Source organism: Pleurodeles waltl, chromosome 3_1 (assembly GCF_031143425.1).
Source record: "Pleurodeles waltl isolate 20211129_DDA chromosome 3_1, aPleWal1.hap1.20221129, whole genome shotgun sequence".
NCBI classification, from domain to species: domain Eukaryota; kingdom Metazoa; phylum Chordata; class Amphibia; order Caudata; family Salamandridae; genus Pleurodeles; species Pleurodeles waltl.
This window is the reverse complement of record NC_090440.1, coordinates 612,699,025-612,843,203: the sequence shown is the minus strand read 5'-3', so window position 1 is coordinate 612,843,203 and position 144,179 is coordinate 612,699,025. Positions and strand designations below refer to the sequence as shown.

Sequence of the window (144,179 nt, the reverse complement as noted above, 5' to 3'; positions counted from 1 at the left end):
GCACAATATCATAAGAAAACACAATACACAGATATACTAAAAATAAAGGTACTTCATTTTTATGACAATATGCCAAAGTATCTCAGAGTGTACCCTCAGTAAGAGGATAGCAAATATACACAAGATATATGTACACAATACCAAAAATATGCAGTATAGTCTCAGAAAACAGTGCAAACAATGTATAGTTACAATAGGATGCAATGGGGACACATAGGGATAGGGGCAACACAAACCATATACTCCAAAAGTGGAATGCGAACCACGAATGGACCCCAAACCTATGTGACCTTGTAGAGGGTCGCTGGGACTATTAGAAAATAGTAAGGGTTAGAAAAATAGCCCACCCCAACACCCTGAAAAGTGAGTGCAAAGTGCACTAAAGTTCCCCAAAGGACATAGAAGTCGTGATAGGGGAATTCTGCAGGAAAGACACAAACCAGCAATGCAACAACAATGGATTCCCAGTCGAGGGTACCTGTGGAACAAGGGGACCAAGTCCAAAAGTCACAAGCAAGTCGGAGATGGGCAGATGCCCATGAAATGCCAGCTGTGGGTGCAAGGAAGCTGCTACTGGACAGTAGAAGCTTAGGTTTCTGCAGGAACGACAAGGGCTAGAGACTTCCCCTTTGGAGGACGGATCCCTCACGCCGTGGAGAGTCATGCAGAAGTGTTTTCCCGCCGAAAAACCGCCAACAAGCCTTGCTAGCTGCAAATCGTGTGGTTAGTGTTTTTGGATGCTGCTGTGGCCCAGGAGGGACCAGGATGTCGCCAATTGCGTCAGGGGACAGAGGGGGCGTCGAGCAAGACAAGGAGCCCCCTCAGCAGCAGGCAGCACCCGGGTAAGTGCCAGAAACAGGCACTACGAGGATGCGTGAAATGGTGCTCACCCGAAGTCGCACAAAGGAGTCCCACGTCGCCGGAGACCAACTTAGAAAGTCGTGCAATGTAGGTTAGGGTGCCGTGGACCCAGGCTTGGCTGTGCACAAAGGATTTCCGCCGGAAGTGCACAGAGGCCGGAGTAGCTGCAAAAGTCGCGGTTCCCAGCAATGCAGTCTGGCGTGGGGAGGCAAGGACTTACCTCCACCAAACTTGGACTGAAGAGTCACTGGACTGTGGGAGTCACTTGGACAGAGTTGCTGGATTCAAGGGACCTCGCTCGTCGTGCTGAGAGGAGACCCAGGGGACCGGTGATGCAGTTCTTTGGTGCCTGCGGTTGCAGGGGGACGATTCCGTCGACCCACGGGACATTTCTTCGGAGCTTCTAGTGTAGGGAGGAGGCAGACTACCCCCACAGCATGCACCACCAGGAAAACAGTTGAGAAGGCGGCAGGATCAGCGTTACAGAGTTGCAGTAGTCGCCTTTTCTACTATGTTGCAGTTTTGTAGGCTTCCAGCGCGGTCAGCAGTCGATTCCTTGGCAGAAGGTGAAGAGAGAGATGCAGAGGAACTCGGATGAGCTCTTGCATTCGTTATCTAAAGAATCCTTAGAGACAGAGACCCTAAATAGCCAGAAAAGAGGGTTTGGCTACCTAGGAGAGAGGATAGGCTAGCAACACCTGAAGGAGCCTATCAGAAGGAGTCTCTGACGTCACCTGGTGGCACTGGCCACTCAGAGCACTCTGTTTCCAAGATGGCAGAGGTCTGGAGCACACTAGAGGAGCTCTGGACACCTCCCAGGGGAGGTGCAGGTCAGGGGAGTGGTCACTCCCCTTTCCTTTGTCCAGTTTCGCGCCAGAGCAGGGCTAAGGGGTCCCTGAACTGGTGTAGACTGGCTTATGCAGAAATGGGCACCAAATGTGCCCATGAAAGCATTTCCAGAGGCTGGGGGAGGCTACTCCTCCCCTGCCTTCACACCATTTTCCAAAGGGAGAGGGTGTAACACCCTCTCTCAGAGGAAGTCCTTTGTTCTGCCATCCTGGGCCAAGCCTGGCTGGACCCCAGGAGGGCAGAAACCTGTCTGAGGGGTTGGCAGCAGCAGCAGCTGCAGTGAAACCCCTGAAAAGGCAGTTTGGCAGTACCAGGGTTTGTGCTACAGACCACTGGGATCATGGGATTGTGCCAACTATGGCAGGATGGCATAGAGGGGGCAATTCCATGATCATAGACATGTTACATGGCCATATTCAGAGTTACCATTGTGAAGCTACATATAGGTAGTGACCTATATGTAGTGCACGCGTGTAATGGTGTCCCCGCACTCACAAAGTCCGGGGAATTGGCCCTGAACAATGTGGGGGCACCTTGGCTAGTGCCAGGGTGCCCTCACACTAAGTAACTTTGCACCTAACCTTTACCAGGTAAAGGTTAGACATATAGGTGACTTATAAGTTACTTAAGTGCAGTGTAAAATGGCTGTGAAATAACGTGGACGTTATTTCACTCAGGCTGCAGTGGCAGGCCTGTGTAAGAATTGTCAGAGCTCCCTATGGGTGGCAAAAGAAATGCTGCAGCCCATAGGGATCTCTTGGAACCCCAATACCCTGGGTACCTCAGTACCATATACTAGGGAATTATAAGGGTGTTCCAGTAAGCCAATGTAAATTGGTAAAATTGGTCACTAGCCTGTTAGTGACAATTTGAAAGAAATGAGAGAGCATAACCACTGAGGTTCTGATTAGCAGAGCCTCAGTGAGACAGTTAGTCACTACACAGGTAACACATTCAGGCACACTTATGAGCACTGGGGCCCTGGCTGGCAGGGTCCCAGTGACACATACAACTAAAACAACATATATACAGTGAAAAATGGGGGTAACATGCCAGGCAAGATGGTACTTTCCTACACAACCCCCCCCCCCCCAAACGAAGGACAATAAGACTAGCCATGACCTGATGAGTCTTCATTGTCTAAGTGGAAATATCTGGAGAGTCCATCTGCATTGGAGTGGCTACTCCCAGGTCTATGTTCCACTGTATAGTCCATTCCCTGTAGGGATATGGACCACCTCAACAATTTAGGATTTTCACCTTTCATTTGTTTTAGCCAAAGTAGAGGTTTGTGGTCTGTCTGAACAATGAAGTGAGTGCCAAACAGGTATGGCCTCAACTTCTTCAGTGCCCAGACCACAGCAAAGGCCTCCCTCTCAATGGCAGACCAACGCTTTTCTCTAGGGGTCAACCTTCTACTAATAAAAGCAACAGGTTGATCCTGGCCCTCAGAATTAAGTTGTGATAGGACTGCCCCTACTCCTAATTCAGATGCATCAGTTTGGACATAGAATTTTTTAGAGTAACAAGGGCTTTTCAGGACAGGTGCAGAGCACATGGCCTGCTTCAGCTCCTCAAAAGCTTTCTGACAGTTTGCTGTCCATAATACCTTTTTAGGCATTTTCTTGGATGTGAGGTCATTAAGAGGGGCTGCAATGGAGCCATATTTCTTAATGAACCTCCTGTAATACCCAGTTCGGCCTAGGAGGGCTCTCGCCTGAGTCTTGGTAGTGGGGGGAACCCAATCTATAATAGTTTGGATTTTCCCTTGTAGTGGTGCAATCTGTTCCCCACCAACAAGGTGTCCCAGATAAACCACCTTTCCCTGCCCTATCTGGCACTTTGAAGCCTTGATAGTGAGGCCTGCCTTTTGCAGGGCCTCCAAAACTTTCCATAGGTGGACCAGGTGATCATCCCAGCTCGAGCTAAAGACAGCTATATCGTCCAAATATGCTGCACTAAAAGCTTCCAGCCCTTGCAGGACTGTGTTCACCAACCTCTGAAAAGTGGCAGGTGCATTTTTCAATCCAAAAGGCATTACTGTAAATTGGTAATGGCCTCCAGTGGTTGAAAATGCAGTTTTAGGTTTAGCATCTTCTGATAATTTGATCTGCCAATACCCTGCAGTCAAATCAAAAGTGCTTAGATACTTGGCAGATGCCAGTGTATCTATGAGCTCATCTTCCCTGGGTATAGGGTGAGCATCAGTTTTGGTTACCTGGTTGAGACCTCTGTAGTCTACACAAAACCGCATTTCTTTCTTTCCATCCTTGGAATGAGGTTTTGGTACAAGTACCACAGGAGAAGCCCATGGACTTTCAGAGTGCTCAACCACTCCCAGTTCTAACATCTTCTGCACCTCTTGCTTTATGCAATCCCTGACATGGTCAGGTTGCCTATAGATTTTACTTTTGACAGGCAAGCTGTCTCCAGTATCTATAGTGTGCTCACACCAAGAAGTGGTACCTGGCACAGTAGAGAAGAGTTCAGAAAACTGACCCAGGTGATTTATGCAATGGTCTTTCTGCTCAGCAGTAAGACAATCAGCCAAAACTACACCTTCCACTAGAGCATCTTGTTCTGTGGAAGAGAAGAGATCAGGTAGAGGATCACTGTCTTCTTCCTGTCCCTCATCAGTTGCCATGAGCAGGGTGAGATCAGCCCTGTCATAGTAGGGTTTCAGGCGATTGACATGGAGCACCCTAAGGGGACTCCTGGCAGTGCCTAAGTCAACTAAATAGGTGATTTCACCCTTTTTCTCAACAATTGTGTGGGGTCCACTCCATTTATCTTGGAGTGCTCTTGGGGCCACAGGCTCCAAGACCCACACTTTCTGCCCTGGTTGGTACTGAACCAAAACAGCCTTCTGGTCATGCCATTGCTTCTGGAGCTCTTGGCTGGCCTGAAGGTTTTTACTGGCCTTTTTCACATACTCAGCCATCCTTGATCTGAGGCCAAGTACATAATCCACAATATCTTGCTTTGGAGCTTTTAAAGGTTGTTCCCAACCCTCCTTGACAAGTGTTAGTGGACCCCTAATAGGGTGTACAAAGAGGAGTTCAAAGGGGCTGAAGCCCACTCCTTTCTGGGGTACCTCCCTGTAGGCAAAAAGGAGGCATGGTAACAGGATATCCCATCTCCTGCGGAGTTTTTCAGGGAGACCCATAATCATGCCTTTGAGAGTTTTGTTAAATCTCTCCACCAGTCCATTTGTTTGAGGATGATAGGGTGTAGTGAACTTGTAAGTCACACCACACTCCTTCCACATGGCCTTTAAGTATGCAGACATGAAATTGCTTCCCCTGTCTGATACTACTTCCTTTGGGAAGCCCGCCCTGGAAAATATTCCCAGGAGGGCCTTTGCCACTGCAGGTGCTGTAGTGGTCCTTAAAGGAATTGCTTCAGGATATCTTGTGGCATGGTCCACTACCACCAAGATAAACCTATTGCCTGAAGCAGTAGGAGGGTCAAGGGGGCCAACTATGTCCACCCCTACCCTTTCAAAGGGAACCCCAACCACAGGCAGTGGGATAAGGGGTGCCTTTGGAGTGCCACCTGTCTTGCCACTGGCTTGACAGGTTTCACAGGACTTACAAAACTCTTTTGTGTCCTCAGACATTCTAGGCCAATGAAACAAGGGAACAAGCCTGTCCCAAGTTTTCATTTGTCCCAGATGTCCAGCTAGGGAAATGTCGTGGGCTAGAGTTAGGAGGAACTTTCTGTACTCCTGAGGAATCACTAACCTCCTGGCAGTTCCAGGTTTAGGATCCCTTGCTTCAGTGTACAAGAGGTTGTCCTCCCAGTAAACTCTGTGAGAGTCACTAACATCCCCATTAGCCTGTTTGACAGCTTGCTGTCTTAGACCCTCTAGTGTGGGACAGGTTTGCTGTGCCACACTCAGCTCCTCCCTGGCAGGCCCCCCTTCACCCAAAAGCTCAGCAGTGTCTGCTTCCAGCTCCTCTGGTGTAGGTTCTGCACAGGGTGGGAATTCTTCTTCCTCAGAAGTAGAATCCACTGTAGAGGGAGGGATAATAGGAAGTGGTTTACTTCTACTAGCCCTAGCTTTAGGGAGCACTTGGTCCATTGTTCCAGGATCCAAGTTTCCCTGTCCTTTTTGCTTTTTGGCCTGAGCCCTGGTTAAAGCAAAAATATGCCCTGGGATGCCCAGCATTGCTGCATGGGCCTCCAACTCCACATCTGACCAAGCTGATGTCTCCAAATCATTTCCTAGTAGACAGTCTACAGGTAAATCTGTGGCTACCACAACTTTCTTTGGACCAGTAACCCCCCCCCAGTTGAGATTTACAACAGCCATGGGGTGGCTAAGTGTGTTGTTGTGAGCATCGGTTACTTGGTACTGGTGACCAAGTAGGTGTTGTTCAGGGTGGACCAGTTTCTCTATGACCATAGTCACACTAGCACCAGTGTCCCTGTAGGCCTGAACCTCAACACCATTTATTAGGGGTAGCTGCTTCTACTTATCCATATTAAGGGGACAAGCAACTAAGGTGGCTAAATCAATAGCCCCCTCAGAGACTAACATAGCCTCTGTGGTCTCCCTAACCAGACCAACCCCAACTAAGTTACCAAAAGTGAGCCCAGCTACTCCCTTGGATTGGCTATTAGTAGGTTTGCTCCCACCACCACTGCTATTAGTAGGGACACTAGGTGTAGCAGTAGGGGTTGTAGTGGTAGGAGGCTTGGTGCTTTTCTTTGGACAACTGGGATCTGTTGTCCAATGGCCTTTTATTTTACATAAATAGCACCATGGTTTCTTTTCTTTGTTTTGATTAGAAGAGGATTTGGGCCCACCACCCCCACCAGAGTGTTTTTGTGGACCTGATGAAGACTCATTTTTAGATTTGTCCCCACCCTTGTCAGAAGACTTACCATCCTTCTTCTTGTTGCCATCTTTGTCACCCCCTGTATGAACTTTTCTGTTCACCCTTGTTATGACCCATTTGTCTGCCTTCTTTCCCAATTCTTGGGGAGAGGTCAGATCAGAGTCCACCAAGTATGGTGCAACAAATCAGACACACAATTATTAAGAATATGCTCTCTCAGAATCAAGTTATACAGGCTGTCATAATCAGTAACTTTACTGCCATGTAACCACCCCTCCAAGGCCTTCACTGAATGGTCAATGAAATCAACCCAGTCTTGTGAAGACTCCTTTTTGGTCTCTCTGAACTTTATCCTGTATTGTTCAGTGGTTAAGTCATAACCATCCAGGAGTGCATTCTTAAGAACTTTGTAATCATTGGCTTCACTTTCTTTCACAGTAAGGAGCCTATCCCTACCTTTTCCACTAAATGATAGCCATAGGATAGCAGCCCACTGCCTTTGAGGGACATCCTGTACAGCACAGGCCCTCTCAAGTGCAGCAAACCACTTGTTAATGTCATACCCCTCCTTATAAGGGGGAACTATCTTGTGCAGATTCCTGGAATCATGCTCTTTTGCAGGATGACTATGGGGAATACTGCTGCTGCCACCATGGGTTTCTAAACCCAGTTTCTGTCTCTCCTTCTCTACTTCTAAAGTCTGTCTCTCCAAATCCAGCTGTTGCTTTTTGAGCTTCAGTCTGGTTTGTTCCACTCTCAATCTATTGAGCTCCCTTTCTAACAATCTGTCATCAGGGTGGGTGGGAGGGACATGTCTTGAAACAGAAGTATGATGAGAATGGACAGAAGGAGACCTGTCCCTTACAGAAGGCACCCTAACAGCTTGGTTAACAGAAACATCACTTCTACTGTGGTGAGAATGAATGCTCTTGCTATGATGTGAGACAACACTATCTGTATGGTGTGACTCTACATCAGTACCAACTATGCTAGACTGTCTAGTAATGGGCAGGCTCTGAAGTTTCTTTCCTGAATCTTTTCCTAGGGGTGTCCCTGGATCAGATTAGGAACCATTAGCTACTTTTTCAACAGATGGGGCCCTTTTGGCCTTATCTTGTTCTCTAAGCATGTTAAGTAACAATTCCAAGGAAGGATTCTTCCCTACACTCAAACCTCTCTCTATGCAGAGACTCCTTGCTCCTTTCCAGCTAAGGTGATCATATGCAAGTTTGGACAGATCAACATTTTGGCCTGTGCCAGACATTTTTAGAGAGAGTTAAAGTGATAGAAAAAGTGAAAAAAGTTTTCAGAACTTTTAGAAAGACAGAAAAAAAACTTTTTAAACTTTTAAGAACTTTTTAGAAAGTTTAGAAGTACTTTTCAGCACTTAGAAAAGAGTGAAAAGAGGAAATGCAAAACTTTTTAGTTATGTGTACACACACTGAACTTGTTTTGTATATTTTTCTCTTATGAAAAGTACAATGACAAGAGTGGTAAGTAGTCTCAAAGCACTTATCCCACCGCTGCACAACCAACGTAGGAGGCTGGACTGGCTTGTAGTGAGTACCAAGGGGTACTTGCACCTTGCACCAGGCCCAGTTATCCCTTATTAGTGTATAGGGTGTCTAGCAGCATAGGCTGATAGATAATGGTAGTTTAGCAGAGCAGCTTAGGCTGAACTAGGAGACGAGTGAAGCTCCTACAGTACCACTAGTGTCACCTGCACAATATCATAAGAAAACACAATATACAGATATACTAAAAATAAAGGTACTTTATTTTTATGACAATATGCCAAAGTATCTTAGAGTGTACCCTCAGTAAGAGGATAGCAAATATACACAAGATATATGTACACAATACCAAAAATATGCAGTATAGTCTCAGAAAACAGTGCAAACAATGTATAGTTACAATAGGATGCAATGGGGACAAATAGGGATAGGGGCAACACAAACCATATACTCCAAAAGTGGAATGCGAACCACGAATGGACCCCAAACCTATGTGACCTTGTAGAGGGTCACTGGGACTATTAGAAAATTGTAAGGATTAGAAAAATAGCCCACCCCAAGACCCTGAAAAGTGAGTGCAAAGTGCACTAAAGTTCCCCAAAGGACATAGAAGTCGTGATAGGGGAATTCTGCAGGAAAGACACAAACCAGCAATGCAACAACGATGGATTTCCAGTCGAGGGTACCTGTGGAACAAGGGGACCAAGTCCAAAAGTCACAAGCAAGTCGGAGATGGGCAGATGCCCAGGAAATGCCAGCTGCGGGTGCAAGGAAGCTGCTACTGGACAGTAGAAGCTTAGGTTTCTGCAGGAACGACAAGGGCTAGAGACTTCCCTTTGGAGGACAGATCCCTCACGCCGTGGAGAGTCGTGCAGAAGTGTTTTCCCGCCGAAAGACCGCCAACAAGCCTTGCTAGCTGCAAATCGTGCAGTTAGTGTTTTTGGATGCTGCTGTGGCCCAAGAGGGACCAGGATGTCGCCAATTGCGTCAGGGGACAGAGGGGGCGTCGAGCAAGACAAGGGGGGTGATTCCGAGACCGGCGGGCGGCGGAGGCTGCCCGCCAGTCTACCCCCGACAAAATACTGCTCCGCGGTTGCAAGACCGCGGAGGGTATTTTGAGATTTGCCCTGGGCTGGCGGGCGGCCGCCAAAAGGCCGCCCGCCAGCCCAGGGCAAATCTACCTTCCCACGAGGACACCGGCTCCGAATGGAGCCGGCGTAGTGGGAAGGTGCGACGGGTGCTGTTGCACCCGTCGCGTATTTCAGTGTCTGCTTTGCAGACACTGAAATACTTTGTGGGGCCCTCTCACGGGGGGTGTCAGAATCCCCATGGCTGCGGAGCGCGCTCCGCAGCCATGGAGGATTCACCCGAGCAGCGGAAAGTCGGCGGGAGACCGCCGACTTTCCGTTTCTGACCGCGGCTGAACGCCGCGGTCAGAATGCTCGAGGGAGCACCGCCAGCCTCTTGGCGGTGCTCCCGTGGTCGGTGACCCTGGCGGTCACCGGCCGCCAGGGTCAGAATGACCCCCAAGGAGCCCTCTCAGCAGCAGGCAGCACCCGGGGAAGTGCCAGAAACAGGCACTACGAGGATGCGTGAAGCGGTACTCACCTCAAGTCGCACAAAGGAGTCCCACGTCAACGGAGACCAACTTAGAAAGTCGTGCAATGTAGGTTAGGGTGCCGTGGACCCAGGCTTGGCTGTGCACAAAGGATTTCCGCCGGAAGTGCACAGAGGCCGGAGTAGCGGCAAAAGTCGTGGTTCCCAGCAATGCAGTCTGGCGTGGGGAGGCAAGGACTTACCTCCACCAAACTTGGACTGAAGAGTCACTGGACTGTGGGAGTCACTTGGACAGAGTTGCTGGATTCAAGGGACCTCGCTCGTCGTGCTGAGAGGAGACCCAGGGGACAGGTGATGCAGATCTTTGGTGCCTGCGGTTGCAGGGGGACGATTCTGTCGACCCACGGGAGATTTCTTCGGAGCTTCTAGTGTAGAGAGGAGGCAGACTACCCCCACAGCATGCACCACCAGGAAAACAGTCGAGAAGGCGGCAGGATCAGCGTTACAGAGTTGCAGTAGTCGTCTTTGCTACTATGTTGCAGTTTTGCAGGCTTCCAGCGCGGTCAGCAGTCGATTCCTTGGCAGAAGGTGAAGAGAGAGATGCAGAGGAACTCGGATGAGCTCTTGCATTCGTTATCTAAAGAATCCTTAGAGACAGAGACCCTAAATAGTCAGAAAAGAGGGTTTGGCTACCTAGGAGAGAGGATAGGCTAGCAACACCTGAAGGAGCCTATCAGAAGGAGTCTCTGACGTCACCTGGTGGCACTGGCCACTCAGAGCAGTCCAGTGTGCCAGCAGCACCTCTGTTTCCAAGATGGCAGAGGTCTGGAGCACACTGGAGGAGCTCTGGACACCTCCCAGGGGAGGTGCAGGTCAGGGGAGTGGTCACTCCCCTTTCCTTTGTCCAGTTTCGCTCCAGAGCAGGGCTAAGGGGTCCCTGAACCGGTGTAGACTGGCTTATGCAGAAATGGGCACCAAATGTGCCCATGAAAGCATTTCCAGAGGCTGGGGGAGGCTACTCCTCCCCTGCCTTCACACCATTTTCCAAACGGAGAGGGTGTAACACCCTCTCTCAGAGGAAGTCCTTTGTTCTGCCATCCTGGGCCAAGCCTGGCTGGACCCCAGGAGGGCAGAAACCTGTCTGAGGGGTTGGCAGCAGCAGCAGCTGCAGTGAAAGCCCTGAAAAGGCAGTTTGGCAGTACCAGGGTCTGTGCTACAGACCACTGGGATCATGGGATTGTGCCAACTATGCCAGGATGGCATAGAGGGGGCAATTCCATGATCATAGACATGTTACATGCCATATTCGGAGTTACCATTGTGAAGCTACATATAGGTAGTGACCTATATGTAGTGCGCGCGTGTAATGGTGTCCCCGCACTCACAAGGTCCGGGAAATTGGCCCTGAACAATGTGGGGGCACCTTGGCTAGTGCCAGGGTGCCCTCACACTAAGTAACTTTGCACCTAACCTTTACCAGGTAAAGGTTAGACATATAGGTGACTTATAAGTTACTTAAGTGCAGTGTAAAATGGCTGTGAAATAACGTGGACGTTATTTCACTCAGGCTGCAGTGGCAGGCCTGTGTAAGAATTGTCAGAGCTCCCTATGGGTGGCAAAAGAAATGCTGCAGCCCATAGGGATCTCTTGGAACCCCAATACCCTGGGTACCTCAGTACCATATACTAGGGAATTATAAGGGTGTTCCAGTAAGCCAATGTAAATTGGTAAAATTGGTCACTAGTCTGTTAGTGACAATTTGAAAGAAATGAGGGAGCATAACCACTGAGGTTCTGATTAGCAGAGCCTCAGTGAGACAGTTAGTCACTACACAGGTAACACATTCAGGCACACTTATGAGCACTGGGGCCCTGGCTGGCAGGGTCCCAGTGACACATACAACTAAAACAACATATATACAGTGAAAAATGGGGGTAACATGCCAGGCAAGATGGTACTTTCCTACAAGCGATATTTCATGATACTGGTGTGCTCGGTACCGTAAAGGTATGTTTGCAATTTCATATGTGTGGAATGTATGTGTTCTTTGGTCTACCTCAGGAAAGGTGACCCAACAGTAAAATGTTTCTGTTTGGTATGCTTCATTAGCTTCTACTATAAGAGTAACATCCCCGCCCTCATCTGTAAGGCCACGCATTAATAAATGTTGTGTTAGTGCAATATCTAGCATTTTCAGGAATGTCTATGGCAGCAGCCATTTTTGTTTAGAGAAACGGAACACCAAAAATGGGGAGTTTAAGTCCTTTTATGAGTTTGAGCTCGAACAACCTACAGCTTAATCAGGTGTTACCTTTTCAGCTGAGGAGGATTTTCCAAAAGACCACGGACGTCTCCTTATAATGGTACTTAGGGTACCTGTTGTCTGTGAGACAGTGATAGTCGGGGTATCCGTACATTAGTGCCTAAACACCATCGTTGGTGGCGCCATGTCGTAGTTGGGACAATTGCTCTGGGCAAGACATCTGGTTAATGGATAACAGTACTTTTGTTTGTAGGCGACTATGCCTATCCTACAACGAGTCGCAACTTTTGTCCCAACCTTACCGGCTCACTAGCAGCACCTCACCAGAAACACAATAGTAAAAGGTGATTTGTGGCAGCCTTTACGCATGGACTCGAGAATAAGACATCTCAGAGAGTGTCGTGGTTAAACGGAGATTACCCCTTTCTCACAGATATATCATGTCTCATACAAACACAGGCAATAACACAGATGCAGTAAAGTTTCAATAGTTTTTATTTAACATGACTACAATTTGCGATAAGTGGCATGGGCTGCAATGATTAGAATAATGAATAATGCAAGAAACAGAATTGTGAAGACGAGATTCATTATTACAAAGACCCCCACCATCTTGCAATGCATAAGAAAGACATACGAGATGTAATATGCCCTAATACCCTAATGTGAGAGGCCTAACCTCCTACCTAAAGGAGAGCTGGGTTTGCTAAACCTAATCTGCCAATGCCATGTCCATGAGAGGGGCCCCCAACCCTCGTTACCCTGGAATGAGGTCTCTATCTCAGACTCCACAGGGACACGAAGACTGGGTCAGCGTCAAGATGACGTGCAGCATCGATATCAGTGATGGTGGCGATGCCCTCTGGTCGGAATCCCTCTGATTATCTGTCTAAAGTGTGATGTATTTATATAGATCTACAAGGACCCCTGACGTAGATGTGTTCCCAAACAATAGATAACAGACATGCTTGGGACGGCAATTAATATAAACAATCCCTCGAAAGTATAGAGAGGGAAAATCCCTAAGTGTGAACACCTACTGTTTGTTAGTCTTTTTCGATTGATCTTGACGCCTTAGCGCGGTGACACTGATAATGTAAATCATAACAAGTGGCCTTACTATAAACAAGGCAGGCATCTTAGAAGAATTAAATAATTAAATGGGCTAAGACAGAGCAAGCTAAGTAGGTTAAAAGTCACTAGGTGACGAGGGCACGAGTCTGCAAGCCAGAGGCTAAGCTAACTCCTGTTATCCCATTAAACCGAACTAGGATTCACTACAACAGTGCATCCATCCAGGGGTGCAGGGGATGTGCCAGAGCCCCCCACCACCAGCAACACAGTGCAGCCGTCCCCACCGGCGGATGACATGTAATCCTGTATCCATGGGCTGCTGTGCGGCCGGTCCACTCCAGAACCAGTGGGCAAGACACCCACTCCAGATACTGTGGCCTTGCACTCCCCAGGACCAAGCATAGGGCATGTGCCCCCTCCAAAATCAGTGTGGGAGACACCCACTTGAGAGATTGTGGCTTTGCACTTTCCAGGACCAAGCACAGGGCATGTTGCCCCCTCCAGAACCAGAGGGCAAGACACCCACTTGAAAGACTGAGGCCTTGCACTCCCCAGGCACAGGGCATGTTGCCCCCTCCAGAACCAGTGGGCAAGACACACACTTGCCACTTGACATTGTGGCCTTGCAATCCCCAGGACCAAGCACAGAGCATGTTGCCCCCTCCAGAACCAGTGGGCAAGACACCCACTCCAGAGACTGTGGCCTTGCACTCCCCAGGACCAAGCACGGGGCATGTTGCCCCCTCCAGAACCAGTGGGCTTGTTTCAGCTCCCGACTGAGGTGCCCCCCCCTCTCCTCCTGAGGTGACTGCCTGTTTACCAACTGATGCCCCTGCAGTGTTCTCTCCGTGTTGATGCAATTAGCAAGTGGGGCCTTGGGCTTTGGCCTGTGGCCATGTGGCCAACGCAAAATGAGGACTGGGCTGTGTTCCTTGTTCTGTACATTTGTATATACCTGTTACATTGCCTAAATTATTATTTGTATATGTTGATCTTATTACATTCACTTTGGTAAATTATTTTTGTCCTTGAATTATTCAGCCGATTTAGGGGGGTTAACTTGTTTTCTTGTGCAGCTGGTTGTGTGTATGGTGTGTGTGTGTGTGGGGTGTGTATAGCACGTGTGGGTGTCACTGTCTTTTCCTCCCCCCTCCCTTTTGTGCTAGGTGGCTGTACTCACCGTCGTCGTCTTCGCCGCCGTTGCTGTTCGTGGTGGAGCAGAACATAGAATATCATCAGAAAAACATGCAGTTCGGGCTCCGTGGCGGCGTGGTACTTCCCTGTGTCTCCAAAGGTGAGTCCTCTCACTTCTGGGCTCAGTTTCCGCCAGGCTTTTGATTTTGTTGGTACCGTCCTGGAAAAGGTGGCGGTGTCAACATCAGGGCAGTGCGCGCTCTACGGGCGACTGGGATGCAAAAACCTAGCACTTACAAGATAACGTAATTCATGCATTATGCTGATGTGCTGTTGTTTATCCTTTTGCATTGCAGAGTTTAATCCTGAATACTTATGTTCAAAGTGTTTATAAATACTGTTCATTTGCAATGTATTGCTGCAGGCTTTCAGAGTGTGTCAGGGTGTGGTCCCTTTCCAGGGCCTTCTAGAAGCTTTCCCTGCAGCATGACTGGGTGTGGTTTGTGGGCTGGGCCAAGACTCTATATAAGGGAGCCAGCCCAGCTCCACGTGCTCACTATTCAGATGTCCCGGTGCAGAGCAGCAGCAACTTCCTGAGCTCCTGTTCCGGAGGCCTACTTTGATCTTCCAGGCCTTGCCCTTTAACTTTGTTTGGTGATCCTTGATCAGGGCGGTAAGACGGAGGTCAGGCTGGGCCCCCGATCCTGTTCTCGAAGGCTTTCGAGTTCTTGGGCCTAATTTGCATGATAAACAATTTTACTTTTGTGCGTGAGAATGTGCACTTGGTTTTTCATGGCTTTTACATGCTGATATTCGAATCTGCAAGACGCGCGATTCATTGCCTGTGTGCAACTCTTGATATTCATTGTGCGCTTCCATTTTATGGCATTTACAAGGTAGCATTCGAATCAGCAAGACGCGTGATTTCATTTCTTGTGCTTAATTTATGTTATTCATTGTGCGCTACCATTTCATGGCATTTACAAGGTAGCATTCGAGTCGGCAAGACGTGCGATTCATTTCTTGTACTTAATTCATGATATTCATTGTTTGTTACCATTTTATGGCATTCACATGGTGGCATTCGAATCGGCAAGACGTGCGATTAATTTCTTGTGCTTAACTCATGTTATTCATTGTGCGCTACCATTTCATGGCATTCACATGGTGGCATTCGAATCAGCAAGACGCGCAATTCATTTCTTGTGCTTAACTCATGATGTTCATTGTGCGTAACCATTTCAAGGCATTTACATACTCTTGTGGAAATCCGCAATGTGCGCAATTCATGTTTCTGTTTTTTTTTTAACTAAGTGCTAGAATTCTAGATGTTACATTATATGTGCATAATAAGTCCCTTAATTCAACTCCTATGGTGTTCCAAAAAATATTCAGATTATTTCCTTGTCCTCATGCAAAAGACTATGCTTGATTTTGAAAACGTAATTCTAGAAGGTTCTTATGTTTCTAGTCAATGTGTAACATTTCATTGAGAGGTTCACTGAAAAGTTGTATTAATCCTTCTTGATTCCTCCACAGGTAACCAGACGTCTTGAGGCCTAGTTATTTAGTCCATGCTTAAGTTATCCATGGTTACAGTATGACAATGCTTAGAATCATAGTCTAGTAATGATTAATATGATATAATCTTAATATTGTGTGTTTTAACCTTTTGCTTTCTACAGGGCTCCTTCCCAGTTGTTCCCTACCTAATCCCCTTTCCCCACTTGGACTGTCTTAGACTCTGTGACATTCTAATCAGAGTATTGGAGCTGTCTTGTGGTGGACGTGTTGGGAACGTGCGCAGACCCAGAAGATTTGGTGACTCTGAAAGACGGATTGTGTTGTCATATTATGGTGGGTGGAACTTTGACTTCCGCCTGGCTGTAGGCGGCTACCGCCGTGGTGCCTGCTGTTTCCGCCCTGGCGGCGGTGTGGTACATTGGCTGTCTTTCTGAGAACTTTCCGCCATGGTCATAATTTGGCAGTAGTTACCGCCAGCTTGTTGGCGGTATTACCGCCACTTTATCACCGACCGCCAGGGTCGTAATGAGGGCCAATGTCTTTTATCTATGAGTTTTGGTTTGGAGTGTAGTGGATGTATGCCTGGTGCCACAGCAACCCTCCCAGCCCTTTCGCTGGGGTACACGGAACCACTATGTCCACCACCATTGTTTTCCCTACTATTAATTACCACCATCACCACCAGCATTAGAACCACCAACATTACCATTCCAGCGCTATTACTAATGCCAGCACCAACAACACTATTGCAATCTTTTTTATTAGTGGTAACACAAACATTACCACCACCTTCGCCACCTCCATGATCATTACCATCATTACCACCACCAGCATTACTATCACACAAATAACACCACCATTACAACCAACAACACTATTAACACCACAAGCATTACCACCACCACTGTCACCAGCACCACCATCATTACAACCACCATTGCCACCCTTAAGCTACCACCACCATTAACACAACAATTATCACCATTTTCACCACCATCATCAAACTGGCCTCCATCCGCATTATCACCACCACCAGAATCAATTTCATGATACATCACAATCGCTATAATATGTCTATATACCCACTTTCATAATCGCACAATTAACATCATATGCCAACAACAAAACCACAAAAATGACATTAAACAAATGAAAGTTAGAAAGGTATTAAGGTTGACATATTCTTTAACAGTGGCTTCGCCATAATAACTAAAATGTCACAAAATTCACAAATCAAGTTCTGTCTTCAACTCATGGGCCAACCCCACCAAACTAAATCAAAATTAGATCATTCATCCCCAGCAGACAGCCTTTGCAATGTCACACCTTTTCAAACCAAGTATAACACACATCATATTCCAAATTCCAAGACAACATACACACCATCAAAGGACCACACAACCAACATCATATGCCACCACACCTGCCATATTAAGGCAATTCACCCATTTTCATATGTGCATCTACCCACCATCATACAGCAAAACACCGGACACCGTACAAAAACCCACCCAATTTAATATATAGCCACACACCCACTACTATAAGTCTGCACAACCACCAGCATATATTCACAAACGTCTGATTAGACAGACTGCCATGTTCATAATCACACACACCCAACACACATTCATACACCCACCCCTCCAGCCTACATTACACACGCACAGCCTCCATAATAAGCCAGCACACATTTAACGTCATACATCCGAACACCCACCATCCAACACACACATCGAAAATGATACACCCACAACCTTATAGCAGCACAGCGATCTTCATTCACCCACAATGTCACCCTTTACTTATGTTCTATTGTTTCATTCCAAGAACATATTCAAGCTGCCATACAGCATTTTACACATTTATTAGCATAATCAATGAGGCCCTTAAAGACATCTTATTTCAAGCTTTGTCAAATTAATGGGATGTTGTCTCAGAAGGCGCTAAGCTTGTACTTAGTACTCAGCAGGACTCTTCTATCTATAACAACCTTCACCAGTTACCATATACACCAGAATATGAGGGCCAGAAGTAGAAATGGAGAAAGGGGACTGGGAGGAGAGAGAAAATAGATACACTGGACACCACCACTACAACTTGCACTTCTGATGGGCACTGATGTCTGCAGGATGTAGTGGACAAAGAAACCTCTATTGCATGATGTATCTTTTTTGGTCTTGTTATGTTAACATAAGTGTATCTATAAAGTGCACTATGACCCAAGATAGTATACTGAGGCTAAGCATGTGTGCGATGTTAGCCCTGAGATGGGGATAGGAATTATTTGAAGAGCCATATCTTCGGCTTCTGGTTGAATTCAACAAGAGAGGAGGAGGCTCTGATGTGATATGGGAAGTCATTTCATGGTTTGTGGGTGTTGTGAGAGAAATGAAGACCTCCAGTTCTGCTATTGTGAATGCATGGATAGTATGCTACTAGGAGTCTGGCTGAGAGGAGGTGCCTGGTGCAGCTGTTTAGCTAAGCTGGGCTTGTTTAGCTAAACTGGGCTTGTTTTGTGTACTGATCTGTATGTGTAGGAGATGAGATAAAACTGTGCGCACTTTCGTATCGGACCCAGTGAAGCTCCCTAAGATGTGGTGTGATGTGGGTTCTGCGTGGAAAGTTGAGGACAAGTCTGGCTGCTGCATCCTGGATGATTTGCAGTCTTCTCATGAGATGTTTGGTGATTCCTGCATAAAGGGAATTTTTTATAGTCCAGTCTGTTAGTGATGAGTGCTTGGGTAACGGTCTTTCTGGTGTGACTGGTAAATCTTTCTCAGCATCCTCAAAGTAAGGAAGCAGGGTACGGTGATAGTGTTGACCTGGGCAGACATGTCTAGCTTGTTATCGATGATGATCCCACAGCTTCTGGCATGAGAGCTTTGTGCTGATATGGGCCCTTGATCCCAGGGCCACCAGGTTGAGTCCCTTTGTGAGGCATCCTTTCCAAAGATCACCATTTCAGTCTTATCAGTGTTCAGCGTGAGAAAGTTTGACTTCATCTAAGTAGCCACTTCAGACTTGAATGTGGTGAATTTGTTCCATGTGTTCTAGAATTTGTCTGAGAGGGACAGTATGAGTTGTATCGTCGGCTTGAGAGAGAATGATGATCTTTTGCGGTGTGGCTGACTTCAACCACTGGGGTCATATTGATGTTGAAGAGGTAGAGCTGAGTGAAGAGCTTTGGTTTGAGGTACTCTGCAGATGAGTCTTCTGGCTGCTGAAGAGCCAGGCACTAGGTTGACTGTATGAAATCTGGTCAGAAATTAGCAGATCCAGTGGTGGGCAGGTCCCTTATTGCCAGCCTTACTCATGTAGTCTTCTGATAAGGATGGGGTAGAAGACTGTCAAATGCTGCTGAGAGTCTAGGATCCTACAGATGTCATCTGTTGCTCCAAAGAGAGCTGTTTCAGTGCTTTAGTTGGCTCTGAATCATGGTGTAGAGGAGTTGGTAGTTGACAAGGATGTCTGTGAGGTGTCTGTTTGGTGTGTGTTGATGACCTTTTCAAGGATGTTGGCTGGGAACAGTAGGCCGGAGATTGACTGGTAGTTTGTGAGCTTGGCTGGATCTGCTGAGGGCTTCTACAGTAGGACGTTGACAGCTGCGTGCTTCCACGTTTTTAAAAATAATTATCTGTGTTGATGGAGGTATTATGGATGGGTGTGAGGGTGTTATTTATGGGGGTGAGTCTTTTATTGAAGGGATGATGGGGGCATGTGTCCGATGGGATCTATGGGTGGATAGCCTTCATGGTTGTGTCGGTCTCGTCTGTGGTGATGGTGTCCCATGTGTTCAAGGTGTGTTCTATGTGTTCAAGGTGCATTCTTCTGGGGAGATTGGTAGACTGCCTGCACAGCTGATGGGGTCAGGTTGTGTGTTGAAGTTGTCATATATGGCTGTAATTTTATTGCTGAAGACGACTGAGAGAAATATACAAAAAATGTGATGGAATGCTCAGCCACTGGTAGTTTCTTGGTCCGCATCTCAGTCAAATGGTATTTTGCACACCATGCCACGTCAGGTCGGATGCCGCTGTATGCAAATCAATATTGACCCTGCTCCAAAACTAGCAGTCCAGCCCAAACTGCTAGGCCAGGTCCTCCCTGAACAGGAAAATACGCAACCCAAGACTGGCTTCACCTTTATTTGGACTCATTAGCCAGGCATAGCTTGGTTTCAGTGTCACAGTGTGCTGGGCATACCCTTCCCACTAAGGGTGTCACACTGAAATATACAAAAAACTTGATGGATGGAATGCCTCAAATAAGTTCAGCCACTGGTAATTACTAAGGCCACATCCCAGTCCATTGTTATTTTGCACATCATGCCACCTCAGTTTGGACCCAACCATGTGCAAATCAGTGTTGACCCTCCTGCAATAGGAAAAAACCAGAGTGAACTGCCAGCCTAAAAACCAAGACTGAAGTCCAAGAGGTCATTTTATAGTTTCTGGGAAGGGGTGATGTTGTGGCGGTGCCCGTGCACTTGGTGAAACCTTTCTTTTTGCTAATTTGTTGATGGTAGCACCTTTAATGCGGATTTGAAAACTTCCTTGTCAGAAATTTGGTGGATCACTCTACACTTGTATTTCAGTTGCTTGCAGTGCTGCTTGGTTAGCCTGAGTTCCTGAGTGTACAAGCGGGCCTGAGATTTTACTTTGTTTTCTGTGATTTACTTTGTTTGCCGGGTGAGGTTGTCAAAGCAGGTAGTGATCCAGTTTGCGATGCCTTCGACTAGACTGCCATTGTGCTCGGTGTGGTTCGTAGAAAGGGTGGAAGCCCAGTCCTTCTTGATATCTTCTTTCAGCAGCGCAGGGCCGGGCTTCTGGTGGGTGGTCTTCTGTGGTACAGGATGTTCATGTTGAAATTGATGAGCGTGTGGTCAGTCCAGGCAATAGGTGATGGTTTGTTGATCATGTGATGGCTGATGGTTCGTTGATCATAATGTCAGTGAAGGAGATGGACGCAGGATCTAATCAGTGTCCGGCGGCATGTGTTGATCCGGATGCATGCTGTGTTGCCAGGCTTTCACGGAGGGCAATTGAATTGAGGTCATTGTGGTCCTTTAAGTGGAACTTCAGGTTCCCTAGGAGGACAAAGGTGCTGGAGTTGGTGAGGAGTGGAGCAGCAAAGTCTGTGATGTTGCTGGCCAAGTTGGTGCGGGATCTTGGGGTCTGTAGACCAGGGTGTTACACACGGTGAAGATGCTGGCAATTCCACCTCCAGGCCTGTGTTGGCGGTCCTATATGATGATCTTATATCCTGCAGGGATGGCCATGGTGATGTCCATTGTCGATGCTGGGGTTAGCCATGTTTCCATAAGGAAGAGAAGGTCCATGGCACAGCCATCCACCAGGTCCCAGATCTCCATGGCGTGTTAGCTGAGTGAGCGGGTGTTGAGGAGCATACATGAGAGTGAGAAGTAGGGTATGGGTGGAGGCTGGTTTGCATTTGCCTGAGCAGGTAGGATGGTGGGTGGTGTTGGTGTGGTCGTGGAGGTTGTTGGCATGAGTCTGCAGGCATGAGGCCTTTGCTGCTTTCTCAGCACTTTAACCATGTGCCCACTGCACACTCCTGCTCTTCGCTTCTGCTCCATGTCCATGCTGCGGCTGCCGTCATGTAAGTCCTGGGAGGAGGAAGGAGTGCACAGGGTGGTGGGTAGGGCTGTTGGGGGCTCGAGAGGCAGTGGAGTCGAAAAACATGTGAGGAGCACAGGGGAAGGGATCAAGGGAAACGAGGCAAGAGGTAGGAAAAAACAAAACTGGCACAAAGTGCAGTTGGCAGAAAAATAAAACAACATTGGAACAACAAAGAGAGTAAAGAAAACAGAGAAAATGGTACAATAAAAATGGGTCAGAAACAGAGAAACAAACATGAATAACAGACTAGAACAGAAGGAAGAAGATGGTTCAGAATCGAAAGAAAGGTACAGACAACGGGTCAGGAACAGAGAGAAAGGTGCAAAGAATGAGCCAGAAATTAAGAGACAGGTACAGAGAATTGGTCAATAATTGAGAGAAAGGCACAAAGAAAATGTGTCAAAAATGGGGAGAAAAAGGCACAAGAAACAAGTCAAAACAACAGAAATGGCACAAACATCTGTGACAAACAGCAAAGAAAAACAATGCACAGAAAGGATAAACCTGAGCAGAGAAACAGAGAAAGAGAGAGAGACAGTGGCGGCTGGCAACACTGAGAGTGGTTTGGTGTGCAAATGGATAGGGGGTGGGAGTGGAGAAGTGTGGCTCAATGGTTAGAGTGGCAGACCCTGAAGCAGAGATCTGGCTCAAGACCAGGGTTCAAGTCCCGCTTCGGCAGGTCTTGGGCTCAATTCCCCTTGACCAGATAATTCTCGCCTCGGTGCCTAATCTAATTCATGGGTCCCACTCTGCAACTCTGGGCAATAGCTTGCTTAATCTCCACAACAGCCCCAACAGTGCTTGGATGCCTGGCTTCACCCTGGGGGTGCTCAGGAGTGGGCGCCTCACAGGGAAAAGCCAGGAGGGGTTCCATAGCGGTATGAGTACAGCGCCTTGAGACCCTAATGGGTGAGTAGTGCGCTATACAAGTGCTAATTTACATTTACAGCATTCATGAGCGTTAGATGCAAGGCGCCTAGGAAATAAAATAAAAAATAACTTAGCTTGTTTGCTTCAGTCTGCACGACAACACATCCTCCTGTCCTGATCCTCTTCTGCTCTCCTTGAGGCTCCAGTCAACTCCCTTAATCAATACTGGCGCTGGTATAATTCTGTTGACTAGCAAGAAAGCAGCGTCAGGATTGGTTAGAATGGGCTCTCTCAGTGCTCCTAAGAACACCACAAGCCTGTGCATTTTCTAAGTCAGCTTCTATGACAGCTGAGTTAGAAAGGTTTAAAATGAGCATGTCTTGCTGGCCATCGCAAGACGACTGGAAAAAGAGACATGAGTACTTTAAACTAAAAGTGCTCTGCCTGTCACTGCTCACAAGTAAGTCCTGGGATCGCCACCTGATTCTCTTGCTATTATATCTTTTGTTGTTTTCAGAGACTCTAGAAGATCAATGGATGCATGTAAAAGAGGTATTAAAAAGGTTACAAAAGCATTCACTTTGCAAAAGTGGAAAAATGCATCTTTGAAGTAGCAGAGGTATTTTTTCTTTGGAATCCAGATTTCTACAAAAAAGTCTAAATATGTATCAGGAGAAAGAGAAAGCTATTCAAGAGTGGCCCATGCCAAAGACTGCAAAGGAAATCCAATGATTCATTGGGGTTTATCATTTTTATCACCCTTTCGTTTAAGATTTCTCAGACATTGTACATCCCTTTTCTCGGTTAACTGAATATGAAAAGGGTGTTCTGTTCTATTGCAAGGTTGAACAAGAAGACATCTTCAAAAGATTAATGAATGCACTGACTACAGCAATTAGGGAAAATCTGAGACTTTGAACTTATTACTTAGAAGGGGCTCAACATTGTATCAACATTTGGATGGATTATGAGATCTCCGAAGATAAGCAAATGCATGAAGCCTGGACAAGTTTGACAGGCTCTTTTTATGCTAGGTTCTATTACCAGATTACTTATTATCAGATAGACAGGCATGGAAAGGCTGATGTCTTATCTTGTCAAAGAGAAGACCAGAACCCTGTCAGCAATGTACCATTAATGTTACATCTGGGACACTTGAACACTATTTTTTAAAGACTGAGTCAATTGACCAAGCCTCAAGAATGGATACCAGGAGGCTGAGGACAAAGAAAACAATGACAGAATCTCTTGTGGCACAAAGATAAGGTGGATATCCCTAATACAGGATTACAGCAATAAATAATGAAGTGAGGGCATGATTCCTGTACATTGGGCATCCGGGAATGTACTAGACCTGAGACTTGATGACTTGTTAGTTCTGGTGTCCAGGAATAATACAAGAAAATGACAAGTAAGCACAACAATGTTCAGTATGTGCACACTTCTAGGTACCTCAAACAAAGCCAGTGGGGTTACTACAACAGGAGCCTAAAGTGCAATAGCAGGGGTCACAAATATGCATGGAGTTTATCATAGACTGGCCTCAATCAGATGGAAAATCAGTTTTGCTACAGTGGAACAAAATAGTGCACATTTTATTACAATTGAGATTCATACTCATCTTGTGTGACTGTTTCCAGAAACATCCTGCTACAGATGGTTATTGCAGACTGGTTCTGGTAACTTGCTATACTTATAAATTGGCTTTCAATATTAGACACCATCCTTAGTCTAAGAACAGAGTATGCAAATAATGTCTCTAGAGCATTTGTCTTAATCCTGGTGGCTTGCTCGAAACCTAAATCCCTCTTCTTACAGATAACTATAGGAAAGCACCCTTTCGACGTGATTAGCCCCCACATTTTGCTTGGTCTCTGATGTGGCTTTGACTGTTAGTGAACTGGTTCCCTGCTAACATGGTCCCAGGTCCAGATCTCTTTCCCCAAAACTGCACAGTTGTTTTGCACAATTGGCAAAATCATTAGCCACCACTTTAAGTCCCTAGTAAATGGTACCCCTGGTACATAGGGCCTGGGATATTAAGGAAGGTCTCTGAGGACAGGAGCACCAATTGTGCCACCCTCACCAAACCCACACAGTGCTGCCATTGTAGACTGTGTGCCAGGTCCCCTATCACTGCATGTGCCAGATGTAAGTCATTCCTAAGGCAGGGTGCATCAAGACACATGAGGACATATTTGCATGAGCGGATATGTCCCTGCTATGTCTCTGTCGATTCTGAGAGATAGTGAGTTCACATGGAAGCCATTTTAAATGCATGTGCTGGGCACTGGTCATTACGAGTTCCCCAGGATCATGATGGCTTCTCTGAATCCTGGGATCTCAGAATAATAAACCCTCACTGACCGCAGTGATGGATTTATTAAAAAATGCACACACAGGGCACCTTAGAGGTGCCCCCTGAAAACCTACCAGCTACTAATGGTTCTGACCAGTTCAGCCAACACGGAATAATTTCTGGGCCCCCAAGGTGACAACGAGCGCTTTCGAGGGCCTGAGACAAAGGCCTGCTCTGGGCAGAAGTGTGACCTTCTCTCCCAGGCAGGATGGACATTCCTGGGCATTGAGATTCAAAGGCCTTGTTGCCTTTGTAATGCGACCCAGGTCTCTCCAGATGGTGGAGATGAACATTCCAACTATCCTGGCCCCACTTTTGGTTGCAGCACAGATGGAAAAAGTAGGCAGATTAGGAGGTGTGCCCACTTCCATGGGTTACTGAAAACACTAATAACACCACAAAGACAATGGGTACAGGAAAGGAATATGATGTTGTGTAAGCCAACATTTAGTGTATAAAAATGGGGCACAGACCCCTCAAGGAAGCTCAAAGATATGCAAAAATTTGAACAGGATAACATTCTACTCAATTACATAAGGCAAAGACACCTCATGGCATACTGGAGGTAAGTGGATGATGTTTTTCTCATTTGGAGTGGACCTAAGGAAGAATTAGTTAAACCTTTGAAGAATCTCAACATGACCAATGAGAGATTGGTATTTACATACACTGTCAGTGATAAAACAAATTGCATTTTTGGATGTTGAAATCATTATGAGGAATCCCTCTTTAGAAACTAACATCTACACCGAACCTATGGATCCTAACAATTTGATGCACTTTAATAGCTTTCATCAGTATTCACTAAATGTCATCTACCTTACTCTTAGTTGTTGAGAATAAAACACATTGTTTCAGATCCTGCAAAATGTAAAGAAGATGGCACCAACAGGGTAAAAAAATTTATGCAGTGAGGTTACCCACAGGCAGTTATTCAAAAAGCAACAGAGCGAGTCAACTTGCAGGATAAGTCACAGCTGTTGAAATTTAGTACATGTGGGGCCAACACAGAAAGATCTGTATATGTTTCAAAGTTTTTATCCAGAAGTAGCAAACTTACAAATATTGTGTTCAAATATTGTCCTAAGTTTATCCTTCAATCAGCCACCATTGTTTGCATATGAAAGATCAAAGAATTTGAAAGAGTTACTAGACCTACGGGATAAATTCACCAACAAGCTTTCAAAAAGGCACTCAGCCCTGTTTGAATTGTTGCAATTGCAATAACATTATCAAAGGAACTGCCATTATAAATCCAACCAGGGGCACAAAAATTAAGTCACACGTTACAGCCACATGTGACATTAAGAATGTCATCTACTTGTTTAAATGTCCTTGTGGATTAGCTTGTGTGGCTAAAACAGAATGGAAAACAAAAGTATGTATAAATTAACACAAGAGTAATATCCTCAGTAAGAATGCAAAATCTATGATCTTTATATGTTTCAAAGTTTTTATCCAGAAGTAGCAAACTTACAAATATTGTGTTCAAATATTGTCCTAAGTTTATCCTTCAATCAGCCACCATTGTTTGCATATGAAAGATCAAAGAATTTGAAAGAGTTACTAGACCTACGGGATAAATTCACCAACAAGCTTTCAAAAAGGCACTCAGCCCTGTTTGAATTGTTGCAATTGCAATAACATTATCAAAGGAACTGCCATTATAAATCCAACCAGGGGCACAAAAATTAAGTCACACGTTACAGCCACATGTGACATTAAGAATGTCATCTACTTGTTTAAATGTCCTTGTGGATTAGCTTGTGTGGCTAAAACAGAATGGAAAACAAAAGTATGTATAAATTAACACAAGAGTAATATCCTCAGTAAGAATGCAAAATCTATGATTGCTTGTCACTTCAATTCCCAAGGACACAACATTAGCAAATTAAGTTTAGTCGTATTAGAAACAGTGCCATTAAGACAGTTCTCAAACAACAGCAAGACTTTATTACAGGGAGAGATCTTTTGGATAAAGAGACTTGAAACATTAACACAAAAAGAACTGAATGATTGTTTGGAATATAGGCATTTCTTTTAACATGTGTTAGGTTCTGTTCATGATACTTGTTATATTATTTATATATTTAATGATTTTCATGATGCTAAGCTGTGCTAGTTACGTTTTTATCCATGAGTGTCACACATAACAAACGAACAAGCATTATTATCATTAGGTTTGCAGTCCGTATTCATCATGTTTGTCCTAATCAAGTTTTAACACATAGTTTTGATTTTGGTCCATTTCAGTGAGGATTACTTTGTGTGTTTCTGTTTATCACTGTAGTTATTCATACGATGATCATGCCATGTATTAGCTGTTTATTAAGAGAGTAGTTACTTGATTCAACATGGCGTCAAAATAGCTATAATGCTATCTGTAATAATTTACAACCAGCTCCATCTTGACCACTGAATCCATTTTGTGCTTAGCTTGGCTTCAAACACCGTCATATTGGTGGTGCAGGTATTTTTCCGTGCACAACTTATGCAACATGTTTTTAGCTCCTCTCGCTCTTTCTCATCAAAGCAGGGACATAACATGGAGGAGTGAGGGAGAGATAAGGATGTACCAGAGAAATGTTATGCTACAGCAGGGAACAGTTCGGTCTTGGGAGCACACCTTGAGATGTGGCCAATCTCTAAACGTGCTCAACACTGACCTGGTACAGCCAGCGTTGAAGAACTTACTGTATGGGAGGGGGAGTTTCTAGAATTCTCATCTCCAGCTTGTTTAAAGTATATAAGAGGGAAGCTTGACGCCCGGAGTTAGACAGAACTCATTTCCGGGAGGGGACGCCTTGCTCTGATCTCATTCTCTCTTTTTGCAGTTGTTTGGGTTCAAGGCTTGAAGCTGGCAAAGAGATGATATCTATGTCAAGCCCCATGGGGATGCATTTTTAATTCTCATTTTGAGTTTTGCGTTGTGCATGGATATATAATCACTATATAAAGATATATTATCCATGGTTGAAGTATGGTATTTTCTTTGTTTGTTTCTATGATCATTATTATTCTTCTGCTGTGATTATTTTCAGAAGTGTACTTGTGTATCTGCATTTGACCTAAACGCTCACATTATGCTTTCCCTGTACAAACCTTGAGAAGTGCCTTAATAAATTCATTACTCAGAGTGTTGCATACTTGGCATTCCTTTCATTTTGTCTCCTCTCAGTCTTAAGTACAGCAAAACACTTTGGCATAGTCTGAAAGGGGGGAAAGGTTGAAAAGTGTAAGATTTATAAGTGAAATATGTTTGGCAGGAAGTCAAAAGCACCTTCACAAACCATTTCTAAAAGTGCATGTGAGATTCCAGGGTGCATCAAAGAAACTTATAATGTCTTGGCGAACGAGTGGTCCTGTGGGTCGGGGCTTTCAGACTGTTGGGAGGAATGTCTTAATGATGTTGATCCTAACTGACTACAGAAAAATGCATGAGAAATTCAAGCAGTTAGAACTGGAGAACCAGCAATTAGAAAGGCAGTTTGTTGAAACTAAAAATACTGTAACTATGCTGTCTTGTCAGAATAAGTTACTGCAAGATAAGGCCGATACCTATCGGTCCTTGGATTTGCACAGAACAAATTTTGAAAACGCAGAAGTAAAATAAATCAAAAGAAAGTTAATTTGGCAATTTCCAAAGCAGGATTAGATTGGAATCTGGATTTATAGGACACAAATACATGGTTAAGTACTGATTTTTCAAATTTCAGTGATGAAGAGGATAAAAATGGTAGAGGCCAGTGTGATCTACAACAAATATTTAGACAAAAAATACATGGCACTCCACAGAACCCGGGAGGAACTGAAATGCATTCTTTAGAAGATTACATTCTGCAAGAAGGTAATGATATTATGGCCAGATTTAAACAGAAAAGTGTGGAAGCACTGTTTACCTGGATGGTAAGGTTATCTGGCACAGGTGCTTCAGGGGTGACATTAGTTTTGGGAGATTAAAGGAAGTTTTGTTTCTTAGGACTGAAACCCTAATACAAGAACAATTCAGGAGTTATGGGAATCAGGGAGCAGCCAACTTATTACAATTGGCAGTCATGGGATGTAAGCAAAAATATCATACTGAATCAGATTGGCCGCCAAACGATAAGTCGTGGTACGCACTAAGAGATGCTATGCAAAGGATTAAAGAAGAAAGCACGAAAACTGCTATTTTATTGCACGAAGCTCACAATTTGTTAGAAGCTCAACTGACCATTTCAGTACGAAATAAAATAATTTGTCTTGCTCCTCCAGCTTACAAGCAGGTAATAATGACTCTCCTAATTAATCAGACAGGGCAGAGAATAAAAAAGGTGATGAAGGTGGTTTGCGAGCTAGAACAGCTTGGCGATTGGAGTAATCCAGTGAGGTCCCCGAGGTCTGAGGGTCTCACAGATAATAACCGAGTATCTGGGAGAGACATGTTTATGGCATTAGTGAAGGATGGTGTCAGTAAGGAGCAGAAGAGGCCTGGAACAAAAAGAATGTAGCAGGGGGTTAACAAGCAAGATAATAAATGTGTAACTCTGAGTCAGCCACTGAAGGAGGAGGATGGAGAGGAAATAGAGAAAAATGTCTCTTCACCAGGGAAAGAGGAGGAAGATTTGGACAGCGAGTGGTTAACCACTTAGAGCAAGGAAGGAGAAGAATCTACTTGCAGATATGAAAGCATATATCCAGACCTGGAATGGGCAAAAGTTGGCAGGTTTAAATCAGATTAGGAAACAGGCCAAGTTACGGTACAGGGATGGGGTCATAAAGATAACAGACCCCATGTTGATTTAGAAATACACTGGAAACACAAAAATGTGCAAAGAGTCCGAGCATTAGTTGACACCATAGTGGAGGCCTCTTAAATTTATGTGAATCCCAAAAGGTTCACTGGTCAGCATTACACCATCACAGGGTTGGGTAGAAAATAAACCCCTGCTGTGCAGACTACTGTTCAACTGAAAATAGGGAGAATGCCAAAAAGAGAATATAGGCCCTCATTACAACCCTGGTGGTCGGTGTTAAAGTGGCGGTAAAACCACAAACAGGCCGGCGGAAAAAATTGGATTACGACCTTGGCGGAAACCGTCAATATAGACAGCCACTTTAACACTCCGACCGCCACGGCGGTACAAACAAACAGTGCGGCGGACACCACTAACAGACAGGCGGAACACAATGTACCGCCCACCCTATCACAACAGGCCTATCTGCCACCTTTTCCAGGGTGAAACCAACGCGAACAAAAACACGGCTGGAAACAGTACACAGAAGGGAAAACACTCACCTCTCCACGCCCCACGAGGAACCAGGATTCCATGGAGCCCGAATTGCAGATACTGCTGATGATGGTCTTCCTCCTCTTCTATCAGGAGTACCAACGACGGCGGCGACGACCACGGTGAGTACTGCACCTACAACACAGGGGAGGGGGGAGGGAAAAGAGAGTGACACACACACGCAACACGCAACACCCCCAACCCACAACACCATACACACAAATACATGCAGCAACAGTACACATAACCCCCCCCACCCCCTGGAAGAACGCAAGGACAAAAGGAATTGATTTGAACAAATGTAATCATGTGAAATATAATTATCAAAGTTCAAAATCCAGTAAACGCAATTATGTACACCAACTACACAAGTCTGGATAGTGCACCAATCATTGTCCGTGGACCACTGGGCCCAAAATGCATGAGTAGTCCCCTCTCACATATGACACCTGACTGGAAACGGAAAGAACACTGCAGGGGCATCAGATCTAAATGAAACAGGCACCTCAGGGAGAGGGGGAGGGGGCACCTCAGCCAGATGAACGCATGACGCTACTGCTGCACGAGGGGGCTCCATGCCCACTGCTTTATCCTGGGGAGTGCAAATCCACAGTCTCTCAAGTCTCTCCAGTGGGTGGTTTGCCCACTGCTTTATCCTGGGGAGTGCAAAGCCACAGTCTCTCAAGTCTCTCCAGTGGGTGGTTTGCCCACTGCTTTATCCTGGGGAGTGCAAAGCCACAGTTTCTCAAGTCTCTCCAGTGGGTGGTTTGCCCACTGCATTATCCTGGGGAGTGCAAAGCCACAGTCTCTCAAGTCTCTCCAGTGGGTGGTTTGCCCACTGCTTTATCCTGGGGAGTGCAAAACCACAGTCTCTCAAGTGGATAACAGTCTCCACTGGTTCTGGAAGGGGATTGGTGCCCAGAGTGCTTCATCCTGTCAAGGACTGAGGTAGTGGATGTATCTCTCCACTGGTTCTGGAGGGGGCTTGGTGCCCAGAGTGCTTCATCCTGCCAAGGACTGAGGTAGTGGATGCCTTTCTCCACTGGTTCTGGAGGGGGCTTGGTGCCCAGAGTGTGTCATCCTGTCAAGGACTGAGGTAGTGGATGTATCTCTCCACTGGTTCTGGAAGGGGCTTGGTGCCCAGAGTGCTTCATCCTGCCAAGGACTGAGGTAGTGGATGTGATACTCCACTGGTTCTGGAAGGGGCTTGGTGCCCATAGTGCTCCACGTGCAGTGTGGCCAGTACAATTCCCTCACCTGGGTGTCTGTGCCACGAGATTGCCGAGGTACGGGTAGCATGATACGCCATGGAGGCTGCGACATACCCCACACTGCTGTGGCTTCGCATTCCACCTGCAGGTGACAACTGTGATGACAGTAATGCTTCACGGAAGCTGCCCAGGGTCCTGGAACTCACCACCAGCCTCGGACGACTGACCAATGGGGATGGTAGGCATGTCTGTGGTGGTGCCACTGTCTGAGGACGTTGCGGGGCCGCTGGCAGTGCTTGCGGCATTGTCAGTCGTGGCGGTGCTGGCTGCGGGATCTGTGACAGGGGTGCTGGCTGCGGGGTCTGTGGCGGCGGTGCTGGCGGCGGGGTCTGTGGCGGCGGTGCTGGCAGCGGGGGTCTGTGGCGGCGGTGCTGGCAGCGGGGGTCTGTGGCGGCGGTGCTGGCGGCGGGGTCCGTGGCAGCTGGGCATGTGTCAGCACCTGCTGAGGGAGAAAGCTGGATGTCTCCTGCAGCCTTGGACGACTACCCACCGTGGAAAGGCTGGGGACTGTCGCAGCGGCTGTAGACGTGCCAAAGGTGGTGCAGGTGGCGGTGCAGGTGGCGGTGTTCGCCTCCGTATAGGTTGGCATGGACGTGGACAGAAGGCGTGACACTGGTCCTCTCCTGAACTGCCCTGTAGTTTTTGGCCCTTCCCCACCTTTGATGGTGACGCAGTTGTCTTGCCACTATACCCTTTCATTTTCGCTGACCCCTTGGTGACAAGTGTTTTCGGCTTTTCCCTTCGTGATGTGGGCAACTTTTTAACCTTGGCAGGTGGCGGAATGTCCTTGCCCTCGCTCCGTGGCACACTGGCAGCCCTGATGGTTGATGCACTCCATGACCCCGCAGTTGCTGGCACCACTGTGCCTGGGAATGTGGTGGCTGAGGTGCTGGGCTGGGACCTGGAAAGCCTGGTCCTAGGGGAAGGACGGAGGGAGGTGTAGGGAAGAGGTCAATGTTAGCCAGGAAAAGTTTTTTAGACACACTGGGACGCGGGTAGATGGTGGGGGTTTGGGAGTGGATGAAGAGGTAGTGGTTGTGGTTGCAGGAGGTGTACATCTGCTGAATTTGGGTGAAGGTGCATGGGCTGGAGGCTGTTGTGAGGTGGATGGCTGTTGGGTGGGTGTGTGCCTGCGTTTGTGTACTTTGGAAGGAGGGATCACTGACACACTGGGAGAGGACACTGGGGATGTGTGAATGGTAGTGGGAGTGCACGTGAGCGGTGTGTGGTGATGGGCGTGCTGGTGATGGAGGTAGTGGCTGAGGATGTAGTGCATGCAGGTGTGAGTAGAGACGAGACTGGGAGGGAGGATGGAGACATGGAGGAGGGGGACACAGTGGAGGAAGTGGATGTTGGTATGTGTGCATGGGTATGATGCTTGTGTGAGTGCCTGTGGGTTGTGTGGTGCTTATGTTTGCCTGAGCCACTCTTGTGTGTTGATGTGTGTGCATGCTGGTCTGATGGTGTGCTTGGGATAGGCTAAGGTACAGGGGATTGGGTCTGGGTGGAGGAGGTTGGAGGAGGAGGCTGGACACAGGGACAATGGCTGCCATCAGTGCTGAGGCCAGAGCCTGAAATGCTCTCTGTTGGGCTGCCTGGCCAGAATGAATGCCCTCCAGGTATGCATTTGTTTGTTGCAAATGTCTCTCAACACCCTGGATGGCATTCAGAATGGTAGACTGCCCAATAGTGAGGGATCTCAGGAGGTCAATAGCCTCCTCACTGAGGGCAGCAGGGCTGACTGCGGCAGGGCCTGAGGTGCCTGGGGCGAAGGAGATGCCCACCCTCCTGGGTGAGCGGGCATGGGACAGACGCTGAGGGTCTGCTGGGAGGGCGGTGCTAGTGGGGGGTGGCGGCTGTACCTGTTGATGCGGTGGGCACAGAGGGGCCCACCACCGCAAGGGAGCTCCCATCAGAGGAGTCGCTGTCTCTGGTCTCTGCTCCTGTCCCCGCCGTGGAGCTCCCCTCGCCCTCCGTCCCACTGGTGGCTTCAGACTCCGTTACTTCACCCTCAAGGGACAAGTGGGATGCAGCTCCCTCCTGCTCCGGTGCCAATGCTCCTCCGCCTGATGATGCTATTGCACACAAGAACAGGGAAACCACAAAAAGGGGGTGGGGGGAAGACAGAAGAAAGACATGTTCAGTGCATGCAACACCACTACCGTTGGCAGACACAACAGACTGTGAGCAGCCCTCTGCACTACGCCATGCCCTTATAGTTCCTAGATTAATCACATGCCCATGAGGTACGAGGCCTAAGCCCAATTGCTCCACACCTGGAAGTAACAGGAGCCTGACTAGGTGTAGATTGCTCTAACCCCTAGTGGGGTTAGGGTGCCACATAGCCTGATTCACAAGGGACCTTGCCTACCAAGATCGCCCAGGCCTAGGGGAACCCACTGCCGACCTCCCCCGCCCAGACACCTCGTAATGCGTGCAAAGTCAGCTGAATGAGAGTGTACTCACCCCCTTGTGGCTGCTGTGATGCCATCAAGTGCCCATCCAACTCCGGATACGCCATCACCAGGATCCGAAAATCAGGGGGGTCATGGTGCAATGGGCACCCCTCCAACGTTGGGAGGCCATCCCCAGCTGGGCCTCCGCCGTCTTCTTGCTCCAGGGGCGTAGGTCCTCCCATCTTTTCCGGCAGTGGGTGCTCGGTCTGTGGTGGACCCACAGGGTCCGGACGTCCTTGGCGATGGCATGCCAAATACCCTTCTTCTGGTGGGCACTGACCTGGAGGTATGGTACAGGGGGAAAGGACATTACTTACCCGTCCGGACCTTCATACTCATTGCCCCCCGTTCCCACTCTTGCCCTGACGCACATACACTCCCCATCTGCACATGCAGGCCTCAGTTCCCCCCATGTATCTTCCATCCACACCACTCAAAACAGGCATTGCCCATGCAGCATGCTCACAGTGTACTCACCTGTTTGTCTGGACAACCGTACAGTTGCGTGTACTGGGGAAGGACCCCATCCACTCGTCTCTCCAACTCCGCCGAAGTGAAGGCAGGGGCCCTTTCCCCAGACACATGAGCCAGCGTCGCTTCCAGAAACAGGTCACAGCCGCACTTAGAGTGTAGGTCCTCTCCTGTTGAAGGTCAGGTATCAAGTGAGTGAACAGACAGAAAATGGCAGTCACCTCCGCGGCGGTGCGTACCGTCACCGCCGGCGTACATCGTCATTGGCTCATCGGACCCATGTGGCCCAATGTTAACCAATACAGAATTGCGCCGCGTTCTTCAATCGCCCACCGCGACGGTGTAGAACGCCAGCGCAGTTACCTCATATCCCCTTGTCCCACTTACAGGTCAGGCAGCCATTTCAGGGGGCCACATGGCATTAATAATAACTGTGTCACACCTATGTAGGTCTGGAATACTCACAGTTACAGGCACATTGCAGATTAATAAATTTGTGCAAATGACATTTTGGGATACCTCAGTGTTGGCTGACTCTCTGCTTGCTGTTCTCCTCCATAGGACACGTCTGCTGGGGCAGGTGATGAGATGGCGGCATCCTCCGGTGTACAGACCCCTGGTGGACCTGTCCACAATGGAAGAGAGACACATAATTATCACATACAGACTTGATCATGCAACAATCTAGGAACTGTGTGCCCAGTTGGAGCCAGACCTGATGTCAGCTATCCGCCATCCTACAGGGATACCCCCTCTAGTTCAGGTCCTGTCAGTACTCCATTTCCTGGCAAGTTGTTCCTTTGAAATAACAGTGGCCATTGCATCAGGGATGTCCCAGCCAGTGTTGCCCAGACTGTTGTCTGCCCTGCTGAAACACATGCGCAGCTACATCGTGTTCCCTCAGGTGGAGGATTTGCCTACAGTGAAAGGTGACTTCTATGCCCTGGGACATATCCCCAACATCGTTGGTGCCATTGATGGGACACATGTGGCATTGGTACCCCCTGCAGGAGTGAACAGGTGTACAGAAACCGGAAGAGCTACCATTCTATGAATGTGCAGATGGTGTGTTTGGCAGACCAGTGCATCTCCCATTTGAATGCCAAGTTTCCTGGCTCAGTGCATGACGCCTACATTTTGAGGAATAGCAGCATCCCTTATGTGATGGGACAACTCCAGAGGCACCGGGTGTGGCTAATAGGTGAGGCCAAGGACCCACTACAGTGTAAATAGGTGTCTGGGGTTGTCCCTAAGGGTTAGTGTGTGTCTAACAGTTGTCCTTCGATATTTGCAGGTGACTTTGGTTACCCCATCCTGTCATGGCTACTGACCCCAGTGAGGAATCCCAGGACAAGGGCAGAAGAACGCTACAATGAGGCACATGAGTGAACTAGGAGGGTGATCGAACGAACCTTCGGCCTCCTGAAGGCCAGATTCCAGTGCCTCCATATGACAGGTGGTTCCCTCTACTACTCACCGAAGAAGGTGTGCCAGATCATCGTGGCCTGCTGTATGCTGCACAACCTGGCTTTGCGACGACAGGTGCCTTTTCTGCAGGAGGATGGGCCAGCTGGTGGTCTTGTGGCAGCTGTGGAGCCTGTGGACAGTGAAGAAGAGGAGGCAGAAGAAGAGGATATCGACAACCGAAACAACATAATCATGCAGTACTTCGAGTGAGACACAGTTAAGAACATGTCACTGCCTCCCACATCTCATACAATTTCTGGAGCTAGCATAAGTCTGTCATTTTCACTCAGTGTATGGACCCTGACTTTTCACTTTGCCTTTCCATTTCACAGATGTGGGTCCCACTTTGTGCCCTCTGCAATATTTCCTCCAGGCCTACAGCTGTGTTACATCGGTATGTGCACAAGTAAATTGACATTGCTATATTCCATGGTAATTGTAATTACACATTTGTGAAAGCACAGACTGACTCCAGATTGTTTTGTGATTGAAGTGTGTTTATTTCTGTGCAAAAAAGTGGAGGGGGTTATAAAATGGGCTGGGGGCATGGTGGAGGAATGTCCATGGCAGAGTCCAGTATATTTGTTTCACAGGTGCATTGTCCAAAGGGGAATAGGAAGTGGAGCAATGGCAGTTGAAGGATGGACAGGGTGACAAAGTGGGACAGAAGGGTGACATTCAGGGGGGGTCTCATTTCCTGGTGGGGGTCTTGGCAATGTTCTCTGTCTTGTTCCTGGATCTCAGGGAACGTTTGCCGGGTGGTTCTCCATCTGCAGGGGGTGGGGTGCTGGTGCTTTGTTCCTGTGGCGGTGCCTCCTGTCCACTAGCGCCAGCAGAGGTGGAGGGCTGTTCATCGTCCAAGCTAGTGTCAGGGGCCCCTTGTTGTGCCACTGTGTCCCTCCTGGTGTTGACAAGGTCTTGCAGCACCCCTGCAATGGTGACCAGGGTGTTGTTAATGGACTTCAAGTCCTCCCTGATCCCAAGGTAGTGTTCCTCCTGCAGCCGCTGGGTCTCCTGAAACTTGGCCAGTACCGTTGTCATTGTCTCCTGGGAATGATGGTAAGCTCCCATGAGGTTCGAGAGTGCCTCGTGGAGAGTGGGTTCCCTGGGCCTGTCCTCCCCCTGTCGCACAGCAGTCCTCCCAGCTTCCCTGTTTTCCTGTGCCTCTGTCCCCTGAACCGTGTGCCCACTGCCAATGCCCCCAGGTCCCTGATCGTCCTGTGTTAGTGGGGTTGCCTGGGTTCCCTGTAGTGGTGGACACACTGCTGATTGACGTGTTCTGGGGACAGAGGGATAGGCTCGCTGGGTGGGTGCTCTGCTGGTGTTCAGTGGTGGTTTGTGACTGTGTCAGGGGAACCGACTGTCCCGAGGTCCCTGATGGGCCGGGCTTGTCATCTTGATCCAGTTGTGCAGAGCTGCTGTCATCACTGTGGGTCTCTTCTGTGGAGGGACTGGCTATGTCTGGCACTCCTGTCCGGTGACATTGGGTAGGGGTCCTGTAGGGGTGTAAAGGCATGATTATTGCATCTGTGTGTGCCATCGTGTGCAATGGGTGAGTGACCCTGTACTCCAGTGCTTGCATTCTTGGCTTGGTCCTTGTATGATAGTTGGTTTGGGGTCTGTGTGGGTATCTGTAGTGGACATGCTTTGGTAAAGGGTGTCCATGCTTTGGTGTTGCATGCAGGTCTTGGTATTGGGATGGCTGGGTTGTGATCATGGGGCATATGTGAGGTGTTGGAGTGATGGGGTGAGGGTGGGGTTATGTGATGGCATGCAGGTGGGGTGGGGGATATGGTAATAAAGATATGTCTTACCAGAGACCAGCCCTCCTGCTACTCCTGCAAGGCCCTCAGGATGCAGTATTGCCAAGACTTGCTCCTCCCATGTTGTTAGTTGTGGGGGAGGAGGTAGTGGTCCACCGCCAGTCCTCTGTACAGCAATATGGTGTCTGGAGACCACGGAATGCACCTTCCCCCGTATGTCGTTCTGATGTCACCCCTAGTTCTTGGATGCTATCCCACTGCGTTGACCCTGTCGACAATTCTGCGCCACAGCTCCATCGTCCTTGCAATGGAGGTGTGCTGCACCTGTGATCCCAATAGCTGTGGCTCTACCCGGACAATTACCTCCACCATGATCCTGAGCTCCTCCTCAGAGAACCTGGGGTGTCGTTGAGGTGCCATGATGTGGTGTGGGTGATGTGTGAGGTGGTGTGTGTTGTGATGTGTGAGGGGATGTGTTGGTGTGTGTTGTTTGAGGTGCATGGATGTTGTGTAAGTGATGGTGTTGTGAGTCTGTGGATGCTGGTGTTGTTTTAGGTAGTGTCTCTCTCTGGCCTGCTTTCAAATTTCTGGTAGTAAGGGTTTGTGGGTAATGTGGGTGTGTGTTTTATAGTGGTGTGACTGTGTGGGAGTGGTGTGTGTATGTGTATCAGGTGCTTGTATTTTGAATTGTCCAATGTGGTTGTGTTTTGTATATGTGTGTGTATTTTGAGCGCGGCGGTGTGTACCGCCAATGGATTACCGCGGTTGAAAGACCACCGCTGAATCGAACAATCTTCTGTGACCCATGCACCGACCTGATGGGTGCTATAGAATGACCACTGACTACTACGAGCTGAAAAAACATACACCCCCATTGACAGCTGCGGTCCCTGCACCATCACTTTGATTGAAAGAATAAAAAAACATAAAGGAACCTGGTATGCTACACTTCATATTGCTAATGCTTTCTTTTCTATACTAGTGGCCCCTGAGTGTCAAGAACAATTTGATTTTTCACATTCTGGCAGACAATTCCGAATGTTATCTTTGCCTATGGGGTATATACATAGCCCCACCATCTGTTACCGGCAGGTGGCAGAGCACCTGGAAAAAGTATCTGTCATTCCAGGACTGCAACTGACCCATTACATTGATGATGTGATGATTCAGGGAAAGACACAAGAACAGGTGCAGAATGAGTTGGAGCAGGTTGTGGAACTCTTGCAGAGTAAAGGGTGGATGATTAATCCAGACAAGACACAGGGACCCTCTCAAAATGCAAACATTTTAGGGATTCAGTGGAATCAGGGACACAGAGAGGTGTTGCTGCAGGCAAAACAAAAGATTTTAGAGTTTCTCACTCCCCACACTAAGCAGGAGACACAGCAATTCATTGGATTGTTTCATTTTTGGAGACAGAATATTCCTCATTTGAGTCAGATCCTAGCCCCTTTGTATAAAGTGACACAAAAGTAGCATGATTTTGAATGCGGTGAACAGCAGCAATGTGCGTTTGATTTGGAAAAGGAGGTGATTCAAAAGGCTTTAGACTTTTGGCCAGTACAGGAAGGAGACACTGAGTTGCATGTAACTGTTCAGGGACAATATGCAAATTTGAGCATGTGGCAAAAACAGCGAAGAACGACAGCAGCTCTACATGAACAGGTGTCACAAGCCCCTGTGCAGGATGAGGAGAGGGTTCAGGAGGTACCGCAAATACAAGAGTCACCAGTGAGATGGGGTGAACCATTTAAATCCTTGTCCCCTGAGGATAGGAAGCATGTATGGTTTACCGATAGTTCAGCCATATATGTGGGAGCTCAAATACATTGGAAAGCAGTTTCATACAACCCAGTCACCAAAAAGTAGTTAACTACTATGGGAGAAGGGAAGAGTAGTCAATGTGCAGAATTGTATGCTGTGTATCAAGCACTGAAACAGGACGACCTAGAACGTCATATTTATACAGATTCTTGGTCCACTGCCAATGGGTTAGCCACCTGGATTCCCACATGGCAAGAACATAACTGGCAAATTCCTTCCAAGGAGGTGTGGGGCACAGAATTGTGGCAGAAATTTGGGAAATGCTTGAGCAAAGTACTGTTACTGTGTATCATGTAGATGTTCACTGTCCCATTGATTCACTAGAACACTAGTTCAATTCCCTTGCAGACGACAAAGCCAACATCTCTGAGGCAGAAGTGGTAACACAGGATTCTGACTTGGGAGGGATGGCTAGATGGGGCACCAAAAATGTGGACACCTGGGAGAGAAAATCATTTACAGCTGGGCAGAGATTAGAGGGATGCACATTCCCCTAGATGTGATAAAAACGGTGATCTTGCAATGTCCTACTTGTCAACACACACAACAGAGATCGGTCCCACAAACTGTCAAAGGTCATTTGGGAAGAAGAAAGTTACCAGGACAGATATGGCAAATTGATTACATTGGGCCACTACAGATTAGTCGCAGGTGTCAATATGCTTGCACAATAGTAGACACATATTCTGCTTATCTGATTGCCGTCCTCTGTAAACGTGCCACTCAGTACAATACTATCAAAACTCTGGACCTTTTAATGTACCACTCCAGGTCCAGAGTGACAATGGGTCACACTTCAAAGGAAAATTGGTACAAGATTACTCTGTATAACACAACATTGAATGGATTTATTCCATATTATCCACAAGCATCTGGACTGATTGAGAGAATGAACGGCTTGTTGAAACTTTGAAAAACTAGAGAAAGCATTTAAATGAAGTCCTCCAAATTTTGAATAACAGACCACTAACAAATGCTGACGCTCCCTTGATGAGGATGTTAACCCCGCATCTCAGATACAACCTCATGTGGCAACCAACATCATCATGTATTGGGAGATAAAACAAGGAGCCTTAGCTCCTTAAGAGTCACACCAGAATCTGCAGTTCTTGATCTACATGCTTTAAAAGGTTACACATTGAAACCGAGAGACATGGCACTCTGTGAAACAGGTGTTGGAATACAGATTCCCTGCGAGCATTTTGGATTAATTGCTCCCGGATCTGGGTTGGCTTTCAAAGGTTTTCATGTCTGGAGGGGAGTGATTGATGCATACTACCAAGGAGAAATTAAAGTTATTCTCCTGCATATGGAGACACTAACTTGATAATACAAACTGAAGACAGAATTGTCCAAATATTAATTATCCCAGTGTATGGAGGAATAGTGAAAAAGGGTACTGCCCCAGCCCTTCTTACAGTACGTGGGGAGGAAGGTTTTGACTCAACTGACAAAAACCCTGGTGCTAAAGTGTGGGTAGAAATCCCAAATCATCCTGCAGAACCAGCAGAAATAATAGCCAAGGACAAGTATAATATCCTGTTAGTCATGAAGCCCGGTAAAGAGAAGTGGGAGCACGTTCCAGCTGACAAATGTTATTTATGAGAATTATCATACTTGTATCTTTTACAGATGTGTGCGTGTGGGGTCAAGAGGGACCGAAAACCCCCAACTCTGAAATGATTGATCGACCACGCCGATCGACACCTTTACTGCACTTGACTGAAAATGTTTAGATCCACCTGGCATGAGTCGTACTCAACATGTCGGACTGGACCATGCAAAGTACGGTAGACATCATATCCACCTGTCTGGTGGATATCCCCACACCTGCAACAGTTCTACTAACTATTTTGAATGTCACCAACTAGGATAGAAATGTGCAACAGAGTGACGTGTTATCCCATTTCATTCCTTATGAATATTGTAGGTTTTGCCAAGAAACAATAAACGAAAAGTGGGATAATCTTACACAAATAAATACATCACCCCCAGTGATGTGTATTTTAATTTCACCTGCAATTCACATCAAATTGGAAAATACACTCAACTGTGCCTCGAGACAACAACGGGATCTCCTCAAGAGATTACCGTGGTAACAACAAATACTCTGCCATTACCAAACAGATAAAAATTGCAAAAGGATGGATAATCCAATGTCCTGTCTTCATATTGTGACTGCGACTAGTCACATCAATCACATCAAACTATCAGTGGGATGGTTGTTTTCCTGTGGAAATGTCTCTTTTGCATACATGCCTGTCAATATAAATGGCGGACCATGTACCTTTACACGATTAGGACTCATGATGTTTCCATTTCAATCTGTACATATTCGTTATCCCAGGGAAGCGGTTCAATAAAGTGAAGACTGTGACGCTTAAATGCAGTTATTATCTACATCAGAATATATAAGCTTGAGTCTCTCTATTGTAGGCGTGTCCGGATTAGCCATTTGTAATACTCAAATGATCAATAAGTTAGCATATTTAATAGTTAAGAATATTAATCATACTTCTGTTGCTTTATCTGAATCTTTACTAGGTATAAGTGGTACTAGAAAATCTGCATTACAAAACAGAGCTGCTATTGATTATTTAGTGCTAATGCACAATCATGGTTGCTCAGAATTCAAAGGCATGTATTTTAATTTGTCAGCTCATTCTAAATCTTTTCAATCCCATATTGACACTTTATGTGAACTGGTGCAAGGAGTAATACAAGATGTGGATAAAGGGTGGTGGAATAGGTTGTTCCAGTGGTTGCCCGATTTTGGGCAATTATGCAAAGTTTTATGCGGGATGCTTATGGTGATTTGTGCACTGATTCTGATATGTTGCATACCTAATTTGCTTAAAATGTTTAAACCAAAGAGAGTTAGTTTTACACCAGTATGTTATGAGAGTCACTAGTCAAAGGATAGAGTGTAATGCTATCTGTGTTTTACCCCCAGCTCCATCTTGACCCCTGACTCCATTTTGTGCTTAGCTTAGCTTCAAACACCGCTAAATTGGTGGTGCGAGTATTTTTCCGTGCACAACTTATGCAACATTTTTTTCGCTCCTCTCGCTCTTTCTCACCAAGGCTGGGACATAACATGGATGAGTGAGGGAGAGATAAGGATGTACCAGAGAATGTTTATGGTACGGCAGGGAACAGTTCGGTCTTGGGAGCGCATCTTGGCATGTGGCCAATCTCTAAACGTGCTCTTTCAACACTGACCTGGTACAGCCAGTATTTGAACAACAAGTTACTGTATGGGAGGGATAGTTTTCAGAATTCGCCTCTTTAGCTTGTTTAAAGTATATAAAAGGGAAGCTTGACGACTGGGGTTAGACAGAACTCATTTCTGGGAGGGGATGCCTTGCTCGGATCCCATTGTGGGTAGTTCTCTCTTTCAGTCGTTTGGGTTCACAACTTGAAGCTGGCAAATAGATGATGTCTATGTCAAGCCCCATGGTGATGCATTTTTAATTCTTATTTTTAGCTTTGAGTTGTGCATGAATACATAATCACTATATATACATATATTATCCATGGCTGAAGTGCTGTATTTTCTTAGTTTGTTTCTATAATCATTATTATTCTACTGCTGTGATTGCTTTACAGAAGTGCACTTGTGTTGCTGCATTTGATCTAAACGCTCACATTATCCTTTCCCTGAACGAACCTTGAGAAGTGCCTTAATAAATTCATTAATTAGACTAAATGTTCTGCATACTTGGCATTCCTTTCATTTTGTCTCCTCTCAGTCTGAAGTACAGCACAACAATAGCCCTCGTGTTGCTCAGTATCAGGTAATTACTTGTTTCAACTTGGTGCTTCAACAGACCTCTACAGGCCGTATATGTTGACTTATGAATTTGTTTTTTGATTATCCAGTATAACATAGTATTAGCTCTTGATTAACAGACCGAGAAAAATTGTTGAGAATTACTATTATTCTGTATTAATTGCTATTGATCTTGAGATTGAGATAGTAGTACAGCTTGTTGATTTGCTTTGGCAGGGCTGTTTGTGTAACAAGGGACGCTTACTGTTTTTAAGAATCTTTCTTGCTGCACAATCCCATAGTTTAGTACTACTTGTTGGAACTTTTAGTTTCCTTTTTGGAAACATGTTGGCTGTGTTATTTATTTGTTTATGTGTTCTCAAGGTATAAGAGTTTTTTTTTTTATTATTTACTTTCTAAGTCTCTGCAATTTTGATTTTTGTTTGATGTTGGCCGAGGTTTGTGTAACTTGATTATATTATGAACTCTCCATATTACTTGGAAAATATTGCAGCTGCTTAAGATGCTAACATGGTATCAATGCTCAGCAAGGAAGTTTAGTCATTTGTCTATTTACTGGATATATGTGTTGCTGCTTCAACTTTTACTGCTTCGCTGTTTTTTATGAATTTGATTTACTCTTGTGAGTTTGAGATCCTGCTATACATTTGAACTACTGGCAGCGCTCTTGTAATGGGAGGTTTGATTAATTCACCGCGTTTTTGTATGAACTCTATTGGCATTACGATTTTTTATTCATGTGACATTCAGGTAAAGATTGTATGCATACCATTGTGCACCTGATATTTAGTTTCCTTTTATGTTGTGATGTTTTAGGTAGGATTACCGTGGTCTGGTTATTTCCATTTGCATTAGGATTTTTCTTCATATCCCTTTGCATAGTATTTGGGTCAGCTAATTTAGAAAAGTACTGCACACATTCTGTTGTGCACTTGGACTTATTTTGCCATTCCAGTTTTTGGGGCTCATTCTTACTTTGGCGGGCGGCGGAGGCCGCCCGCCAAAGTAACCCCGTCAGAACACCGCACCGCGGTCGAAAGACCGCTGCGGTGATTCTGAGATTTGCCCTGGGCTGGCGGGCGGCCGCCAAAAGGCCGCCCGCCAGCCCAGGGCAAATCAACCTTCCCATGAGGACGCTGGCTCAGAATTGAGCCGGCGTAGTGGGAAGGTGCGACGGGTGCAGTGGCACCCGTCGCGTATTTCAGTGTCTGCATAGCAGACACTGAAATACTTTGCGGGGCCCTCTTACGGGGGCCCCTGCAGTGCCCATGCCATTGGCATTGGCACTGCAGGGGCCCCCAGGGGCCCCGCGGCACCCCCTACCGCCATCCTGTTCATGGCGGGTTTCCCGCCATGAACAGGATGGCGGTAGGGGGTGTCTGAATCCCCATGGTGGCGGAGCGCGCTCCGCCGCCATGGAGGATTCCCCCGAGCTGCGGAAAGTCGGCGGGAGACCACCGACTTTCCGCTTCTGACCGCGGCGTCAGAATGCTCGAGGGAGCACCGCCAGCCTGTTGGCGGTGCTCCCGTGGTCGGTGACCCTGGCGGTCACCGGCCGCCAGGGTCAGAATGACCCCCTTTATGTTTTAGACACGATTTATGCCATGTGTACAACTATAACACTACTGTACTCCCTAAGGTATTTGAGAATCACACTATGGCAAGTATCTTTTTAGTCTTCGTTTTGTCATGCTATGTATAATTGTGACATTGGTATACAACAGCATTACTTAAAGCATTTGTGTACCATGCTAATGCGATTATAAGATCTCTGCATGTAATGATATGAAGTAATCTATAATTGATAAGGCTGTTATAATTCTGGAAACACTACGCAGTATATATATCATGGACAATTACTTTTGCATTGTTTCTATTCAATCGTGATATTTTTTATGATATTCTCATGTGCTTGTTACAATATCTTACTTTCACCTACTTTTCCTTTATTTTCAGACTAATGTCCCCTAATGAAAGGCAAGGCCCGAAATGCACTGGGACAAAAAAGTTGGCATCAAATATTTGTAGCAGACATTATGTTGTGAATCAATGTTGGAACTTACTGAGATGTTTAATATCTACATACTTGGAAATTGAAAATAATAAAAATAATGAAACTTGTGAATACTACTCATTGCTTCACGAATTCAATAGGATTAACTTTGTATATCAATGTAATAACCTCAGATTGGAGCATTTGTGATAGTGCATTTAGGGGACTCTACCCCCAGAATAGGGAAGCGCTACTGTCTCTGTTGTATGGTACAATAAATGGAGCGCCCTGGGTGCTATTTTGGGACAACCAGGCCTGATTGGTGAAATAATGGAGAGGAGGTAGAGAAATGCCCCGACAGATTTGTGTATTGCTGCATTCCTGTAAGCTGGATGGGATACACAATGGAGAGGAGGAATTCAGGCTTCGCCTGCACATTTCAAAGGTGCGTATGCCTCAGCACATTTCAGGAAGGTGATGGGGCTGATAAGAGAATCATAAAATGTAGAGCTGGGATCCTGGGCTAACCTTTTGATATCACTGTGGCTAACATCCAGGTGTGAACTCTAGCCTCTGGCATGTGTTGTGGGGCTATCAGCTTTGGAGTCACTCCTGCTGTGACAGGCTGCTTTCAAGAGAAATAATAAAGCTGAGGAATAGGCACTTCGAAAGAAGCAGAACCCCAACATAAACTTCAAAGATTCAGACTCTAAATTATATTTGGTATCTGGAAATGTACTGTAAGAAGGGGAGCTTGAGACCCAAAAAATGTCATCTGCCAAGCAGCAAATGGGCTGTGGGAGGAAAGGAAGATCTGCAAGACTTCTGTCTGTGACCAGGACTGGAGGGCAAGGCCTGCTAGTCTACCTACTGGCTGAGGGGACATCACCCAGGGTATTCACGACCACCTGTCCTGGAGCATCATCACCTTTCCTGCTTGCCAACACCAATGTTCTCTGGAGGGAGCGAGGTCCAGTGAAGATCTTGGGTCATTGTACAAAGAAGTCGGCAATCCTCATACCTCAAAGGAGGGCTGCTGTGAATTGAGTCGTGTGCATTGTTGCACTGATCAGGCCGGAGCTTTGACTTGGCCCTCTAAGCAAGGTGATCCACAAACTTTTTGCCTTCACCCTCTTTTTTCTGAACCCATTTTGGTTGGCTTTTAGGACTCTGTGCACTTTACCAGTGCTAACCTGTGCTAAAGTGTTTTTGCTCTCTCACTTACACATGGTAAAACTGACTTACACCCAATTTTGGCACATTTAATTAACTTGTAAGTCCCTAGCAAAGTGGTACTACATGTACCCAGGGCCTGTAAATTAAATGCTACTAATGCGCCTGTAACACTTATTGTGCCACCCACAATAGTCTCTAAAATATGCCTGTGGCCTACGATTGCAGCCTGTGTGCGCAGTTTAATCTGCCATTTCGACCTGGCAAAACAAATCTCTTGCCAGGCCAAATCTTCCTTATGAATACAGATAAGCCACCCTTGGGGTAGGCCCAAACAGCCCATAGGGCAGGTTGTAGTATATTTAAAAAGTTGCACATATACTTTTAACTTTTACATGTCCAGGTAGTGAAAAACTCTTAAATGTGTTTTTCACTAATACACGGCCTACCTCTCCCATAAGATAACATTGGGTTACCTCATTACATTAAATACATGATAATTTTTTATTGGGAGCAGGTAGAAAAGTCATGTTTGGTTTTCTGAGGAATTGTAATGTAAAAGCCTCTTTAATGGCAACATCTTATTTTAAATCACAATTCTGAAAATGCCACTTTCAGAAAGTTGCCATTTTCTTGTCCTAATCATTTGGTGCCTGCAGCCTATTCCTGAGTCGCATGACTAGGTGTAGATGGTAGATGGCTGTTATGTATTCCTCCCAGTCAGTGAGACGGGCATCTCTGTTAGGATGAATGGGAGGAGCTGTCACCTACCACACCTGCAGTTCAGAGACTGCCTCAGCACACTCACAAAGAAGTTTTACAGCAGTCTGTTGTGACCCCAATGTGGGCCCAGGAAAGGGAAGAAGGATGTTTCAGCTACCTCTATAGGGGGAGGACTATAGAAGCTTCTCCCACTTCACAACAGGCATCAGGTACAAATATTGGACCCTCAGAGCTAACTCTTAATATCACTTTTGGACGGACCTGTGGAAGACTCAGGACTGCACTTCTGCAAGAACGATGACTCAGCTGCTCTGCTGCAAGAGGGGCTGCTCTGCTCTGTTGTCTAAAGAAGGGCTGAACCTACAAACTTGAGCCCAGACCAGCTGAATGTCTCCAAGGACTAGGTAGCTAGCCTCCAGTTCAGATCTATGGGTTTATAGGCTCCTCTGCACCAATACAGCCTGATGGCTCTCGATGAAGGACTGCACACTGAAGCTCCAGTTCTGCTGCCTCGCAAGCACTGACCCCGCACAATGCATCTCGATTCTCTGACAACTAGCCCAGCTCAACACATCTCAATGCACCTCGATGGCAGACCATGCTTTGCAGCTTCTGATCAGCGACTTCACAAACACTGACCCAGGTTGACGAATCTCGACTCCAATAACTAGCCCAGTTTGACGCATATAGGTTTAGCACCGGTGCATCTTGATGCAAGTCCTTGCAGCACCAGTGGCTTCTTTGACCTTGATGGAGTGAAATTCATCTCTGCACTGGACTCTGCACTTCCTTTGACAACGTCATTGACTTCGACTCAGAGCAACACATCTTGGCTCAGGACCTCACAACGCAGCTCCCATCGATGGCTCTCTGACACTCGTGCAGCACAGGCAGAGGAAAGAACTTTGCCTCTTGACGTACCAAGACACTAGATACTTTTGACAAGAAAACAAGGCACCTTGTGCTTTTAAGCAGTATCATTACCTAAATCTTTAAAATTACATACTATTGGTTTTGTTGATTGGATTTTGCCATTTTGGCATCAAATAATTTATTACATTTTACTCTATTTCTCTAAATTGGTGTGGGATTTTTCTTATATTGTGTTTTCACTTTATTACTGTTTGCGTGCTACACAAATCATTTCCACATTGCCGTAAGTTAGGCCTGACAGCTTTTGTGCCATACTCCTAAACGGTTAAGCACAGATTAATTTAATGACTTTCTGTGGTTAACCCTGACAAGGTTTGTGGCTGTTGCTTGAGTAGGGTTTCACCGCCCTAAACCAATAACTGATTTCCTCATAGTGCCGTAGCCCATGTGCATACATGGATATGGTATAAAGGGCTGTCACCTAGGACTTCACTATGTCAGTCGGGCTAAAGCCTGAGAACTGTGAGAAACAATGACCATGTATGCGAGAGGGAGTTATTGGGACCAACAAGTCGTGTGAGCTGGTTGGAGTCATTCCAAGAGGAGTGAGGCGGCTGTGGACCCGGCGCACCTGCTGGGGATAAAGGATGCCCAACACTAGCTATGCATTGTCATCCCCCCCAGCCCTCCTATTGTGAAAGAACCAGAGACTTACCCTATGAACAGGAGTCACTGTCAAATTCAGGTGGTTATGGGGGCATGACGCCGTATGAATACTCTCCGACCGCTTAGAGCAACCCACTTGGGTGGCATGAAGCGAACTCACCTGAATTGACTACAGCCGCTCCAGTGCCAGTGAAAGTGGCACACATAGGAACGCCAGTCACTCCAATCCTAAGAAGTGTGGGTAAGACTTATTTTGGGCCAGTCTGTCACAGAGGACTTGCTGCCAATTAGCACTCTAAATGCAAAAACAAAAGATGATGGACGGAATGCAGAACAAATCAAACATTCACCCCCAGTCACAGATCTGGGTTTAATCCATCAGTTTTTTTGCTTGCCATGCCATTCCAGTTAAGACCCAGCCATATGAAAATCAGTTTTGACCCTGTTCCCCATGGGAACAGTCCAGCCCGAACTGCCAGGTAAGGTCTTCCCTGGACCAGAAACAAGCATCCTGAGATCGGTTTCAGGGTATCACCCTTCATCAGCCAGGCTAGCTTGAATCTGGTGGCATAGCAGGCACAGGACCCACGTCTGGGCATACCCTTCCCACTTGGGGCAACAAATGCAAAAACAACAGATGATGGCCAGAACACAGAACAAATCAAACATTCACCCCCAGTCACAGATCTGGGTTTAATCCATCAGTTTTTTTGCTTGCCATGCCATTCCAGCACTGTGGCAATGGAACTCTGTTGACTTTAAAAATCGAGTCATAGTGGAGTCCTGAGACTCGGACAACTAGTAGGTGATACCATGGATGTTGCCATTAGTGAATGGGGAGTACCCATTATAGCTAAGGAGAAGAGGCGGTAGGGCAGAAAACCACCAACAAAACACTAGAGCCCTGACCTAAGGGGGAATGAGTAGTTGTCTGTGAATTTTGTATTTTTCCTTTGTGTTAGTAACGGTAGAAATAAAAGTGAGTATTTGACTGGACAATAATTTAATGCTGCAGCTGCTGCACATGTTTTCAGTTCAATCCCCTGTATCCATACCTCCCCATCCTAGAGATGCTTGGATTGCTCAGATCACGCTAACCCTGAGAGTCAAGTGCTGCAGGGGTACTTGTCCCAGTTTCTTTTTTTTGTAGTTTTTATATAGCACAAACTCGACTCAAGGGTACTGGGGCGCTTTAGAAGACCACCAATTACATTATAGAAGGACATCATTTTTGGTAGGCATGGGCAGATTAAGGGGGTCATTACAACATTGGTGGTAAAAGCCGCTTACCGCCGTGCAGAAGACCGCCAACACAGCGCCATGGCCACGGAATTCTGCCACGGTCATTATGACCCAAAGGCCGGAATCCACCAAAATCTAGACACCCACACAAGTCCGCCACACCAAAGGTCAGTGATAAACTGGCGATAACAAAACCTCCACCGTCACGCCAACAGGAATACGCCCACACTATCAGGACCCACGAATCCACGTGGCGGTCTTTCAACCGTGGTATTCCATTGGCGGTACACACCGCCGCGCTCAAAATACACACACATATACAAAACACCACCACATTGGACAATTCCAAATACTCACACCTGATACACATACACACACCACTCCCACACACCCAATGCAATATAAAACACACACCCACAAACCCTTACGACCAGAATTGCGACTGAAGGCCACAGAGAGACACCACCATCTACAAACCAGCATCCACAGACACTCAACACCATCGCCCACATAACATCCACGCACCTCACACAACACACCACTAAATATCACCCCACACATCACAACACACACCACCCCACACATCACCCACACCACCCCATGGCACGGCAAAGACACCCCAGGTTTTCAGAGGAGGAGCTCAGGGTCATGGTGGAGGAAATCATCCGGGTAGAGCCACAGCTGTTTGGATCACAGGTGCAGCACACCTCCATAGCTAGAAAAATGGAGGTATGGTGAAGAATCGTGGACAGGGTCAACGCAGTAGGACAGCACCCAAGAAATAGGGATGACATCAGGAAGAGGTGGAAAGACCTACGGGGGAAGGTGTGTTCCGTGGTCTCAAGACACCACATCACGGTACAGAGGACTGGCGGCGGACCCCCACCTCCTCCCCCACAACTAACAACATGGGAGGAGCAGGTCTTGGCTATTCTGCATCCTGAGGGCCTCGCAGAAGTAGCTGGAGGAATGGACTCTGGTAAGTCAAATCTTTACTATTACATCACCCACCCTACCTGCATGCCATCACATACCCCCACCCTCGCCCTCATCCCCATCACTCGTACTCCTCACACATGTCCCAATATCACAAACCACCCATCCCAACACCAAGCCCTGCATGTAACACCAAAGCATGGACACCCATCACCAAAGCATGGCCACTGCACATACCCATACACCCCCCTAAACCATCATCACACAAGGTCCTACACAGGAATGCAAGCACTGGGGTACACGGTCACCCACCCATTGCACACCATGGCACACACAGATGCAATAATCATGCTTTTACGCCCCTGCAGGACCCCTACCCAACGTCACCGGACAGGAAGGTCCAGACATGTCCACTCCACCCACAGAAGAGGCCCACAGTGATGACAGCAGCTCTGTCCAACTGGATCTAGATGACCAGTTTGGCCCAGCTGGGACCTCGGGACAGTCGGTTCCCCTCACACTGGCACAGGCCACTACAGAGCTTGCCCCCTCTGGAAACACCAGCAGAGCACCCACCCAGCTGGCCCATACTTCTGTCCCCAGGACACGTCAATCAGCAGTGTGTCCACCACTACAGGGAACCCAGGCTAACCCACCACCCCAACAACACCAGGGACCTGGGGGCAGTGGCAGTGGGCACACCGTTCAGGGGACAGAGGCCCAGGAACACAGGGGAACTGGGAGGGCTGCTGTGCGACAGGGGGAGGACAGGCCAGGGAACCCACTCTCCACGAGGCCCTCTCCAACATCATGGGAGCCTACCACCATTCCCAGGAGACGATGGCAATGGTACTGGCCAAGTTTCAGGAGACCCAGCGGCTGCAGGAGGAACAGTATTTGGGCTTCAGGGAGGAACTCAAATCCATCAATTCCACCCTGGGCACCATTGTAAGGGTGCTGAAGGAACTCCCCAACACCAGGAGGGACACTGTGGCACTACAAGGGGCCCCTGACACTAGCCTGGACGATGAACTGCCCACCACCTCCGCCGGCGCTAGTGGACAGGAGACACCACCACAGGACCACCACACCAGCACCCCACCCCCTGCAGAGGGAGAACCACCCCGCAAGCAGTCCCTGAGATCCAAGACAAAGGCAGAGAACGATGCCAAGACCCCCGCAAAGAAATGAGACCACCCTGATTGTCATCCATTTGTCCCACCTTGTTACCCTGTCCATACTTAAACTGCCCCAACTCCACTTCCTATGCCCATATGGGAAATGCACCTGTGAGACAAATAGACTGGACTCTGCCATGGACATTCCTCCGCCATCACCCCTCACCATTTTACAACCCCCTCCAATATTGAGCACTTAAATTAACTCCCTTAAAGCACAAAACGATCTGGAGTCTGTCTGTGATTTCGAAATAGTGTATTAGCAATTACAGTGCCAAAATGCTCTTTCAAATGTAATGTCAACATACCTATGTCACACAGCTCTAGTCCATGAGGAAACAAAGCAGATATCACACAGTGGGACCCAAATCTGTGAAACCGTAAAGGAAAGTGTCAAATCAGTGACCGTACACTGGGTGAAAATGACAGACAGTAGAGAGGTGGTACATTTAAATTAGATGTAGCAGGCAGATTTGTCTTCTTACCTGTGTCTCACTGGAAGTATTGCAGGATCACTGTGTTCCTGTTGTTGATGTCCTCTTCTTCTGCTTCCTCGTCTTCACTGTCCACAAGCTCCACAGCTGCCACAACACCTCCATCCGGACCATCCTCCTGCAGAAAAGGCACCTGTTGTCGCAAAGCCAAGTTGTGAAGCATACAGCAGGCCACGGTGATCTGGCACACCTTCTTTGGTGAGTAGAATAGGGAACCACCTGTCATATGGAGGCACCGGAACCTGGCCTTCAGGAGGCCGAAGGTCCACTCTATAATCCTCCTAGTCTGCCCATGGGCCTCATTGTAGCGTCCCTCTGCCCTTGTCCTGGGATTCCTCACTGGGGTCAGTAGCCATGACAGGTTGGGGTAACCAGAGTCACCTTCAAATCGCGAGGGACAACTGTTAGACACACGCTAACTTATAGGGGCCTCCACAGACCCACACAACTATTCACACTGATTTGGGTCCAGGTGCTCACCTAATAGCCACACCCGGTGCCTCTTTAGTTGCCCCATCACATAAGGGATGCTGCTATTCCGTAGGATGTAAGCGTCATGCACTGAGCCAGGGAATTTTGCATTAACATGGGAGATGTACTGGTCTTCCAAACACACCATCTGCACATTCATCGAATGGTAACTCTTCTGGTTTCTGTACACCTGTTCACTCCTGTGGGGGGTACCAAGGCCACATGTGTCTCATCAATTGCACCTATGATGTTGGGGATATGTCCCAGGGCATAGAAGTCACCTTTCACTGTAGGCAATTCCTCCACCTGAGGGAAAACGATGAAGCTCAGCATGTGTTTCAGCAGGGCAGAGAACACTCTGGACAAGTTTGAGAACATAGGCTGGGACATCCCTGATGCTATGGCCACTGTTGTTTGAAAAGACCCACTTGCTAGGAAATGGAGTACTGACAGCACCTGCACTAGAGGGGGGATACCTGTGGGATGGCGGATAGCTGACATCAGGTCTGGCTCAAACTGGGCACACAGTTCCTGGATTGTGGTACGATCAAGCCTGTAGGTGATGATCACATGTCTTTCCTCCCTTGTCGATAGGTCCACCAGCGGTCTGTACACCGGAGGATGCCGCCATCTCCTCACATGCCCCAGCGGACGGTGCCTATGGAGGAGAACAGCGAGCACAGAGTCAACCAACTCTGAGGTACGTAAGCACAGCTTACTCTGAACATATTCATAAACTGAAATTTGCCTGTATGAGTGGTTAGGAAAGGCCTACGTATGTGTGACGCAGTCAAAAATAAAACCATGTGGGCCCCTGTAATGGCGGCTGCCTGACCTGTAAGGTGGGACAAGGGGATATGAGGTAACTGCGCTGGCATTGTACACCGTCGCAGTAGGCGGTTGACGACCGCGGTGCAATTCTGCATTGGTTAACATTGGACCCTATGGGTCCCAGGAGCCAATGACGATGTACGCCGGTGGTGATGGTACGCACCGCCGCGGACGTGACCGCCATTTTCTCTCTGTTCAATCACTCGATCCCTGATCTTCGACAGGAGAGGACCTACACTTCAAGTGCTGCTTTGACCTCAGTCTGGAAGAGACAATGGCTCGTGTGTCTGGGTAAAGGTCCCCTGCTTTCAGCACGGAGGAGTTGGAGAAACTCGTGGATGGGGTCCTCCCCCAGTACACGCTACTCTACGGTCCTCCAGACAAACATGTAAGTACACTGTGAGCATGCTGTATGGGCAATGCCTGGGTGGAGTGGGGTGGATGAAAGATAGGGGGGGTGAGAATGAGGCGTGCATGAAACGACGGTGAGTGCATGTGCGTCATGGCAAGGGTAGGGATGCGGGCCAAGGACTGTGACGATGCAGTTGTTAATTACTACTCTTTTTTACCTGCACAATTCCTGTAGGTCAGTGCCCACCAGAAGAAGGACATCTGGCGTGCCATCGCCAAGGAAGTCCGGACCCTGGGGTCTACCACAGACAGAGCACCCACTGCCGGAAAAGATGGGAGGACATTCGCCGCTGGAGCAAGAAGACGGCGGAGGCCCAGCTGGGAATGGCCTCCACACGTGGGAGGCGTGCCGTCGCACCATGACCCCCCCTGATGTTCAGGATCCTGGCGGTGGCGTACCTGGAGTTGGGTGGGCGCTTGAGGGCATCACAGCAGCCACAAGGGGGTGAGTACACCCATTCTGCTGATTCAGCACACATTGTAGGTGCCTGGGTGGGGAAGTGTCAGAGTCACCAGATCCACAGGGTTTGCGCACGTTCCCAACACGTCCTCTAATGAACAGCTCCAAGACTCTGATAGACAATTTACAGAGACTGTGAGAGTTCAAGAGGGGAAGAGGAGATTAGGAAGGGTACTGCTGGGAAGGAGACCTTTAATAGGAAAAAAGGTTAGAACACACAATATAACCTGAAGTAAATATTAATAAACATAGTCTTTCTGAAAATATGAGCAATCTTGAATTGCAGTTTAAAAATGAACAGATTTTGTGATGATCAGATACCTATAATGGAATCAAGATTAATTGAAATAAAACTTTTCTTATTCAAGCATGAATTAGAATAGCAAGAATATGCATAATAGGAGCATATAATATTGCATCTAGAACTTCTGATCCTATATATATATTTTCCTTGAAATGTTTTCAACACAGATTACACTCTTAAAACACTAGAGAAGAAATATGTTTCAATGGGTTCAATAGTTCAAGAAATATTTCCCATACTTGTCAACTCGAATTGTACCAAGCAATTATCCTGGAATGGTAATATGCAGTTCACAACATAAATAAACTCTAATAGAAAAATTGCATGTCCTGCTGACTCGAATGCCACCATACAAAGTCAAGAAATGGTTGCAAAATAAATAGCAACAGGTTTTGAAATTATCTTAAATTGAATTATACATCGTGCCACTTCAAAACCTTCTTTTAAATGTCAATAAATAGTAGCACACAATGTACCACAAGCTTTCAAAGCCGGGCCTCTTGCCGATTCGTGATCATTCATGTATGTGTCAATAAATGCCAGCGCGCAATGCAGCTCAAGATTTCAAAGCTTATCAAACGAATCGCGCCTCCTGCTGATTCATAAATATCCATGCGTATGTCAATAAACACTGGCGCGCAATGTAACCCGAGTTTGAAAACTATAAACGAATCGCGCATCTTGCCGATTCATAAACATCCATGAACACACTTTAACAAAAATACTCGAGTGCACTTTTTATGACCTTAAAACAATTTGTTAACATAAATAAACGATCAGATCTTAGAATGAGATAATTCTAGAAAAAATAAACGGTGTTGGGAATAAACCCAACTACTGTCTTACCACCCAGGAACAAGATGCACCAATGAAGTTTTCAAAGCAGAGAACTGGGAGATCAAAAAGGCCACCGGAACAGGAACTCTTGAAATAGCTGCTCTTCTGCACCGGGACCTCTGAATAGTGAGCACTGGGAGTTGGGCTAACTCTCCTTATACAGAGTCTTGGCCCAGCCCAGAACCACGCCCAGGCATGTTGCAGGGAAAGTCTCTGGAAGGCCCTGGAAAGGGGCCACACCCTAACCCACTCTGAAAACCTGTAGCAATACCTTGCAAAGAAACAGTATTTGTAAACATATTAAGAATAAGTGTTTAGGATTGAACTCTGCAATGCAAAAGGGTAAAATACAACATATCAGCACAATGCATGAATCATGTTGTTTTGAAAGTGATTTTTTTTGCATTTTTTGACTCCAATAGAGCGCGTACTGTTCTGGTGTTGACAGGGAGGTGGGCTGGGGGTTCCCTTAGGCCAGGGCAAGTTTGGTAGTTAAGTTCCCTTCTTCAGGCAGGCCCTGTGGCACCCCACCCCACCTGTGTACAGTGCCAACTACACCTAGTCAGGCTCCTGTGACATCCATGTGTGCAGAAATTGTCTATAGCCTTGTAAGCCATGTCCCAGGGATTGAATAGTGGACCCCAAGTGCGTGGCGTAGTGCAGGGGGCTTCTGCGTCTGTTGTGTCCGGCAACAGTAGCGGTATTGCATGCACTGAACATGTCTTTCTTCTGTCTTCCCTCCCTTTTTTGTGGTCTCCCTGTTCTTGCGTGCATTAGCACCATCAGGCGGAGGAGCAGTGGCACCGGGGCAGGAGGGAGCTGCATCCCACATGGCCCTGGAGGGCAGAACTACGGACTCCGAATTCACCAGTGGGACGGAGGGCGAGGGGAGCTCCACGGCGGGGACAGGAGCTGACACCAGCAAACCGGACTCCTCCTCTGATGGGAGCTCCCTTGCGGTGGCGGACCCATCTGTGCCCCCCGCATCTACAGGTACAGCCGCCACCCCCCCTACCAGCACTGCCCTCCCAGCAGCCCCTCAGCCCCGTGCCCGCTCACCCAGGAGGGTGGGCATCACCTTCGCCTCAGGCACCTCAGGCCCTGCCCCAGTCACCCCTGCTGCCCTCAGTGAGGAGGCCATTGATCTCCTCAGGTCCCTCACTGTTGGGCAGTGTACCATTTTGAATGCCATCCAGGGTGTAGATAGGCAGTTGCAACAAACCAATGTATTCCTGGAGGGCATTCACTCTGGTCAGGCAGCCCTTCAGCGAGCTTTTCAGACTCTGGCCTCAGCACTGATGGCAGCCATTGTCCCTGTCTCTAGCCTCCCCCCTCCAACTTCCTCCACCCAGACCCACACCCCTGTACCTCAGCCTATCCCAAGCACACCATCAGACCAGCATGCACACACCTCAACACACAAGGGAAGCTCTGGCAAACATAAGCACCACACATCCCACAGGCACTCACACAAGCATCACACACATGCAGACACACCAACATCCACTGCCTCCACTGTGTCCCCTCCTCCTCGTCTCCCTCCTCCCTCCCTGTCTCGTCTCCAATCACACCTGCATGCACTACATCCTCAGCCACTACGTCCATGACCAGCACACACACCACCATACCCCGCTCATGTGCAGTCACCACCCCCACTACCATTCACACATCCCCTGTGTCCTCTCCCAGTGTGTCTGTGAGGCCACCTCCCAAGGTACACAAACGCAGCCACACACCCACCCAACAGCCATCCACCTCAAGACAGCCTCCAGCCCATGCACCTTCACCCAAAGTCACCAAACGTACACCTCCTACAACTACTACCTCTTCCTCCACTCCCAAACCCCCTCCAGCAACCCGTCCCAGTGTGTCCCAAAAACTTTCCTTGTCCAACCTTGACCTCTTTCCCTCACCTCCCCCACCCCTTCAGTCTCCTAGGGCCCAACTCTCCAGGTCCCAAACTGGCACCTCAGCCACAACATCGGCGGGACCAGTGGTGCCAGTAGTCACCGGATTATGGAGTGCACCAGGCAGCAGGGCAGCCAGCGTGGCAAGGAGCCATAGCATGGACAGTCCCCCACCTGTCAAGCATCAAAAGTTGGCCAGTGCCCGGCGGGAGAGGGGAAAGAAATCAGCCACCAAAGCCGCTCCCAGGGGTCCAGTTGGGAGTGTGGAGACAGCTGCGACACCGTCCAAGGTGGGGAAGGGACACAGTAAAACTGGCAAGTCTGGGAAGATCAGCACGGCGGAGAAGACCGCCAGCAGCCCCGCTGCCACAGACAGGACCGCCAGCAGCAGTCCCACTGCCCAGGAGCAGACCGCCAGCAGCCCCACTGCCACAGACAGGACCGCCAGCAGCAGCCACACTGCCCAGGAGGCGGCCGCCAGCAGCCCCGCTGCCACAGACAGGGCCGCCAGCAGCAGCCCCGCTGCCCAGGAGAAGACCGCCAGCAGCCCCGCAGGCCACAGACAGGACTGCCAGCAGCAGCCACACTGCCCAGGAGGTGACCGCCAGCAGCCCCGCTGCCACAGATAGGACCGCCAGCAGCAGCCCCGCTGCCCAGGAGAAGACCGTCAGCAGCAGCCACACTGCCCAGGAGGCGACCGCCAGCAGCCCCGCTGCCACAGACAGGACCACCAGCAGCAGCCCCGCTGCCCAGGAGAAGACCACTAGCAGCCCTGTTGCCACAGACAGGACAGCCAGCAGCAGCCACACAGCCCAGGAGGCGACCGCCAGCAGCCCCGCTGCCACAGACAGGACCGCCAGCAGCAGCCCCGCTGCCCAGGAGCAGACCGCCAGCAGCCCGCAGGCCAGGACAAGACCGCCACCAGCTGAACCGCTGCCAAGGACACCGCCGCCACAAGCACCGCTGCCAAGGACAAGACCGCCACAAGCACCGCTGAACAGGACACCGCCATCACCAGCACCGCTGAACAGGACAAGACCGCCACCAGCTGAACCGCTGCCAAGGACACCGCCACCACAAGCACCGCTGCCAAGGACACCGCCGCCACCAGCACCGCTGAACAGGACAAGACCGCCACAAGCACTGCTGAACAGGACACCGCCGCCACCAGCACCACAGGCCAATGAGCGCCAAAAGCTCTGACTCTACTGAGACCGCCACGAGCAGGATGAAGCACTCTGGGCACAAAGCCTCCTCCAGAACCAGTGGAGATTGACATCCACTACCTCAGTCCTCGGCAGGATGAAGCACTCTGGGCACAAATCCCCCTCCAGAACCAGTGGAGATTGACATCCACTACCTCAGTCCTATGCAGGATGTAGCACTCTGGGCACAAAGCTCCCTCCAGAACCAGTGGAGATTGACATCCACTACCTCAGTCCTTGGCAGGATGAAGCACTCTGGGCACAAAGCCCCCTCCAGAACCAGTGGAGATTGACATCCACTACCTCAGTCCTTGACAGGATGGAGATTTACATCCACTACCTCAGTCCTTGGCAGGATGAAGCACTCTGGGCACAAAGCCCCCTCCAGAACCAGTGGAGATTGACATCCACTTGAGAGACTGTGGCTTTGCACTCCCCAGGATTGAACAGTGGGCAACCCACCCACTATAGAGACTTGAGAGACTGTGGCTTTGCACTCCCCAGGATTGAACAGTGGGCAAACCACCCACTGTAGAGACTTGAGAGACTGTGGCTTTGCACTCCCCAGGATTGAACAGTGGGCAAACCATCCACTGTAGAGACTTGAGAGACTGTGTCTTTGCACTCCCCAGGATTGAACAGCGGGCAAACCACCCACTGTAGAGACTTGAGAGACTGTGGCTTTGCACTCCCCAAGACTGAACAGTGGGCAAACCACCCAATGTAGAGACTTGAGAGACTGTGGCTTTGCACTCCCCAGGATTCCACTGTGGGCATGGAGCCCCCTCGTGGATCTGGCGTTGTGCACTCAACCGGCTGAGGTGCCCCCCCTTCCCTTCCCCCTGAGGTGCCTGTTTTATTTCCAACTGATGCCCCTGCAGCGTCTTGTTCGGGTATCTTGTGTGGGCCTCGCCCATGCCTTTTGGGCCCAGTGATCCACGGACTATGATGGTGGAATCCTTTTGACTTGTGTTCTTGGTGTATATAATGGTATATTGTACATATGTATATATTTGTAAATATTTTTGATGTGTGTAATTGAATATATCACAATTATTTTCCTTTTGTCCTTGCATTTTTCCAGGGGGGGGGGTTGTGTGGTGTAACTGTAATGTATCAACATGTACTTGTGTGTGTGTTGTAGTGGGTGGGGGTGGGAGTGTTGTGTGTTGCGTGTCACTGTTTTTTGCCCTCCCCCCTCCCCTGTGTCATAAGTGCAGTACTCACCATTGTCTTCGCCGCCGGCGTTCGTGCTCCTGGTAGAGGAGCAGGAAGATAAAGGCTGGCAGAATTTGGAGCTCCGGTTCCATGGCGTCCTGGTTTCTCGTGGGGGTGTAGAGGTGAGCGTTTTCCCTTCGAAGTCCAGTTTTCGCCGTGTTTTTGTTTGCGGTGAATCTGTCCCGGAAAAGGTGGCTGATTGGTGGGTTGTAATAGTGTGGGCGGTACATTGTCCTCCGCCTGTCTGTTGGCGGTTACCGCCACAGTGTTTGTTTGTACCACCGTGGCGGTCGGAGTGTTAAAGTGGCTGTCTATGTTGGAAGTTTCTGCCACGGTCGTAATTCAATTTTTTTTACCGCCGGCCTGTTGGCAGTTTTACCGCCGCTTTAACACCGACCACCAGGGTTGTAATGACCACCTGAGTGATTTCCTCAGAATACACAGTAGGTAGGGCCCCGGGAAATCAGGAGTAACAGGCCTCAACCCCCACGGCCTGGTAACACTTGCTTACCCCATGGTCCTCTGAAAAGAGTTCTGACAACTTATAAGCAGCAAGCCTAGTGAGATGTTATGACTCCTTGTCACCCAGACACCATTTTCCAATCCTGGACCATGCATGCCAATATTTTAGAAGAGGAAATAGGGAGATTTTAAAAAACATAATCGGGAGAATGTATTTTTTCCATCTACATCTATTGAAGCAGGAGCAATTTCATGCAGGAGGCAGCCAAAATAAAGCCATTTTTTGCTTAAAAAATCAGAAGCCTCCCACCTGAATCGGGCCTATAGCAGTAGCTGCTTGCCGGGTGCAGAAGAGGCGGCGCGGGGGGAAGGGGAAATACATTTTTTTTTTTTTTTTTTAAAACACTTACCTTCCCTTGCCGCCGCTGCGCACCTCTCCTCCTTCACTGCAGGCTCCCAGCCCGCCCAGCAGCCAATCCTGACACTGCTCAGAGTAGCATTACGATTGGCTGGGAGCGCTCAACCAGGGCACTCCCAGGCAGACTGGGAGCCTGTGCAGGCTCTCTCCAGCCTGGCAACTGAGCCAATACTGTGCATGTGTGTTTGGCCGGCCCGAGACTGAGCACTCACCCTCGCTGCACATCAGCCCCATGGCCCCACCCATTTACCAAAAAACAATAATAAACTCAGTTTATTGTTTATTATCGTTTTCTTGTAAAGGTTTAGCAGCTGCCACTGCTGGAAGGGGGGCAATGCTCTTCCGCCCTAACGGGGGAGCTGCCCCTGGCGTATAGGCATGTATGCTGTACTTTGTATTTATACGTCATTATCAGGTGAGTTGGTCCAATTGGCTCAATTAAAATGAACAAAAACTAAAACTCGACCAAATGCAGTGGTATGCATTAGCAAAGGCTAGGAAGAAAAAATGGTGCCCTGGTGATATGGAGCCTTCACCACTAGCAAGCCCATCGCCTAATATATTTTATTATTCACCCTTGCGACCCGCAGATTACACACCAGATGCATTTAGCAAGTGCATAAAATCCATGGGCGATATGGTCTTCTGAAGCCATTAAACAGAATACATAGGTATCCTTTGAAGCATTAGCCTAATGGTGAGGGAAGTGGCCTTATGTACATGTCAACACTCACTTGAAGGGTGAGAGGAACAAACCCTTGTCCAACCTCCCAATCAATGAACCACTCACACATATAGGGCAAGGAATAAACATGAGACCCCAAACATGGTGCCACCGGCTGGAAATACAGCATATTAGTTTTGAGAAAACTGCCCTCACCCACCAGTATTGGCATGCTTCATCACAGGCCGATGCTAACACATTCCCACGCTAACCAACGTAAGGAATGGAGCAAAAGGGAGGGGAAACAAATAATGTAGACCAACAAATGGGGATCAAACAAGCACAGAACAGCTCTTTTGCATAGTTAAAACTATCTCAGGTGATACCATACTCAATCTTTATTCTAAGGTTTACTGGATAGGATTAAGAGAAAATCAACAATAGGTGGTGAAATGGGGACATAATCATCCCTACACCCCAAATAGCCATTCAAAGGGCAACATGTTTCGTCCGTTTCCATCGCCCCTAATGGTCACTCGGCCTTCATCAGGACCATCGATCCCCTTTAATTCATATTTCATACCTGTAGGGAGCTGGATCTGTATATGCTATATCAAAATGAGATATAGTGTGCACAGAGGCCAGGGGTTCCCCAAGAGGCTTGACAGAGGCAATAATAGATAATACTAATACTCTATTTGTGGTAGTGTGGTTGAGCAGTTAGGCTTATCAGAGGGTAGTGTTAAGCATTTGTTGTACACACACAAGCAATAAGTGAAAACACACACTCAATTACTTAACTCCAGACCAATAGGTTTTTTATATAGAAAAATATTCTTTTGTTAATTTATTTCTAGAATCACAAGATTCATTTAGCAGGTAAGTACATTAAATGAAAGGTACTTTGCATAATAATACTTAGAACTTTGAATGGAATCTACAATGTACACAGTTTTCCTGAAAATGGCAAAAAGCTATTTTAAAAGTGGATACTGTGCAATTTTCAACAGTTCCTGGGGGAGGTAAGTAAAGTACAGTTTTTGAGGTAAGTAACAAACTTACGGGTTCATTCTCCAGGGCATAGGTAGCCCTTTGTTGGGGGTTTAAGATAACCCCAAACACCCAGCACCAGCAAGAGAGGGCCGGTTAGGTGCAGAGGTCAAACTGTAGCCAAAATAACATGGGCCTCTATGGAGACAGGGGGTACTCCGGTTCCGGTCTGCCACGTCATCGGAGGGCAGACCAGGGGGGTTTGCAGAACTACTGGAGGGACACCAAGTAGGCACAAAACCCACACCCTCAGCGGCACAGGGGCAGCCGGGTGCAGTGTGCAAACAGGGCGTTGGGTTCTCAATAGAACTCTATGGAGGGACCCGGGGGTCACTTAGGCGATGCAGGCAGGGCACAGGGAGGCCTCTCGGGCAAGCCACTGACTGGGCAAGGGTGAAAGTTGCCTGCTGGTCATTGCTGCACTGGTGGTCGGTTTCTCTCAGGTCTGGGGGCTGCGGGTGCAGTGCTTCTCCAGGCGAAGGATATCTCCATATCGGGCAGTCGCGGTCAGGGCGGTCCTCGGGATTCCCTCTGCAGGTGTCGTCGTGGGGGTGTAGAAAGGTCAGCCCAGGGTGGACATGTAGTTGGAATCGCCTGGGGATCCTCTCTGGCTAGTTGGTTTCTCTGGACACGGGCCTGGGGCATCGGGTGCAGAGTTGTTGGACTCACGCTTCTGGAGTGAGGTGAGAGTTCCTTTAAAGATGGTTTCTTTTTTTGCTTTTTGGACAGATACCCTGTCCACAGGAGTTTCTTGCTCCTCTGTGATGCAGACAGTCCCCTGGAGGCTTTTCAGGGGTCGCTGGTCCTGCAGAACACGTTGCTTCTTCTCTTGCAGCTTTCTGAAGCAGGTGACGGGCCGGTAGGGTTGGGGCCGAGTCATTTGGTGTCTCCTTTTCTTCTCTGCTGGGTTTTCAGCTCAGCAGTCCTTCTCTTGAAGTCGTCAGGAATCTGAAGAACTGGGTTCAGGGCCGCCCCTAAACACTAAATGTAGGGGTGTGTTAGGGTCAGGGGCAGTAGCCAATGAACACTGTCCCCGAGGATGGCTACTCTGCTTGTGCCGACTCCCTCTGGGGAGGGGGGCACATCCCTATCCCTATTGGTCCTAATCCTCCAAAGCAAGATGGAGGATTTCTCAAGGAGGGGGGTCACTTCAGCTCTGGACACATTAGGGGTGGTCCTGGCTGAAGGGGTGACTCCTCCTTGTTTTTCTCATTATCCCTTCTGGACTTGCCACCAAAATTGGGGGCTTATCTGGGGGGCGGGCATCTCCACTGGCTGGAGTGCCCTTGGGCACTGTAACACCAGGTTTGAGCCTTTGAGGCTCACCGCCAGGTGTTACAGTTCCTGCAGGGGGAGGTGTGAAGCACCTCCACCCAGGACAGGCTTTGTTGCTGGCCACAGAGTGCACAAAGGTGCTCACACCATGTGGTCAGAAACTCGTCTGGAAGTGGCAGGCTGGCATAGACTGGTCAGCCTTACACTAGCAGTTGGGCTAACATTCACAGGACATCTCTAAAATGCTCTCTGTGTGCATTTTTCAATAAATCCCACACTGGCATCAGTGTGGGTTTATTGTGCTGAGAAGTTTGATACCAAACTTCCCAGTATTCAGTGTAGCCATTATGGTGCTGTGGAGTTCATAATGACAAACTCCCAGACCATATACTCAGTATGGCTACCCTGCACTTACAATGTCTAATGAATTGACTTAGACACTGTAGGGGCATAGTGCCCATGCAGCTATGCCCTCACCTGTGGTGTAGTGCACCCTGCCTTAGAGCTGTAAGGCCTGCTAGTGGGGTGACTTACCTATGCCACAGGCAGTGGGTTGCGGGCATGGCACCCTGAGGGGAGTGCCATATCTCCTTTGTCTTTTCTCCCCACTAGCAGAAACAAGCTGCAAGGCAGTGTGCATGTACGGAGTGAGGGGTCCCTGAGAGTGGCATAATACATGCTGCAGCCCTTAGGGACTTTCCCTGGCCACAGGGCCCTTGGTACCATGGGTACCGTTTACAAGGAACTTAACTGTGTTCCCGGGCTGTGCCAATTGTGGAAACAAAGGTACAGTTTTAGGGAAAGAACACTGGTGCTGGGGCCTGGTTAGCAGGGTCCCAGCACACTTCCAATCACAGCTGGCATCAACACTAGGCAAAAAAGTGGCGGGTGACCATGCCTACAGTGGCATTTTCCTACAACACCCTACCTGTAGTGCCTTCAAATTGTGACCAAATATGCCTTTGGGTTCAATTGTGCCCCTTTCTTATAGTACACACACTCAGGATTGCCTACGAGAGAATATAAAGAAACATGTTTAAAGATTTTGCACAGAGCCTTCTTAATCCACACCTTGCCCCCTCATGCTATTATATTTGTTAACCTATACCCTTAGCCCATCAAAATGCATATACCCCATGCCCAGTTCCTTCCAAATCAGGCATTATTAATGCAAATTTTGTGCAACAACATCCTTTACAAACCCATCACCCAAAACGTGACCTCGGAATCAGGTTGTTCGATATGTGTGAAAGTATACACTTACTAAGCTATCATTGTCAATCTCCAAAACTGGAGTTCAGAGAGACCACCTCCCTGTAGTCACACACTAGATATAAACACAGGCAAATGTACAAAGGCCTCTCTGTAAATTATTCCTCACCTCCTTAATTAAATTCTCTCCCTCCGTCTAAATGCCTGCACCCCTCCCCTGCTCACCTCGTCAAGGGACCGGTGCCACCCATCTGCCAACCGTAAATCCGGGTAGGTCACAGAGCAGTTCATTTTTCCTCTTCTTATATTCTTCAGGTGATTGCATGTACCCTGCAAGCAAGTAGACTGTTCTGTCCCTACAGTGCCAAAGCATGTCCATCCTATTAGAAGGATGTTGCTTGTCATCTTTCTCCGCATCCTAGTGAGAGCGTGATAAATGCCGGCAAAGTCGGCTAATTCACCCCTCATGTAAACCTTCATTAATTACAACCACAATAATAAATGTATTTAATTCTTTCACATGCTCTCGTTCTGGTGCTGTGAAGAAAACATTTTTTTATTTTGCTCGAACACTCAGATCTCCGTGAGACCTTGCGATTTTGGAAGTATATGGGCAAATACAATCCCCACTACTGATGGCTCTCTGGATAGATTATATTTAGTAATCAACCTTCACTCTATTGTGCAGTTAGCGCAATCCACTATAATACTGGTAGTACTAAAATCCAAATAAGGATTCTCCATACATAAAAGTATATGCCAATAGCACTAAATTGTATATATTGCACAATACTATGGGGGTCATTACGACCCTGACGGTTGACGGAGAAGTGGCGTTTTTACCCCCAACAGGCTGACGGTAAAAAAATTGGAATTATGACCATGGCGGTCACCGCCATGGTCATCCGCCACTTCTCCGATCAGACCGCCATGGCGGAGACGACAGCTGGGCTGGAGACTTGGGTCTCCAGCCCAGCGGCCGTCACAAGACCGCCGGCGGTATCATGACCCGGCCTACCGCCATGGATTTCATGGGGTTTGGAACCGCCATGAAATCCGTGGCGGTAAGCACTATCAGTGCCAGGGAATTCCTTCCCTGGCACTGATAGGGGTCTCCGCCACCCCCCACTCCCTCCCCTGAGTCCATCCCCGACACCCCCCACCCCCTGCCACCCCCCAAAGGTGGCAGGACCCCCCTCCCCACCCCTACCCCGACATCACAACACAGACACACACCCGACACTCATGCAGGCACCACCAACACACATTCCCGCACACACACGAACAAACATGCCAACAGACACACAGTCATACACGCACACCCTCATTCAGACATACACACACACATCCATACAGACATACAAACAGACAGACACGCACACATTTCCATACACACTACACCCCGCATGCATACACGCACTCACACACCCCCTCTACATACTCACACGCACACCCCCATGCACCCACACATCACACAACACCCCCCTCCCATAACAGACGATCAACTTACCTTATCCGTTGATCTTTCGGGAGGGGACGGGATCCATGGGGGCTGCTCCGCCGCCACCACACCGTCAACAGAACACCGCCACGCCAAATCACAGAACGTGATTCGGTGAGCGGAGTTCTGTTGACGTGGAGGTGGAGCAACCTCCACTTCCCCGCCGCCCGCCAGTATGGCTGCTGGCGGCTCTCCGTTAGGAAAAGGACAGAGGGCTGCCAGCAGTCATAATACGCCGAGCGGAAAACTGCCACCACTGGCGGTCTTCAGCACGGCGGTCCCTCGGCTGTCTTCTCAAAAGACCGCCAAGGTTGAAATGACCCCCTATGTTCCATTTTAGTTGCTATACAGGTCCCAGTAAAAACCGCAGAAATCCCCATTAAGCTATCCCTATTGATGGTTTCTCTTCCTTTAATCAGGTAGTTCTAATTCTATGGTTTACAACATAATATACCACAAGTACCATCGTTAGGGTGTATATTAATTGGAACTTTAAATGGCACTTATAATTAGGGCTACAAACGCATCTCCCAGGCACATACCATTATGATATAGTACCAAAAAATGGTATGTAAAACCGGGTCCAAAGAGAGAAAAAAGATCTTAAAGGTGTGATTATTACCACTCCTACTACCTCCTATCCACGCAATGCCCAAATCCTCTCAACCTCATCTTAGGTTCACACTAGGACTCCCTCAAGTCATTTGGGAAATCCTATAAATACACAGCACTCCGTCTAGTCTCACTGAAAATTGCTAACAGTTCAGTTGGTGCCAGGGTTTGTCATCATTTAATTCCTGTTCATGACTTCAGATCCGGTAGATCCATTGTTGTTCTCGCCTGAATAAAAACATTTTTGTATCTACTGTGTACGGAGGAATAGTAGGTTTATCCAATACTGTCCAAGTAAAATCTCCTGCATCATGACCCATTTCTAAGAAGTGGGTAGTCATTTTTGTTACTGCTCTCTTGCATCTGATGTTACTACGATGTTCCATAATACAGGTTTTTACCTTATGTGTGGTCATCCCAATATATAAGAGGTCGCAGGGACACTTGATCACATAGATTACATTTTCAGAATTGCAATTTGTATGTTTGGTCTGTATCCAAGGGGATGCCAAACCCACATCAACCACTTTAGCGTTCTTCCTTAAAGAACAAACACTGCAAGAGCCACAAGCTGTGTGACCCCTAACTGGTGGTAGATTCCACAACATTGGTTCATTGTTATTCCCCGGGCGAGGGGGTCTTGTATGTATCAGATGATCACATATGCTCGCACTTTTCTTAAAAGAAAGTATTGTTTTTTCTAAAGAGAGACCGCCCGAATTTATGATTCTCCGGTGTCTATTGATGATCCATTTCATTTCATTAGAGGCTGTGTTAAAAGTAGTTACACAGATAGTTCGGTCCATTTCTGGCTTTTGCTTCTCCTCCAAAAGCGCATTCCTATCACAGTTCCTTGCTCACCTATTAGCCCTTTGCACAATCGCCAAAGGGTAGTCTCGATCCATCAATTTCTGTTCAAGAGCTCTGGATTCCTGTTTAAAGTCAGCCAAGTTAGAACAATTTCTCCGGATACAGAGTAACTGTCCAACTAGTAAGTTCTCTCTCATAGATCTAGGGAAGAAACTCTTAAATGAAAGTAGACTGTTTCTATCTGTCAGTTTATGACACACCCTAGTCAATAATTTGCCTTTCACTGGTCTGATATCCCGGTCTAAAAAAGGTAAAGACTCTCTTGTGATAGTGGCAGTAAAGAGCAATAGTGGATTCCGTCCATTAAGCCATTTAAAAAAATGATCAAGGGATTGTGCATCTCCTCTCCATATCAGGAGAACATCATATATAAAGCGGCGCCACAGTCTGATAGAATTCTATCCAAGGTTGCTCCTGATTGAAAATGAACTTGCGTTCAAATTCGGCCATCTATAAACAGGCCAGGCTCGGCGCAAAGGTACTACCAATTGATGTACCATGGATCTGCAAGTAGATTCTCCTGTCATATTCAAAGAAGTTCTTCATTAGAGCTAGATGTGCTAGGTCAAGGATAAAGGATCTTGGGGTATTATAAAACCACTCTTGCTGTTAGAGAATATCCTCAATTACCTGTAATGTCTCCTCCTGGGGGATGTTTGTATATAAAGACTCTATATCCAAACCCACTAGGAAATCCAACTTGGGGTCAAAATCCAACTCATTAATAAGATTAAGGACATCCCTAGTATCCTTTGAGTATGACTCACTCTTTTGGACTAACAGTCTCAGAAAAAAAATTGAGAATTGTGACAAGGGCTCCAAAACAGAGCCTATGCCTAATACAATAGGACGACCCGGTGGTGGCCTCATTGGTTTATGCACTTTCTGGAGGATGTAAAAGTAGGGGGTCACAGGTTTGTCTTTACAAAGGAAACTCCCTTCCTTATCTGTGATCCACCCTTGTTTGATGGCCTCCTCCACCATCCCCCGAATCTCTATTTGGCTCTCTAGTGGGATTCTTTGCTAAGACTTTGTAAAACGGTGATCTGATAATAGGCGCTGACATTCCTGATCATATATCTCCTTCTTGAGGATCACAATAGCCCCTCCTTTTTCTGCCGGCTTGATGACAATCTTGGTGTTCTGAATCAGTTCCCGTATAGCCTCTTCCTCCACTTTTGACAAATTCATAAAAGGTTGTGTTGATCTATCCTGCATAACCTCTACACTATGGGTCACTGCCTGTTCAAAAGCTGCTATCTCATATAGTAGTTGGGCCAATGGTGGTGTAAAGGTAAATTTTGGTCGGAAGTTAGTATCACCCTGTATAGAAGGTGTTCCCTCCTTGTTACCAAAAAACACACTTAATTGTATTTTCCTAAAAACTTCTGCCAGCTTCTGTCTAAGTTTGAAAGTATCCAATCTATTTGTGGGAATAAAACCCAAGCCTCTCTTTAAGACAGCCCCTTGAGGAGCCGTGAGTATCATGTCTGATAAGTTAATTAGTCAATTTAATCCTTGCTCGTTCCTGGAAGGAATTCCTGGGACATACTCCTGGTTACCCCAATGATTCAGGTCCTCCAATCTAACCTGCTGTTCGTTCCTTTTTCTTGTTCTCCCTCGTGTCCTTCCTCTTCCAAAAAAAGGACTGTTCTGTTGAAATTGATACGGTTGTAAGGGTGCATATGTGGATACATTGGCGGCCAACCAAAGCCCTGACCCATATTCGGTTGAGAGGGAAAATGTGGTGGTAGAATGAACCCATGTGCCTGTGTATAGCCTCTCTGTACATGTAACACAGTTTTCATATTTAGAGAAAAGTGATAATACTGCATAACATAAAAAAAAGAAGGTTTGCAAAGGGACTTTGATCAATGAAGCTAAAACGAAGGCTTGGATATCGCATAATGAGGCAGAATCTTTGGACACTTCTAGTCCCCGCATTCCATATTTTTATTGCCTCCCTAAGATACACAAAGGAAAGTTGCCTCCTCCAGGACGTCCTATTGTCTCAGGAACTGGGTCTGTCCTTGAACCCCTCTCTACCTTTTGTGACTACTTTTTGCAACCAATTGTGAGAGAATCTTCAACATTTTTTAAAGATACTAAAGTCGTCCTCAACTTGATCAACTCCATCAATGCCACTGTTGAGGTACAAGCCCTTATTCCCATGGATGTGGAGTCCCTTTATACCAACATACTTCAACAAGCCACCTTACGGGTCATTGAAGACATGTTACTAAATATATCATGGACTTCATCCACCCCAGTCCATTTCACTATGCAATGTGCTTCCCTAGCATTAACAGAGAATTATTTCCAATTTAAAAAATAGCTGCATCATCAAATACGCAGCACATCGATGGGGACTAACTTTGCGCCGAGCCTAGCTTGTTTGTATGTATATCATTTTGAACAACAGTTCATACTTAACAATACCAATCCTTTTATTGGAAACATCAGATTATGATGCTGTTACATTGATGATGTACTTAGCGTGTGGAAAGGCCAACTAGATTTGGTCACTCCATTTACCAAATGGATCAACGGTCTTGATCCTTTTTTTAATTTTACTTCAACAGTTTCTTCAACTAGTATCTCTTTTTTGGATTTGACAATTACCATTTACCATGGCAAACTAGAAACCTGTACCTATCAAAAAACAACAGATCGTAATAGTTTGCTATTGTATGAGAGTCATCAACCAAGAGCTATACGTGATAATCTACCTTATGGACAATTCTTGCATCTTTGTCGCAATTGTAGCAGTATTCCAACTTTTGAAGCACAGGCTAATGATTTATCAACGAAGCTACAAGAAAGACATTATCATTGTAGAGTCATAAGATCAGCCCGTAAACGGGCGCGGAACAATAACAGAGACGCCTTATTGACCACTGAACCTAAAGCAATTGAAGCTCGATATACCTGTGTCTCTACTTTTACTCCTCTGTCTAATACCCTAAAAAAAACTCATTAACAAACGCTGGTCGATCCTTACCAGTGGAGGGGTTACAGTACCTAACCCCTTATTTGCCTTTAAAAGGACCCCCAATAGAAAAGATTTGGTGGTTCATACCAGACCTAAAACAACTCCTAAAGAAACTGATAAGGCAACACTTTGGGGACTCCCACCAATAGCAGGTCACCATCCGTGTGGCAACTGTAATGTGTGCTCACTCACCAAGCGCAAAACCTCTTTAACTTTGGAGCCGATTGGCACTTGGCGTCTTTTGTAACACACAAATTGTAACACTCGAAATTGCATCTCTATGATCAGCTGCCCTTGTGACTTACGTTATATTGGGATGACTACGAGACCAGTTACAATTAGAATTAATGAGCCTCTTAGTAACATCAGATGTGGGCATCTGACCACTAAACTGAGTGTTTATTACCGTGATGTACAACATACCCCGGACGATATGTGGTGGGTTGTTCTTGAGACTCCAAAACTTTTTTCCAAACTGTTCGAAGTAGAAATAGCGTTTGGTGTTCAGATTGGGGACCCATAAACAGAACAGGGATTAAATGACTAAATACCTTGGATGAGTTTGTCTACCTCCACATGGCCCGGTTTGCTTGCCTAATTGACCATATTTCTTGATTTTAGGATCCCCTGGATACAGACAGTGATTTCCTGTTTACTGACTTGAGTATGTTAGTTAGGGGAACACCATTATATATTGTTCTCGGGCCATTGCTTTATTTATAAACATCCTCTCTGGCCACATGCTGACGATTTTCCTAGTGATGAAATTTCTTGCCACACCCTCTTTTTGTTATGAATTATGTATTTTTTTTTTTTTTTATTGATGTGAACTACGCTACAACCCAATGATTTTGGGACGCATTAGGTCCCTTCTGTACCTCTACGATCTCCCAAAGTAAGGAGACCGTCGTTTTAACTTTCTTTTTGTGAAGGTTACAGGTCAGGAACTGTGTCCTTTCACAGTTTTTACCTTTCTTGAACGCAGGCTTTAATAGACACCTACTGAGCCCTCCGATGATTGACTGTTCATGCCTCGACCTCTCTATTTGACCCGGTAGCCGCATTCGCCCTTTGCTTTCGGGAATGCGGCCCCGGGGGTAGGTCTTCAGCTATGGACTGCTTCGAGTAAATGTGAGTACCTTTACTCTTATTGAGCATTTTTACATTTTTTATGTTTTCACATGGTGGTGGGCCGATTCAATACTGAGGGATTACTAGATAATGTTTACCCCTATTGGGCACCCCTCTCCCTACCGTGCATTTTTGTTAAATCTACATGTTTTTTTCTCTAGTTGGAATTTTGTTGACTGCACAGCAAGCTCACTGTCCACGCTCCCTCTTCAGAGTTTTAAATTTCTTTTTTACATTTTTGATGTTTAGCATGGAGGTCGAGCGACATAATTTAATACACAGGGTCTACTCGATAACGTTCGCACAGAATGGGCGCTTTTTTTGCACATTTTTGTTAACCAGACATTTATTTTTCACTACCTGGATATTTTTACCAGCCACACTGCAACTTTACAGTGCGCGCTCCCTCTTTAGAGTATTAACTCTCTCTCCATCGTGATTGTAGCATTATAACTAGAAGCTAAAATATAGTTCTGTTGTGGGTAAATACTTTGTTGACCTAAGTGCAAACAATCCTGACTCTCATGCAAATAACTAAAGGGTAACCAGTACCTATGTTGGCATTAGATTACTATCAGCTAATGGGGGGACTTTATTAATTATCTGTCCCTCATAAGAGCTAGTCTATGTAATTTGTATGTACATCTTATATATTCATTATCATATCTGTATCAGTGTGCGCAGGGGAACTATGAGACTTGCTCCTTTCTGTATTATGTTATGTCTCAATTTGCCTGTTCTTCCATACACTATTGTAGATACAACGGCAGCCCACAGGCTCGCTCTTTCCCATGGAGCCCTGGCCCTATTTAAGAATGGTAAGTGGGCGCATGCCTGCCTGTCTGCAGATCACTCAGCATGGCAGCACACTAGCTGTGAGTGCCACGTCACCTTTATATTTATGTATATATATATATAGATATATATATATATATATATAAAAAAAAAATTTTTTTAATTATGTTGTATTTCTGCTTCTTGTTGTTTCCACAGGTCTTGCCCAGTTTTTGTCTATTCGACATATAACTGTTTTGAGTGAGTTTTCTCTGTTTTCCAGTACAACTAATATAGTTTAATATAGGGTAGTTTTCACTCATAGCTTAGGAGAAGGTTACTGCATATAGTCCTGATGAAGTTCTATTTGATCCGGTAGGACTGTCTGAGGTGCGAAACATGTTGACTTTTTTGAGTGGATAAAGAAAATCTATTTTTCTACATCCTTCAGTAGAGTGTTGGATCATTACTTCTCTTTCACTCTACAATGCTTTGTTTAATCTTGACCGGTTCCCGCTTTCGTTTAATAAAATGTTGTTTTCGGAGTGGGTTACCTAGTCAATGGCATTCCCCTTTTTTCTCCAGCTTTTTTCTTTTCTCTTTTCCCTAGAGGTCTGAATCTATTCCTATTCATTCATTTTTTGTATCACGGCACAGATCACTGCAAAAAAGATCTCTGGCAAAGAGCCCCCTTGTGGGGCCCGTCAGACACTGCAGTGCCAGTCTGGCAAGGAGCAGGTTTTAGGATGAAGCATGACATCAACTGGATGTGTGAGGGCTCTTGCTTCTACATATAGAAGTGCCTAGTGGACTTGAGTTTGTCTTTTGGAACAGTGTACTCTATTTTTTCATAGTAATTAGTAGGGAGCCCTACACTGGACCATATAATCTCCCTGCCCCCCCCCCCCCCCCCATTTTCCGGATTACACTGCAAAGGGACTTGTCCGTTTCACACAGGAGTGTGATTCACTCTGGTTTTTGCTCCAAGCAAAACGGGCAACTCTAGGAGATAAGGGGATTTTCGGCTGGAAGACGGCAAATACAGAAGTCAGTAAATTATCAAAACAGATTAAATTGTTTTCAATATGTCTTCCGGTTTTTAACAATCACATCCACTAACCTTCCCCCAAATCCTAGACTGCTTGGGGGCTGGTGTTTCTGCTGAGCAATCATCCACGTAACAAAGGGAGAAAGAGAAAAAAAATGTTAGATGGTTCCCTCCCTTTAGGTCCGGAAGCCTTGATAAACTCTAGGCTTGAAACTGAATCGAAAGTTAAACCTGGCGTGTCACATGATTTCCGGGAAAGGAAATGCCGTAGAAGGGCCGAGGCGGCGCGCAAGCATTCTTTGACAGCTGACAATACAGCGCGGGCAGTTGATTGCAACTGTTGCTGAGATTTCAGTGTAAAATATTAAATAGGCAGCAAGCCCAAGTACTAGTAAAGCGAACACTTGTGAGATATAACGTTAACACCTGAAGGCTAGCTCCTCGTGAAGTGTCTTAGGTGTGCCCTGGATGAAGTCAACTGTGGACCCCAACAGGCGAATGTTGTGCTATTATTGTAACAAACCGCACAAACGACGGCCAAGTAGGAGACAGATAGTGAGAAGCATCAGTTTCGGGAAAGATTATTCGAGCGCTGTTTTCTCTCGTCCCATCTCTTCGTTCCCCCCTGTCATCCCTTCCGGTCGGCACTCTTTTTCCTTCGCCGCCACCCTAAATAAACGGTGAAAGGAGGGCCCTCCCCAGCGCTATCTCCAGGTGCCTGACGTGCTCCAGGTACCACTTCCCTTGTTTTGGACTGGCACGGCGCATAACCGCGCCCCCTTGGAGTGTGTTGGACTCGGATTGGTCAAGGCAAGTCAGTGACAACAGAAACATAAGGGGGCGGGAGCGTATAAAAGGAATGTTATTGCTACGATTTCTTTGATAACATTTTTCTCCCGCTCCTGTTCCGTTGGTTAGAAGCGCCGTTCTGCAGAGCACAAGGTAAAGAGATGAATGATTGAACGAGTTGCTTGTGGCAGTTGTAGCAGCTCCACTCAGAGGCTTTATAAAGTGCGGGTAAAGTTGACAGTTGCCCATGTCCGCGACTTGCCAAGCACCCCCTCCCCGAAAATGATTTGTCTCTTTATAGCACCTCTATTTCTCATCTTCCTCTCTGATTGCCTGCCTCTCCCTCACACTCCCAGTGTCGCCTTAATGATTTTGGAGCCCCAGTTAAGATGCCCGTTTCAGATAATTTAACATATAATGCAATATTGTTTGGTATCTTGCAGGTTTGAGTCAGCAGAAAATAGGTAACAAAAATAAAAGTTTTTCTGAACATGGGGCCCGAAAATCCTTCAGATGACACTGGCTGTGGTGTCATTTGTACTCGCGTATGGAGTGATTAATCAGCTCAGCATGTTTTTATATTTTACTTTATTGTACAATGCATTTTTCTTGCGCGATGCTTTGTTGTATAACAGGGGTGTTTATACGCCAGTGACGGGTTAAACATACCCCAGTGCTGTGACATGGAGTACCTCTAAGCAATATCGTACTGAATAGAACGGTATAGGTTTCAGATATATAGAATTAGCACTTGTCAGTGTATAATACTTGGGAGCCTGGGACTCTTCTATAAGATTGCCTGTTTCTAATTTCCGCATTGCAGTCATAGTTGATGGCTCTAGTCACCTGTAATAAGAAAATGACATAGCTGATCACTGCAATGTTGTGATGTCACAATGCTGCAGCCAAGGCGAAAGGCACGTCACAGAATATAGTTACAGTACCCCTTAGACACTGAAAACGAGAAATGGGATTTCATTATCCTGATCTGTTTTTCTAACATAAACAACGAGAAACAGAAATGTGATACATATCCTTGCATGTTTATTTTTGGGGCATGTTACATTTCAGGAAACACATAGGGGGTTATTCCAACTTTGGAGGAAGTGGTAATCCGTCCCAAAAGTGACGGTAAAGTGACGGATATACCACCAGCCGTATTACGAGTCCATTATATCCTATGGAACTCGTAATACGTCTGGTGGTAAATCCGTCACATTTGGGAATACCTCAAAAGTTGGAATACCCCCCATAGTCTCTCTGTCTCTTTTTACACATTCTGACCTATAGCATTTTAAAAACGTGATTTGACTGATTCTAATAACTTTTTGCAACAAATTATTAACCGCTTTTGGTGTATTTAGGTTTGCACTACATATTCTACTTTTATTTATGTCTGCAACCGTACTGTCGCTATTTCACAAAATAGCAAGACACTAGAACTTAAGCGGTTTGCGAGAAGAGTGATAGTGTGACCACATGTTTATAAGGAATCCCATAATCTCTGCTCTACATGAAGAGGAGATTACAAGTAAGCTTGGATTTCTATAGTTTTACAAAGGAACTCCACACTTGGCCTCTGTATGGTCACGGAACTCCTCAGTGACTTGCAATATCCTTGTAATGTACCGCAGGTGGTATTTTATTCCATCTCTGTAGTGTTCATTGATAAGTATCCAAACTCAATGAAGACACATGCCCAGAATACTAACAGTACATCACAAATGATAGTTAATAGGCATACCAGTCAATGATGCCAGCTGCACAGTGGACGAGACCACATGACTTATTAGAACACGGCCTTGCAAGTTTTTAGAGTACTTTTATAGTGGTGTCACTGTGGCCCACCATCAGGGGACAGCCGGAGATGGAAAAAACAACTCTACCCTCTTACACTGGAAATTGCTATGTTGTTCCTGTTTTCAGTTCACATTTTACTCACTATTGCATTCCCAATGAGTATTTGCTTTTCCAGGATGTTTCTGTAATTTCTTTATGTAACATATTACTCATGTACAGTGCATTCTGTGAAAAGTCCCCTCTCTGATTCTGGATGAGTTCAGGTTGTGAGTGGGTGTTTGAAACGGGCCACAATTGAGACTGTGGAGTTGAGGCCGAGCCAATGCGAATTTCTCACAGTGCCAATCAGCTGGAGATACATGGGTTCTGCATAAATGCTCATCCAATCCTTGGCCTCTCTGCAGAGAGCATACAGCACTGGTCGGGTGTGCCAATTGTGACTATGGGAAAGTGTGAAGGAGTACACACCTGTCGAAATATTGACAGAGCAAAAGATAAAGAAAATGCTTGCTTACAGGTAAGTGGGTGCGGTATGTGGGGAGGAAGTAAAGTGAAGGAGACGCAATGAAGTATATGCAGTAGAATGAAAAGATGCTGAAGAGAAAATAAATGAGGTGTGTAATATGCAGATGGAGTGTTTCAGAAAGATGCAGAGAAAAAAAGCGGAAAGGTCTAACTGAGAGACTGCAGAAAAGAGTGGTGTGAAAATGTATACAGAAGTCACTGAGACACTTTGAAGAACACCCCATCCATAGACCTTAGTAATGTTTGTCACAGCTGCTTAAAACGTTTATCTTTTTACTTTGTGTCTACATATCTATATGTAATTGTAGGTGGCCCCACCAGTTTTTCGGGTGTGACCCTTTGTGTGCCTCCTTAAAATCACTGAGGCGCCACTCTACTTGTGTCCTTGACACACGAGTGTTACATGTGCTTCACTGTGCTCCAGTACATTTCACTGGGCATTCGGTGCATGTGGCCTACTTCATGGATGGCAATAGGGATTTGATGGAACATGGAAGTGTTTCACTGTTCCTGACTCATTAGCAGGTCAGTGGAGCTGCTCGACATACCTTGGTGCTTGAGCAGATGTGCAGGTGCAGGCTCGCTGCTGACGTCTTCCATCATGGTGTGTTGTGCATCTCGCGTCCTCTCTTCTAAAGGAAACGAGCAAGCTCAGAGGACAGTAACTGAGGCTGTTGCAGCACGCGCTCTGAGCCTGGCACTGCACATCGTTTGTAGCTGTGAACTTTACACCTGTTAACTTCACGGCGCCATTCACGGAGTCAAAACAATAAACAGACTCCAGTTACCACAATAACAGCCGAGAAGAGAAAAGAGCGTTTGTGCTGCGTCAAGGCACAGCATCTATGCGTTGTGCAAAATACCTTGCACTAGAACTGCGCCTACATTACTTGATTAGGAGTTCAAAACGTATCACGTAGTTGTTCACATTTCTGTCTCATTAACCCGTGAGATATACTCTGCAGTAGTCCAGGGTTCCCCTGCATTGTTGGATGATTCGAGTTTCTTGAAACTTATTGGAGGTCAGGCCCCCATCTCTCAAGAGTTGCTGATTTATGCCTTTGTTTCAGTCTCAGACTTGTTGATCCTGATAAGGCAAAGGTTCATCTCAGTTCTTTATTTTATGATAGACTCATAGATTACAGCCATAGATTACAGGATACATCATCCCGTCAACTGTAATCAACCACCAGCTTCATCTAGACCCCAGACACCAACATCCTCCACCCTCCCCACTCTGCCCATGCATGCACAGCACATCACTACAAAACACAGTAAACCACTTATTAACAGTGGTATTCCCTAGATCAGGCCAGTCACTTTACAGCAAATTCATCTAGTATCTCAGTGCGAGGAGTTTTTGAGTCCCCCACACTATTAGGGACCCATCTTGGCTTGGGGTCTCTTCCTACCAGGTAAAAGGTGAATTCCTATAATCTCCAGAATTTTGGAGTAGAGAATAGCAAGTGGAGAGATACACGAGAAGGGCAATTTTTCATCTTTCTGCACAGTGATTAAAACAATTTTTTACAAAAATGTTATGTTGTGGAAGGGTGAAAAGTTGTCACATTTTACGGCCCATTATTTAATTTTTTACCTCTGCTAAGAGATCCTGCATCAACATTTTATGTATTCCTCCTTGACTATTAGTGTTGTGTTCGTCTGTGTTTTTTGTGAAGCAATTATGTGATCTATAGTGTTCTGATCCGATTTTTTAGATATGGGTACTTGTAGTTTTAGATGCCTGAAAGACATTGCATCCTCACTTCTTCAAATAATTAGCATGAAGAAGGGAGTGACATGACAGGCTTGCATCAGCTCTTTTAAGCCATTTGTTTGCATATACTTGTCTTAGTTTCCCCTTGCATGGGTTATATTTCCATTGAGGTCATGGCACTGCTTGGATGGTTACGTAGTCCAGTTTGGGTTCCCATTAAACTTTAGGGGTGGGGTATTAAGTGATGCAAACTTCCTCTTATGACACCTTTTCATAACTCTTCTTTGAGGGTACAGCTCAACTCTGTTAAGGCAGTTTGTTTTAACCCAGGATGTTGCTTCTTAATGGGTTAATAATTATATGGCTCCCAGGGGCAATACTAAAGTCACCCAATTATTACTAACCACGTCTGCTAACAAAAAGCCAGACCCTTTAGGATTGTCAATGCTTATTAGGTAGGGTTGTCACTTTGCATGCAGTTAAGGTAAATACGATAAAATAACTTAAGGCAGGAAGGAAAAACGGATCCCCTGCTTAAAAAGTGGACAATGCATTTATTGCTTCATTGGCTAAAAATGAAGATTTAGAAAGGATAAACTGTGCACTAGGAGTTAATATTGTGTGCTTGATTTCTGCAGATTCCTCATCAACGAAAGTGGTATTCCTTACCCTGAATCCCTCCCGCAGCCTACCATTGGATTCCAGTTGTAACCATAAGCTTCAAACAATATGGCTGCGTGTGACAGGTGAGTGCTCGCCAAGACACTGAATATTCCACTATGAGCTCAGCAGACCAAGAATAGTCATGTTTACCACTGTACCGATTATTGTGCCCAGTTTTCAAGCTCATTCACGTCTTATTTCCTCCACTTTATGCTTTCGCTGCCTAATATAGTCTAATATGCAAACACCATACCTTGATCAATACTGTTAGCTTTGCACATGGGTATCTGTTGATGTCATACAATAAAGGTGTCCTGCAGTCAGGCCACTGGTTTAGTGCATAGGGAAAATTGAGTTCTTATTCTCAGGTTAATAAAGTGGGGCACATGAAGGTGGAGTTCTAATTGTCAGACTATTCTTGTGGTACCCCGGGAAAGTAGCATTCTTATACTTGGGCCATGAATGTGGCACACGGGAAAGTATAGTTCTTATGCTAACACTGTTCATGTCAATAAAAACCTAGGGGCACCCCAAGGACCCATAGTAACCAAGGGACCATCAGAACAGCAGGAACAAGGTTCCTTTGGAGTAATTTTTACAATCGTTTAAATATTCAGGAGCACATGAATTGTAAAAAAAAAAAGATCATATAAAAGGCACATCCCAAACAGAGACTTTAGCTCTATTTTAATCGTATATAGTTAAGTTTGTTCCATCATATCGGATTCATGAGTAGTAGAAGTGTTATAAACGTGAATAAGTGACTGTGCAGTGCTCCAATGATATTTACGGGAAAACAAGTGAAGCAAAGAGAGAAGCTCACGGAAAGATGATTTCAGTGGCTGCTATATTTTCGGAGGAGTAGGTTGGTAAATACTGTTCGTTCTGCTATTAGGATATCACCCTGCGACATAACCTATCTTCAGACTGAGAAACGTGTCAAGGATTTGATACAAATTAATTTTTTTAAGGAGTTGTCATGACAAAGATTGTAAAAGGTCAGCAAACCGTATGTTAATACAAGCAAGCAAAGTGTTGATTAGGTTAGAAGGATGAACCATTTAATATCAATCTATGGTTACAAGGCATGAGAAAGCTTATATTGGTAGGCTAAAGTGGGGCAGGCAGTCACGCCACAAGTGCCCAAAGGCAAAAAGATACTTCGGAGGGCTGCCTTGAAAAAGGCTCAGTTCTGTTTAAATCCCTCTGAGAGCTGACCTGGATTGCAGTGTGATAATCCCTGTCCAGCCAGTTGAAAGAGGGTTCAGAATAAACGTTGCAGAAGCGCAATTGTAGGTGATCTTGGGCGAAAATGTGCCCTGTGGTAGATCGGCACATTGAACTGGAAGGTGGAATTTTTTAGCTCACGCTTGAAAGGTGCAATTCTTACGCTCGGGGTGTTAGTGTGGTAAATGGTAAAATGGAGATCTTATGGTATGCTAGAGTGGATGGCCTGTGGGTGACTTGCTTGTTATTTTGATAGATGTCTGTGGAGGGGATTGCTTTTTCAAGTCACTAATTAATGCTGTTTTGTACTGCTAATTTTCATCTTCTCCAGTAATGAAGAGGAATGGGGAGTTGGAAGAACATTTTCCTTCCAATTAATGCATGCTGATAGCTTTTTTTTTTAGCCCTTTTGTATACTACTGACCAATGTGCTTTTGAAATCAGATGGTGTGTTGCATCAGGAATCCATTTTCTCTTCTCTTTTGGGTCCAGTAAAAACTGTAAAGCAAAAAAAAGGACCGCAGTTCCATCACAGATCGTTCCTGGTTGTTTCTGCCACCATGGTTTATGGACCAAATGGAGAAAATCTATGATTATATGTTTACTATTGATAGAATCATTTTGGGGATTTTTTTTCAATAGAGCTCACCCCAAGGAACTCTTTGGCCCTTGGCTGATTAGGCAGATCAACAACAACAGCTATGGACTGTCCTGGCAGAACCCAGAGAAGACCATCTTCTGCATCCCTTGGAAGCATCTCGCCAGGAAGGATATTACGGGTCAGGACTATGAGCTTTTCAAGGTACTTCAAGATTCACGATTTATCCAGGCAGGATTTTTAGGCCGAATCAAGGGATACAGCTGAATCCCACTGTTCAGTATGAATTATGCTAGATAGGAACATTATTATCATGTATTTTATGGAAATTGAACAATTCAAATTCCAGTTTCTCCAATTTAAAAAAAAAAAAGATTAATTCGGAAGTTTTAAAGGTTTTAGTACAAACCAGAACAGAGTAGCGAGATGTGCCTCCCACTTCTCAATCACCAGTTTCACTCATAATTATTTTCAAAAGGACAACAGAGTGGTTTCTTCACCTCTTTCAAAATATTTCCTTCTTTCTCCTCTTTAAGGGAAATGGCTGAATTTATTAAAAGGGAGGAAGATGGCGAAGATCTCCCACATAAAAAGGCACTCAATAGCAGCACAAGTCACGTTATTTTTCTCATATGTTACATTAGGTGATGGAGATTTGGTGAATGGTACAATGCACTAATGCGCATATCGTCAGCATAGCAGAGTTCTGAGGCAACTGTGCTAGGCCACTATTCTGATTTTACATAACCTAGCAGTCCGCAGCAACCTCCAAATTCATGTCTGGCTTTGAAAGCATCTTAAGAGTGGGAACTATTCATACCCCTTGCTCTCCTAAATACACCACTAGTAATAGGGTCTGTTTTATATCACAATTCTTGGGTTTGGGATTGCAGTTTGAGTAGGGAAGCAAAAAATGAAAATCACCTCATGAACCATTTGAAGAAAATTAGCTCTGCTTCCCAGTGTTTAAATCTATTTGACTTCACGCTTCAGCATGCACTAGAGTTAAGTTTACAGGTCTGTGAGAAATAAATAACATTTCAATTGACTAGTCAAATTGAGTCATTCAGAGCACACTAACCAAAAACGTAAAGGTGCCAACACGGGCTGCGTGCCTGTAGAATTGACTTTCCTTTCAACCGGCACAAGCTTTCTGAATAGATTTTCACTGTTTCTAAAACACTCTACATCGACTGTTTGATAAGATGATACTACATCACGGCCACACAGGGCTTTGAATGAAATTGTTTGGTTTTTGTGTTTAACAATCCCCTTATTTAGTGGAGCCTTGCATCTACTAAAAACACAACACAACTGATTCACAAATCCATTCTGAAACAAATTAAGAACCAAAAAAGGAAGATGCGCATATGATTAATGAGTACAGTTGGTTTTGACTACTCCGTTCTCAAATTCCTCTACATTTGTTTTGTAGCGAAAGCTTTCAGTTCCTCTGGTGTGGTATATATTTATTTTTTGCCATGTTTGTCCTAAAGTGTCATCTGTATTGAACTCCGGTTACAGATAAATATGTTCATGAAAGTGCAAGGGTTTACACATTTAATCCAGGCATTACCCCTGTGACCTTTTGAAAGAGACCTTCTGTCATCAATATTACAGATTCTGCTTACCCCTAGTTTCCATCCAGGGCACTTGCAGTGTTTCAATATTATACGTGATGGTGAGGCACCTGGCAAACAGCGTGGTTGCCTAAGACAATACTTGCTCATCAGCTATGGAGGGGAAGGTTTGGATGGCACACAGATCAGCATCGAACCGGAACACATTCAAAACCTAGAAAATGCATCACTGCTTAAAGTACAGTGTTTAATATGTAAAGCAGGGTCTGTTCTAATGGTGCTCAAAGAGTAATGTTTATTATTTCCAAAATAAATTGCCATTCACTACATTACATGAGAATGTTCTAGACATTCCCAAGTTAGCCTCAGCTTGAAAGATGGAATTAGCTATGAGATGCATATTGAAGTTTTGCAAATTCAATCGTATTCTCTTGATAGGCTTGGGCAATACATGGCGGCAAATACAGTGAGCGGCCTGAAGACCGTTCCACCTGGAAAACCAACTTTCGCTGTGCCTTGAACAGTGTCAGTGTGAAGGAAAAGAAAATATCCTGTAAGACCCAGGATGGCGCTACTATGAAGGACAAGAAATTGTTCACCGAGGTTGAAGACCGATCTAGCGATCCCCATAATCCACATAAGGTGTACAGACTTATCCACGCCCCGGATGGTTCCAACTATGCATCGGCTACTTCTTCTGCAAGTAAGCACAGTTATTTCTTCCAAGGGGTGATGGGCTGGGTCCCGTATCCCGAGGTAGTAACATTTTTGTGTTTTTTCAAAGCCTAAAACTCACAATGTTTCTCCAAATAGTGTTGGGAGTTACACCTACTTGTTTAAATCGTGAGGCTACACGATCTTTGCAAAAAAACAGTTCTGTTTAAACAATTGCAGTATTTTTAGTGTGAATGAACTGATTCGCTTGGTTGTCCAGGTGCACTTTGTTACAAACAGTGGTACTATTACTCAGGATACAGTACAAGTTCATTTAGGTACTTAACCATTTCCACGCAACCTAAAACCATCCATATAATGAGCTATTACCGCTAGCAGTAACCTTCCTGAAGCTCTCTGCTTTGCCTTTGTAGGTTTTGATCTGATATTGTTCCTCATCCTCGTTCAAATCCCATCTCCCTCTCCCACCCATTCTACCACTGACTCACCTCATTCTCCGATGCACGTCTTTTCCACTACTTTCTCGACTTGAACTATGTTTCTTGTTTTTTTATTTTTGTGGGTTTTTTTTCAGATCACAGTGGCCTCCCTGACTGTGAGGAAGAGGAGGAAACCCTGCGCATCAGCCCAGACTTTTTGGAGATCCCAAACTTTAAAACGCCTCGTCCTCAACCTGATGAGGTACTGGGAAAGCAGGTTACTTGGGTTTCTTGTGCCTTACAAGATAATGGGAACTAGAAAAGATTTTTTTGTATTTTTATTTTTTATTTTTTACACGTAACATTGAGATGGATACAAATGTTCCCAAGGAAGATGGAAAGTGGGAGATTATTAAATATAGGGACAAGGAAAAGCTGCTGTACAGCAGTTATACAATTTCCAACACCAAACCATGTCGCCATGGGCACTTCCGCTGCCTACGCATCCCAGAAATTGTTTCTAAATTCAAACTGAGACTTTTTTTACTTTGCATTTTTGTAATTGTGATGGGACAGTTGGTAAACAAAGAGGATAACTAAGGTACCATAAAAACAAGGACTCCTGAATCCAAAAGATGTACCCGGGTCTGTCTTTAAAAGTGGGCCTTCTGTCTCTGACCCTAAATAGTCCTAGTGATGTGGAAACATCTGAAACTGCCCTCCACTCCTCCGAATGTCTGTGGAGCCACCGCCCAAAACAGAAGCAGAAAATGTTAAATGTGGAATCCCATATTAAACCATCCTAGCCATGCTCGACTTTCCTAGTCATGCTAAAGATTTTAATTCGAGTATTTAAAAAATGGCTACTTAATCTTCTTTAACTGGTAATGTTCTCATAGGAGCCAGCATTGAAAATCTCACTTTTACTCTTTCCTCCTTATTTTTCCTTTCTCATACTCAAGCAGCACTATTGGTTATGAGAAGCCAGAGCCAATCATTACTCCAATGCAAATCAGGAAACCGTCCAGCACAAAAAACGGCACTGCTGTAATGTGCTTGGAGTGTCAGATTTGTCTCTGCAGTGAACACTTCATCCTATTTCTTTGTCATTACTAGGAGGCAAAAGAAGTTGGGCTGCATTTTGAAACCTTTCGTTCACCTCTATTGACTGAGCACTTTAAAATGGTCAGATCATGGGCCTGCTGTATGCAAAACATTTTTATTCATTCCTGTTCATTTTAAACCAGGCCTCTCAAAGGCAACTAAAATGCAGCTTGTTGGATGTTCTTTAAGGTTTAGTTCCTTCACTTGACCAGCAGCAGGGCTGGCCATTGACAGGGAGTGGAGTCTGAGCAGTGACTGGGGAGCTGGGGAGGGCATATCCGTGACAGGGCCTGGTCTGCAGATATGTGAAGCTAAGTTTTAGATATTCTGAATGTCCCTATCTGCCACAACTTGCATACTACGTATGCATTGAAATGACAGTGTTGGGATAAATGTCTTCAAACCGACTGTTCCAAAGACTCGTATCCCTCAAGAAATCCCTTTTCAAATGGCTGTTATGCATGTTCTCCTAACTGTTCTGACAACATAGTGCCCCTCTGACTGTTTCTTGTTTCCATGTTCCAAACAGGCACCTATAGAAGATATCTTGGAGTTCCTGTCTCTGGACCCCAATGCAGGTAACACTTGTATGTTAAGGCAGAACACATCAAGTTGATAAGCAGAATTGAACACATGGTCAAAATTCTGTCATGGTAAATTGCACTCCCATAACATGTTTCATCCCTGTTGTAGAGTGTGCCCACCTAAAGCCGTAATCAAGTGAGCTTGGTGAAGTTCACAGATATAGTAATTTATTAATTAAAATTATTTTGTGGTGCAGTTTGACTGATCACTGTAGTTTGCGGCTGATGATATTTGACAGTGTTGAGGCCAAATATTGCATTTTACAAAGGCTATATAACACTACTTTTGAGGTGTGCTAGACATGCCTTTCCTTCCTCTGGTGTGTATGCAGTGCAGGCATTTAAGTAACTGTGGTTATGCCATGTCCTTGATGTTTGTTTTTTCAGAATTTATAGGTTTTTTTTTTCTTCATTTTTCCATCAAGCACATTCCAAGTAGTTTCATGATCATATGTTATATCTGAAATTCTACAAGAAAGAGATCAGATTGAAGAAAAGTAGCACCAATTATACATGTTCATGGGGCGGTAATGGTAGTACTTTAAACTCTTTTCAATATACATGATAAAATGCCGTTGCACAAATAACTTGATAACAAGATAGTAAGTGCCCTCTGTTACAAAGGAACCAAAATCAGCAGTACCTTTCCCAAAGACAGCATGACCTTTTATGTATCTCCTTTTATTTACTTCAGAAAAGCAGCCATTGTGGTGAAAACACAAATATGTCACTGATGGATCACTGTTACACTGGTACAGACTGACTATCACCAAGACTGCTTATAAAGTATCACTGATAAGACTATTATTAGACAAGGATAGCCAAAATGTCACCAAAACAGTCCACACATATGTCACTGATGCGCAGCCATTAGGAAGAGTTAGCCAACTTCTCCCAAACAATGCCACATGTTTTAGGAGATGGAGGGTTGTTGTTCGGCTGCCTTCTTCTACATGCAGAGAATCATTAGCAATGCTGCTGCCCTGAGTTTGGGCTCGCAGCTTTCCTAAAGCTCCCTTGAATGTTGGCCGAGTAGCCTCCATATGAAAATTTCATGTGAGTGCCTCCAGTCTCCTACATATTGACATTACACAGAAGTGCTAACTAATGTTGTATTACTTGGGAAAAGCCATGTATTGAACAATAGCAATAGTGGTTTTCTTTCTCTTTATCTTTCTTTCTCTGTATTTTTTTCTCTTCCAGCTTTCTGTCAATTCAATTTATAGGTATTGCCCCTGGTTGTCCTTGGCACTTCCCTTTGCTACCCCTGATATTAGTACCAGGAAAGCATTTGGCAAGAACAAAGTGAACTGAGGTCTAAAAGTCATCCTTACTTTCTGTAAGCTTCTTCACTTCTGCCATCTCCTTGTTATTCAGCCAGGAATATAAGGCTGTTAAGGGACTGTAAGTAAGACTGAGGTTTATTCTGTGATGTCATCAGAGCTAAGCATACTAAAAGAAAAGTGTTGGTTGGATTGCTTGAAGTATTCTGATAGAGACTTCAAACCACAGATTCCTCACCTTTTGAATATCCCCCCTAAGCTTCAGGCTGAATCTTGAAACCCTTCAGCAGTGCCCCTATGCACCGGCATGTGGCACCAGCGGTTACGCATCAGTAACGTTCTGTGTCAGGTAACGTGCACAGGCCTGTATAGGCACCACTTGTGCGTGCTGACATCCGTTCCTTTCTTCCCACACCAACATATGGAATCTGGAGCTACACCTCGTCTCTTTGAGACTACTTTTTCCCCCCAAAAAAATTCTACAGTGTGCAAGGGAAAATGTCACGGTTCAAACCATGTGGGAAATTTCGCAAACATATGTGACTGACCCTCATGTGGTTTAACTGTGGGGCCTGGGGTTAGGCCCTGACTCTAAGGACTTCAGTGACTGTGCCTTGATGCACCTCAAGGCCATTTGAGATTGGGAAGGTGAGCTGTTTGGAGCCAAACACTGCAAGACTCCATGATAAGCCCTGGTTCAACTCCAGAGGGCTGTCCCGCAAAAGATCGATGTTGCGGTCCAAATCTTCCGGCATATCAAAGAAAACAAACACAAGAAGTCTGTTGGACCTGGCCCTCTGCAGGGCCACTACCAAACATTTTGTCTTCACCCCTCCTTAGTTCTGAATCTGTTTTTGTTGGCTTTTAGGAATCTGTGCACTTCACCACTGCTGATCAGTGCTAAAGCACTTGTGCTATCCCTTTGAACATGGTAAGATTGGCTTACACCCAAGTGACACATTCAGTGTATTTATAAGTCCATAGTAAAGTGATACTATAGGTACCCAGGGCCTGTATATTAAATGCTAATAGTGGGCCTGTTGCACTTATTGTGCCACCCACTTAAAGTTGCATTTTTAAAGATGTCTCATGTCTGCCATTGCAGCGTGTGTATAGTTTTAAACTGACAAGTTCACTTGGTAAAATAAATCGTTTGCCAGGCTTACAACCACCTTTTTAATGCATATGTCTCCCGTAGGATAGGCCATAAACAGCCCATAGTGCAGGGTGCAATGTATTTTAAAAGTTGGACAAGTACTTAAGTTTTATGTGTCCTGATAGTGACTATATCACAGATACATTGTTTTTACTACTGTGAGGCCTACCTCTCTCAGAGTATAACATTAGGTTACCTTATTACATTTAATAAGTCATAACCTTTGTTTGGGAGCATTTATAAATGTCATGCCTAGATAATAATAATTTACAATCTTCTTTAATGGTAGTCGGGTTTTAAATCACAATTCTGAAAATGCCACTTTTGTTAAGTTGGCATTATCTTGTCCTAACCATTTGCCTACACCCTGTTTCCTGGTTAACATGATTAGGTGTAGTTGGCATTTGTGTATTCCTCACAGACAGCCAAACAATAGTGGAGCTGCGTGTTCTCAGGATAGGCCATCTTGACTTGATGAGAAGAGCAGAGCCCTCACATGTCACACTTGCACTTCAAAGACACTGCCTCCGCTGACATACAAAGAACTTCACACTAGCCAGTCGTGACTACAAACTGGGACCAGGGCATTTCAGACACCTCTTTGGGTGGAAAACTCCAGAAGATTCACCCACTTCAAAGCAGGCATTAGGTATACAATTGGGACCCTTAGACCCACTCTTCAGTACGCGTCTGGACGTGTGGACACTACAGAAGGACTGCCCTGGTGTCAGAGGCCTGTCCTGCTGTTTGAGAAGGAAGACTGGACATGCTTCCTTCATCCCAGGCTACCGGAGTGACTTCAAGGGTTAGTTAGCTGGCTTCCTGTTCTGAACTACAGGGACACATGCTCCAGAGGCCTCTCTGCAACTGCACAGCTGACCTTCTGAACTGGACCTGCCAGAGCCCTGCTTGCCTCCTTTTGGAATTAGTTTGATTCCCCCATGAGGCGCCTCCCAGGTCCTGGAACCTTGGTTCAGCAGTAGTTGAGCTCCTCCTGGAAGAATAGGAGGAATCCTAAAGTTTGGGGCTCGACAGAGAACAGGTCCATACACATCAAGCTCTTGCCACCCGCGCTGATGACTAACAACCATTTAGAGACCTGTTCTAAGCCCTGTACAGGTACCCCTGTCAATCAGCATGTTGCCAGGCACCATTTCCCTGCTCCGGATGACCTAGACTTTCTTCTCCACTACCCTACACCAGAGAGCCTTTGGGTATAGGCTTCAACCAGGAAGTTTCATCCAAATTCGTTGCAGGCTACTCCCCTTGACAGGGTTTCAAACAGGATAGAGACCTTTGGTAAAATGGTCTTCTCAACTACCAGGATTGCCTTTTGCTCTGTGAATACCAGCTGCCTTCTAGGTCGCTCCTTGCACATTCTGTGGGACTTGGTAGCCCACGTATTGCCTATGGTTCTGGAAGAATCTTGTGCTATCCTCTGACTATGCCGGATGGATGGTTGTGATGCTGGCAAGTTTGCTATCTGCTGTGAGCTAGACAACACTGACTCTCTTGGAGCCATAGGCACCAATGTGGCCCTTCGCAGGATTGCGTGGATGCAGTCTACCGACTTTTCAGGGGATGTTCAGGCCAGTCTTGTGGACTTGTCATTCAACATTTCCAGTCCCTGGGGACAAAACAGATTGGGATGTGGAGCACTATAAAGACAGCAGGGCCATGGCTCACTCCCCCTGGCCTTCCTGCACCTCCATACCAGCTGCATCAGCAATTGTGTCCTCTTTGTGGCCATGATAGAGGTTTTCAGTATCGCCTAAAGGTCCAGCCAATGTAACAACCCCCACCCCAATTTTTTTGTGACTGCTGTACCAATCACTCATAGACAACAAGGGCAGAGTGTGGCCCAGTCTTCCACCCTGCCAGCTGCTGCAACCCCTATGCCTGTTGTAGGTGCCCTTGATGGCACAAAGCCAATCTGTCCAAGGTGGCATCTGATGTTTTCTGCGGGGTGGCAATCTTAATTTCAGACAAGTGAGTCCTGCAATTGTTCAGCGGGGTGGTGCATTACCATTTCTCAAAACTCTGCTGCCCCTTCTGTCATCCTCAGACTGGCTGACAGAGGATAGTTTGTCCCTGTTGCAGCACAAAGGCTTTTGGCCAAATGAGCCAAGAGAGGGTACTAAATCTGGAAGTGGGATGTGGTTATTATCCCCTCTACTTCATAATATCGAAAAAGGGCGTAGGTCTCATCCCCACTTATATCTCCGCTCTCTCAATGCCGTCCTGCAGAATGATACATTTAAGGTGCTCAACCTAGCCCAGGTTTTGGCTGTCCTCCAATCTGGAGCATTGGACCTGTAGAACACTTACCTCTACATCCCCGTCCTGCAGGCCTACAGGTGCTAACTGGTTCATGATGGGATAGGAGAATTTGCAGTTTGCTGTACTGTCTTTTGGCCTCACCACCGCCCCTCAGGTGTTCACAAAATTGAAGGTAGTGGTTGCAGCATACCTTCGGAGGTCAGGGTTCCCAGTCTTCCCCAAACTCAACGACTCACTGTTGAAGGCAGGGCCTCTCCAAGCAGTTGTCACCTACTTCCAGACTATGGTCAATCTCTTAACATTTGTTAGGGTTCACAATCAACGTGCCAAAGTCACACCTCACTCCTTCGCAGATGTACCCCTTTGTTGGAGCCATCCTGGAGATGGTGCAATTTCAAACCCATATCCCAGAGCAGAGAGTCCAGGACATTTGAGCTATGAGACTGATGCTTAAATCTGCATCTAGGACCTCCGTCAGGGTGACTCAGAGTGCTGGGACAGATGGCCTCCTGCATCCTGCTGTTCAAGCATGCCAGACAACATATGTGGGCTCTGCAGTGAGATCTGAAGTGCCAGTAAGTACAGTACCAGGGGGATCTTGCCTATCTGGTCCAGATTTTAGAGGAGACTGTGAAAGATCTGCAGTGGTGGCTGCAGGACAGAGTGAAACCCCTCATTCTACCCACCTAAAGCTCACAGTGGTAACTGATTCATTGTTTCTGATCTGGGGAAGCCACTTGGAAGAGGTGGTTATCAAAGACGCCTGGCCTCTGATGGAGGCCGGACTCCATATCAACTTTCTGGATCTGTGACCCATCCTCTTGGAGTTGAAAGCCTTCTTACCATCCACCAAAGAGAAGCTGGTGCAGTTGCTCATGGACAACACCACCACCATGTGGTACCGCAACGAGAAGGGGGTGTTGGGGGTCATGGACCCTCTGCCGGGAGGCTTTGCATCTTTGGGCGTGGCTAGACCATCAAGGAATTTTTCTAGTAACTCACCTCCTGCCATATTCCTTGAATACCAGAGCGGACGACCTGAGCTGGTGATGCCTTGTGGATTATGAATAGCGGTTACATCCGAAGGTCGCTCAGGGTCTTTTCAGCGCGTGTTATCATTGCTTTTGTGCAGTGGAGTTTCTACAGCATCTCTCAGTCGGAGCCATGTTCTGCTCTGGAACTGGGGACTCCTGTATGCCTCTACACCAATACCTCTCCTTCCCTGAGTTCTGAAGAACCGGACGGACCGGGCCCAATTCATCTTAGTGGCCCCAGACTGGGCTTGGAGAGTATGGTATCCCAAAATCATGGGTGTGAGCATCTGTCTGATCCAATCACACTGCCCTTTTGAGAAGATCTCCTGTTGAAACAGTAGGGCAGTGTTCTGCATCCAAACCTGCACAACCAATATTTCCATACTTGGAGATTGTACGGTGACAGTGAGCTTTCAACTTTCTTCCCAAAGTTGATGTCATCTTGGCAGCCAGCTGTCCCTCATCTAAACGACAGGCATATACAGATTTGCTTAAGTGTATGTCTTGTTGTGCTTCTAAACAGATTGACCAAATCCATGACAAAATGAGGTTTTGTTGTTTGCGTCCCTACTAGCCTATTGTTGGAAAATGGGCTATTGATAAGGGAAGGTAAGTACCTACACTTAGCACTAGGCCATCAACCTCCACTTAGGTCCAGTTAGGTATCAATAAATTAAACCCAGCTCAACCCTTGGTAGCTTGGCAACGAGCGACAAGGCATAACTTAGGAAACTAGTGTGTAAAGCATTTAAAAATCACAAAACACAAAACACGATCAAAATCCAACACCAATTTATAAAAATAGATTATATATATTTTTTCTTTAAAATGACCCAAACAAATAAAATCGGATAAGGGGAACCAGAGATATGAATTTTTAAATAATTAATGTGTTCTAGCGCATAGAAGCAACTAGCGCTCAAAGGGTTAAAAAAGATCACACTGGAAAGGGACAAAGTCCAGAGTTCAGGCCACCCACGAGGTAACACTGTCACACTTACTTTCAGAAGTGTTTCTTGATTCAGGAAAGTGGTCCACAGCACCAGCCAAGGGTTCAGAGGTTCTGTCTTGCCTTTTGGGGTTTTGGACTACAACTCCCACAATGCACCTCTTCAACTTATGGAGTTGCTCCAAACGTCTCCAAACTTCAGGATCTTCTTCCAGAGGTCCTTGTTTGGGTCCTTGAAGTGTCCACAACTTGATCCAAGGTTCCAGAAGCTCTGAGTTGCTCCTTGGGAGTTAAGACTACAATTCCCAGAATGCACCTTGTCAGAATCCTCAAATGGCCATTGGATGCTGGTCAGCTGGGCTCTGCTTGCAGGACTTGATGCAGGGGACTCTTTGCAGCTCCTTTGTACCTGTAGCAAACAGAGTCCCTTCTTGAAGCAGTAGAAGACGGGTAAAGTCCTTTTAGTGGTGAAGCACAAGTGTGCAGCTGGCGCAGTCCTTCAGAGTGCAGTGTCCAGGTGCAGGTCAGGGGTCCAGCAGGGCAATCCTTCGTCTGACGTTCTTCCTTGTTGGGATCTAGTAGGGAACTGAGGTGTGGGTGCAGGTCTACCAGTTTTATCCTTACTCCTGGATGAAAAACAGGGATTCTGTTTCTCCAATCTGGTGCAGGGTCCTTCCTCCTGTGATAACCACTTCCTGGGAAGTATGGCAAATATCAATCTCAGTGAGCAACATTCCTCAAAAATCCATCATGGCTATAAATTATTTTTCGAGGTTACATTTGGCTGAGCCCACCCACTGGTGTGGCTAAAAATCATAAACACACCCCTCTCCTGCCCTCTCCAAATCTAATCAAGGGGGCACCTAATTGTCTGGTTTTGCAGGATGTGAGGGACGTGCTGGGTTGCTCCAAATGTCCTTCCCTGCCTTTGAAGACCAGTTTGGCAGCCCTCCCCGTCCTGCTTTTCCATCTGCTGAAGGAAGTACTTCTCCCCCAGGCACATTCCATTGTGCTGAGGCCAGGCTACTTCACACCTCATCAAGACAGGCTGGCCAATCTGAGCAGAGCTCTACAGGGCCCAAGGTGGCAACTTTGTAGGTAGAGTTTAAAACTCTTTACCTGCACAAGTTAAATTAAATCCAACAATTGTAAGTTGTGAGATTTATAAAAAAAATTAGTTTGATACCAGACTTATGGTATCTGACACCTAAGGGGACTTCATAAATTAAAATAGTTTCCCCATTCTAGCCTATGGAGGCTATTCACTACAATGAGTGAAACACAAATTTGGCAATTTTACCTCATCAGGGCTTATAAAACTATTTTCTAGGGCCCCTGCTTATAGTTACATGGCACCCAACCCCACTTATGCTGGGGGTCCCTAAACCTACATGCCCTATCATATACTAGGGACTTATAGGTAGGTAGGTTGACTTAGCCAATTATAATTAGCCTAATTTGCATACTCGTTTTATATAGAGCATAGGCCCTGGGACTGGTTAGCAGTACCCAGGGCACCATCAGAGTCAGGAAAACACCAGCAAAAAGTACAAAACGGGGGCAAAAAGGTTAGGGGGCCTCTGCAATCAGCCCTGTTTTCTCACACAAGCCCCCCCCCCCTCCCACCACCCAGCCCACACGCCCAGGAGACTCAGCCCAATCCTGGGAGAGTCTTCCTGGCTTGTCAGGCGAGGAAGACCGTGAAGAAAACTGGCTGTGCCTCCTCCTTTCATGGTCACTCCCTCTAGGTAGTGTACCCATCCCCACAGTGAAAGGACCTATCTTAAATTGAAACGTCCCTCGGGGGGGTCTTTCTCCTCTCTCTCTGCCAACTTGGGTAGTGAGGTGCCCACCTCCCCTATCCCTAACTTTGCTAGAACAACACCTAGCTTACCCACATAGGTCACCCAACACTTGAGCAACCCCTCCATGACCAACAAGGTCAAGGGGCCCAACTTGCTTTTGGCCCTGGGTCTGCCTCCCAGGCCAAGTGCAGTGCTGCCACGAAGGCCAGCACAGAGCAGAGGCTACTGACAGCTGTCAGTACCCAGAACCACACCCTAAGCTCTCCACTGACAGGTGGCTGAGCTGCTTTAGGGGCAACTTTGGGGTCCTGGCACCCCTCTTGCTGTCTAGAGTGGGGGGTTACCACATCCTGTGGCACACGCTCCTTCCACTCTTCCTTCTGTCAGTGGAGGGGCAACACCCTGCATCTGGACAGCTGCCTGACTACTCAGGACTTCCTTGGGGTCAGGTGAGGTCTCATCAGTGCCAACTCTGGGCTCCCCCCGCCCACAGGGGTAGAAGGCCTTTGGCTCCCTGGAACTGTCTAAGAGTGCCCTACCCTTCCTCTTCTTTCCTTCTCTAGCTGTAGGGACTGGCTTCCCAGAACTTTGGGTTGGAGGGGGGGTGCCCTGGGCAACCACCCCATCTGGAACCAGACTCACCTCTGGGAGGTCATTTCCCAGGATATAATCTAGGGGGAGATCAGCACTGACTACCACCCTAAACCAGTCAAGGATGCCCTCCCTCTCTAGGGCCACTATGGCTACAGGTTTGGAGGTGACCTCCCCTGTGGCTATCTGGACTTTCCTGGTCTCTCCTGGGACATACACGTCTGGGGTCACCAACCAATCACTCACTATGGTGTGACTGGCACAGGTGTCCCTCAGGCCAGTGGAAGGGGCCTCATTCACCTGAATGGAGTGAAAGTGCCTACTCCCACCCTCAGGGATCACCAGCTTACCATCTGGTCCTGTCTCCCTGTCCAATGCTTCGGGGTACTCATCTGAGAAGTCCTCCTCGATGGCTAGACTGGACAGCCCAGTGCTAGCCACGGTCCTTGTACAGGCTGCATCTCCCCTGAAGTGACCTGTCTGCTGACAGTCAAAGCAAGCCTTACTATCCAAGAGCCTTTTTTTTCAACCCTGGGTCTCCCTGCCTCTGCTTGTCAGAGTGGGAGTGGGATTTACTACCCTCCTTCGTAGGGTTCTGGGACATAGAGGGAGTCTCTGTGGTGGGCTTACCACCTCCCTCCTTAGGCTTTTGGGGACCTGAACCCCCTTCTTGGAGTCTTTCCCCTTGGGACTTGACAACCACCCTGGTTCTCAACCACTCATCAGCTGCCCTCCCCCCCCCCCAGCTGTCTGGGGTTGTTCAGCCTAGAGTCCACTAGATGCTGGCGTAACCTTTCTTATATACAATTGCTTCTCTATAGCCAACTTCTCTGCCTCCAAAGCTTTGAGGACTACCTGGGCCTCAAGTTCCCTTTTCCTGAGGTCCGGTTCTGCTTCCTCTTGGTCTGATACCATAGACCCACCCCTCCCACTAGCTCTGGATGGGGCCCTAGCACTGAGATTACAGTGAGGCAATCAGCCTCCTCCTCCTGGAGGTTGGAGAGGACATCTTCACTCTCCCTTCCTACCTCTGAAGCTTTCTCTGACTTTCTGCACTACCCAGGCTTTAAGGGACTTGACCATCACAGCCTTCCTAAGGTTGTTAGCAGCAGGCAATCCCATCTTTCCGCACAACACCCTAAGCTCAGCTGCAGTAAGTGTGGGTAGGCTAGACAGATCAAGCTCCATGGACTCCCTTAAGTTTTTGTGTCACTTAAAAAAACTTTGGCACCAATTGATCAGAACAATTTAGAAAAATCAAAAATGAAGTAATTACCAAAAATTGTCAACATTTAAAAATAATTTTTTTTGCTCTAGGTCAGTTTAGAGGATTTCAAACTTATTTCACTTAAAACTGTAGTGTGACTTTAAACACAAGTACTGGATCCCACCACTGACACCAAAAATGTTGGAAAATGGTATCCCTAGCCTTGTATTGGGCACCGATATAGGCCACCTGGTGGCTCTTGCAGCCTTTTTACAGTTGCTAGATCAGCCTTTTCTGTTCAAGTCACCAGTTGTGATTCCTTAAGGGGTTGTAATATACGTTCCTCTCTCTTCTCTATTCATTATGCCCCAATGAGATTTACATTCAGCCCTCAAATTTCCTGTGTTTGCCCCTTTTGAAGTTTTACACAGCTGTTCTCTCCAGCTCCTTACCCTACAGACAGTGCCTCTTATTGCCATAACATCAGCACAGCAGGTGAGCGAGTTACAAGCCTGAGCTGTCAACCTAATTTGCACCACTTTCTATCCAGGCACGCTGGTTCTGCGAACATGATCCTCCTTCCTTCTAAAAGCTGTGATTGCCTTTCCTGTTGGTCTGATTAGCACTCTTCTGGCATTCTTTGCTTCCCCCTCACCTTTCTAAGGATAAGGAGAGACTCCACTGGCTGGATCCAAAAGGTCTCTCACCTTCTATATTGATTGTATTAGAGAACAGTGGGTGGACATTGAGCTCTATATCTGACTCAGTGAAGCAAAAAAGACAAGGCTGTACAGAAGAGGATTCTCTTGTTGGATTGTCCTCTGCACTGTGGTCTGCTACCCATTTAGTTGACTGATTATTTAACTTCTTGGCAGATATCATCAGTCTGTTGCTATTTAGAATCCCTGTAAAGTGGTCCCAACTTTCACATTACTTCACGCTCATTGACAAAGAGACCTAAAAGTGATTTTCCCCCCCAAAACAGATGACTTCAGTTTGCCATTTTGAGAAGACATGCATGAGTTACATCTCAATCTGTGAGCAAGTATTGTGGGTCCCTATTTGTAAATAATGTTCCTGCCAGTGATGGATCAGCTTAGCGTGAGGTATAAAATAGTAAGAATGTGTCAGATTTTCTTAATGAGGTGCTTCTAATTGCAGGGCGTCAGTCAGCCATATGGGACTCATACGTTTCAAGAGGTTTATCTTCCATGTTATTGTTAAATATTCAAGGTCTACTATCTCTCTAAATTCTAATGGAATATGATGACTTGTCATGGGTATACTTTTGCAGTACATTTTATCTGAAAGGCTAAAGCAAATGTAGCATTCATTACAGCCCTGCCCAAAAGCATACACAGTTGTAGACTATTCTGCGTGTTTGCAATGACCGTTTTGTTTGGTCTAGCTAAGAAATTCAGTTGGAGTATGCTTGTCCTCCGGTCCCATTCACCATTCAAATTGCTTTTGCGCATTGTAGGTTCCATGCCTGACTCCTAGTATGTGTAGAAAATGTTTGCTTTGTTTCCCCTGCACAGTGAACGTGGTCTTAGGACAAAGTGTGATCACAAATGGACACAGGGAGGAGAACGGATACCATCCGGAAGAGGCCGAACCTGCGATATACAGTGTCCCTTTATCACAGCAAAATGGTTACCACTGTTTGCAGCAGAGTACACTCCAGTGGTGTCAAGCAGAAGAAGCCGCTCCCGTGACCAATTGTCTTGCATACCAGCAGGAGACGTGGACTCCACTGGCAGCTTCCTGTTCTCAAGGTTGGATATTGGTGCTAAAATATATTTATAATAATATCAGTGTATTTTGTTTCTGAAAAATAAATAAAAACATCTATTGTATACTTCTGTAGAGGGGCTTTAGATCAACAGTTGTTAACCACTGGCCCCTTAATTTGTCATTCACATTTTGCTTCAACCCACTACAGCATATAGCATGGGACAATGTACCCACTGACATAAGCTATTGGCATCTCCCTTTCAGTGACCAGGTTTTTCCTGTGCTCTGCCAACAAAAATCACATTTAAGCTCCAGAGCTTGTCAGCCCATCTCTTCTTTCATTTTTTTTTTGCTTTGGCAATCTTTTGACTTTGACCATTTATTTAATTGGTCTCACCTGCACAGGGCATGTGCTGTGCTGCAAGATGTATTGTTAACAATTCAGTGGGCTTACAACCCACCCACAGCATACCAATAGTTTTTTTTTTTTTTTTTTTTAAACTCTCATTTGCAGTCATTAGATTGCTTAGCTCCCATAGACTTCCCTTCCTTTCTTGTGTTTCCTTCCTCCCTCAAGCATGACCCAAGTGCATGTGTTCTTCCTCGTCCTTGTTCTTCCTTGTATTTTTGCAACATACTATTTTTATTTTATAAACGTTTTCAGTATTATTCCTGGATGTGCAATGTGCTTTCCTACTTTTAACACAGGCTTCTTATTTATGTTGCTTTCTGTACTAATGTTTGCCACACCATTCCACACAGTGGCACTCTAAACCACTGTGTGACTGCACCCCACTCTATGCCACTTCACCCCTCTACTCCACTCTACTCCATTCCACACAGTACCACTCTACCCTCACTCCATTCTGATCTGTTGAGCCACACCACTCTACATGATGCCACTTTAAGCCACTCCATGCCACGCTACTCTTCACCACTTCAGTCTGCCCTACTCCACTCCACTCTTCTCAACTCCACCCCAGCTATGCCACTCTACGCCATGCCACTCCATCCCACACAATGCCACTCTGCTCGACACCCTTCTACTCTACCTCTCAACTCCCCTCTACACCACTCCATTGCATGCCACTCCTCTCCTCACCACTCTTCTCTACGCCACTCTACTTTACTTTATTGTATGTCACTATTGTTCGTGAACAGACCCACTTCTGTACTGCTTAGCTAAAAGACATTGGCTAGGCCAAAAGCTTTCACATAGATGAGACCTATTGGCTTTGCCAGTTCTTGTTTTTACTTTTGTTTAGAAGGTCAGACAGCGCCCCATACACTGCTGCTGAGCCTCTTGCTGCCCTTACTGTCATCATAAGTGTTTTTCCTGAAGTTTATTATTCCTTTTCCAGTCAAGGATGGCCAACCACAAGCATTTGCAGGTTTTATTTCATTGTATTTTGTTAATTTCCCATCCTTTTTCTTTAAAAAAAAAATGTTTTTTTTTTTTTTTTTTTAAGTGCGCCAGCAGCTTTAAGATGCTGTTGGGCTGTTCTGTTTCCACGCATTCCATTGTGCCATATCTTGAAGGGAGGGTAGCCTTGTGTTTTTTTTTTATTTTATTTTTTTATATGCAGCACCAATTTTGGGATGATTCAGTCTACAGTAGTGGACACCACATCTTCACCCTACACATCTTTCCCCCAATTGTCCCATAATGGCTTTTACCCAGTAAGCAGTGTGCCTGAGTGAGTGCACGATGAGCCGTGTATCTAAGAGCAATGAAAGCATGGTGTTTTGTCAGTGCATGGTGAGAGGTATGCATTTTCTGAATGCAGGGTGAACAGTGTATTCTGCAACTGCAGGATAAGCCATCTGACTGACTACAGGGGGAAATGTGTGATTGCGGAATAAGGGTTGTCCGGCATGATTGGAGCAGTAAGGGTGGAGGGAGTGAAATGTGCCTGTGAGTGTAGAGTGAGACAAGACCTATTGGAGTTTCCATCGGATGTTATATTGCCTTCAGTTAAACATTGCAAAAAGAGTCCAAGTTGATGAAAACAGTTCTGGTTTGCTGTAAAAAGTTAGATCCCAGCCAATTGGGCTTGAGAGCCATTCTAATTATGTTGGATACCGATGTTAACATTGTCAAAACTGGAAAACAAAATTAAATCACTATGTAAAATGGAACGGTCGGAAAAAGTAGACAACGCAAGTTCACTTGGAAACACAAAATGCTATAAATAGTAACAAAAACTGGAAAAGATACATTTCCGGTCAGGAAGAAATTGTTCATTTACTTTTTTGGGTAACAACCAAGACATTTTATATTTCTTATTGCTTTACTCTGCATCCTTGGTTATGCCATATTCTATCTTTTTGACCACCTCCTTTACTCCCATCCTAATTATCTTAAATGTATCTTGCATTAGTGCTGCTAGTAATTTATGGTGGGTATTAATTTGCATGTTTGCTCCTACCCTATACATAACCTGATTCCCTGCTGCTCTTAAAAGTCAGATACCTTTAATGTTGTCTTGGCATTGCACGTTTTCCTGCATCATGTGCCCCAAAGAAAGCTATCCAAGTAATTCTGTTGAAGAGCCGATTTACGTGAAATGATGAATTAAACTGGTTATTTACTTTCAGCTGCACAAATGTCTATAATTGCTGTCACCAATCTTTCCCAGAAAATAAAGCTGTTTTCATTAACCAAACCATCATCCAGAATGGACATGGAGAAGGGGTGCCAGTGAGCAATGGGGACAACTACATCACAGTAAACAGTGCTGCAAAGAACAGCTTTCAGTCTTGGGCTCCACAGTGGACCATCGAGCCAGCAGTGCCAGGGTATAGCCCCATCCAGAATGGATTTGCCTCTCCAACAGCAGCATTTCGACAGAACAAGTCTCCACAGCACCAGTTGACACTGTTCCCCATCGGAAAGCAGCACCAAGATGCAGGTGAGAGTTGTTCTGAGTTAGGCTATACATGTTTATGCTTCCACTGTACCATGAAAGGAGAAGTTGGGGCGTAGCTTATATGGCTGATCAAAGTATGCCCAGGCAAGGGGAAGCTAAGAAGGAGTTGATGCATGTTTAGGTAACCTGTCTGGAGGCTCAAACGTGGCTCCCTGTCCAGAAATCTTCGCTGTTTCCACCATATTGGTTTGCCATACACCTGATCACAAAATGGCAACATCTCCCATTAGAAGGAGTTTAGGGCCCCTTAAAAGCGATGTCATATTTTGAAATAGAAGAGCCACAAATCCAAAAGAATCCAAGACCTGAATAGGGGAGGTAAAATGACACTGTGTTGCTCTATATGAGAGAACCGGCTAAAGTGGCAGTAAGGGTAAGTGGATGAGACATAGTGTCAGGGTTGGATTACGAATGCTGAATATACTTGAGGAATTGTTAGTGTCCACAATATTAGTAAATGCAGTCCTCATTAGATGTGCTGATGAGAGCTTTAGTGGGTCAAAACCGTGCACGGTTCAACACATACCATCCTACTAATGTACAACCAAGCATGGGGAGGACCACCACAAGAAGGTAGTATTTTCCAAACTCTGCAAGCAGCAAATACCTTCCTTCTGCTCCCACACCCAAGGATTGCTCACCTTACAAAGTAAAGCATGTCTTAGTTTCCCCCAATACACTTGCCAAGATATCCCATTCTCCCTCAACCTGAAATATAGTTGTATGTTTAGTCCTTGGCCACTCCTCATTCATAATTGTAGTGTCTTATGGTTGTGAGTATTAGGACACCGCGGCCTGGGGCGGACTCAATGAAGGGATTATATAATCATTCTGGGAGGTGTTAAGGTGTGGCCATTAACGGTTATGAGATTATGAAAATTCAGTTGTTTGTTGTACACTGATGAATAAAGATGTTAAGTACAAGCTCAATGTATGGCATGTCCCGTGCATGCTCCTGGGCTGGGGAGGACGTGACAGCTGGTGACAAGTAGGGGATACGTGCCCCAAAGAAATAAGGCGTCTCTCCCTGAATTTGCAGGAATATAGCAAACTGCTTCCAGGCCACGTGCCACGTGCGTCCAGGCTGGTGCAGAGAAGCCTGCAGTTGGCGTATATAGAGTGCAAGCGCCACTCTAGCCCGTACGAGGCCTCGTGGAGAAGTCGAAGGCCTGACAGAGAAGCTGTGTTGAAAAAGCCTGTCAAAACTTGCCAGCCAGGCTGAGAGAACAGTGTTGTGCTACAGCCCTGAACCATCCTTAATACAAAGAGAACGCCAAAGGCAGTGACAATCCGGTACAACATAAAAGGCAACAACAACCAGGTACAAGAAATTAACTTACTCACCGGCCGTACAAACTCAAAATCAGGCAAGGTGACTGGAGAGTGAACTCAGGGTTTGTGCTCGCCAAATTGTTGGTCGTTGTAGGAACCACCAAAGCCACCTTCGAAATTGTGAATATTTTCAGTTGGCTGCCACAGAAGCATGGAGTACGCAGCAATGTGGAATTCCTGTTTCCCAACGCCCGGTACATATTGTTTGGGGTCAAGGGCAACACGTTTTCATGTTTATTTTGTCCTTGGGACAAGTAGGCTCAATCCATGCAGCACAAACCCTTTGGCTGCCAGTTTACAGAGAAGGAAATTGCCTGCAGTTGAGGTAATATGCGTGTCCATAAGTTAATGCTGTCTGAACTTGTATTTATAATTCATTAATGAAAAGCCTTCATTATTAGGGTGAGCGTTGTAAATAAATGTTTTAAGGTGACACTACACTACTGGAAGTGGTTCTAGTAAAAAAATAAAAATAAAGTGTACACACGTTTGAAATGTTTAACAATATGAGGCTAAGAATAATGCTCCCAGAATGTTTTCTGATTAGATGTAAGTGTTTGCAGAAGCTTATAAGCAAGAGTGATGATTCTTTTCTTTCAAAATAAAAGGTTCAGAAAAAAATGCAAGTAGGAGAAAAAATTGTTTTACTATGAAAATGTAGGTGATTTTTCCGTGAAGTGTAATTTCGTAAAATGTGTTGATGCATGTCTGTATATCCAAAATAAATTCCTAATGGAAAAATCAATGTAACTATTTTCAACAAGATTATGGGACGCATGAAAATAAACAAGCACTGGCAAAGCCAACTGATTCAACATTTTTTGTGAGTCTTTTGGGTTTGTCAATGCGCGTTCTATTGTGACATGGCTTTTGTAACACTTTATTGTTGTGGGAGTTCCAGGCTCTCACCATTATAACAAACACTGGCAAAAAGAAAAAACGGTTTTGGTCTCAAAAAGCACCCATTGCCACCAGTGGTGTAACCGAGGCCCTGCAGCCCCCACTCCAGGTGGCTCCCCCCCAGCACAGCACACCTGCCCTGAGTGAGTCTGGAGAGGGGGGGGGCTCGATGTTCTTTGCAGGGAAAGCCTCCCCCCTGCCAGTTTTGTTACACCACTGACTGCCACAGTAGTTTCTGGCACTGAACAAAACTACTTTGTGTGCCAATATGCTCCTTGTTGAAGAGCAGAATGCAGTCACTCAGAGTAAAGGCAGCCGATAGAGAGAGAAATAGAAGTTCAATAAAAACAAAATGGCTTAGCTAACGCCAGACCTAATTAGGGAACCAATTCTTAAAGAAAGTCACAAGTGCACCCATGGTATGTGTCTTAATTAGTGGCTTTCATCAGTTGACAAGAACTTACAGAAGTAGACCAGGAAATCGTACTCCTAGAAAATATTTGAACTGTATTTTTGCACTAGCAAATATAAATGGGTAGATATGCTCATGTGAAAATCTGAGCGTTTACAAGTTCACTTTCTCTCCAACCACTTTTTTCCCAACCCTGGAAGAACTTCTACTTCTGCCATTGTCAGGAGTACATTTCAAAACTTTCTCATTATGGGAAAAGATTAAAGAAGAGCTGGTGAAAGTCCTTAAAACAAGTTAGTTTTGCAGACTCAAAGGCGTTCCAGCCCTGGAACTATTGCTTACTGCTTCCTCCAGCCCCAGTATGCAGATCTGCGGAAAGGTAGCAAAATTTAAATTGCTATAGTAGGGATTGATATTGCAAGTATTCAGGCCCTACTGTAGTAGTAGCATTGGCATAATCAGCGAGGCTATTATCAGAGCTCTTACATAATGAGATTGCTGCCATAATTTGTTGCCGTACTACATGGCACAAAAAGGACAAGTAGATGTATTTATTTTTTTACAGGACAAGTACATATTTTATTAAATTCCACACCCCTGAGTACGGTTCTATTGCTTTTATAAAACCTCTGCTGCCATTCAACACTGCCAAGAAAAAGAATATTGGTGCCAGATGGATCATGTGGACCAAGACTTTCGATGACTTTATAGACGTCCTGGAAGAAGTCAGTGACGAGAAAATCAGTAAATATTTCAAGAATCTTGCTGGTGATGGAGTGAAAGTAATATAGAAAATCTCACAGACGGAGACAATGATGTGCCATCCTATCAAAGAAGCATAAGGAGCCAAGCTGAATACAATGCCAAATGTCTACTGGGAAAGGTACATTTTCAATCTAGTGAGACAAGTTTGTGAGCCAATTGAGTTTGTTGAGACACTTGATGTGCTCATCAAACATTGTAAGTTTAGTGAATTTAACAATGAAGAAGTCATGCACCTCCAGTCATTGATGGATGCTTGACAGACTATGTCGGAAGACGCATGTTGCGCGAGACGCTCTGGGCCGGATTTATACTTTTTAGTGCCACATTTGCATCATTTTTTGCTGCAAAAGCATAGCAAACTTACAAAATTCAATAATGTTTTGTAATTTTGCATCGCTTTTGTGTCAAAAAATGGAGCTAATGCAGCGCTAGAAACGTATAAATCAGTCCCTCAGTCTACAAAAAGTTTTGACGGCTGCCAGAGCCGAGGAACTAGCTGATCGGCAAGCTGCCACCATAGAAGTGGGAACAACAAAAAGTGAATCAACTAGTCATGAAGAGTAAACATAAGCACCAAGCAGTTGCCCGTAAGTCAACATCTTCAAAGAAAGATTGTGTTTCTGATGTGGTTTTTCATTTCCACATGAAAGCAAATGTCCAGCCATCAGGCAAACATGCAGTGTTTGCAGAAAAGGGAACTACTACAAGGCAGTTTGCAAATAAAAGGAGAATCCAAGTGTCGCAGTGAGAAGAAAAATGGACGCCAGAAGGTTCCAGAAGTACTTTCACCACACCCACAAAGACCAAAAGCAACCGGCTCTGACAGGTGAAAACTAAGTCGATTGTCATTTTGTTCATCTTGCAAGGATCACTCTATGTCATTGAGTGACAGTGAAGAGGGTGAATGTGCAGTGTCTAAAAAAAATTAAAAAAAAGGATCAACATGCACATGTGGGCCTTATGACTTGTAAAAAGAATAGAACAACAACAAACAAGTGAGTTAATGAAACAAAAGAAATCTTATGGACATTGCCCCAAGATCAAAATTAAAGTCAATAGTTGTCCCATATCCTTTGTGATTGACAGTAGGTCATTAATCAACATCATGCGAGTTAACCAATTTAAGTTTGTCGCCTGTACTTTAACTCACAGCGTCCAGTACGAAAGTGTACACGTGGGCTGCTTCCAAACTGTTGAGGAGTCCAGGATCGTTCATGGCAACCTTGTGGCACAAGAAGAGGTCTGTGCAGGCCCAATCCACGTTCTTGAAGGTACTCCATCCAGTGCATGCCTACTTAGTTTTACAACTGCTGCTGACATTGGACTGATAACTATCAATTGCAAAATATGCAATCTGAAATTGTGATTCAGTTCCCATTCCTGTTTTATGTTATAGGAAGGCTCAAAGCAATGAAGGTGCAACTCCACATTAATCTTAGCATCCGGCTCGTTGCACAGTGACATCACCGAATCAAATTGCATCTACAGGAAGCAGTCGAGAAGGAATTAGAAGCCTTGCTAAAACACAACATCATCAAACGCTCTATTGGTCCCACACCATGGGTGTCGCTCATAGTGGTGGTGCCAAAAAAGGACAGTGGAGACGCAGTGCGCATTAGCATGGAAATGAGCCAAGCCAACAAAGCAATCGAGAGAGACATCCTGGTCCACTCATTGCGAATATAATCATACAGCTGGATGGAGCCAAAGGTTTCTTCCGCCTTGACCTGAACAAATGATACCATCAACTCAAACTGGAAGAAAACTGCAGGTACATTACCACTTTTTCGACTCACTTTGGTTTGTTCAATTACAAAAGATTGAGCTTTGGAGTGTCATCTGCTATAGAAATATTCCAAGATCTTATATGTAGAATGATTCAACCTGTTACACATACCTTCAATTACAGTGATGATATACTGCTGTGTTGTGAACAACAAGGAAGGAACAAGATAAGGCTCTCCAGCAGGCGTGTCAGTTACTTACAGATTTTCGTCTCACAATAAATGCCAAAGTGTGAATCTCCCAAATTTCAAGTTCTTTGAACACGTATTTTCTTATGGAGGAATTACTCTGAATCCTGATACAGTGAGAGCACTATCAGCCACCAGTCCCCCACAAGATGTCACCATGGGATGATTCTTCTTTGGCGTGGACAGCTATTTGTTCAAGGTACATTTATGACTTTGCCACAGTGAGTGCCCCATTGCGAGATCTGACAAAATAAAATGTCCAGTTCCAATGGCTCTCTGAATATGACCACAGCTTCAAAAGCATAAAACATGCAATCGAAAATGCGACTGAGATGTATTACTTTGATCTGAAGCTGCACACCGAGATCACTGTTGATGCGAGCCTGGTGGGGCTGGGAGCAATCCTTTCTCAGCATAATGGAAACCCACACGCTCAGACACATTGTGGCGTACACTAGTCGAAACTTGTCTGACACAGAACGTCCCTATTCCCAGCCGGAAGAAGAGAAACTAGCTGTAGAGTGGACCTGTGAGCACTTTCATGTATTTCTGTATAGAAAGCGTTTCACAATCAACACAGACCACCAAGCACTGCTCACCATCTTCTGAAATACAAATGCCAAGCTGCCTGCTCGCCTTGGAAGGTGGGGGTTGTGTTTACAAGAGTATGATTATTGAATTATGCATAAGCCAGGCATGAATCAAACCCTGCAGACTATTTCTCACGAGTACCCCTACAGAGGCACGGCACAACATTGAAAACTGAAGAATACATCAACTTCATCATAAAGTTGAACATGCCAGCGGCCTGTCCATCAGATTGCTGCAGCTACTAGTGCCAAAAAGGACATGCTTGCCCTTACAAACATAATTTAAGCACAATCATGGAGACAGTGTTCGGCCTGTAAGTGACGATGTTAAATTTAAAGAATATTGAAATGTCCAAGATAAACTGTCTGTCAGTAAAGAAGGCATTGTGCTAAGAGGATCCTGTATTGTTATACCTGCGAGTCTGAAACAGAAAGTCATTGAACTTATTCATGAAGAACATTGTGACTTTGTAGCCACCAAGAGGGCCTTGAGAGGGTGAGTGTGGTTCCCTCGTTTGGATGAGAAAGTTGAGAGGGAATTAAAGGAGTGTCCTTTATGCAGTTGCCTGTCTCCTAAGGTGTCCCCGCATCCACTAATTATGTCTGATCTTCCTGCGTGAATGCGTGGGAAAGAGTAGCCGTAGACTTCTTTGGGCCCCTAGCAAACAGGCTCCGACTTACGGTGGTCATTGACTAGCACTCCCGTTTTGCTCTGGTGGAGGACATGTCTTTAACAACGCACAACAATCTTATTGAGCAGCTGGATGACCTATTTGCAGTGTGGGGTATACCAGACACTCTCAAATCTGACAATAGTCTGCCATTCAACAGCAAGGAGTTTAAAGAGTTTCTGACTAAATTGAGTGTCAAGAATCAGAAAAGTATACCCTTGTGGTCCCAGGCCAATGGGTCATGGGGATCCTGAATTGAGTGATCCAACGTGCATCGATGGAGGGAGTTGAGCTTAGTCGGGCATTATCTCAAGCCCTGCAGGCCTGTCAGGCGACACCCTCACTTTGCCACTGGTGAGACTCCTGCCACCCTGATGTTCAGGAGAGCTATAAGAACCCAATGGCCGCAGTGGACCCCTGAATGAACCCTGAATGCTGGCAAGGTTTGTGCTACTGACACTGCTCAAACATCAGAGGAAGACTTATGATGATCAACGTTCTCAAACTCAAGATTTGGTGCTTGATGAGGGTGACTGGGTTCTTCTCAAGGGAAAACAAAAGACACATCGTCCATTTGATGTTGAACCTTTGAAAGTTGTGAAGCACAAAAGACACATGATAACGGTGCACCGTCCCGGCAAATCCATCACAAGGGACTGGTTCCATTTCAAGTATTTGGCTAGCTGATCATCGGATTCTTCAGCCAGTCGTGGCTCGTGGGTGTTTAAAAGGGGTGGGGTGTCGCACGTGGGGAAGAAAATATTAATATATATATATTTTTTAAATAAACTTACCTTTATGCTGCGCCCTGCTACTCTGCTGGCTGGAGGCAGGCACAGGCTCCCAGCCTGACCTGCGGTCAATCTTGACGCTGCTCAAAGCAGCATCAGGATTGGCTGGGAATGCCCAGCCAGCATGCTCCCAGGCAGACTGGGAGCCTGTCTAGGCTATCTCTAGCCCAGCAACTCTGTTGCTGGGCTGGAGAGAGCCCACTGCGCATGTGTGTTTGGCCGGCCCGAGACAGCCGCCCAAACACACATGCGCTCTGCGGGGGAGTGCTGAGCACTCCTCCCCCATGCCCCCCCACACTTGTCACCCTGTGGCCCCGCCCCTTTACAAGGAAACGATAACTAACACTGTTTGTTATTGCTTCCTTGTAAAGGTTTGGCAACTGTCACTGCTGGCAGGGTGCGATGCTCCTCTGCCCTCGTGGAGGAGCCGCCCCTGCCTGTAGCTCCCGAGAAGTCTGTTCCACCTGAAAGCCCTGATCAGACACTATACCATCAGGCTCCACCCCAGCTACATTTCAACTACTTCATATCACACAGTCGGCCGAACTGTGTGACCATCTAGATGGCTGATCGAAGAAATGTAATGCTGCTATTTGTTCATGTTTTTTTTTTTTGCCTTTATTTAAGAAGGGGGGGAGATGTAGGGCCCAGTGTATGGCTTTTTGTTTTGCAACTTGCAATTTGCGATCCGTTTGCGAATTGCAAATTGTGAGTTGCAAAATCAAATTGTACAACAGTGTTTGCGATTCCCAAATGAGTTGCAAGGGACCTGCCTCGTTAATATTTATGGGGCAGGTCAAAGTTTGCGACCCATTTGAAAATGGCTGCACTCCCAGGGATAGTGGCCTTCTGGGCACAGTAGACCACCATTTTTGACAGCTTTTCAATAAAGCAGTTTTTTTTTAAAATCTCATCCCGTTAAACGGGATGTAATTCAAAATGAAAAGTTTTTAATTCTTTTCTGAGTAGGTAGTGGTCCGTGGGACCACTGCCTGCTCTGAAAAAATATTTTCGCAAGCACTCACAAAGGGGAAGGGCTCCTGTGGGGACCCCTTCCCATTTGCGAATGGGTTAATACCAACTGGTGTTAACTACGATTACTTTGCGACAGGGAATGCAATTGCAAAACAATCATACATGGGCCTGTGAGTCACAATTCGGAAGGGACATACTTGGGGCGCCCCTTCCTAATTGTGAGTTGCAATCCATATTTTGCGAGTCGGTAACTGCGTACCGACTCACAAAATTGGACAAGTCGCAAAATGGTACATCATACTTGGCCATTTTGCAGTCGCAAACGGCGATGTTTGCATTTTGTGACCGCAAAAAGACATCATACATTGGGCCTGTAGTTTCTTAGGACTGTGAGCATTAGGACCCCGCAGCCTGGTGTGGACTCAATGAAGGGATTACACAATCACTCTGGAAGGTGTCAAGGTGTAGTCATTAATGGTTTTGAGATAGTGAGAAGTCAATTGAATTTTGTACACCAGTGGATCAAGATGTTAACTTCAAGCTCTGTGTGTAGCGTGTACTTGTGCATGCTCCTTGACTAGAGAGGACACGACAAAAATGCGTGCCCAATAGGCATGCATATGGGAAACAGCCTTAACAACACGTCTCGAGTCATGTTGTGCCTTTACAGCGTGGTCGGAACCACAAATGCGTCTTTACAACGCATTCCTTTACCACTCAAGTCATTACAACGACTTGCCTTAGGGAAAGTGTTGTTGGACTGATGTTGGACTTTAAGTCCATCACTTTCCCTACTGTGGTGCTGACTGGAGTTGGAATAGTAAACTATACTATTCCAAAGTCCAGCGCTTTTACCACGCAAGTCATTACGACTTGCCTTGGGGAAAGAATGCGTTGCAGAGACGCATACGTGGTTTTGGCTGCGTTCCTAAGGCAGGCGTGCTGGAGACCTGCGTTGTTCCGACACACAACCCATGCATATACTCTGAAAAACGTAATATTGTCTGGTCAGGCAAATTGGGAGCATTTCATGTATTTCTTTGGTAGGCAAGAGCACACACAGAAATTGAGCAAGGTAATGAACATGTTGCGAGGCCCCAGGGTGTTGTCCGATATAGTTGCTCAATAGCACCAACCGTCCCAGCTGGACAATGGCTACAGCATCCTTTATTTACCAAAGATAAAATCTGGGATAAAATGCTTTCTTTGGCTTTCAAGTTGGGGCAAAATATGTTTATTTCAACATCTATCCAAGTCAGTTAAATAGTACACAATATCTTTCATCAGACTCTATTACATTCTGAACCACGAACAAGTTCAATAAATTAATTACAAATTGGCCATGATCAATGTCAGTACTATTGAAATCGGCATGTACCACTCTCCTTTGCACCCACCATAACTGGAGGTTTGATTGTACTCATTAATTTGCAGCTGATTGCTTGACAATTAGATTATTTTACAAATCAAGAAAATTGGCTAGTATAAGTTTAAAAGGGGCTACATTTTGTTTAAATGATGAGATATTCCAAGGCTTCGAACTGATGCTAAGCTTTCTCTACTTGACATCTGTCTTCTGTCACCCATTTTCATTATGCTTACATCTTTTGATTGTAGCAACTGATCCTGCTTACAGCAATCACGGCGCCCAAAATGGGTATTTTCAAGAAGCGCCTTCGGGCAACGGTGCCAAATATAGCAGGAACAGCAGCCCTGTGGAGAACAGCTACCACTCAGTGGGGTCGCGGTGGCCTAACCCGGCCGTACCAGAGCACCAGCCCACTGAGAATGGGTACGGCTATCAGCAAGGGAATGCCGAACAGGAACAACATCCATCTCTTGCTGTGCAGGCCCAAATACATAATTTAAGTAAGTAAAGCCATCTTTGCAGCCTGAGACGTCACCTAGTGGCATATTTAACAAAAGGTTTGAGTGTCAAGACAGGTTTGCAAATTATGTGGAAACAAGAAAAAACATTGGTATCGGCATGTGTCTTTCCTAGAAGAGTGTAAAATGGCCAGTAAAGAAAACTGTGAAAGAATTGTAAAAAAATAAATAATACATGAGGCAACCCACTGATTCTGACAGGCAGTCTGTTTTGCCTGGGTACTCACAAACATTTTCTCGGGGGCCAAAACGTACCCGAGGGCCGCATCGATGTCAAAGAAACCACAGAGAGACGGCGCGACAGTGTGGGATAGGAAACTATGGGGACAGGATAAACATCATGACAAAATGCTTTCTTTTAAATCTTTTTTGCGCCATTTGCAGAAGCCTATCTTAACCTATGTGTAGCCTATACATTTTTTTTTAAGTTGTAACCTATGTTTTACTGTGTTTAAAATCAAAACAAAAAAACATATGACTTGAGTATTCGGTGCTTACTGACACAAGGTGACACCCAAGAGCATTATATATACATCATCTATGGCCGCAAAGTCAGCCTATTGTTGCATTCCACATAACTGTCCAGTGGGACTGTGGAGTGACATCACGAGCCCTAGTGATTCTCAGACTCCCACAGGATTGCACCCGGAATAAAAAAAAAAAAGCACAGTAGGAGGAGGGACACTAGTCAATAATGAAACAGGAAACTTTAATAGGCGGTACTGCCCTTTAAAACAAAAATCCACAAAGCCATTGAGCTTTTTACATTGAAAACCTATAATTTTATGCTTGTGAGGAAGGGGTCATTGGAAAGGGGAAAGCTGCTTGTCACCCACGGAAAAGGGGATGATAAGACATGCACTGTGGAGAAATGGGGCGTAGGAACATTTGTGGTTAGTTGGCTGGAGGAAGCTGTACGTTTTGTTTCCTCCAGAGGGAAACATTCACTTGGATTGGGAAAGGAGGTGAAAGTGAGTGTAAGTCATATACACTGAAGACCACATTATGGTATATATAGCGCCAAAATATTGGAGTTAAAGTCATTGTTTGCCTGCAGAAAACTACCTTGCGTCAATGAGATGCAAGTTAGGCGTTCCCAGGCAAAAAATCACTCTAAGGCCCTAGCGCCTTATTTAACCTCCTATGCAAAAATCACGCCCGGGGGGAGGAGGGCTAAAATAATGGTGCAAAACTTGCTTTGCACCATTTTGTAACGCCTGGGTCAGGGCAGGCGTTAGTGGACCTGTGCCTATTTCCATGGTGGAACACCATGGAATTAGCCCACCTGTGACCTCCCAAGCCCCAGGGACATCCATACTAGAGGGACAGCGGAGGATGTGGGACCCCATCCCAGGTAAGTACAGGTAAGGTTTTTTTTTTTTTTTTTTTTTTTAAGTGTCATTGGGGGCCCTGAAATGCCCCTCCCCCCCTCCCCCCCACATGGCACTGGGTGCAATGGTCATGCCTGGGGGACCCTGTTCCCCTGTTGGCCATTGGGGTGTTGGGCATGACTCCATTTGTTTTTTCTTTCCTACGACAGGAGTCGTGGTATGGATGGTTTTGTGTCAGAAAATGACTCTAAATATGTTAGAGTCTTTTTTTTTTTTTTTGGTGCAAAATATTCCATACCGCCAGCCCCACCTGACTAACGTCATTTTTTAAAAAATGCTAGCCTACCCTTTGCACCGGCTTGCACCACTACATAAATATTGTGCCCGACTGGTGCACAGAAATGATGCAAGCCGGTGCTCAACTTTTTGGTGCAAAAATGCGTTATTGCAGTCTTGCACCAAAAAGTATAAATCCGGGCCGAAGTATCCTGGAGAAGCAGACCTCAAAATGGAATAGTGGGTAGGGCAAACGGAACTGGCGGAGTTTTGCTCTGCGGAAATTCGCGGAGTTACACAAAAGCTCAGAGAGATTCCGTGGCGTTACGCAAATGGGCAGCAACAACACCACGCAGCACACCAAAGGGCATTGCTGCTCGCATTGATTTTTGCTGTCACCCAGTAGTGTTTCTTTTTTACTTGAGCTTTCTCACTGCAAACGGTTGCAACCATCCACATTTGGAAAATCTCACTGAGAGCCCTCCAAGTGCCTGAAATTACACTAGAGGACTCCAGTTATCTCTAGCCAATGTAGCTCGTTGGCGAGCTGTGCGTGAGATTAAAAAAACTGTGCCACACAGCAGTTGACAGAATTTGGCCCAGAGTGGCTAAAATTCCACCGTCTGAGCGGAATGTTTTGCCCACTCCTAGCAGTGAGAAGGGTGCACTGGCAAAGGGAGACTGCTATGAAAAGAACAGTTTGTAGCACCATTTGCACATTTTTGTCTAGCCACTGATGCCGCATTGTGATCGGCTGCGCAATATTACCTTCATTGTGCTTGCGCTGGACAATCAGAAAAGTGGTCTAGAAGCCTGTTTCTTGAGTATTCAACCGATAACGCTGAACATGCTCTTCCAGCTCTAGTGACTGGACCTACAGCAGAGCTCACTGATCACCAGTAGATGCCTTTGTCAAAATGAGGGAACTGGATTTCTATTTCCTTTGAAAACATGACCGCACATAATTTCATACTTCAACATGTCTTTGATGTGCTGAGTTGTTTATACTTGTGTATAACATTAATTTTCTATTTTAGTTCAACCTAACTAAAATGTAACATTGCACAAATTCAACTGAGTTTTTACCATTATTTTCTTTAAAAAAAAAAAAAAAGTATTCCTTGTTGTTTAAGGTTTAAATTGCCCACGGAGTTCCAGTTTGGATGTGACCATCTTTTACAAAGGGAATGAGGTTCTTCACCAACAGGTGACCAAAAGATGCCTCCTCACTTTCAACCCTCAAGATTCCTCACTTGGTGAGGTGGAAGCTGTTCATTTCCCAAGGCCAGATAACATCCGTGATCAGAAACAGTTGGAGTACACCCAGAGGCTGCTGGACAGTGTGCAGCGGGGCTTGCTTCTTGAGGTAAACCCAGAGGAGAAAATACTCATCGCCACACGACTGGGCAAGTGCAAGGTGTTCTGGGCATTCTCCGAAGAGCTTGGAAACATGGCAGAGAGAGTGGAGTCCAGAATGCTTCAAAGGGAAATTCCAGAAAGGATTTTTGATTTTAACACATTTTGGACAGGTGGGTGAAATCCGATTTTCATTTGCTTTTTTCTCTTTTACGGATGTGTGTATGCCCTGAGTATCACTACAAAAACAGCATTCCCAAAAAATGACAGATGTAGTAGCTGCTGTTGGTAGAGGAGTTGCCCAGACACTAAAAAATAGGGTTAGCAAAGGTCATGTCTCGGGATATACAGGGAGTGCAGAATTATTAGGCAAGTTGTATTTTTGAGGATTAATTTTATTATTGAACAACAACCATGTTCTCAATGAACCCAAAAAACTCATTAATATCAAAGCTGAATATTTTTGGAAGTAGTTTTTAGTTTGTTTTTAGTTTTAGCTATGTTAGGGGGATATCTGTGTGTGCAGGTGACTATTACTGTGCATAATTATTAGGCAACTTAACAAAAAAAATATATATACCCATTTCAATTATTTATTATTACCAGTGAAACCAATATAACATCTCAACATTCACAAATATAAATTTCTGACATTCAAAAACAAAACAAAAACAAATCAGTGACCAATATAGCCACCTTTCTTTGCAAGGACACTCAAAAGCCTGCCATCCATGGATTCTGTCAGTGTTTTGATCTGTTCACCATCAACAATGCGTGCAGCAGCAACCACAGCCTCCCAGACACTGTTCAGAGAGGTGTACTGTTTTCCCTCCTTGTAAATCTCACATTTGATGATGGACCACAGGTTCTCAATGGGGTTCAGATCAGGTGAACAAGGAGGCCATGTCATTAGATTTCCTTCTTTTATACCCTTTCTTGCCAGCCACGCTGTGGAGTACTTGGACGCGTGTGATGGAGCATTGCCCTGCATGAAAATCATGTTTTTCTTGAAGGATGCAGACTTCTTCCTGTACCACTGCTTGAAGAAGGTGTCTTCCAGGAACTGGCAGTAGGACTGGGAGTTGAGCTTGACTCCATCCTCAACCCGAAAAGGCCCCACAAGCTCATCTTTGATGATGCCAGCCCAAACCAGTACTCCACCTCCACCTTGCTGGCGTCTGAGTCGGACTGGAGCTCTCTGCCCTTTACCAATCCAGCCACGGGCCCATCCATCTGGCCCATCAAGACTCACTCTCATTTAATCAGTCCATAAAACCTTAGAAAAATCAGTCTTGAGATATTTCTTGACCCAGTCTTGACGTTTCAGCTTGTGTGTCTTGTTCAGTGGTGGTCGTCTTTCAGCCTTTCTTACCTTAGCCATGTCTCTGAGTATTGCACACCTTGTGCTTTTGGGCACTCCAGTGATGTTGCAGCTCTGAAATATGGCCAAACTGGTGGCAAGTGGCATCGTGGCAGCTGCACGCTTGACTTTTCTCAGTTCATGGGCAGTTATTTTGCGCCTTGGTTTTTCCACACGCTTCTTGCGACCCTGTTGACTATTTTGAATGAAACACTTGATTGTTCGATGATCACGCTTCAGAAGCTTTGCAATTTTAAGAGTGCTGCATCCCTCTGCAAGATATCTCACTATTTTTGACTTTTCTGAGCCTGTCAAGTCCTTCTTTTGACCCATTTTGCCAAAGGAAAGGAAGTTGCCTAATAATTATGCACACCTGATATAGGGTGTTGATGTCATTAGACCACACCCCTTCTCATTACAGAGATGCACATCACCTAATATGCTTAATTGGTAGTAGGCTTTCGAGCCTATACAGCTTGGAGTAAGACAACATGCATAAAGAGGATGATGTGGTCAAAATACTCATTTGCCTAATAATTCTGCACTCCCTGTACATTGGAAGAGTAGCTTGTGTAACTCTCCATAGGGACAGTCCCTGGTATATAAAAGTCCAAAGATTTTCTCCTGTTGACATACAGCTGAAATTGACCTAGTTTTCATAAGGATCAAGGGCGGTTTGACTTGTCAAGTGTTGGACTGACAGTCTGCACCAATTATTCTATAGTGCGGCTAAGTAAGCAGCACAGTGTCTCTTTGGTAAATCTGTATGGTAAGCGCGACATGGCTAGCAAATGACTCCAATTTATGGGTACTAATTTTATTAACATTTCATGCATGTGAGCTGAAACACAAATTATACTTCAGACAGTGGATAATGTGGCAAATGAACAAATGCACATTTACATTTCTAAAGATGCAGTTGCACACACTCGTATTTTTCAATGGCCTTACTTATAGGAGGACTCATGAGCAGCATTTGGTTTAACGCCAAACCTATTATCACTAGTACACAACACCAAACAGACAGCTATGCTTAAACACATAGAAAGGGTCTTTTGGTCAGCTCTCGACAGTCACTGACTAGTTTGGGTTAGTCCTCTTTTAACATTGGCTGGATGGGCTGTCTGTCACATTTTGGATCAGCCTACTGCATGTTTCCCAGAAGGACACATTTCCTTCTGTGTTTGCATGTTAATGGGATCATAAAGTAGTTCCTCTCCGTGCTGTTAGTTGTTTCTGAGCTGTAGTTATTCACACAGACTAATAATGGTTTGTTGTAGGAGTAGCAAAGAACCATTGTAAAAATATATAAACATGGCTAACCGTTTGAAAATTGTTGGGCATCCATTTATGGGGATCACAAGACATCATATTGTGTCATGTACAATATGTTGTCTGGCCGGCCGCTCCAGAAACTGCCTAGTTTATTCAGAAATCACTGCTCTAGAAGCACAGGATCTGATGCTTCATGCTGTCTGTGGTGCAAATGCGTCCTGCGCTTAGTATCCGGAGTGCTGCTCCTCTGTCTGGGACAGCCTTAAATCTAGCGCTCACCTCTTCATCCCTCATCGGCTTTAAAACATTGCTGTTTGAGTCCAGCCTGTGGTTCACTGTAGGGCACATCTCTGTAAGGAACCTCCCCCCCCCCCGAGCTTTGCACTGTGAGGTAGAGAAAAGCAGCACCTGAGGCCCAGTGCCACTTCTCCTTAATGAGTGTCATGCGATGGCCTATCCTTTCCCAGGAATTCAAACCTGCACTGTTCTGGTGAGTGGGGCTTCTTGAGGTTCCTGCACAGTTTGGAGGTACTGATGGTGGGCTAGACAGGTTATGCGGAATCAGACACCTGTCCCAAACCTGCCCGACCATAGTCTGGGGGCTAGCATAGCTCCCTGCAACCCCTTTTTCCTCGTAGGGAGGGAGGGTCCCAGGTAGCTGGTAGGTGGCATAGCTCTATCACTCTCTGTGACCAGCTGCAGTGCCCTCCCAGACACCCACTGGCTGCACCCGCTCACTGTTGGCCTCAGTTCACTGTAGACCTAGATGAGAGACTATGAGTGGAACTGTCCGTGTAGCAAGACACTATGCTGGCACCTGCTGCATTATTGCTTTCACTCCTGTCAGCCCCTACCATCTTTTGCTCCACTCCTCTCCTTCCCCACCACACATCCCTCTTACAAGCACAAACCACTGAACTTTGCGTGTCATTACGCTGTTTCGTTCCTTTGTAACTCCTAGGAAATCATCTATTCATGTTCTTCAAGCACCTCTTTCCATGCCTCGTTTAAGGAGTCCTCTACCACCGCACATTTTGCCCTATTTGCCCTCCCGCTAATTCCACCCACGAGTATCATCTCCATGCAAAGTGCCCATCTCTGTTTCTTCCCATGGTAACATTTTGGGGAGGGTGGGCTGCAATTCTTACCCTGTCATCCCAATTTCCCCCCATGTAGCCATAACATCCCTTACTCTGGCTTTTTCTGCTGGGACATGGTGCCCATGTTTTGACTATTGCAGGAGAGAAGATTTTCTTTCATCTGTGCTTTTAAATGTTTGTCGTTACTTTTCCCCCTTGCCTTTCTCCACCCCAACACTCCAATTTCGAATTATTTTGAAAATGTGGTCTTTATTATTCATCTGATGGGATGTGATCTGCTTAGTGGTCACAATCTCAAAGGACATCACTGTAAAAGAAATTCATAGTTGTTTAAATGCAGTTCATTTGTTTTACTCATTTTCATGCTGTTGATAAATGTGCCACGATTATATGTACATTTCATTGTGTTGCAGAGTTGAGAGAATACCGTCAACAGACACGTCGTGCATCACCGGACTACAGCATCTACCTCTGCTTTGGGCAATGGCTGACAGAGAAGCCCAAGGAGAAGAAGCTGATTCTGGTAAAGGTGAGGATAGGTTGCTTTTTTACCAACTTATTTTCCTTGCTTTTTTGCTACCTGTCCACGTTCTATTGTTTTCTTTTTTTTTTTTTTTTATTTATGTATTTTTTTAACTGTAGTTTGTCACTTATGGCTATGATAAACAAATGGAATGTCTGTTTGTCGTGTCAAGCTCCAGTTTCTGCCACTTGCACACTGGGTAGAGTGGACAATGGTGGGGAGATGGGGAGAAATCAGATTGAGACTGATGCCTGACAAGGGATAGGTTGGGTCTGAAGGGTTGGTTGGCCTAATGATGGTGAGGGACATCATGCATATAACATATTTCATTAATTGATATTCATAGTAGCAGTAAACTACTGCAAGAACAAAGGAAAATTGTGATGCCACCGCTTGCATATGTATCTCCCAGCAGGTGTTCAATCTCCTTCCTCGATTATGCTGTGCAGGAACTCAGAGGGTGACTCGGGAATAGTCAAAACAGTGACCATAAATGCTCAATTCAGGCAAAGATGAGCCCATGGGAGACCAAAGAAGGCGAATCCCTCTTCAAGGAGGTCAAGCCATGGCCAGGGAGGGAAACATCTTTGGCTGGCAAGCAGAAAGGAGGCTTCAGGCTCAGAGAAAAGAGCAAATACAATTAACAGGGAAAAGACAGAACGGATAAAGGTACATTGGCCAGGATAAACTATATTGCACGGACTGAGCCAGTGCAAAGGCAGCAGCCATGCACTAAGATGACATATGATAGCAATCAGAAGAACAATAGTTCAGTCTGTAAAGTAAATGTACAGAATGGGGGATCACTTTTAGTCCTCACTGAAATGAAATAAGACAGTTCTGTTAGTAGTGAAGGACCGCTCATAAATGGAAAGGGACTTAACATAGGACACTCGTTCAATGGCGATCAAACAGAGAAGGACTTTGGCACAGCCAACAGATGCTTAAGAGGCAAGTTCAGTCAAGGGGCCAGGAACAGAGGCCCATAACTACTGCATTCATTTAGAGCAGTGTTGTCCAACCTTTTTATCGCCGCGGACCGGTAAATGTTTGATAGTTTTTCCGTGGCCCGCTTGTCCCATTGTGTGACAAGCGGGCCACGGAAAAATGATCAAACATTTACCGCCCGCCACAGTGGGGCGGCCCGGTGCCGATTGATCCACGGACCGGCACCGGTCCGAGGCCCGGGGGTTGGGGAACACTGATTTAGAGCACCAAGGAGTAATGAGGACCGGGAGTGGGAGGGAGATTAAAATCCCTCTTGAGCATGCAAATAAGGGGGTTCTTACCGAATGATTAGGAATCCAAAGAAGTGTGTCCGGAGTAGAAAAGGTTAATGGTCCTTTAAGAATGACCCTTTTCAAATAAGGAACTGAGGAAACCACATAGGTAGCAGCATAAAAGCAGATCCATGTTCCCTTCCACACACCAACAAACCCAAAGGGCTCAGTTTGAGTGACAGACCTTCATAGTTCCTGGTGCCCATGAATTCTCCATACAGTGGGAAGCTATACATGAAAGGTGGCTTTTTGCTTTACTGCCTCCAGTACTAGCCTAGCCAAGAGAGAAAGATGACTATTTGGAATAAGGGGGATTGGGACTCCTCTCTAGATCTAGTAGGTCAGTGAAAGGTAGGAGAAGTTGAAGGTTCCAGCAGCAGTGTAGATGGAGGAGAATGAGGACTCGCACAGAACCGAGGAGAGCCTGCCATAAAAGGGGGACCTCCAGTTGTGTTGGCTGAGGTCTACACACTAGACTTCTGGAAATGAACACGCTCACAGTTGTTTTTGTTTTTAAGATGAGGTGAACCTATCTATTTTTAATGGATCACAGAGCGAGGAGATCTTGCATAAAATCTGGTTACCTAGCGTCCAATAATAGGAGTCCCGAAGATCATGGGAGAACCAATTAACAACAGCACTGGGATTGCCAATAAGATATTTCACCTTTACTGTATAGTTCCTTTTGAAGTAACGCTATAACTGGTAAAGAGCTGGTAGCTTCCCTAACTCGATCCTTCCCAGTCTGTTCATGTTTCTGACTGCTAATATGCTGTTCATCCAAAGGAGACTACAGCTGTTTGACTTCTGTTAGAGGAAGCTTTAGGTAGTTAAGGTTCCTGCAAGATGTTACTAGGAGCTGTTAGGGAAAGGAGATTCATCTCAGAACCAAGAATCCCCTGTAGAGAGGAGCTGGCATCCCTGCTGAGGCTTCTCACATCAGATTCTATAAATAGGTCCAGAAAGGGGCCAAAACTGACCTTGCCATTCCATGCTTCATGTTCATCAGCCACCAGATATTTTCCCTGAGCAGTCCCTTCCAGAGTGATTTTTAGTGCAGTATTGGAGATTCTAGCACAGGGAGAGCTTTCTACCTCTGAAGGGTCTCATGAAATTGAGCCATCAGTATTATGAGCAATGACACCAGGGTTTGCAGAAACCTGTGCAGTACCAAGGTACAGAAGACAAAGGGGAAGCAACAAAATTGCCAAGGGTAATCTCTCTACTGGAACTTGAGAAATTGGCAATGAAGTAGGAACAAGAAGAATGATTGAGAGAGTCAAAGGCCTTTAACTTTAGCACTGTTTGCCTTTTAAACTTCATTCTAACCAGGTGAATAGAGATTTAGAATCCTTGAGATGTGGCGGGAGCAATGGTTTCTTGTCTACCAAGGTGGATTTAACTAGAAAGAAGTGGGGAGGACGGCAGTAGGGAACGTAGAATGTAGAAAGTTAATCAGACAACCCTGAACAGTCTGCAGGAGCCAAGGACCTGAAGTAATTAGCATCTGCTTAAGTAGAAAAGATGCAATGACACTCCCAATTGGCAGAGATGTAGTAGAAAGCCTAGATAAAGAAGGAAAGTTTACTTAAATTGAACTACAAGGGATTTTGGAGGCCTAGAAGTTGCTTCTGCTGTAGCTGCCACCATGGACTCCTCATCTTCTTATTCCCAAGAATTGTCCTTCACAGAAATTAGAGCCTTTGACCAGCACAACTGTGAGGGGAAAAAGTGGTGAAATGGCTGGCCTCTGGGACTGGTGCAACCCCCGCCCAACCACTGGCCAATTCAAAACCCATCTTTTGAAGAAAACCGTTAATAGTAGATTGGATGCAGTCAAGAAGAGGGAAGGTATTAACCGACTTTGAAACATCTTTCAGGAAGGACTCGCCAAAGAGGGAACTGCTGATCGAGTTGATACTTATGTTGGTAATCTTGGGTTCCAGGTGTACAATAATGCACTTCTGCAATCAATGGAGAGGGTGGTGTTGGCATCCTCTAAGACAAAAACGTTTTCTCTGAGTTCAATATCTTACCGAAGTGAAGTTGATTGAGTCCTTGGTCAAGATACTACTGTCCAACAGTCTCACTATTGTTGCTCTTCTTGTGATCATGACCTCTTTGAATTGATGACTGAATGAAGGAGAAATGAGATGAGGATGGGTCGACCTCTGGAGTGGAGCAGACTGTCCCTGAGGGTTGGTCTTGGGCATTCAGCTTTATATGTAAATCTTTCTGATTTGTATTTTCGGGAAAAATCAATAGATACAATTGACTTAATTGTAAAAATTGCTATGCCATTTCGCTCTAGGATGCAATAGCCTTTATGGGATGGAGCTCTGGTGGGTAGGTGATGACCAATGTGGTGAGAGGTAGCTGTAAAACATCAGCAACTTGCTGCCTCGCTTGTCACTAGGGATAAGAAAGTCAGATCCTCTTCATCATTACACATCTCCCTAACAGAACTCTTGAACACCGGGCTCTAGGGGGTGGACAAAGCGATTATCAGGCTGGCATGTGAGACCATAAAAAAAACGTACAAAAGGACATTTGTCAGGAAGAGGTGTGCATTGTGCATGCTTATGCTTCATTGACATTTTCCTGCCACCACTAGTTTTACTAGTGTGTGATGTACAGGTGGACGTTCAAAGCCGGACTCGCTGTGCAGGGCATCAGGTGTTTCCCCCGGAGGCTGGAAAGGTGGGGGCACTTTTATTACTGGAGGATCTGGTTTTATAGCAGTAGAGCAGTTTTAAAAGCACTGCAAAGTTCCTTGAATAGCCAGCAGTTTTCAGGCAACAATAAAAGTGCCAAGATAACTGTGGTGATTAACGTAGCTGCTGGAGGGAGATTGGAGTTTTGTCTAGTGGCAGTTTTGACTCATCCATGGTAGCGCAGAGTTAATGTGCCTGTTGGGAAGAACGTGTACTATGCAGATTAAAGTACAGTATTTTATGTGCATAGCTCAGTGGGATACAGCTTTTGTCATAGAGCTCATTTTGTTACTGTGCAGTTCATCAGTTATATTCATAATCTAGCACAGTGAGCTATGAATTGCCATCAAAGAGCTGCATGGAACAGGTTAGAATTTTTTTTCACCAGTCTTTGATTATCCTAATTTCCCTAAAAATGGTTTGTTTGGGTAGAAATAAATTGTTATAAGTAATGTCAACCCTAACCACTGTGTTACGATCTGAATCCTGAGTTTATGCCAGTATGGATGGCATGTGAATCCTACTCCTTGTAGTGCCCTTTTGTCTTTTATGTAACATTTTCTAAACACTGATTATATCACACATACAGAGACAATGAATCATACGTGTGTAAAAGTGCTACAACACCCTATGCTGGTAAGAGAGGTGCTATGAAACATGAAATGCATTTTAGAGGGGCTATGGAGAAATGTGAGACACTGTTAGAGGGTGATGGTGAGGGAATCATTGAAGAGCCCCAATAAAGATTTCTGTATGCTGGTGTTCTGTAACTGAATCATTTAATATGCTTTAAAAACTAATACAATTGAATAGATAAGGGCTTGAAAAATCCACCCGATCACATGCATTGGCAAGTCTTATTTGATCAGGTCCAGCTATTTTTAAAACGTAATCCTCCCTTCTGACCCTTCTGACAAGTTGACACTGAACAGGTGTTCTGTTCAGTTTAAAAGTGGAGGGGCACTAAAAGATGCCTTTAAATCTTGTTCCTATGTCACATTTGCTCTGTGTTTACAGACAGAGGTCAAAAGTCAATTTTTCTTACAAATAATTTTTCTTTGGACTGCAGAGTTCCAGGACTTTGTAAGGTGAACTTGTGACCTACTGCTTAGATTGTAAAACAAAAGGATACAGGGTGTCAGGTGTTTCCTAACACACAACAATTAAATAACTAAGTCAACTGTGCAAACATTTCAAAATATATTTCAGTAGTTGTGAAAGCCCTTTTTTGTATTTGTGTGGTGAAAAAAATATTTTAATAGGATTAAAACAAATCAGAAAACCTTACGTGTTGATGTGCAAAGGATATGTTTTCTGAAACCCAAATTTCAAAGATTGTCAATACACTATATAGTTATCAGTAAAGCTGCAAGTTAGTAGAGAGGTTTTTAGACATTTCTTGGAAAGTTACTGTGTGTAGATGACAATGTTACCACATGATTTATTAATATATTTATTAAAATTTAGTGTTTAAACAAACTGAGAAACACTCCTGCCCTGATGGCAAAGTTGTTAGTAAACTAAAAAGTCCTAGGTTATGTAGGCTAGACGTCATTTGTATGTGGGCTAGATTCTTATGATGCATGCAGCAAACTTTAGTATATTTAATCAAACAAAAGAGGTTTTTTTTTGTATTGCAGAAATGCTGAGATCACATATTTGAAGGTGCAAGCATGTGAGAATGAAAAAAAAAGTCGACTCTGTAAACTATTTGCGTAGGATCACACAATTTGAGACACATTTACGGGTCAAGTACATTAGTTAGGTTGAGTAGATTATTTAAGTTACTTGACCTGCAGATCTAGTAAAAAAAATGATGTTTTTTTTTTTAGCCCTGATAATGAATATGTATTGTAGAATGGACTTTTTGCCATTTTGTCCCCATATTTTCTTGGGAGTGTGGAGGAGAGAAGCCCCCTTGTAGTGATCAGGCTCGCTATGTGCCGTATGAGGGCTGGTCTGACAAAATTTGCCAGGGCTGCTTTGGGTTCCCAGTCCGGCCCTGTCGACGTCTTATTCCAGTGTATGACAAAGGGCCAGAGACTTATGGTTTGAGGGATTGGTCGGAAGGCGTGGTGGACCTAGTAGCTAAGGCATCCTACAGAGGACAGCCAAGCAGAGGATAAGTAGGCCAAGGCAAGAAAATGAGAAAAATACTCAGAGGGACAACCCATCCCACTTTTGAAGCACATGCTGGTTACATTATCCCACAGTGCACTATTCTAAGGAAAATCCAACATGGCAGAACATTTTTGCCCCTGAAGGGAGCTTGTGTGCCAGCCAGGGGTATGATTAAGAGAATGAGCAAGCCCCACTTACACTGAACTGGTTCTGAGACCACCCAAATGGGCCACTGCCAAAAGGCTTCTCTTCCTCAGGTCTCCCTTTACACTTAACTATGACTGGGCAGGCCACACCCTGGTCCTGTTCAAGTTAATGAAGTAGCTGGACCACCCACCCCCAACCCTCCCACCATCAGCAGTACTTCCTGAGTTAAGATCTATTACATACCTCACATCCAAGTCTTCATGTGAAAAGGCCAAAGCCATTGTCCCTGCTCTGGGAGCAGTTTTCACACCAGCCTATTTGAGGGAAAGCACTGACAGTGCGATCTGCCATCAAACCAATGCTAATTAGTCTACTGGAGGCCCAGGAAGGTAAAGTCACTTTAAAAGGCCCCTTTCTTAAACCTTTATCAAAATATTTCACCACTGAATTGGATTTTTAATCAACATTAAAGTAGTTTTCAAAATATTCCAATTTTTGGGAGCAGTTCATTGTCGGTACATGTAAACGTTAAATACTTGCATGTACCACTTTCAAATATCAACCACCCTACCTTGTGGGCTGCATGACATATTTAGTAGTGACTTATTTAATATTTATAGGTAAGGATCTTTCCTGTCTAAACTGGTAATTTTGACAGGCGTGCATGCAGGAGTCCAGCTACACAGTCCGGCTTCAAGCCCACTTCCTTTGCCAGATGGCACAACATGTGCAGCAATCCACAGGTGGCAAATGTTCCACTGGTGTATATCTTGTACCGTAAACTATGGCTTTAGTGGGAAGTAAGCACGCTAATTAGAAAGTAGCCAGTTTTACTGTGAGGGTTCAAAGTGTACACATGGGGACAAACACAGCCATGCCACAGTACGCACAGTTTAAAAAAAAAACTAGCAATAGCAGCAAAAAATGGTGGTGACCATGCAAAAAGTGTCACTTTCTCACACTTCCCTGCTAGCTCTCAGCATCATCCATCATCTAGGTGGTGCATTGAGACAAAGGGTCTCAAAGGTGTTACCTTGCAGTCAAGGATTCCCTTAAGCTTTGTACCTCAACCCTTGTCTACCTCTGACTGTCTCTTTGATTCTCTTACTTCATAAAAACGTTCCCTTCAGCAAATATTTAATCCTTTAAAACTTTAGGCATACATTTCCTGCCTTTTTCTCTCTTGAAGTGTGTCAAAGGTTGATGATAAACATTAAGAACCAGAAAATGAGTGTCAGTGCCCCGTACCTATAACCACTGGCACAAATTAAGCACTGATTTTCACCACTCCTAACATCTTAGTAGGGAGGGAGTAGGCTTTGCATCAGAATTTTAGATACAGTCCAGTCCAGTGGTTCTTTGTAGGTCATGTAAGTCCTAGATAAAGCTGTCTTTAAATTCTGTATTTATCTTTTCACATTTTCTGCACTTCAGTGACAGAGGTCAGATGTCGGACTGTGTCTTCTGACAAACTGCTCCTTATTTTTTTAACAAGGGGATAGGTGTTTAGAAACTCCACTCCAATCAAAGGAAGAAAAGTAAAGTGAACTATGACAATCTTGCTGGGGATACAGAGTGTGTGAAAGAAAAGGCTGCTGGGTGTTATGTTTTTTGTAACGCACCACAAAACCTAAATATCTGTAAATGAACTGTACACACTTAGCTGCTCGGAAAGCAAAAATGAAGCATATTATTTTGTAATTCTGAAGTGTGATGGAAATAAATATTTTAATAGGATTAAAACAAGCCATGACACTTTCTTGATGTGCAAATGATAATAATTCACTAAACGTGATTTACACTCATTATCATTTGTGTGCAGTATAGTTTAATGTTTAAAACGGTATGTCTGCACACATCTAGTGTCCATTGCAATGGAAAAGATACTTTCTGTAAATGACTGCGCGTTGTACACACAATGCTTTAGTTACATTCAAAAATCTCCGCTCATGTCCATTAAAGGAAGGTGGGTCACCAAAGATTGACATGCTAAAAAGTGGGTTGCAATTCTAACAAGTTTGGGAAGCACAGGTCTAGTCTGTAAGAAGGTTCTGTTAGTGATAGGCATATTATAACATTTTGTCTTATATTTCCAGATCGTGCCCAGATTTTGCAGTTTTTTTCATGAACTGATCCAGGGGGAAGGAGCCTCCTCCTTGAATAGTGAAACAATAAGCCTGCAAATTTCCAATGGCAGCTCCATCAACTGCTACGATCTGCTTGAATCTTCCTTAATGGACATAGATCTGCCATACTGATCTTTGAGTGTGGTGGGAGAAATACACTCAAGAGGAAGATTGTACCTGGTAAATGCCCTCTGTATAGAACGTAAAAGAATATGTGAGTTGGAAAAAATTGTGGTCCCACCCAGAGTGCATTGGTTAGGTCTTGACACATAAGGGACATGTTGAGGTAAATAATGCTGTGCCAGCGTTTAACTGTATAGGAAAGAGTTTCCTAGTTTCCTAATTTGAAAAAGAAAGTCGCAAGACCACATCTGAATCCATACCCTCCTGGCACTCTGTTTACTCTCTTGTCAGAAGAATGACTTTGGTGAGAAAGTATGTTACATTTATGCCTGGACTACCAGAGGATAAACATATTACAGTAGAACCTTTCACCGTGAACTATTGATGTGGAAACATTAGCTCAAGGAATGAAGGAAACGCATCATGCCAGTCCTTACTGGCATTTACCACTGGGTTATTACGTCCAGCAGGAAGTGCTAATCAAGATGCTTCGGTGAGAGTTCTGATGAGGAGGGAGGTGCAACGAGTTGCAAAAAGTAGTGCACTTTAGCTAACGCAGCTGTGAAGGAAGATATGAATTCTCCAGTATTGAACTTAAGAGGTGGAGAAGAAAACTGCGCATTGGAGAAAGTGGCACACTAGAAATGACTGTACTCCTAAATGAGGTGAGGAGAGAGGTAACCTTTGTCGAAGGTTATGCATTGTGACCAATAGCAGCGTGGTAACAAGGATAAGAGCCAATTCACTGGAAGTTTCTTCCTTCTCCCTTTGAGAAGGAGAGGGCTTCTCCTGTTCTTCTGGAAAAAAATGAAACCGAGTTCTGAATCAACCCTTTTTTTTTTCTTTCTTAGGAAAGAGCATTACACACCACAGCTAGGTTGTAAAATATGTGCCGGCAAATGCATAGCAGGACTCTTCAAAGTGACAGTGTATATATACACACACACACAACATGGGGGGAATCATAATGTCTGCAAAATGCATCTAGAACACTAACGTCATCACCTAACGCAAGGCATGGCATATGTAGAAAACAGGATAATTGATGGATGGAAGGTTAACTGCAAGATGTGTGTGGTGTCATTCTGCAACACCGGCTGATCAGCTAACATCCTTTCCTGATTTCTTGTGGTTGTTGTGCTGCTGGTATTTATTTACTGTGAGTCATTCACCAGTTCACACTACCACCACTCCGCCATCCCGCATCATCCGTAGTCTGATGTATGGAAGGAAAGAGCAGACAATTTGTTATCTGATCTTCTAAGCATCCCATGCAACTTACACATTGGCTGGAGCCAATGTTGAGAAAAAGAAAGGACTTGCAAAAAATGAATTCATACAAATAGCGGACATTTGGTGTAGACTATAAAGGAGCTGCAGACAAACCCCACTTACGGGCCACCAAAATGACCACCACAGAGTCAGAATGTAACATTACCAGAAGCTTAAACAAGCTTGCTCCAGCATGCACTCACTCTGGATGTAACCCTATGTTGTTTATTCTCCCAATAGCAACTCTACAATGCGTTTCACCTGACAAGCAGCCTTGCTCACTCCTTTCACATATATATGCATACTACAAACTAATTCAGAGAATGTACATAGGCTTTTCACATGCAGGGATAATGGAAAAAGCAGTGTCGATTGTAAACCAGCTAACCTGTTTAATTACGTAATGCTGCCACTGTGGGTATTAGATAACAAAAATAATTCCACTTTTATCTCCAGTGACTGGTGTGCATATTAAGGATACGACATCATACTTAGTTCCACCACAACCATATTGATTGGTGTCATTACTGACAGGGTTTATTTTGTTTATTAATTCCCAAGGAATTCAAGAACAATTTAGAAACCTACATCAGCACAACTGGACATGTGACGTACTAAAACAGAAAGGTAATACATTAGTCTGTGAGCAAAGTAGCGTGTTCCTAAAATGGTATAAACAATATATCTACAGTTTCATCAACATGTTTGGTATTTGTATGATTTGGAGAACCCTACTTTATTCACTTTTTAAATATTTAATATTAGATTTTCATATTTTCCATAAGATTCTATCAAAATTCCCTGATAGAAAAAGGGTTACCCTATAATTGTTAAACTAATTATTGATGAGATGCTATGTGCCATTACAGTATGATCACAGTTAAGGGTATGCTGTTATTGACAGTGTGGCATCCCATCATTCTGCAATGATCCTATATTTATTATTGTAATTACTATTGGAGTAAAATCAGACATCACTACATTCTGACCATAGGTACATTCAGAGATGTCTTTATTGATAGTATGACAACATGTTCCACAGTGATCACATATTCAGTGACATCATTGCTAAAGAAGTGATACCACATGGCATTATGGTATTATCACTCATTCAGTGGTTTCATAATCACCTTCAGTGATCTCATACATCATTCATCTCTGCTCTCAGATTTCATAATGATGGTAGTGAGTGTGGCATCACAAATCACTCCACCGAAATTGCGCACTCACTGATGTTACTGCTAAGATTTCATCACTTCACGCATGAATCTGCTAAGATCCCATATTGACTGGTATCACCTGTCACTGCTAAGGTGCAGGACAAATATTTGCATATGAATGTGTTGCTGGTAGTCACTAGTTTATCGTTCCATCAAGGGGCTTTGTGAGACCAAAATAACCTTCGATTTCCCATAGAGTCCGCATGAGGTCCTAAGTAAGCACATTAAAAATGTATGTCTATTTACTTTTCAAATACTGCAACCTGCTGCAGTGTAGTGAAGGCCAGGAGACGAAGATGCATAGTTTCACATTTGGTTGAGTGTTTTTGTTACTTTTGTCGTTAACAGTCCATACTTGAGTACAATTACGAGTTGTAATTTTATTTATTTTTATTTTTATTTTTTTAAATCAGAAATTTGTTATATATTTTGATTGTGAGCTTAGCTGTCTTCATTGAGACCACAACCAACGTGGTTGCATTAATGCGTTTATGCATCTAAGAACATCTTGTGGAATTATGTGTCCACTCTTCAGTTGCACTCTACTGCCATATTGAAGTGGGAGCACTGTAAATTGAATAGGGGAACCTCTGACACCGACAAGCCAAGCTTACTGTGTATTTTCCTGCCAGACAGTTATGTCCGTGTTCTTGAGAGCCAATCTTAGGAGGAGCCTTCACTGACTTGCTATTGCACAAGTAAAAATACTCTAACTCGCTCAGAAATGGTTCAAAAACTCTCAGATTTGAAATGTAGAAAGTTTCAACCTGTAATTTCATGTTGATTTGGTCCCTCGAGTACCAAATGCCATGTTAAAAATTGAGGAAGGACATAGCTATCAAAGAATTTCAAGATTCGTGTATCGTTTCATATTTAGTCCTCTGCTTGCATTAGGCTCATGTAGATCATCTGTCCAGATATGTTCAAACTAATTATAGGATTCACTTATCAATCATCTCAAGTTGCTAGTTGTTTAACGTGCTTCACGTTATATCAGTATTGTTCGTCATGTCGGCCTTGGTTATATAAATGACAGTGGTGGGTCCATACATAGACATTTGAAAATGAATGAATCCATGTGCAATTCTGTGGAAGCTTGGAGGATCTAAAGAATAGAAGGATTTCTTCAATAAGAAGAGTGGGCATATCACATAAGCTTGCAACGAGCCACTCACTAGCCTATCATTACATCCGGCAACCCAATTGGCTCAGAGTTCAGGGCTGCTGAACTCTCCTCCAGAAACGAACAGATGAAACCTCACAGTGACAGTTCTCAGCCAACAAGTAGTAATGAAACACACTAGTAGGAAGTTAGTGATGTTGTTGAGAACCCCAAATGCACTAAGAATTTGCACTAAATTGCTTGCTATTTGTAGGTTGCCTGCACTCTTCCCTGCAGGCTTAGTTTACATCTATGATTGTTTTTGTTGTAGAATGTTGTTTCTTAACTTCTTGTTCTGTCTGTAAATAAAGTAATATATATTTTGTTAAAGCCCATTGGATTTTTGTTTGTGTAAGGAATATAGTTTCTTAGATGCCTATTCTACCTGTAAATAAAGTATTTTTTTAACACCTGTTGAATATCCACAAGGCAGACTGATTTGTATGTGTTCTCTTGTTTCAGAATCAAACTGATTTAATTAATGTAATAAATTAATGTAATAGATTAAGTCCATGATGGAGCTAATATCTGGGTGACAGAACAGTACTTTGTATATAATGTTGCTAATAAATAAGAACATTATAAAATTGAGTCAGATCTAAGCAAGCTGCATGCAAGAGAGGCTTGGTTTAGGGTACCTACCCCATGAAGGCATAGCCTTGCTGTATCATTGAAACCAGATTACAATCCCACTATTGTTCCAAATGAGGATTACCAAATTACAACCGACCTTCTCATCCTTTAGAAAAAAGGTGCCAGATAAGTTTACAGACCATTGAAAAACCAAACATACACTAGAGTGAAGGAGTAAGTAGACAGGTTAGTGGTCTGCCCTCATTTTTCAGCCTATGCAGAATCCATGGAGATCAGGAAGACTTCTCCTGCGTAAAGATTGTCTTTTTAGACACAGTGGTCACTTCAGATGGTTCATTGAGAAAGGGTAGAGCAGATTTATATCTGGACTGCCCAACACTAAGATTTGTCGTATGTCCCCCCCCCTCCCCACCTGCCTCCCCCCCTTTGGGAGCCTCACACGTTGTCGGATAACATAAAGCCCCCCAGAGACTTTGAGCCTGATTCCCGCCCGCTGTATTAGAAGTTCCATCATATCCAATGGAACTTGTAATACGGTGAACGGGCTATCCGTCACATTTGTGACAGAGTAATCCCTCCACCAAAGTCATATTCAGGCCCATTGTCTGTGGCTTTAATCTCAGCAGAGAAAAATACAACAGACCAGTATTTCCGCCCCCTCGCCCTCGTGACTATACTTTTAGGAATATTGAAGGTGTTAAGAAACTGCAGAGCTGTTAGAGGAGCTCTTGCAGTGTGTAATGAGGATTCTTACCATACAGCTCCCCCAATCAATCACACACAGCTGTGTAGCATATAAACAATATTTATTATATGCTAATTTAATGTAAATCCTGTATTAATTAATGACTAGGTAACTCATTAATGAGATGACGAGAATAAACAATAAATACACAACAAAAATTAGTTTTGAAATAGCCATAATGTATTAGTCTTACTTCACTGTTAGCATCTTGTTATACTGCCTGCTTGCTGAGCCATGATTCCTCCAGCCCTCCTCCCCTCAAGGCATACCTGCTGCGCCTCTAATGAGAATGTACAGTGTCAGCATTTTGCACAGTAGTGTTCCCCAGATGGCTCTCTCTTAGAGATGCATTCCACCCCCTGGATACCTTCCCACTTCCACCCCTCCTCTCTTGAATTCTGAAGATGAAGACCGACCAGGCCCAAGTTATCCTAGTAGCTCTAGATTGGGCCAAGAGGATGCAGTTCCCAGAAATTCTGAATATGAGCATCTTCCTGCTGATCAAGCTGCCGCTTCTGGAGAATGTACTCTGTCAGCAAGAGGGCAGGGTCCTGCACCCTGGCCTTACCAATCAGCACCTCCATGTGTGGAGATTGAGCAGCAATAGCTAGTTCCCTTCAATCTTCCTCTAGAGGTCACTGATGTTATTCTGGCATCTAAGAAAAAGATGTGCAGTGGGTGCTAGGGCAAGTGTCTGGCTTGGAGTGGCATCCAACAGATTGACCCGCTACAAGCTAAACTGTCTGAAGTGTTGTTCTGTTGTCGGCTCAGCAAGGACTTGTGTTGGGCACTGTTAAAGACAATTTGGTGGCTCTTTCTGCTTTTTGCAGTTGCAAGGTCAGTATTCATTTAAATCACCTGTTGTAACAAGCTCCTCAAAAGTTTGCTGCATTTGTTTCCACCAAAGCCCCTAGTGATGCCACATTTATTCTCATCCTTACCTTTCCTCACATTCACCACTTTTGATCCAACACCCAGGTGTCTACTGCGTCTTTGAACACTAAAAACTGTCTTTTAATTTGCCATAAAGTAGGCTTAGCATTTGAGCAAGCTCCAGGCACTCTGTCAACTCAACATACACATGTTGGAACTGTTTTTCCTGACACCCTAGTTGTAAGGGTACGAGCGGCATTCCTGACTAAAATCGAAACACCCTTTCATATCAGTCAGGCTATCACCCTTCTGGGTGGTTTGACCTGTGTCATCTCTCGAAAGAGGAGACTGCATCACTTGGATCACAGGAGAGACCTCGGTTTTTATGTTGATCATACCAGAGACCACTAAATGTACAATCAACTTGGAGGGTTTCTCCAGGGCAAAGAAGGGCAAGGCAGTGCAGAAAAAAACTATCTCTAGATGGATACTACTCTGCATTGAAATCTGTTACACTTCACCTAAAAAGCGACCACCGGACAGTTACAGGCCCATTCCACTTCAGCTAAAGCTGCTACTACTGTGATGGCACGCGGATTAACTACCCTGGATATTTTTCAGGCTGCTGCATGAGCAACAGTGTACATGCTCGTGAACCACTACTTTCTCAACAGTCAAGTCGTGGTAATGGGCATTTTGCTTCTTTGGTCCTGCATTACATTTTTGCGTGAGCCAGTCCACAAACCCACCACCGGGGAAGGGTATGGCTTCAATATTTATTCACAAGATGAAGAATCCATCAGAAGAAAAAGTTACTTACCTTGACTAACACTCTTCCTGGTAAATACTCTATCTAAATGCAGGTTCCCCGCCACCCTCCCACATCCCACATCCCACATCCCTATCCTGTGGAATGGGCTCTTTTATATCTAAAAAGGTCACAAATTAGATCTGCACACTGGTCAAGCCAATCTGCCGGCCACTTATATCAATGCGCCTGAGTGGTGCTTACATGCATCCCCTTTTATCACTTTGGAGTAGAACAGTGCTGGTGTGGAGCTGCACAAAGGTGCCTACCAGCCTGCAGGAGTACTGCTTTTCAATTTCCAGGTCCAGCCTGACACCTGGTGAAATATTCACAAGGGGAAGAATGATTGGATAGAATATCCACAGAAAAGCGTTAAACAAAATTCAACTTTTTCAGCCATGGTGTTTGTTCTGCTGTCATGTTATGGAACATTTCCTTACTTTTCCAATTTTATACTGCCATTAAATGTTTCCTTGTAGAGTGATGCTGTTCTACAAATTATGTGTGTGAGTTTTTGTTCTTTCCTGAGTGAATAAGATTTGAATACTATTGAGGCTAATAAACAGCTTACAGATACTTCCTGCTAGTCTCGGTAGTTGGGACTGGCCTCCTTTATTTACCTTGGAATCACCAAGTTGATATTTTGAGCGTTTCTCACTGCCTACTTAAACAGGCTGTGCCAATGTGTATTCAAGGTTCTAATAGTGTTTGTGAAACAATCCCATTATGTTTTACCAAGTGTAACTGTTGAGTGGTACAGCTGTGAACATCTTTATTACGTGTTTGAATTGTGCAAAGCAGAGGCAAAGTAAACAGGTAATGTGCATGTGGTATGAAAAAGAACAAGAAAGAAAGTGAAGTTTGAAGCAGAGAAAAGAAAAAGAGTAGGGGAACTGCTAAGAAGACGGGTAGAATTTGTGGACAGTCAAGTAGGAGAATTTTTTTCTTTTGTGGGTTCCAGCTTCCATAGATTGGACCAGTGATTTTCATTGAGTCTCTAGAGGCTCGTTGGCTCTGTGCATGTTACATGCTATGGAAGCCTGTGGATCAGGGACAGCCTGGATTCTAAGACACTACTTAAAGTTAAGTCCCTAATGACACAGCTGAAACGAAAGTCCATGTTTTCTGTGAAAACCTCCATGAAAATACAGTTACATAGAAGGCACTTGCAGCTGTAGAAGATGATGTATAGAAGTATAACACACGTTAAATGCAAAATAGCCAGCAAGCATCAAAATAGAGCTAAGGCAAAATGCCGTATCTATGGACCAGATGTTTGCCTTCAGGTCAGATGAAGCATGTAATGCTAAAATCTAAACCTGCAGTGCTACATTTATGCACTTATTTTGAAATGCAAATGAATGGAAGAGAGAACATATGATATATCAAGACTACAGATAGGCACTAATGAAGAGACAGGTTCATCTCATGGGAAGAATGCGAGAAGACCTTGAAAAAGTAATAAGGAGCTAGAGTAGAACAGCTAATTTGACTATTTTCTGCAGTTCCTGCTTCTTGAGCCAGCTCTAGAATGAAACTACGCTTGCTAGAACAGAAAGATGGTAATAACGAAGATTGATGGGCATATCATTGCGAGGCTGCAGAGGAGCAGGAGAGGAGGGTGCCCTATGGCAGTCTGCAAGGCAGCAACACAAATATTTTTCGCAGGGGGCGGGGATTTAGGACTCCGTGCAGGTCCAGAGCAAGTGCTGGTGGGCAAGCATCTGGAAGAGATGTAAAGCCTTTGTACTGAAATGAGCAAACCTACTATGGCAGTCCGCAACACTTTACTGCTGGGTTAGTGATGATCAGCACCGGGTATGGACCATGCCAGTGGTGCTGCAGTCCTAACTTACTATGATAGATCTGGGAACACACCCACTTCCCTGGTGGCGCACTTCAGATAGACAACCCGGTAAGTCAGCTTGAACCTGAGAAGAGAAACTAAGAACAAATTATTTTTTCCACTATCATTAGCTTCTTCATTTAATTGCAGGTTTAATTTAGCAGCTGAGATCGGTGGGTTTAAGGGTAACATCATAGGGCATTCCATTGCTATCTCATAGAGGCTCAGTTTATTTCTGTGAGTTATAGTGCTTCTTCAGAAGAGATGTACACTTAAGTATACTTTTACCACTGCCTCTAGGTGATAAGCACTATGGAAGTGTTGATTAATTCCTAAAGCTTTGTAAATTTCCTACTGCACCGATGAAATGAAGAGTGTTCCTCGGGCAGTCAATAAGCAACTCAAGATCCCAAAATGAGTAATAAAGTCCTCAAGTGAACACTTATTTACATTAACAGCATCTGCTGACACTCAAGAGTAAGATTTTAACACATAAAAATAGGAGGCAACTATAGTTATCTGGATAAAGTCTATCTGGAGTTGCACTAATGGGCCCCAAGGAGGAGGGTGAGTAGCGGGGTTGTTTTGATTCCTTTCCCAGTATTATGGGACTGGCAGATTACACAGAAGTGGTAGTAATTCGATGGCAATACAGGGAGAAGGAGAGTGCATGCCAATGGGTTTCAGCGGCACAGATCATGCCATCCCTACGGTCTCCAAGATACAACCGTGCCAGTTTGGGAAGAAGAAATTTTGGTGTGACCACATGTCACTCCACACTTACTCCCGGTCCCTTGTGCAACTCTGTTTGGTTCACTACTGTTTTTTCACTTTGGAGATTCACTCAACAGAGACAGATCTTTCAGGGAATGTACAGGAAACAAATCAACTTGCACAACTGATATAACAACATCACTAATTTGTGACAAGACAGCTTGTCTAACATCCGAGTCACCGAAGGTATTTCACTGGGACACTTCATCATCTTGTTGTTAGTGGGCAGCACACTTAATCACTGTTACTTTTTGGGGCAACACGTTCAATAAAGTTTGGACATATACGCAAATCTTTCTGTGGCTACCGGCAAAAGTCCGCAATCTCCTCAGCATCCAAAAAAGCCCAAATTCATACAAGAGTTCAAACACATACTTTGAGTCTGTAAATACAGTTGCAATTTTTATCTCAGCTACAATACAGGCTCAAGTGAGTGGAACGAGCTCAGCAACGTGGACAGAATTCACGTTGGGCAATAAGGGATTTCAATAATTTGATATACAATGCATACAGTGCGACCAACACTAGCACACCTTTGTCATTTCTAAGGCATGAACGATCCACAAAATACATTAGTTCACAGTTTAGTATAGGTGCATCTATAAGATCAAGGCGGGGCTTGATTCAGTTACCACAAGATAATCACGAGGCTCTTCCTCTTCACTGGTTGGCATCAGGGATGCCAGGTGCAGGGTAGGGCAACGGCCATGGGTAATATAAATGGCAAACAACAACAAAATCGCATAGCAGGACAACCTGGTGGTGAAAAGATGCCAGGTTTTAAGGATGAGGAGGACATGAAATACAGCGCAGGGGACAGTGAGAATCCACATAGAACTCAATATCATATTTTCTGATGCATCACCAGATGGGCAGCCATGGGCTACAGAGCAAAGACATTAATGAAGCCCATCAGCTACAGCGTTTAAAGCAGAATAATAACATGCTACACGCTTTTCTGGTTCACATAATCTTGAAATAGAACCCCAAGAACAAATCCATTGTGCTCATAATAGTGCAGAGTAAAAGTTATGGCACAATCGGAAAGCCCCAAAGTGGACACAGAGGCAAGGGCTTGTTTTATTTGTACACATGCATGTTCAGTTTCACTAGACCCTTTAAATGTTCAGGATTGTCTTTGCAGAAATATTCCTTTAGGGGGCTTGCCAGGTTAGCATAGCCAATGATCAACTATCTACAGTACTTAGCTACACCTTAAAACGTTTGTATCTCTTAGACGGCCACTGGACAGGTCAACTTACAAGCAGCTTCGATCATTTCTACTAAGTGGCTCTCTCCAACAGAAATTTCATGACCACGTTAGCAGACCGTGGGAGGAAAAATTATGGTTTCTCTTTTGAAGCATCACTCCCCTTCTTGGTCAATTCAATGAGAAAGGAGACAGAGCGAACTTTGTAGTGATCTAAAGTAAAAGAGGCAAACAATAAATTATCAAGGTCCTGCTGCAAAGTAGAGCCCCAGGTAAAGACCCAAGTGTCTAAATATTTACTTTCAAGCTTGTTAAAATAACAGTGGAGATTCTGTGAAGCCTTGAGAGTTTCTTCCATACAAGCTTAGAGCTGCTGAAGGTGAAAACAAAGAGGAACTGCACCTCTTAGTGTACAGGGATAGAGGAAACAGCAAAACAAAAATCAACCACTGTAAACCGTCGTGCTTTTGCAGGGATGCAAGAAAAGATGGTAGAGGGGTTGGAGACTACAGGGAAACTAGGAATAACTATATTGTTGTCTGAATGTGGATCTTGCACGAACCTGTACATATTGGACTTTTGCATCTTGTTTATCGGAAGAATGAGCTAACAATCCAAACTAGAACGTCCTGCTTAATTAAATAAGCAATGACTGGTCCAATTCTTACTTCTGCTTTGGGCTTTAAATGATATTGAGGAGTTCATGGCAGGCACTTCATCAGGTTGATTTTTATGGGATTCACATAAGAGATTTACCCAACAGCGCTGACCTGTGTGGATCCTAACATGGAGGCCACCCAAGAAAGAAAATTAGCTACGTCTAAGCATTTTGATGTTACTTGCAAAAGGTTGACAAGTTACTACACATAACAAAGCCAGAACTTCTTCCATCTGTTTAGGGTACACTGGGGTAGACTCCACTGTATATACTGAACAGAGTTCAATCGAGTTTGCGCAGAATGCCTTGACCTAATATATTGGCTGGTGAGGCCAGACATTACAGAAAAGCATGCTTATCTGTGAAGGGACCAAGGGTGATAGAGAAGGGGGTCCGAAATGTTGCGGAAACATGCTGGTCTGAAACACAGATTGTGTCAATGGACAGGCCTCAATGAGGTAACAAAGGGAATTTGGAGGTTTTCAAGACAGAGCAAAGTATTTGATTTATAATACAATCAACCCAGGGTGCTTTCTGGTGCACAGACGTTAGGGTTTTCACAGCACTGTTGGCACCTCTCAGGCTGTTCTAGTATTTAGAATAAGGGTTCTGCATGATTTGGTTGAATTTGGGTGAGTCACTGTGACCAAGCACATTCAAGGCAGTGTCGGGACAGTCTCTTTTTCCAGTGCCCCACGTGCCTGCAGGCAAAACATGACACCCTTTTGCTCCCCCCTTGTTGGAGCTCCTAGTCCTTTCCACTTTACATTCTGTTGAATATTCTCTAATTTTAAAGCTGTCAGTTTACATTCCACATTCTTTCTTTCTTGTGAAAAGCAGTGGTTTACAATATTTGCTTGTTCAGCGGCTTCTACATTCACCATCTAACACAGATAATCATAAACTAACTTCTCACATTTAGTGACAATCTTTGCACAAAGGCTGTGCTTACAACTTCTTAAGCCATCACCTTTGGGTAGGCAATGTCCAAATACCTCTCAAACAAATCCTTGAGCCTCTGTATTCAGGGACCCATCATTCCTGGTGTCCTGTCTCAGCCATGCCAACTTTTCAACTTAACTTCTCACTTCAGTGGGTACCACCAAACACAGCAATTGATTCACATCAATTCGGCCTGGACGCTGTTGGAGTGAACATTTTAGTAATGTTTATTGGCACAGAAGTCAGCACTAGGCAACTTGTTTAGTCACATTTAAAAGCCTAAAGCTTAGACAGGGTCACTAACATGTATTTTTAAAGTATACACATTTATTTTGTGGTGGACATTGTGCCTACCATGACAGACGTTGGGCCTACCAGAACTGACACTGTGCTAACATGATTTAAAAAATGTTGAAGTATATTTTAATCATTAGAATGAACTATTAATAGTAGAAATGAAATGTATTCATGATTTAATTAATTTAAGGTTACACGTACAGAAAAATAAATGCACATCTTTGTCATACTTAATGTGATGATTTAATATAGTCTGCAATTATTCATGAATTGCTTTTACATATATTGATTAGATATAATTAATGTTGAATTAATAAGTTTCCATATTATGTGTGTTTTATTAATGGCAATATTAATGCATTGTATTTCTTGTGCTAGCATAACTAGGCCTGAAGTTTTCACATTTGTAGCAGCAGTAAAATGGCAAGTCATTTCTTTCTCTCTAACATTAATTTTTTTCACTAGGTTGTTTTATATTGCTAGACCGGACAGCCTTAGGGTGGTCACCCCTAACTTTTTGCCTGCCTGCCTCCACTTTTTGGACACTGTTTTTGCTGGTTTTAGGACTCTGCACACTTTACCACTGCTAACGAGTGCTAAAGTGCATATGATCTCTCCCTTAAAACATGTTGACATTGGTTTGTACCCAATTGACTTATATAATCTACTTGTAAGACCCCAGTAAAGTGCACTACATGTGCCCAGGGCCTGTAGATCAAATGCTACTAGTGGGCCTGCAGCACTGATTGTGCCACCCACATAAGTAGCCTCTTAAACATGCCTCAGGCCTGCCATTGCAAGGCCTGTGTGTGCAGTTTCACTGCCACCTCGATTTGGCATTTAAAAGTACTTGCCAAGCCTTAAATGCCCCTTTTTCTACATATAAGTCAACCCTAAGGTAGGCCCTAAGAAGCCCATTGGGCAGGATGCTATGTAGAAAAAAGACAGGACATGTACCTGTGTAGTTACATGTCCTGGTAGTGTAAAACTCCTAAATTCGTTTTTACCCTGCTGTGAGGCCTGCTCCTTTAATAGGCTAATATTAGGGCCTCCCTCATATACTGTTTGAGTGGTAGATTCTGATCTGAAAGAAGTAACAAGGTCATATTTAGTTTGGCCAGAATGGAAATAAAAAATCCTGCAGACTGGTGAAGTTTGATTTAATATTACTGTTGGACCTATCCCTTTTACAGGGTCATTTCCCAGACTTTTTGCCTTTTGCCTCCTTATTTTTCTGACCTTTGTTGGCTGACATTTTGACTATGAGCACTTTTTTCACTGCTAACCAGTGCTAAAGTGCATGTGCTCTCCCTTACAAAATTGGTATGATTGGCTTATAACTAATTGGCATATTTAATTGACCGTTAAGTCCCTTGTAAAGTGGTATCCCTATACCCAGGGCCTGTAAATTAAATGCTACTAGTGGGCCTGCAGCATTGCTTGCGCCACCCACTGAAGTAGCCTGTCAAACCTATCTCAGGTCTGCTAGCACAGGGCCTGTGTGCACAGTTTTCTGCCACAGGGACCTGGCATCTAACTTTAGTTGCCAGGCCCAGAACTCCCCCTTTACTACATGTAAGTCACCACTAAGGTACACCCTAGCTAGCTCTATGGGCAGGGTGCCATGTATGTAGAAGGTAGGACATGTGCCAGGTTGCGTGGCTTGTCCTGGTAGTGACAAACAGCCTTACTTGGTGTCTCACTGCTGTGAGTGCTGCCTTCTCATAGGATTGCATTGGAGATGCCCTGCCTTATGTGTAAGGGGTATTGTCTGATTTATGAGGGGTAGTGTAGGCATGTTTAGTATGGTTGTGATAGTGATGAGACATGCTGCTCACTGGAGTGGGTGTATTTTTTATTATTATCACAGAAATGCCACTTCTAGAAAGAGCGCGTTTATCTGTGCTTATGACTCTGGTGTTTTGCAGCTTGCCTCCAATCCACGTCTGGGCAGACTGACAGTTGGGGCTTTGAGCATACTTTTCAGACAGCCTGAACACAGGGAGGGCGGAAGTGTCACAGAGGTGCATCAACATATTGTAAAGCCTTCCTGGGAAGAGAGAAAGGAGAGGCGGGGCACACCTGCATTTGTAAAGGCTGTGCCCTGGCTTCACACAATAGGGTCGTTTACCCCCTACTGATGTTTGGAGCCTGTGCTGGAGGAGAGAAAGGGCCCTCCCAGAACCAGTTGTAACTGTTTGGAACCTCATCTCCTCCCCATTGCAAAACACACTGTAAACTTAGTATAAGTACAGGGGAATTTTCCCCACAATTTAGACATCATTTTGGACATTCTGGGAACTCCAGGAACCTTACCTGGAGCTGGACAGGACGCTGTTGGGAGGACTCATCAGGACCACCTTGGACTGATGCTGCTGTGCTGACATGTGACCTGCTTGGTCACTAGTAGAAACTATCACTGCTTGCACCCCCTTGTTGTGCTGACCTGCTGCTGGGTTCGCCGGCCCTGTGCCCCCTTCTTCATTTGTTACCTCCAGAGGCAGGGTGCTGTGGCCCCTGACCTCTGTAACTCTCTCCTTTGTGACCTTAAGGCGCTTTCCACAGCACGTTTTGCCATCCTTAAGATCACTGCCGCAGCCCGGGCTACAGATTTGGCCTTAGCGCTTTGAAAAGCACTCTTTTTTATGCCCCAAATCACCGCCGCATCCCGGACATCCCATATTCCCAAAGCGCGAGGATCACGCTCCTTCCAGTGCCCCCGGGGCACGAGAAGATGGAAGGTGAGCAAGCGTGCTCCTGTCGGCGCCCCTGGGGCACGGTCCTCTCCTTGGAGCACCCCCCGGGGCACCAGCCGCCTTCGACACTGAAGGGATAACCGAGGCAGTCCGGGAACCTCTTTACACACTCCCGCACCACATCGGGTGCGAGCAAGTGTCTTCTCGGGCCCTCGGAGGGGTCCGATCTTCAGAACCTCACCAGCAGGACTCGGGGGAAGGCGAGGGGAGCACCCCCTTCCCCGTTCTGTGACATAGGAGCAGAACGCTCCTTTCTTCACACCGGGCACCTTTAAACACAGGGAAGGGAGACCTCGACAGAGGCCTCCTTCCACTCACCCCATATTTGCTTGTTGGGCCTTGCCTGGCCCCCACCCTGCGGACAGGGTGGAGGAGGCTGAGGCAGGCCCCCACCAAAATCGTGGGCCCCCAGAGGGGCCTGTTTATCGCGAGGAGAGGGTGCCGACTGCCCCTCTCCCCCAGAAGCACCACATGGCCACCGTTGTGTGCACAGGAGCGCCGGGGGCCCCTCATGCTCCGCTTTTAGGCAATGGGAGTGCCACATCTTCTGGAAAAAGGGACGTTTGAGAAAGTATTGGCTCAGTAAGCCTAGTATGAACCTTGGGGGTTTATATGTTTCTCCTTGCTTTCCTGATATTACATATATGTGATGATTTTCCTTTTATGGGCATGAAGTGCTGATATGTATTTTGTTATGACTTGTGATATGTTCTCTAATGTTCCTTTTATGGGTAATTACGAGGTATTCATGACAAGTGCATAGAATTCATACTGTAATTCCTGACTTCTGCCTATGTTGCAGAATCCTGAGTACTTAAGTGTTCTAATGTGACAACTGTGTATTCTTGCAGAGTATTAGTAACTTGAGTAACGTTCTGACAACTGCTAAGATAGCAGGGTATTACTAATGTGTAATGTTGGTCTAATTATGTTTTGTGCAATAAAGTATATTTTTACATAGCTCAATGTTGTGTTTACTTCGTGGTGTACATTTTGCGTCACATGTGTTGTGTGTGTTGTGCAAACGCTTTACACATTGCCTCCAGGTTAGGCCTGGCTACTCATGCCAAGCTAACAAGGGGGGTGGGCAGGGGTTATCTTCGATGTGTAACTCCCTTGCCCTGACTAGAGTGGGTGAGTTCTGCCTGGCTTAGGTACATACCCTAGCCAACCAGAAACACGATTTCTAACAATTACTATTTTAGAAATGCCGCTTTTAGAAAGTGAGCATTTCTCTGCACTTAAATCCTTCTGTGCCTTACAATCCACGTCTGACTAGATTTAGTTGACAGCTCCCTTGTGCATTCACTCAGACAACCCAAAACACAGGATGTTCAGTCACACTTGCACACATCTGCATTTTGAATGGGTCCTCCTGGGCTGGAATGGTGGAGGGCCTGACACTCAATTGTGAAAGGACAATAGCCTGCCCTCACACAAAGGACTGCCACACCCCACACTGGGACCTTGTGCACTTCTAAGCCACTCTGCCCCTACCAACTCAGACACTTCCTGGAGAAGAGAACCTGAACCAGAAATTGTATCCTGCCAAGAAGACCTACCTGGCTGCCCAAAGGACTCATCTGTCTGCTTTCTGTGAAGGACTGCTGCCTTGCTGTTGCCCTGCTGCCTTGCTGCTCTCTGGCTGTGGTGAGAAGTGCTCTCCAAGGGCTTGGATAGAGCTTGCCTCCTGTTCCCTGAAGTCTCAGGACCAAAAAGACTTCATCTCTTCAAGAAGGACTTGTTGTGCGGCGAAAATCGACACACAGCCTGCCGGAAAACCACACACAGCGGTGAAAAACTCACTGCACGCCAAACCAAAATGACGCAGTCTGACTTTGCAGCAAGAAGATCGATGCAGCGCCAGTGTAGCGACCGGAAATTCAACGCAAAGCCCACTGGATCGACGCACAGCCAAGCCTGAACAACACAGCCCAACTTAAAGAGAGGAATCGACACAGCGCCTGCTGTGCGGTAGAAATTTCCATGCAACGGCCACCGGATCAACGCAGCCCCTGTGACTTTGTCCTGTCAGCGCCGGAATTCCACGCATCGTCCCAGGGGCGTCCTAAAACCCCGCAACCCAAAGAGGATCCACGACCGAGCGGCAGAAATTGACACACAGCTGTCCCTGCATGAAAACTAAACAACGCATCCCCGTGTGCGGCCTGAGAAATCAACGCACACCTCCTTGTTTTCCACGTATCTCCTCCTCTGTGGTTCTTTGCGGAGGTTTTGAACGTGAAACAGATACTTTGTGCTTGAAAGATACATTTGTTGCTTTTAAAAGACTAAAGACACTTTATATCACTTTTACAGTGATATCTTAAGTTATACTTATTGCATCTCAATCGTTTTGACCTGCATTTTACCAGATAAATATTATATATTTTTCTAAACACTGTGTGGTGTATTTTTGTAGTGCTATACTGTGTTATTGCACGATTTTTTGCACAAATACTTTACACATTGCCTTCTAAGTTAAGCCTGACTGCTTAAATTAGCCCACCAAGATACCAGTGGGTGGGCACAGGATCATTTGGATTGTGTGTGACTGACTCTGACTAGAGTAAGGCTCCTTGCTTGGACAGGGGGTAACCTGACTGC

The 144,179-nt window shown here is 45.3% G+C and overlaps 1 protein-coding gene across 1 annotated transcript; it reads left to right on the top strand.

The window, feature by feature from the left end:
* Positions 1-74,610: 74,610 nt before the first annotated feature.
* Positions 74,611-130,482, top strand: LOC138284375 (interferon regulatory factor 3-like). Its single transcript, XM_069223082.1, has 12 exons — positions 74,611-74,679; positions 79,207-79,314; positions 81,101-81,260; positions 83,075-83,339; positions 83,886-83,992; positions 85,364-85,412; positions 97,262-97,498; positions 100,097-100,369; positions 110,414-110,665; positions 113,424-113,819; positions 117,795-117,910; positions 126,263-130,482. Exons 2-12 carry the CDS (start codon positions 79,298-79,300, stop codon positions 126,422-126,424), a joined length of 2,034 nt encoding a protein of 677 aa, XP_069079183.1. The 5' UTR covers positions 74,611-74,679; positions 79,207-79,297; the 3' UTR covers positions 126,425-130,482.
* Positions 130,483-144,179: the final 13,697 nt, after the last annotated feature.

Excerpts from the sequence above, each read along its gene's own strand:
- LOC138284375 (XM_069223082.1), top strand. Across the intron at positions 81,261-83,074 it reads AGGACTATGAGCTTTTCAAG|GCTTGGGCAATACATGGCGG; the intron begins GTACTTCAAGAT and ends TTCTCTTGATAG. Across the intron at positions 97,499-100,096 it reads GGCAGCTTCCTGTTCTCAAG|AAAATAAAGCTGTTTTCATT; the intron begins GTTGGATATTGG and ends AATCTTTCCCAG.